The 144,179-nt window shown below is 37.9% G+C and overlaps 2 protein-coding genes across 3 annotated transcripts; both read left to right on the top strand.

Annotated features, from left to right (window-relative positions):
* Positions 1–40,652: 40,652 nt before the first annotated feature.
* Positions 40,653–95,432, top strand: CHST9 (carbohydrate sulfotransferase 9). The gene is made up of 4 exons (XM_026699146.2): positions 40,653–41,088; positions 56,956–57,150; positions 91,553–91,590; positions 93,674–95,432. The coding sequence occupies exons 2-4, from the start codon at positions 57,051–57,053 to the stop codon at positions 94,790–94,792; spliced, it is 1,257 nt and encodes a 418-aa protein (XP_026554931.1). The 5' UTR covers positions 40,653–41,088; positions 56,956–57,050; the 3' UTR covers positions 94,793–95,432.
* A 13,298-nt stretch (positions 95,433–108,730) lies between these two features.
* On the top strand, positions 108,731–121,179 carry AQP4 (aquaporin 4). Of its 2 annotated transcripts, none has more exons than XM_087931196.1 (5): positions 108,731–108,994; positions 114,315–114,729; positions 116,859–117,023; positions 118,130–118,210; positions 119,463–121,179. In XM_087931196.1, the coding sequence occupies exons 1-5, from the start codon at positions 108,843–108,845 to the stop codon at positions 119,724–119,726; spliced, it is 1,077 nt and encodes a 358-aa protein (XP_087787322.1). In that variant the 5' UTR covers positions 108,731–108,842; the 3' UTR covers positions 119,727–121,179. The 2 variants fall into 2 exon arrangements, with proteins under 2 accessions (XP_087787322.1, XP_026555045.1); XM_026699260.2 differs by lacking the exon at positions 108,731–108,994 and adding an exon at positions 109,027–109,215.
* The last annotated feature ends 23,000 nt before the right edge of the window (positions 121,180–144,179 follow it).

Here is a 144,179-nt window from a genome sequence, read left to right as displayed (position 1 = left end):
TAAGAAAAACAAGTTGGTGTTATCATACCTGGGGAAGATCTATTCCCTTTCTAAAACTCCAGAAGTTAAAGGCAAAAGATCTGAAGAGAAACCAATGGGTTCTAAAATCTTATGCCAAGCTAAACATCAACAATTGTCTATGTTAACAGTTGAAACTAAACTAAATTATGTGAAATGAAAACATTTTGAATTTGCAAATGAACCAGGAAGATGGCTGGAATACAAATTAAGAAAGGAAAAAGAAAAGAAAATGGCAGAGAAAAGATAATTCTACTTCAATCTTTACAAGAAACAGGAACTAGACATGCAGAAATAGACAATTATTTACAAAGACAACATTTACACTCAACAACAACTTTTGAACAAAAAAAAAGGTCCGAACTTTGGAAATACGTCTTTTCTTGTTCTGTATTAGGGTTTATGTCTGATCTTGTACTGAAACTTATGTACCATTTTCCAGGCCACTTGGCTCAGAATTTTGCTATCCCCAAGATGTCTTTGTGGTAGGATCTGCTTGGAGGACAAATTTTTAAAGGCGCTTAAACACTCACAGGAAAGCAAGCTGCACAGCTACATTATCAGATAATTGCATCACAGGAGAGCTAAGAGTTCAGCTGAGCCATTTGTACAATAGCATAATTGCTCTAAGGCTTAATCCAACCTGACCATTTCACCAAGAAAGATTTAGGAGCAGTTTTATTTCAGACAAATAGGGGAAAGAGTCTTTAAGCATTTCTACTAATAATATTAAGTAATTCAGGAATCAAAAGAAGATTAACTTCCTGCTGTTATGGATTGGTTTAAACTCTGAATAAATAGCAATCTGCATCTACAGTTTGGAGTACAAATATCACTGCATCAGACTTCTGGTAGCCTCTAGATTGAACTACACATTAGACTCAAACTTTCTATAACTGTGCCTTCAGTTTCCTGTCATTCATCATTTTATCTAAGCCTGAAGGCAAGGTCTGTCTCAGATGTTATTCATTGTGAATTCACTTACAGATTAAAAGTTATAGTGTTCCTATTCAAAGTTTTTACAGTCTAACAAACTTCAGAATGATCTATCTTGAATTTGCCCCATAACAGCAACAATAAAATCAACTGGGTTGTTCACCAAGAATTAGATTCAGATGGTAAGTGAACCTGTTGAATTTTGTCTTTTTGTGTTATGGGGTCAGTCTACTGGTTGTTTGTATTCTTTTTTCTTTCATATATTTTGTTTTGGTTTTAATTCTTTTTATAATTGTAAGCTGCCCAGTTTCAAAATTGAAATATTAAAATAAATTGAATTAAAATACATATGTAACTAATGCATTATGCAGCTTTTTTTGTGTTTGGGGTCATGTGAAAGAACTTTGGAGTATGAATCAAGAATATTGAGATAATGTTTCTTTCTACTCACTTTTGATATCTGTATGTCTTAGAACCAGCATCTGAATAACTGTCCTATCTTCCCCTTTTTCCTTCTTCTCCTAATCCTTAAACACCACACCAAACTAGCTCTTACATTTTATATATATTTAGCCACTCAGATTATCTGATGAAATGAACTATAGCTAGTGAAAGCTTATGCCTTTTATTAAAATGTATTAAGCACTTCTTCTGATTTTTGTATGCCATAGATTAACACAGTTCTCCTACACTATTGACAACATTATTGAAGAGGTTTGTCATTGCTTTCTTCTAGGATGTTTTTCAGCCCTAAAGACCCCCATGGTGTATTACCCAAATAGTAACCAAATTTAATCCTGTTGAGATCAATGAGATGTTACCACCTGCAGAGACATTATTGTTATTATTATTAGTTCTTCTATCATAGATGGGAACCCATCACATTTGAAAGGAAGTGGAAGGATGCAGCAGGTGGAGCAAGTGGTCAAAGCCATATTATGTATCTAAATAGTGGTAGAATTTTCTAGACTGTATGCAAGAAAAAAATGTTTTAAAACAATGTTAAGTTTAAATTAGCACAATTTTCCTACTTCAAAACAGTGATTCCTACTTCAAAATAATGAAGAACCACATTTCTTCCTTTTGCAAATAATAGCCAAAGGGGCTGTGAAAAATGCAAAAAGAATTTGATAGCAGAAAATTACTCACTCTTTGGATTGTATAGGTTCTGCACTAGTCAATGATATTAGTTTGGTAAGTGAGAAAGATGATTTGGAAATCCAGAAGGTTCCATGTTTTTTGAGACACTAAGAGGCCCCTGACCTGTTTTCCTTTCCTTCTTTCTACAAGACAGACTTTAAAGGCATTTTGCACAATTTTAACTACACAATTGTGTTTCTTCGGTTATGAGAATATATCTTCTATAGCACCATAATATGCTATATAGTATGAAGTGCTACATAATATGAAATGAGTCTATTCATTCTATTATTGTGTGTTTCCACCAAACAATACTATAAAATAATAGTATTCTAAGATAATACTATTATCTTAGAATACTATTCTAAGATTTTTTTTAAAAAAAGTATCTGCTTGTGGATAAGAGTTTAAACAATCATAGGAGATTGCAGGAAACATTTGAAGCTGAAAACTCACTTGCTTAATCTTATTCCATTTAAATTTAAGTAAATTAGGACATTACTTCCAAATTGGAAATACAAAAGAGATCAGGATACAGCAGTCCTTTTGCATTAAAGTCTGACACTGCTTCAGCCTGATTTTAAAAACAAGCTTGAGTCAAAACTTGAGAGTTTTGCTCCCACGTACTAATAGCCTATTCTTTAAATGCCAATCCTTATGTCGTCAAAATAGCCCCATTGGGACATATTAACAGGCATGAAATGCCAAGAATTGCAGAAGAACAAAAAGAAGAAGAAAAGTTTAGGAAACAAAAAGCCCTAAGGAAGAAAAATAATCAGAAAGTAAAAAAAAATGTGAGGAATATGGGAAGCTAGAAGACAGAAACCTGAAGGCCAGATGAGATGAAAGCAGAATCCTAAACAAGAGCATGACTGATGACTGAAATTGAGTAGGAATACTTCATACAATAGTATCTTGTTATATAACCCTTGTACCAATTCAGGGCTACCCAGTTCACCCATTGCCAGAAGGGGCTGGTAACCAGTTCTGGAGAGCAGAAAGTGACAGTCATATCTTCTATTAATTCTCTAGCTGTTTGTTATTTAGATTCATATTCCTACTTATATTTTTACAACTCAAGAGGATATAGCAATAGCAACAGCACTTAGTCTTATAAACCAATTCACAGTGCTTTACAGTCTTATAAACCAATTCACAGTGCTTTACAGCCCTTTCTAAGCAGTTTATAGAGTCAGCATATTGCCCCCAACAATCTGGGTCCTCATTTTACCCATCTCGGAAGAATGGAAGGCTGAATCAACCTTGAGCCTGGTGAGATTTGAACTGCCAAATTGCAGTCAGCCGGCAGTCAGCAGAAGTAGCCTGCAGTATTGTATTCTAACCACTGCGCCACTATGGTTCATTGCCATTTCTTCTTCCTTCCACAGGATAATATACATAATTCTCCATCCTATTTCCTCTACAAAAGTAATACTCTGCAGTGGGTTGAAGTGAAAGAGAGTGAGTAGGCTGAAAGGCCCTTACCAGCCTTTATGCCTTAGAACTTATGTTTTTCTGGTTTCTAGTCCAGTACTTTAGCTAATATGTCAGAATGGCAAAATTCAATACACTTTTCTGCTTCCTCCCAAAGTACAAATTCCTAAGTTGTTTTAAAGCTACTTTTTTACTTTTATAGTTAAATGAATATAACAGTGATAACATTTACTTTGATGGTTTGAAACCTGCTCAGGAAGGTTTATTTATTTATTTTGTCCAGCGATTAGATAACACGTATAGGAATAAACATGGTTGTGACTACATGAAATGGATACATATAAGAAAAAAAAGAAACAATAGGATAGGGATGGTAGGCACATTGGTGCGCTTATGCACGCCCCCTACAGACCTCTTAGGAAAGGGGTGAGGTCAATAGTAGACAGTTTTGGGGGTTTGGGGAAGAAACAACAGAGTCAGGTAGAGTGTTCCAGACATTGTCCACTCTGTTGCTCAAGTCCTATTTCCTGCAATCAAGTTTGGTGCAGTTTACCTTGAGTTTGTATCTATTGTGTGCTCTTGTGTTGTTATGGTTGAAGCTGAAGTATTCATTGACAGGTAAGTCATTGCAATGTATGATTTTATATGCCATACTTAGATCAGACCATAGACGGCGTAATTCAAGGTTTTCTAGGTCTAAAATTTCAAGTCTGGTAGCATAAGGTATTCTACTATGAAGAGCTCTTCTTGTGAAATATTTCTGGACTTTCTCAATTGTATTAATATCAGATATTAATGTGGGTTCCAGACTGATGAGCTGTATTCAAGTATTGGTCTAGCAAATGTTTTGTATGCTCTAGTTAGTAGAGTGATATTACCAGAGAATAAGCTATGCAGGATTAGGTTTACAACTCTTAATGCCTATGTAGTTACAGTGGGCTCTAGCATTTAGATCATATGAGATGAGTACTCCAAGGTCCTTGACAAAGTTTGAGTCGTTAACAAAGTCTTGACTATTCAGCTTGTATTTTATTTTCTGATTTTTTTTGCCAATATGTAAGATAGAGCATTTATTTGTTGAGATTTGAAGTTGCTATTTATTTGACCATTCTGATACATTAGTTGAGGTCTTTTTGAAGGGTAGCAGTATTATCGGTGGTGTTGAATAGCTTTACATCATCAGCGAAAAGAACACAGTTGCTCTTAATATGATCACAGAGTTGACAGGTACAGGATTTGATAGGACGCTACCAATTTTGACCATTTGTTGCCTGTTTGACAGGAATGCTTCTATCCAGGTATGCAGGTGTCCAGAGACACCATAAGATTTTAATTTTAGGAGTAGTTTGTCATGTACCACTGAATAAAACTCCATGGAAATTGTGTCAATTGCTTTGCCCTGATCAAGTTGTATAGTCCATATGTTTTTGCAGTGTAAAAGCTGCAGATTACAGGATAGTTTTTTTCTGAAACCAAATTGTTTGTTAGAGAGTAGGTTGTTTGTCTCTAAGTGGAGGATAATGGATTGGTTAATAATTGATTCCATGACTTTACAGGTGATGCAACATAAAGAGATTGGTCTGTAATTTTCCACTAGGCTGGGGTCTTCCTTTTTGAAGATGGGGATGACTATGGCTTGTGACCATAGTTTTGGCAAGGTGCTGGTCCTGAAAGATTTTTCAAAGATTATGCTTAGCGGTTCGGCTATGGCAGTGGATAGCTTTTTTAAGAAGTAGGCACATATTCCGTCCGGTCCAGTAGATAGAGATGATTTTAGATTACATAGTGGTTTTTCAACATTGTCTTCTGTAAAATCGATATGTATTAGATCATTGTAGTTATCTGTGGTTCGATTGGGAAATATTGGGCATGATTCATTGCTGTTTACAAATACTGAGCCAAAGAATGTGTTAAAGAGGTTGGCTTTAATAGTATCATCATTGCAGTCTTTACCATTACGTCCTTTCAGGGGTGGGATAGAGCTTGAGTCTTTTAGTTTGTTGTTTACAAAATTGTCTATAAGATCATAGTTGCCTTTTTTGAAATTATAATTGGGGATCCTGTCGTTATGGTGATTTTTGTGAGGATGTACATTGAGACAAAAGTCAATCATGCTGTGGTCACTGTTGGAAAAGGGTTCATTAATTTGTAGTCCATAAATTGAATTCAAACTTTTGCAGAAGATGAGATTGAGGCAGTTGTTAAGTCTAGTGCTGTTGGCTACTAATTGTTCCATTCCCAGATTTGTTACAGCATTGTAGAAGGTTGCATGTTTGGGTTCGTTTGTACATTCGTTTAGGGTCCAGTTCATACCAGGTAGATTGAAGTCATCAAGAAAGATAAAAGCATGTGGACAGGAGGTTGCCCATGTTAGTAGTGAATTTAGCTTGTTTACATGTTCGATGTCATAATCAGGGACTCTGTAACATAGTAAGAACCGAAATGTGATATTTAAGGAAAGTTCACAGATGATGGTCTCTGGAAGAGCAAGCTCCTGGGTAATTTAGATGTTTTTTAGATATAGGAACTTTTTATAGAATATAGCAACACCACCTCCTCTACGGATTTCATGATCTGATTGGTAAACACGATAGTCTCTTACTGTGGTATTAAAGTCAGGGAGGGATGTGTTGAGCCATGTTTCACAGACAAATATGATGTCAAATTTAGCCATATTTAGTAAGAGGAGAAATTTAGGTATTTTATTTACAAGGCTTCTTGCATTGAGTATCTTGCATTTAAGGTTGTTGTGGTTGTTGCTATAATTGTTTTTATTGCTCCTCTTACTTTTTTCTGATTTCTGTATTTTTGTTTATTTTTTGATGATAGGTTTATTTTTTTATTTTTTTATTTAGCATATGGCATGTGCTAGCCAGGAACCACCGAAGTGAATGGCTGCCTTTGTGATATGAATTTTTTCGGGTGGTGTTATTTTTTACCTTCAGGATGCTTGAATGCTGGTTCTTGTCCCTGTTTATTCACTCACAGGAATCAAACCTCTGAACTGCCGACTTCAGTGGTGCATAGGCCCAAAGTCTTATCACGTGAGCCACCAGGGCCCCTTTTTAGATCATGCAAAATAACCTATGGAACAAATACAAAATAATCTATGAACACTTTGGGAACAGTAGGTGAAGTCCTTCAAGTTATTGGGACACCCTCCTCACCACTGAAAATAAGTAATGCACCATTTTGGCAGTGAGGAGGCTGTCCCAATAACTTGAAGGACTGCTCCCAAAGTGTTCATAGGCTATTTGTATTTGATTTCTGAGGATAAAACCTTTAAGACATAAAAAAACAATGAAAGGCTTGTCACTGGACAATAATGTATTGTTTATCTATTATTACGTAATAGTACTATAAGAACATTTTAACAAAAGTTTAATGTGATTGCACATCTGTACATTTCAATGCTTATCTTTGTATATACAATTCACAGAGTTGGTTGGAGGTGGGAAGCATCAAAATCAAATTAATAAAATTAATTAACTTTGTTGACATAAATAAATGTGTATAGAAGTTGTATATAATTATGTACATATACAAACATATACCAACATAAATGTATCTGTATCCATAAAACCCACCAAAAGAAACTGAAAAAGAAGGTGGGGATAGAAAGTAGGAATGCACAGCAATAGAGAAATTGTCCAATGGGAGCATATCCCAAGATCAGTATTTCTCAACTTTGGTTGGTTGGGGAATTTTGGGAGTTGACATCTGTCCATCTTAAAGTTGCAAGGTTGAAAAATACTGCCCTAGGTAGTCCAGTCAGAATTCTCTTAAACCTGCTTAGATTTAGACAGCATGAGCACAGGGCAGGTGCAGCTTAAATGGTAAGTGTGGATATGTCATTAGAACAAAATATGTTGGGTTTTTACTATTCAGAAACAATTTTGATAATATATATTAGGTTAACTAGATTTATCAAAAAGTAAATTAAATTGTCTTACTAACATATACATACAAGTGAATACTCTCACCATTATATTTAAGAAGTGAAAAAAGGATAAAGTAACACTTTTGATATTTTTTATAGCTGTCCCAGATTTGTTCCAAGTTAGGAAATATATCAAGCAACTGAATAGTTGTATCTCATATTTCAGAATAGCAATTTAATTTTGTTGAACATGGTGCAATGACAATAAATAAACTAAACTAAACAATAGCAATAGCACTTGGGCTTATATACCGCTTCACACAATGGTGGGATTCAATTTTTTTTACTACTGGTTCTGTGGGCATTGCTTGGTGGGCGTGGCAAGGGAGGGATAATGTAAAATCTTCAGTCAGCAGTGGTATTTACCAGTTCTCTGAACTACTCAAAATTTCCACTACCGGTTCTCCAGAACTGGTCAGAACCTGCTGAACATTACCTCTGGCTTCACAGTGCTTTACAGCCCTCTCTAAGTTGTTTACAGAGTCAGCATATTTCCTCCAACAATTTTGGGTCCTCATTTTACCCATCTCAGAAGGATGAAAGGCTGAGTCAACTTTGAGCTTGGTGGAATTTGAACGGCCAAGTTGCAGGCAGCCGACAGTCAGCAGAATTAGCCTGCAGTACTGTACTCTAAGCACTGTGGCCACCATGAATCAACTATGTTCTTAAGCCTGGTGCTTATAATTCATTTCTGCAATTACATCAGGGTTAAATCAGGGACAAAACCAGCTGCCTGGCTACCAAAATTATTACTGTTTGGCATTCAATCAGTTGTAACCTTTCAGGATTTGTTTTAAATATAGACAAAAAGAAAAGTACATTTTCCCTGAGAAGTGTTGCAACTAATTTGAAAAGAGTTATTGTTGAATTGTTAAACTGAGATACCCTAACCCTAAGAAATGTATTAGATTATTACAAGTCCATCATCAAGCCAATAATCCAATTCACAGGTAAAAGAAAGCAGCATTACAATATTGTCCTTGGGGATATCCAAAAAGTCAAGATGACAGCCACAATCATACAATCAAAGACCCAACCGTTGTTTTTTTTTAAAAATGATGCATTTGTGACATGAATAAGGCAAGGCTTTGATCACAATCTTGACTTGACTTTTTATCTCCCCCTCAGGACACCCATGCAGCATAAGGTCATGAAAATCTTGAATCTGGATTTAATTCATCTTTTAAAGAAGAGGCTCTAACATCTCTTCAATTCCTTGCTTGCCATGTCTATGCTACTGTTGCAGATATCTTCATTTGTTTTCTTTGCCCACCAAATCTTAATGAAGCTTCCAGGCTTCTTTCAGAATAAATCAATTTTGTTTGAAATCTCAAGGGCTGATTGTGTATGCGTGAAGAAACAAACATGGTTTGTTTTTCATTCTTTGCCCAAACAAACATATCTATCATTGCCCAATACATTTCAGAAAACAACTGCTATTTCAGATCTATTGTTCTTGGGACCTGTTTTCATCCTCAATTTACCAGGCGTAAAGAACACTCGATGTTAACTTTGTCAACTATCATTAACAATGCCTCATAATGTTAATTAATACCACAAGAAGCTAAATTGTAGCCTTGTTTTCTGCCCACTGGGAATTTGTCATACAAGTTTGTCAAGCAACATCTGGTATGAATAGAGGAATAATGAATTAATTAATGAAAGCTACCTCTAAGCTAAAGTTTTGTAGCTAAATGATTACCATTACTTCATATTTAAATGGCCTTCCCCTCTGTAGCCTCTTTTATGTAATGGTTTTAGCTATGAATACTGCATGTAGTTCTGCAGTTAATAATTTATGCATATGGAACATGGCACATGCTGTGCCCTTTTCAGATTCAAATAGACTGTCTAATTGCTAGGTTTAGAATAACAGCAGCTTGCACAGCTTCCTATTTCATTTCTAACAATCCTACTGATGTAACAATCCTTTTCCTTTCCTTTCCTTTGCTTCGCTTCCCTCATTATTGTCTATATTATTAAAAAAAAATGGTTTATTATGCTGTTATATTAATATACTACTTAAAGATAAAGATAAAGATGAGATAGCAAAAGAGATAAGATAAAGATAGATGAGACAATGTACCTACATTGAGATAATCATAGTAAAGTAAGATTAGTAATATATATTTCAGATTTTTATTTTTTTAATAATATCTGTAATATTTATTTAGTATTGTCACATGGTTTGTGGCTGCTTTCTTCATTAGCTTTAGATACAGTCTTGAGGGTGGCCAATACAGATATTGGCAGTACTAACACACAGTGTAAATTTTATTGGATTATGTATAGACAGGCCTTGCTCTAAAAAAAGTGACACTTGGTCCTAGCTTTTCTGAAGCTTAATTGAAATGCAGGGCTGCTGATCTGCATGATAAAACTCTATCTCCTATATGAGCTTAATAACAGATCAAAGAGGTATCAGAAGATTTTGCACATTTAAGCCTGTGTGTGTGTGTGTGTGTACATGCATATGAGTCAACTTTGGCTCCTGGCAATAGCCTAGACTAGTCTCTGTAGTTTTCTTGGCAAGGCTTTTGGAAGTGTTTTGCTATTGTGTCTTCCAAGGGTTGAAAGAGAGTGCGTGGCTTTGTGCCTAAGGCAGGACTAGAACTCACAATGTTTTGGTTTCTAAATCTAGCCTGGTGTCCTGAATCATCACACCAAATTGGCTCTAGACCTTTAAAGCAGGTCCAAATATTATTGCAGTCTGTCCCTCTCCTGCAGGACTGTGTTCTATATGCAAAGAACTCAGCCTACAAAAGGAAAGTGACTGGTCCCTGGTGAACTGAAGGACATTCCTACTTTCCTAAAATATTAACTCGAAATGTCAACAGATCTCAACTATGAAAAATGAAGTTTGATTGTGCTGAATTGAGACATCTTTCAACTAAAAAATGTGACATTCATCATAGCACCCTCTGTCTAAAAATGTTGTACTTCAGTCTTTCTTGACTGAGAGACATTTATTTTCTCTCCTCCCAAATCAAGTCAGAAATTGTACTGTTTCCAGACTCTTACATCTGGTTTCCTTGTTTCTAAAATTTCATTATTCCATTCTGATTTTTTAAATGTTTGGCACTATTTTGCATTCTCTTTCTTTGATTCATATCATTCCTTTTACCTTTTTTTAAATTTTCTGTCATGGTTTTTTCAGATCCCGCTGTTATTTCACTCTTATTTTAGTTTTCTTGTTGTCTTTTTCAAACAGGCAACTTTGTCACTGAGGTTGCATTTGTTTTTCTACTTTTGTGTGTGTGAGAGAGACTTTACTGCAGTCAAGAAATTGTAAAAAGCCTTGCTTTCTTAAGTGCTGATTTTGTGGCTGATTTTTATTTTATTTTTTTGCACAAGTGCTCTGGTTTATAATGGTCACATCTGTATTATAGCAGAATGCATCTCTTTAAACTCTTAGCTTGCTGCTGCAAGGATAAAATAAATTTACAACATTCCACATTTGATTTTTACAAAGAAATTTTCTTATCTAGAAAGGTTCAAGTAAGATCTCTTTAACATTGCTGTTTTTCATAACAATCCCACTTTTACTTTTAACAAAAAGCAAACAATGTTAACATTGCTAATTGTATCTTGTTTTTTTTTATTGCAACTATGCATAGAGTGTTATTCAGCAGGTTCTGACCAGTTCTGGAGAACCGGTAGCGGAAATTTTGAGTAGTTCAGAGAACCAACAAGTGCCACCTCTGACTGGCCCTGCCCCCATCTATTCTCTGCCTCCAGGTCCCAGCTGATCTGCTGAGTCTTCTCTTGTTGACCTGCACAGAAGAACAGAGCTGTAAAGAAGATTAGTGGGGTAGGGATGGAATGGGATTTTACAGTAACCTTCCCCCAGGAGTGGGGAGGGAATGGAGATTTTGCAGTATCCTTCCCCTGCCACATCCACCAAGCCACACCCATCAAGTCACACCATGCCCACCAAGCCACACCCATAGAAATAGTAGTAAAAAGTTTTGAATCCCACAACTGGAGAAGCTTATACGGTAGATGCCTTCAGCCATGTACAGGATATTCCTCAAGCTGTTCCTTCCTCATGTGTCCTTATATTGGCAAATTTTTAAGAATTGCTCAGAATTATTTCAACAAGATGCAGGAAATTAGAAGGGACCCCAAACTATCCTCTGATGTGAAGCACTTGAAACTTTCCACAGTCGACATTATCTGAGCACACTCTAGCAATCACTTTTTTTCTGCTGTATCTTTCTTGTGATTCATCTGAGTGCCATTTGATATCTACAGCAGCTTGAAATGGTTATTGCAATAGTCAAAGAATGTTTTTGTGCGTTTGTTAAGTATAACTGATGTTATAAGCAACAATTATCGTGAAATGCACTGTGTGCTACCATGGCCACTAGGGGGCACCCTCATCCCAGAAATAGAAAAGGGTGGGGAATGGCATGTTCTATTGCTTTTCTTTTTTTCTTTTTTTGTGATCACACTCTTTCTGTATGTTTGTTTAGACACTTGCCCTTTTACCAAACTTGCTATGCCTGTCTAAGTTATCAGGTAGAATGCCACTAAAAGCTACAATTGAACATTAACATCTGCATTATAGAACTCATTCTGCTAGCAATAGAACCCAAATGAGTCCACTGCTCAAACACCCTTTACCTGGTTTCTGACTTCTTAGTAGGGGGGTGTGGGGGTGTGGGGGCGGGTTGTTTCTAGCCTGTTGCCTTAACTACTACACCAAAATGGATATCTGTAGTAAGCATACTTTTTCCATATTTCCTTTTCTTAAGCATTTGGGCACCGGTGTTGCGATATGACACATCAGTAGGAAGTCACGTACACAGACAACCCAATACACATACAATACATATATAGGGTGACACTATAGGAACAGCTACATGTAAAACCTGAGTCACTTAGGATTAACCATATATGGCAATGTTTCCTGTTCCTGTACAAAATCCTGAGTCAGCTATAGCATAAGGATTAACCATATATGGCAGTGTTTCCTGTTCCTGTCTAACCTCATGTAACCTAAACCCACCCCCCTGCTTGCTGCACAATAAAAGAGAGGGGCAAAGTTTGCTCTGGGCTCTTTTCCTCTCACCAAAAGAAACCTTTGTGTCTGTCATCTTTGCCATCAAGAGGAGCCCACCCAGACAGTCTGTCTGGGTGCAGGTCGTCAGCTGATTCATCCTGGTACTGGGACCCGCAACTCATCAACTGGTGACCCCGACTTGATCGCTTCTACGATACGTCCACTTCACAACGTGCTCCTTTTCTAGGGAGACGTCGCCTGACTCCCGTACTACGCCACTGGGCAACAGCAAAGCGCATTCGTAAGTATGGGCTCCCCACTTTCCAAAGTTCTGTCCAAGCATGTGGATGAACTTCATTTTTTAGTCAGGAAGGCCAATGCTCTGCAAAGAACTAATGGCATGACAGTCTTTCCTCTTTCAAGGAAAGCTATAATATCTTTTCTCCTCTATCTTCAAAAACATTGCCCAGCTTATTCCGAGGATGGCACTCTTAAACGCTCCACATGGGAGAAAATTGGGAAATGGATCCATCAACCTCCTCGGGCAGCGCCACATATTCTCTGTACCTGGAGAGCGCTCATGGCTGCGATTGATATTTTTATCCTTCTCCTGATTCAACTTGAATCAACAAGATTCCCTCCCTCCTTCTTCAAATCCCCCACTCCTCTTTCGGCAGCTTCCTTGCCCAATTCCCCCCTGCTCTTTCAGTAGCTCCTTTGTCTAATCCCCCACCTCCTCTTCCAGCAGAAACTTCACCCATCTCCTCTTTGTCTTCAAACACCCCCGCTCCCCCTCCCTCCTCCCCTTCAACAAAAGCCTTACATTCCTCGCATTCCTCTCCCCCCTTCCCCCTCCCCTCCCTACAGCCTTTCAGCCTCAAAATCTTCCTTTACAAAACCTGACTCCTTCCCCTCTAATACCCCTCCCCCTTGCTTCGTAACACCTTTCAGGAAGCTTTAGCTAATGGGAAGATTAATGCAGAAGATCTTTCTTGCTTCCCCATGATCCTTCAAGCCCCAGCAGCAGGAGGCAATCCAGTTGCTCAGTATGCCCCCATGGAATGGAATCTTATGAAAGATCTTAAATCTGCCACCACCAACTACGGTCTAAAGTCACCCTATGTGCGTGCCATGCTGGAGAATATCTCTAACAACCATAATATTCTCTTTTCTGAATGGCAAACAATGGCTTCAATGCTTTTGACGTCCTCCCAGCTTGCAGCGTGGCACAACGATTACCGCTTGGCCGTCTCCATGGCTGCAGCAGCAGGGCTTCCCAGGGTGTCACCTTGGATCACCTTTTGTGCCAAGGAGCTGTGATCACCCCACAAGATGAGATTCAAATGGCTACTGAGGGCTATCCTATCATGCGTAATGCTGCTCTTAATGCCTTTCGTAGGGTTCCTGACCCATCTCAACCCTCTTTGTCTTTTCATAAAATTCTTCAGGGTCCTTCTGAACCTTATACCTCTTTCATTGACCGTCTATCAGATGCACTCAACCGGCAGATAGAAAACCCCCATGCGCAAGCTGAGCTTCTCTCAAAGCTTGCAGTGACTAATGCTAATGATGATTGCCAACAAATCCTGAAACCTCTTCAGTCCATTCCACATCAGACCCTTGCTGACTATATTAAAGCATGTCAGAACGTGGGAACTGAGGCGCATAAAGCCACTGCCCTTGCCTCAGCCATTACCTCCTCGTTTGCCATGACCACCCCCCGTGCAGGGAATTGTTTCAACTGTGGCAAACCTGGTCATTTTAAGTCTCAGTGCCGTTCGCCAGGAGGTGGCAGTGCACCCAAGGGAAGGGGACCTCCTCCTTCCTCTGTCAAGCCAAAAACAGTTTGCCCTCGCTGTCGTAAAGGTTTCCATTGGGCTAGCCAATGTCGCTCTAATCCACATCCCTCTCCAAATGCCCCCTCGGGAAACTAATTTCGGGGCCAGCAACTAGCCCTGCCTCCAAGGTTGCATCTACTTCGTCCCAGACAGCTTTCCCTGTTCTGCTTTCAACTGCTATCATCTATGAGGATCCTGGATCTGTCTTTACCCTCCCTCTCACAGTTACACTTCCCCGCCCACTCTCACCTCACACGCCCATCTTGCTCATCCCAAACTCCTCTTTGATCATGGAAGGGGTGATCGCCGCCCCCTTTCTTTATGACTCATCCGCTCTTAACTGCCTCTCTCTTACAGCAGTAGGTGATAGACCTTTCTCATTACCTGCTAACACTATCGTAGCCACTCTTATTATTCTCCCCTCCTCCATCCCCACTTCCTCTTCCCCCTCCCTCATGGCTATTGACTGCTCTATAGAAGCTTCAAAACCTCTGCTAACAGTGTCTCTTAATGGTCGTCCTTTTACAGGACTGGTGGACACTAGAGCAGACGCCTCGGTAATTTCAACCACTGAATGGCCCCCAGAATGGCCCCTTGAACAATCACCTTCTGTCCAAGGTGTTGGTGGAGTTCAAAGCGCTCAGGTCAGCTCTAATTGGCTTACGGCCATTACCCCTAATGCTTCTGCTTCTGCTCTCATCAAACCTTATATCCTTCCCCTTGCTTACAATCTGTGGGGTCGGGATCTTTTAGAACAGCTTGGAGCTACCTTTCACATTCCTTGATTCTCATCATGTCTGTTTCTCTCCCTCTTACCCTTAAATCATCCATTCCTGTATGGGTAGATCAGTGGCCACTCCAGCAAGAGAAGCTGCTTGCTCTGACTGCTCTTGTCTCTGAACAATTAAGTGCTGGTCATCTTGAACCTTCTACCAGCCCCTACAATACCCCAGTTTTTGTTATAAAAAAGAAATCTGGGAAATACCGTCTCCTTCAAGATTTAAAGGCCGTGAACTTTATCATTCAACCAATGGGTGCTTTGCAATGTGGACTTCCCAACCCAAACCTTATCCCACAGCATTTTGACCTTCTAGTTATTGACCTTAAGGATTGCTTCTTTTCCATCCCTCTTCAACCCCAAGATAGGCTTCTATTTGCTTTCACTGTCCCAGAACTGAATAACTCCAGACCCACCAAAAGGTATCAGTGGAAAGTCCTTCCTCAAGGGATGCTAAACTCTCCCACTATGTGTCAGCACTATGTTGACATGGCTCTCCAACCATATCGCAACCTATATCCCTCCTTTCTTGTATACCATTACATGGATGACATCTTGGTCGCAGCTGAAGGCCCTAAAGGCACAGTTGCAAAAACCCTTCCCATTCTCACAAAACTCTTGACCACAGCAGGCCTCCACATAGCCCCTGAAAAATACAATCTCACTATCCCTTTCAATATCTTGGTCACAAACTCCTGTCTTCTGCTGCCACTCCTGCCTTACCTTCTCTGACTCTCCCTTCCTCTCCAACCCTTGTACAACTTCAACAATATCTTGGCACGCTCAATTGGGCACGGCCTTATCTTTCTGTCACTACTGCAACCCTTTCCCCTCTATTCCATGCCCTCACGGGCCTGAAACATCCTTCAGATGTGGTCCATCTTACAAGACAGCACTTGGAGGCACTAGCCCAAGTCAACAATACCTTAAAGCAAGTGTGGGTGGATCGCATCATCCCCAACTGTTTGCTATCTTTGGCTATCTTGCCCACACCTGCTCTCCTCACGGCTATTCTCTTCCAAACAGCCCCCAAAACAAAGAAGCTGTGCATCATTGAATGGCTTCACCTTCCCCATACTCCTAGGACAACTATTACCTCTCGGGCCCTTCAGCTCGCCTTGCTCTGTACTAAGGGGCGTCACCGAGCTAAGGCCCTACTCGGCCATGATCTCCAGGCAATACATGTTCCTTTCAAACTGTCTCAATGGGACCCCCTTTTTCAGACATCTGATGTATTACAGGACGCTCTGGAAAATTGGATTGGTCCCATCTCTTGCCATCTCCCTTCTGACCCTCGTTTGCAGCTAATAAAACGGTACCTATTACCTTTTCCTCTCCAGTAGTTGCTTTTCCACTAACTCAAGCCATCACAATCTTCACTGATGGCTCTAAAACTCATGGTGCCTGTGTCTGGTATGATCAAGACAACTGGCACAAGCAATTGACAAAGCCCCAATCTTCAGCACAACAAGCTGAATTGGCTGCTTTTAACTTGGCTTTGAAAACATTTCCTGAACAACCAATTAACATCATAACGGATAGTCTATATGTCTCCCAATTGGTCTTACATATTTTTGAGGCATATCTATCTCCTTCTATACAACCATCATTAATGACACTGTTGCTTCAGCTGCAAATGCTCATTCAATCTAGGACCCATTCTCTATTCATAGCCCACATACGTAGTCATCAACATCTCCCAGGTTTCCTTTCTGAAGGGAACCAGGTAGCTGATACTGCTTGTAAAATACTTCCAATCAGTATTAAGATGCCTCAACCTCCCCTCTATCAGCAGGGGAAAGTCATAGTTATTTTCATCAAAACAAAAAGGCTTTGGTTAAACAATTTGGCATTTCTCTGGAAGAAGCAAAGGCAATCATCCAACAATGTCCCACTTGCAGTTTGCAAGCAAAAACTTTTCCTCAAGGGATTAATCCCAGGGCATAGAGGCTTGTGAGACATGGCAAATGGATGTCACTCAATTCTCACCTTTTGCCCCTTGGAAATACCTTCACGTGTCTATTGACACCTATTCAGGGTTCATCATGGTCACCCCTCAAAGGGGAGAAACGTCAAAGCATGTTATCAATCATTGTATTCGGACCTTCGTAGTACTGGGACTGCCAAAAAAATCTAAAAACAGATAATGCACCAGCCTATATCAGCTCTCAATTCTCTGAGTTCTGCTATCACTGGTCCATTATCCACAAGTTTGGGATTGCCTACAATAGCCAGGGGCAAGCTATTGTTGAAAGGGCTCATCAAACCTTAAAATTGGCATTGCAATGATACATGGGGTCAAAAGGCCTTAAAGGCCCCCCTAGCCTCCCAATATTACAAAATGTGTTAAATGTTTGTCTGTATACGCTTAACTTCCTCAATCTCACTGGCACCCCTCCCCTGTCTGCTGCATCTCGACACTTTACTAAACCACCTGTTCCCACTTCGAGACCACTAGTCTATTATAGACAGTTACCTGATCCTGCGTGGAAAGGACCTGCTGAATTGATCACCTGGGGTCGAGGCTACGCAGCGGTCCAGCTTCCTGACAGAACTCTCTGGGTTCCTGCAAGGTGTGTCCGCCCATATCACCGCCCACAACCAGCGAAGCCATCATCCGAAAAAGATGACAGCACTCCTCTTCTTCCTGCTTGGCTGTTCGTTTCGCTGGACTGATGGGACATCCACCAGCCTTAACGCCCACAAACCACACAACATCACATGGGTCATCAAGGACGCTTATGGACAAATACTCAACTCTACAATTAATTACACCATGATTTCTTCCTATTTCCCCAAATTACATTTTGACTTTGCTGAAATGATTATGTATTATTGACAAAAAAATCATTTTGTATTCAGGTACAATTGTTTCCCAAAATTGATGTATATAACTCAGAAGATTTTGTTTCTTTACTAGAACCTAGACAATATAACCTTAGGGCAAAAAGAGAAGTAGTAACTGCTTTGATGCTAACTGTACTGCTGGGATTGGGGGCTTCTGGGACGGCCACAGGTATAGCTGGCCTTGTTACTTCTGATCAGCATCTTCGCCAGTTAAGTGCCACCATAGATGAAGATCTTAGAAGGGTCGAAAAATCCATTCTTGCCTTGCAAACTTCTCTTACCTCTTTATCTGAGGTGGTCTTACAAAACCGCAGAGGCCTAGACCTCTTGTTTTTGAAACAAGGGGGACTATGTGCTGCTCTTAAAGAAGAGTGTTGTTTCTATGCTGATAGCTCAGGAGTTGTCCTAGATTCCATGAAAGAACTAGACACCAGATTAAAATTAAGAGAAAGGGAACGAACTTCACAACATACTTGGTATCAAGGACTATTTAACCTTTCCCCATGGTTAACAACATTGTTATCTGCTATAGCTGGTCCACTTATCCTTCTCTTGTTGGCATGTACCATTGGACCATGTGTGATAGGTAAATTCTTAGAAATCCTTAAAAGAAAATTTGGCCAAATTGATTCGGATTTATACTCAAAACAAAAACAAATTAATGCGCTAATAGAGAAAAAGGCCCTCTTGCAATTCTCCTCAGATTCCGATGACTCTGATAACGAGTTCACCAAAGATGCTGCCAAAGGGGAACCACGAATTCTCATGAACCTATGACAGGATGAGTCGGAGGACCTAGACTGGACAGTGAGGATAGTGAGTAAATAGCCCTAAAAACAAGATAAAAACAGAGGAGATGTTGCGATATGACACATCAGTAGGAAGTCACGTACACAGACAACCCAATACACATACAATACATATATAGGGTGACACTATAGGAACAGCTACGTGTAAAACCTGAGTCACTTAGGATTAACCATATATGGCAATGTTTCCTGTTCCTGTACAAAATCCTGAGTCAGCTATAGCATAAGGATTAACCATATATGGCAGTGTTTCCTGTTCCTGTCTAACCTCATGTAACCTAAACCCACCCCCCTGCTTGCTGCACAATAAAAGAGAGGGGCAAAGTTTGCTCTGGGCTCTTTTCCTCTCACCAAAAGAAACCTTTGTGTCTGTCATCTTTGCCATCAAGAGGAGCCCACCCAGACAGTCTGTCTGGGTGCAGGTCGTCAGCTGATTCATCCTGGTACTGGGACCCGCAACTCATCACACCGGCATTTTATCATTATCTCAGAGCTTACAAAAGTTTTTGAGCCACTGTTTGTAGTTTTGCATTGCATATTTGTAACTCGGTTGCTCTCACTCTCTCCTTCTACTGAAAATAAGCTGAAAAATTTAATCCTCCAATTGTTTTGTGATATTTTAACTTTAAATCGTATTTTATCTTTCCATCTTATAAGCTACCCAGAGAGCAAGATGTCTTTATATAAATAAGATAAAATAATGTCCTACTGAATTTCTGCCTGCTTTAAAGATGCAAAAATGTACAAAAGGAAATCTTATTTTTGTCTCTACTATAATTTGCTCATAAATCCCCTTCCATAAAGCTAGATCATTTCAGTGACATCTGCAGAATGATTTATTTCTTTAGTTTATTTCTTTCTGCAAGAATCTGTTAAAGTTTCATTACTTTTTTGCACACTGTGGTTTATGTCTATGGTTAACTTTATTAAGTATGCTTACAAAATGCTTATTTTTAGGATTTGAGTACTACTTTTCAGCTAGTGTTATGAGAAGCTATAAAGATACTAAGGCCTAAATGAGGAACTGGAGAGGATGTAGAAAGTAAAGGGAAAAGTGATCCCTGGGGTGGTAGAAACACTCAGGTTGGGACTCTGTCAGGCCCAAGCCCAAAGACAACCCAATGGAATCCAATTGGGTCTGATCCTTTATTTGTTTATACCTAATGGACAGAATCTTGCCAAACTAAAGTTATATAACTAAAGCTAGCCTAATAGTTATATCTTGAGAGATTCTAGCATGTGGCTACCCTGAATTTCTTCTTCCTGTACCTGCCACCTCCCCTATTGAGCTTGGGACTGTGCTGTCTCTTAATTTGCACTTCTCTCTGGAATGTATTGCATTCTCCCTTGAAAAGCTCTATGCTGCCAAGATTCCCCTGCCTTCTCCACTGCTTCTCCAGGTACACACTCCATCACATTCCAAAACTGACAGGGGCCCCAACAGAACCCAGGTACAACATCAGAGCACTCAATTCAGAAGATTGCCATGTCAGGAACAATCAAGATACTGTGCAGAACCCTCAATCCCCCAAAATATCATTCCCATAAGTGAGGGGCGAAATTTACAGAAAGAGAGAGAGACACACAGAGGGAGGGAGGGAGGGAGGGAGAGAGGGAGGGAGGGAGAGGAATGGAAGGGTGGAGGGAGAAAGAGAGAGAGAGAGGTGTACGTATGGATGGTTCCTTGATTTAGATTCTAGTATGAAAACTAGGACAACTTTTGTTCCCAGTCAAATCAACAACCATACACTGCAGTTCCCATTGCCAGAAAAAGACCCACTAATATTTGCACTCAGGGACAGAGATGACAAAGAAGCATAATACATACTTCAGCTCAAATGCAGTTGGTGAGTGTTCATGTTCTGTTTGTCAGCACAAAACCAAATTGACTTACTGCCAGTTGCAAACATCATGCCATAGTGCTTCATGAGAGCACTTCAAAGGAGCCCTTTTCTTGAACCTTCAAGACGAAGCATCCCTTCAAACATCTACTCCCATATTAAAACCACTTGGCTTTATTTTGAAAAAAAATATTCTGAGGTTATCTTAAAAGCACAGAGAATTATTTTCTATTATAAAAAGCAATATATTATAGAGAGACATTTTAAATGCTCTTAAGAAGCTGTCACTGGGTTATATCCATAAAGAAATTGCCTATTCATGACTGGAGTATGGTTTTAATTCTGGGTGAAATCACTAATATCTGGTTAATGTAAGTTCTTGGAAAAAAACTGTTACTTGTTGGTATGAACAATGAAAGGAATATTTTGTTATTTATAAATTCGCCAAGGAAAAATGTAACTGTAAAATCAACTGGTCATGAAGAATTGGTTAGATCCACAGTCAGTCACCAATGGCTTCCAAATGTTATCTTAATATCATCAATGTGCACGCTTCTTTGGTAATCTGAAACAGCATTCAGACAATATCTTTAACCAGTAGAGATCAAATACAGGTAGTCTTCAAATCATGACCACAATTGAATCCAAAATTTCTGTTGCTAAGCAAAACAGTTGTTAAGTGAATTTGGTCCCATTTTATGACCTTACTTGCTGCAGTGGTTGAGTGAATCTCTGCAGTTATTAAGTAACACAGTTGTTAAGTGAATCTAGCTTCCCCATTGACTTTGCTTTTCAGAGGGAACAAAAGGGACCCCGAGACACTACAACCTCATAATATGAGTCAGTTGCCAAGTGTAGAAATTTTGATCATGTGACCATGATGCAAGGTGAAATGCTGCGAGGTCAAAGTCACAAAGACAAAACGTCACTTTTTTCCATGCCTTCAAACAGTCACTAAATGAATTGTTGTGAGTTGAGGACTACCTGAATGTTTAAATCTTTTCTTGTCCAATAGGCAGCAGGATTTGGAAAAGAAGTGCAATTTCTGCCCAAGTGCAGAAGTTTACTGGTGTATGGAAATGGAAGGGAAGAAACAGATACACAGTGATTCCTGGATGACAGATCTGGCCTGCAAAAATCTGAATTAGAGTTTGCCTATCTATTTGCTGCTATCTATAGTTATCAGAATTTTTGCAACCCAGAAGAAGTTGCTCTAGTTGGCGAGATCAAACATGTGCAGTAGTAAATATACACTACATCAATATCGATCCCTGTTCTGATTGCAAATGACAGGTTTTCTCACAAAGAAATACTTTACCGAAATTAACCATGAATATGCTATGTTACGTTTTTAAAAACAACAGAATGAATCACAACAATGCAATCCAGAAAGACAGAACATCTGGACAAAATCTAAGATAATTTTGATTAAAATTGCTCATAGATAAATATTTTGTTGCACAATTATCCTGCCTTATTCATGTATATTTATAAGCAAAAAAATGAGGCTTATAAATATATGTTGATATCTGATGGATATTCGTGGGTGCTATATATAATGAAGAAAGAGACCATGGACTCCAGTAATGGTAGTATTACTCTAGTCTAGCCTGGACTTATTGTTCCATAAATTCTACAGATTCGAAGGAACAATATTTAATATTTCTATTACAGAAATATATGCTATCAAGAAGACAAATGATAATGCTGGGCAATTTATTAACAAATCATTACTAGTAACAGATGTGGTAGTAAGGTGTATTTCTTTTAAATATTTCAGTTCAAAAGTATTGACGTCCTTTTAAAATAACTTACTTTACATTCAGGCTGCTTCAGATTTCACTGTGCAGAAAATTCAAATTATCCAGGAGCATTCTTAAATGAATGCTATTAAGTTATAAACTTGGACTGCAGAACATTTTATTACTCACTATTACTTAACATTAGTACATTGCACATGGTTAGGGAAGTTGTTTTGTACTTTCACAAAAATCAATTTGCTTTATGCATTTAGAAGCTTTTCAAAGAAATCCTCTTTTTTCTAAGTGCCTAATTGTTGCAAATCAATTGAAATAAGTGTACTATCTTTTAACTGTACAAATTTATGAATATCTTCTATGGCTTCAATACTCAACATACTTAAATTCAATGGGACTTATTTCTGAATTTAAATACACAGGGTACCATTTTAAGAGACCTATACAGACTTTATGCCAGTAATAGGGTTGCAGATAAGAAAACTTAATTTAATACCTTATTTTGGATTTTGTGTTGTATATAAGGAAAACAAGGATGTGTGCTGCATCTTCATCCTTTCCATCTCAGAAAGGATGAAGGCTCTTCCTCACCATTTATCAGATTTCATCATTAAAATTAAATGCAGGGTATGGGGTATGTTGGTATGATTCTTTCACCCTTATCAATAGATCATCTCCAGCAATCTTTTCCTTCCTCCTTTCTGATCTGCATCTGCAAGCTAGTTATATGACTACTACAGAACTTCAGTTATGAGTGAATGAAGTTGTGATTTGAGGAACCAACTTGATGTTCTGGCAATTCATACAGGAATATATAAACTTTTATTTGTATTGCCATTTGCCCACTTTGTCTTGAGAACAAAGTGCCTTTCGCTGCCATTAGCCCAGGAACTGTATTTGTTTAAGAAAGTAACATCAGCATTTTCTAAATGTAAGTCTCCATCCCTAGTGGTATCAGCAAAGTAGAAGAAGTCACTGTGATAAACTTGTTTCTATCACGTGTGGGAGTTGAATCCATCACAATAATTTTCCAAGGTATTTAATTTAGGAAAACAAATAATGGTGAATGCCTTAAAAGCTTTTCTTGCAATCAGTTATAGCACCACTCCAGTGGAAAAAGGAAGAGGACCAGATCTAAGTATGAGTGAGAGGACTGTAAAGAGCAGCATCAAAATAGCACCATGTAGCTGGGAAGTAGCTGTTTTCATGTCCACTAATGTTGCCATACTGGGAATATAAAAAGGCAATTTATAATATGGTTATAAGGAGTCACCAGGAGAAGTATTAAAAGAAAATTCTTGCTGGAACTGTAGAGAGCCATAGCATTGGAGAAACTGCACAGAACTGTTTACAAGTATGATTTAAGCAATGTTAGAAAGATGCCCAGATGGGCTCCACCATCATTCAGTGAAGTATAAGAGGGAGGCAAGGGGCGGGGCGAGGGATGTCTTCAGTATTGTGTTACTGTAGTCTATGCTGCATATTGGCTGGTGAATTCTGGGAGTTGAAGTCCACATATCTTAAAGTTGAGAAAGACTGACCTATCTCAACAAAACATAGTCCAGTCAAACTTGTGGATCCTATTTTCCTGCTTCAAAAGACTGACCTATGAGATATAAGACCTGAAAACAAGCCAACAAGCACAGAAAATATGATAGCAAGTGACGCAAAATTAGAGAAATGTCACTAGTTTGTTTTTAGATGGTGCCAACACGAACAGAAGTCAAGCCCAGAGTGTGTGTATGATCTAAATGAACATATCTTTATTGCTGAACTTACATAAGTAACATTTTATATTTTAAATAACATCTTTATTCTAACTCTATTCTACTTCTATGCCTCTTATTCTTACCTCCTACTCCCCAAACTTACTTCTATCCTCCTCTCCTAATCGCAGGGAGCTGGTTCTCACTCTCTTTTTTTTCTCTCTCTCTCCCTTTACGTGTATTGAGTTGGAAACCCAATAACCTGCCTATGAAACAACCAGTTACATAATCTCGGCAAAATGGATGCCTGTCTTTTTCAAAGCTGCTGAATTCACTTCAGCTGGTCCATTAGTTTTTGCTCTCAGTCTTTCCTTTATCCCTGTTAGGTTTGAGCAATGAGAGGCTGAACCAGAGCATGAGTGCAACAGTACTTTATTTACAAATAAAGGGCTGACCGTGCTTGCCAAGCCTGGAACTGGCTCGCAGCAATCAGCAGCCAGTTGGACCTTTTATAGCTTTTATAGCTTTTATAGCTGGCTGCTGGGGAGAACTGACCAATGGGAATGGGGGAATAACGCCCACACAAGTGAGTGGACCTGAGTGAGAACTCCTTGAGTCCTCAGGACATAACACCCCTTCCCCCAGATGCGAACACGCATAGTCCTTGAGGTAGATGGGGGTTTGTGTTGGCGCCCGGAGCGGCGCAACTCGGGAACATTGTCTGACTGTTCGGCATCAGTCTGTGACGGTTGAGCTGGCATAGTGTCGCCAACACTCTCTCTGGACTGGGCATCCTCGGAAACCACCGGGTTGGTTTCTGGAGTCAAACTCTCGTGGGTTGGATCCGGTTGATCAACTCTCTGGGCGCTGTTGTCCGGGTTTGGGCTGACCGGAACGACCGCTGGCGCAGACTGGTCACTGGGTGCGATGTGGCTGGGTGGCGGCTGGGACGGTTCCCCTTCGACTGGAGACTCTGGATCCTTGTTTGCGAGGTTGCTGAGGCGCCTTCTGAGTTGGTCTATGTGTCTCCTCCAGGCGCGACCGTCCTCCAGCCTGACTCTATATGATCTCGGCCCGGTGACGGCGATGACTTCGCCCGGAATCCAAAGTGGGTCCCCAGCGAAATTCCTTGCGAATATCGGCTCCTGTAACATAAAATGTCTAACCCCGAAGTGGAAGCGAGGGGAGAGTCAGGGCAGTATTGTGGGTGCAGTCTATCCAATACAGTCCTCAGGCGCCGGCCCATCAGAAGTTCCGCTGGGGACTTATTGGTGACTGCACAGGGGGTTGAGTGCTGGCTCATCAGGAACCGTGAGAGTTTGTGGTGCCAGTCATCTCTGCCAAACCTAGCGAGGGCCTCTTTGGTGGTCCTGACGGCCCTTTCAGCCAACCCATTACTCGCAGGGTGAAATGGGGCTGTTAAAATGTGGCGAATGCCTAGGTTGGCTGCAAAACGGCTGAATTCTACTGATGCGAACTGTGGGCCATTATCGGAGACCAAGGAGTCGGGTAGTCCATGGGTAACGAACAGGCGCGTTAACACGTTGGTGATTGCTAGTGTGGTTGTCGTGGATAGCTGCGCCACGTCTATCCACTTGGAATAAGCGTCCACGACCACTAGGAACATCTTTCCATGCACGGGCCGGCCAGATCGATATGGATTCTAGACCAAGGGCGCTGGCGCTCTCCCATCTGGTAGGGGTGGCGATGGGGGAGCAGGGACGGGATTCCTGGCAAATGCTGCAGGAACTTACCCAATTGACAATGTCCTCATCTAGACCCGGCCACCATACGCAGCTGCGTGCCAACGCCTTCATTCTCACAATGCCGGGGTGTCCCTCGTGCAACGCCTCCAGGACTCGGAGTGCGCAGCGGTCGGAATGATCACTCGAGTGCCCCACAGTAGACAACCCTGCAAACTGGACAGCTCCTGCATGCGAGTCTTAAAGGGTGCGAATTTGTTATCAACATTGCCTCCCGGCCACCCCTCCTCACCCAGTCGAGCACCTGGGCGAGCGTTTGGTCTGCCTTGGTTTTGGCGGCGATGTCAAGGGCGGTGATGGGCAGGTCCAACTGGGTGATTTCAAAATGGCATTGACAGGAGCTGGGTCTTCAGCCGGAGCGGGTAAGGGCAGCGACTGGGTGCGTCAGCGTGGGATAGAGTTTTGCCGGGCGGTGGATAAGTTTGTATGAGTAGGCCGCTAGAAAAAGCGTCCACCGTGTCATCCGAGGGGAGAGGACTTGAGGTGTCTGTTTGTCGCCGGCCAGTAGGCCCAGGAGGGGTTTATGGTCGGTGACCAGTTCAAGAAGTGGCCAAAAAGGAATTCGTGAAACTTTTTCACGGCTGCAACAGCTGCTAGGGCTTCCTTGTCTATTTGGCTTAATTTCGCTCCGTGGCCGAGAGCGTCCTGGAGAAAAAGCGATGGGGGCCTCGGCGCCATTGGCGAGTCGGTGACTAAGGACCGCCCCAATTCCAAAAGGGGATGCGTCTGCTGCCAGTACTAAAGGAAGGTTGGGGTCGAATTGGATGAGCACTGCCTCTGGCGTAAGTAGTGATTTGACGGCGTTAAACGCCTGGTCTTCTTTGTGCCCCCAGTGCCATGGTGACTTTTTGTCTAGTAATCTGTGTAGGGGTTCGGCTACTGAGGCTTTATGGGGCAAAAAGGATGCATAAAAGTTTAGGAGCCCCAAGAAAGCTTGTAGCTCCGTTTTGGAGGTCGGTGTGGGAGCTTCGTGGATCGCCCTGACCTTGGACTCCAGGGGTGAATGCCAGAGGCGTCAATTTTATAACCCAGAAAGTCCACCTGTCTAGTGGCAATGGCGCATTTTTCTTTTTTAACTTGAGGCCATGCTGTCTGAACCTCTCTAACACTGCTCGCACTCTCTGGAAGAGTTGGGGTCTGTCCCTGGCCGAGACCAAGATGTCGTCAAGTAGGGTACTACACCAGGAGGCCCTGTAAAATCCGCTCCATGAGGGATTGAAAAATGCCTGGGGCAACACTTACGCCAAATTGGAGACGCTTGCATCGGAAGGCACCCTGTGAGTGACGATGGTCTGAAGTTCCGCTGTTTGGTTATCAACAGGGAACTGTTGATATGCTTGAGACATGTCCAATTTAGCAAAAATACTGCCCGGTTCGAATGTATGCAATAAATGCTGAATGACGGAGCACGGGATAGGCGCTAACTTGTAAATATTTATTGATTGTTGTCTTGTAGTCGAGCAAATTCTCAGGCTACCATCTTTTTAGGGGTGTGACAATGGCGTCTCCCACTTGGCGAAATCTGTTGGCTCAATGACCCCTTGTTTTAGTAGTTTATCCAATTCAGTGTCTAGTTTTGGTCGAATAGCAAATGGAACTCTACGTGGTTTTAATCTGATTGGGACTGCCTGGGGTCAACGGTGAACGCGAGATGGGGGTTCCATTATAACACCCCAGCTCCTCGCTGAACACATCTGCGTAGTCAGCGAATAAGGAGTCAGTGTCTGAGGTTGAGACAGCATGGACTCCTGTTAACCCTAGGCCGAGGTAGGGAAACCAATCGAGCCCCAATAAGGTGGGTAGGTTGCCGTTAACTACCACTAGAGGTAGGTGGCCTTTAAAAGCTCTAAAACTGACAAAGAACTTGCCTCTGCCGATCACGGGAATGGCCTTCCCCTGGTAGTCCTTCAGACCGAACTGGCATCTCTGAAGCCGGGTAGTAGATAGGCTGGGGTGGAGTCTCTTGAGGGTGTTCCACGAGATTATTGAGAGCGCTGACCCTGTGTCAACCTCCATGTGGCACGGTTTACCTTCTAGGGAAACGGAGAGAGAAATTTTACTAACAGAGTGGCAAGTACGCCTGGCAAGGCGGTGCGTGCGACAGTTTAATACTTGCCTCTGTGGTCCCGAGTGCGAGGACGGGGTCTTTGTGCAGCGCTTTGGGGGCTTGGCAGACTCTCGCAATGTGCCCCTCTTATGGCAGTTGTTGCAAACGGCTCCTTTAAACTTGCAGGTGGCCCCTTGATGTGATCCCCACAGGCTAGGCACAGGGTGATGTGCTTGGGTGGACCGGTGTATTCTTGTTTGGCCCCTACCTGCGACCGTCTGTCATTGGTGAGGCGATGGACATCGTTCTCATCGTTGTGGCCTTCCTCCGCTTCCACCTCTTCGGAATGGACTGGGAACGCTGCTAGCTTGGCGCTTGGGCCCTGAATTTCGGTGGCTGAGTTCGTAGCTAGCTCGGCTGCTAGGGCCTCCTCTACCGCTTGCGTGAGGTTGAGGTCTTTTTAGCTAGCAGTCGCCTCTGTAGGTTGAGATCCTTGACCCCACAAACCAATTGATCGAGGAGCATGTCCTCTAGGTATGTTCCAAACCCGCAGTGCAGGGCTGCTGTTCTGAGGGCGGCCATATATTGGTTGATGGTCTCCTTACTTGATTGCTTCCTCATTCGGAACGTGAACCTCCTGGCGATTTGTGAAGGTCTGGGAGCGTAGTGGTTTGTGAGGATCTCAAGCAACTCGGACCACGGGCGTTTTTAATTCTCTCGGCGCCACGAGTGCTGCAGCGGTATCGTAACGGTGGCTCCGCAGTAGATTAGGAAATAGGATTTTTTCCGATGCTCTCCCGCATCCGACAGGCCGACCGCATCGATGTAATGATTGAAACGGTTCTTATACGATTCCCACTTCTCTTCGTCTGGTTTAAACGCCGGGAATACTGGATTGGAACTCATGGTGTTGGAACGGCTGGGCTACCTGCGGGAGAAATCTCTCTGGGACTACGACGCTCGTGAGTTACAAGTGATATCAGCTCTGGAGAGGTTTTTGCTACCCTCTCTTTCTCTCTCTCTGGGTTACCACGTTGGCTGCTAGCCGTTGGAGGTGTCTTGATTCGCGCCAAAAAAAGTGGGCGTTAGTGACTCTCTACAGCGCTGTGCTGTGATTCCTACTGGCCCGAAATTCAAATGACACCCGTTTGAATTTCGCGCCAAATGCAGAAGCGGCTGCGGCTCGCAGCGCTTCACTTTCCCGTAGCGAGGCTAACAAGCGGCTACAGACGCTTCTAACTATTTGACTCAGACCGCTTTCTCTGGCTGCGGATCTGCGTTTGCTCTTTTTGATCGCTCGTTTCGCTAGCTGACCGCTCTCTCTGGCTGCGGATCAGCGTTTCCCTTGTTGCCAGCCGATCGCTCTCTGGGCTGTAGATCGGTGGCTAGTGACTCAGCGGTTGCAAGGTGCTTCTGGTAGCCATCCCACCCTCGTCGCCAGTGTTAGGTTTGAGCAATGAGAGGCTGAACCAGAGCATGAGTGCAACAGTACTTTATTTACAAATAAAGGGCTGACCGTGCTTGCCAAGCCTGGAACTGGCTCGCAGCAATCAGCAGCCAGTTGGACCCCGCAGCCTGCTTTTATAGCTGGCTGCTGGGGAGAACTGACCAATGGGAATGGGGGGAATAACGCCCACACAAGTGAGTGGACCTGAGTGAGAACTCCTTGAGTCCTCAGGACATAACAATCCCCAAAGCCTTTTCTCATGGCAGCATTTTGTTGTCAATGTGATTTCTCTCTCTGCAGTTTCCTTTTATGGCCAGGTCTACTGGATGAGTGTCTCAGTGGCAAAAGTCAACTCTGCTATGTTGTGGATTTTCTATTCATTCTTTTACTGTCACAACAGCTGTTTTAACCGAACTGCCTGTAGCTTCTCCACTTTTTGTCCTCCTGATCCTCCCGTTCTTCCCTTACTCCTCACTATCTTAGGCATTCTTCTTTCCTAGCCTCAGTTATTCTTTTCTCTCTCTTCCTTTCTGTCCAAAGCAGAGGCCCCTAAACATATGAGCATCCTATAGCCCAAGCAGCACTCATTCCTTTCCATCTCTTTTGTCACTTAGCCACTGGCTGGTAGATGGAAAAAGTTAAGATAATCAAAATTCTTCTAGCTTGTTAGAATATCTTATTAAAAACAAAGGAAGACCTTGCATCTTCCAGAATCTCTCTGTCGGCTTCCAAACAAGAGCAATAACAAAAGGGGTGGTGGGTTATTCCTTCCTCAGCTTTCACAGCCAAACTCTTTGGGAAGGAAGGATTCCTTTCCTCTTTTTTGTTGCAACTTTCTTTCCACAGTAAGTTGTTCATGATTTATTAGATCATGTTTCAAGAATGTTTTTAAATCAAAGGGAATCTGAAATACAGTTTCTCAAATGTTATGCAGGAGAAAGAATATCTTCTGTTCAAAGCATAATATGCTGCCAGATGTGAGCTCGTAGGGCTCCTTATTCCTGTTTATTATACTGAAAGAGTTGAACTAGGATGAATGAAACATTCTATTTTGTGACCACATGCAGGTGAACATCCTTTCTGATGAAAGATTAGAAAACCTCAAGAAAACAATGCTTATCATTTTCTTGTAGTGAGCTGCTATGAACAGAGAATAAGGAATTGTTTTGTGGACTAGAGTGATCAAAAGAAAAGAAGATTTGTTAAAATTACCTTTATATATATATCTGTATAAAACCCTAGACATTTGTTAGAAGCCCAGATGGTATTTTAAAGCATACTTCTTTAGGGATAACTTATTAATTCAAATAAAAAATGGTTGCAAAGTATAAAGAAATAAAAAAACACTGAAAGAGATATTTGTTCATAACCAAATATTTGAACATTGCATACTGATATTCCTAATGCAATTATCAAGTTAAAAGCTTTAGGCTAAATTATGGACAGTGCAAGCCTTTGTTATTTCCAGTATATAAGTAATAATATTTAATATTTTTTGTTAGACATATATGATATGTAAATAATTTTTGTTTCTTTGTAACAGAGTTTAAGTTTTTTAAAAAAAACTGTATGAAAGGTCTGAGAGTCAGTACTTTTTCAAGTACAAGCAAAGCATTTTCTATTTTACACATACAATATTACCCTTGAAAAGAAAAAAAACCTGAAGTCTCCTGGCAGTGTGAAAAGCCAAGTTATTACTGTACAGCAAAAATTCATTGTTTATTTTCTTAACATTGTTTCTTTTTTCCTTGATACCGTATGGACTTTGTTTCTTTTTAATTATAGACAAAATCAAGAAGAGAGACATTTCACTGAACATGTTAGCTGGTTTTGTACATAATATCCATTCCCTTTCCTCATTTTAAATTTGATTTTTCCCACATGGTCTAGTACAACAATCCATTATCCAAGAACAAATCATGATTGGTAATTATTATTATATTTTTCTCTTCTTTTAAAGCAGGGACTTTCAACTCATCAGTTCCTTCATGCAGTTTCAGGTTGTTCATCAACTGCAAACATTTGATTGATTGATTGATTTATGAAGTTTATTCTCCATCCATTTTACCATAGGGTAACTCTGGGCGGCTTGCGGTTACATATAAATGTAATAAGAAAATAATGTAATAAATACCACTTTACCTAACTGTGCTATGAATAATATTATTAACAAAAACAGTCATCCCTTGGAAATTCCTATCAGCTCTTGAGTATTTCCCCACCCATTGATTCTGAAGATTGCTAGTCAGCAATGTTATTTAAGGTAGCCAGATTTTGGGTAACCAGTAGCAATAAAGTCCCTGTAAGGCCACTGTGATAATTGTTCTCAGGATCTATTGGATAAAATCAATCAAATCCATTCCAAATCAGAATTCATCTATGAAGGCCCTATAGAGCTAATTGAGGCAAGTCTACTAGGAAATGGAGTCTATTATCTTGGAGGAGTTTAACCCTGACCTTGTTAATCCTGAGAAAATAGTCAGGGTTCTTGATGGTATAAGTTCAACCACTAGTGTTTTAGATCCATGCCCCTCCTGGTTTTTTAAAGTCTCCTGAAAGGTGATGTGTAGGTGGATCAATTTGATTATGAATGTATAGTAATGTTGAGACAGCAGAGGGTCCATCATCTTCTCAAAACGTTATTAGATCCACCAGAATTGATTTTTTGTCCAACCCTCCCTTTTTTTCCTGCTGTGCATGCTATCCCCCCCCCCTTTTTTTGCCTCTAGTTTTATCAAGCAGTTGATGTAAAAAAAACCAACTGATTGTAAAGGTAAGGTAAATGTTCCCTTGGACATGCATGCTAGTCATTTCTGGCTCTAGGGGGTGGTGCTCATCTTCATTACAAAACCGAAGAGCCAACGCTGTCCAAAGACATCTCTGTGGTCATGTGGCTGGCATGACTAAATGCTGAAGGCATATGGAACGCTGTTACTTTCCCACCAAAGTGGTCCCTATTTGTCTACTTGCATTTTTACATGCTTTCAAACTGCTAGGTTGGCAGAAGCTGGGACAAGTAACAGGAGCTCACTCGGTTACGCGGTGCTAGGGATTCAAACCGCCAAACTACCAACCTTTCTGATCAACAAGCTCAGAGACTTAGCCACTGAGCGTCTTAGCCACTGAGCCACCACACCCATAACTGATTGTAGACCTCACTAAATCAGTAATAATTCATAGGGACTGAGGCAGTGGTGGGATTCATTTTTTTTTACTACCGGTTCTGTGGACGTGGCTTGGTGGGCGTGGCAGGGGAAGGATATTGTAAAATCTCCAGTCAGAGACTCTGAACTACTCAAAATTTCTGCTACTGGTTCCCAGAACTGGTCAGAACCTGCTGAATACCAGCTCTGGACTGAGGCAAGATGATTGTTGATCACCTTTCCAATAAAACACTAGAAAATATGAAGCCATGCATATCCCTCATGATCTAGGCATCTGCAAGGCAGGAAGAAAAAAACCCAAATGGTGACAGTAAAATTAAAAACTCCTGTGTGGGCATTTAAGAGTGTGGCCTTGATTGTATGGATGTGAGTACCATTTTAATTTTTTTATCGACTTCTATGCAGGTCTAGTTCATAAAGCCGTAGAAGGGCTGCTCCCATTCCAAGATCAGATTGTAGAAACTGTACTCAACATTCAAATGGTTACTTGCTTTGTAGTTTGAAGAAACAGATCCAGATGGTCACTGTGTGGAATCATTTGTACAATTTCAGGGTTGTTATATACTGAAAGATTCTCAATTACGTTGTATTTTTCTCTGTAAATAAAGCAACTGGTACCCAACAGCCAAGCATCTTACTTACCAAATGCTTCCTTACTACTTTTCGCATTAAAAAATTGTTCTACAGATATTGGGCAATATAATTCAAAGATGAAAACACTTTAAAAAGTTGCACAAATACAATTGGAAGATAAAATAAACTACTATATGTTAAGAATAGGAATGGGAAAATTAAGTTGATCAAAGATGTACCAAAATATTGTAAAATATTGGAGAAAAACACAACTTTTAGTATTAATTTTGTGTGATATTGCAGCTTAAGTCCTTACTTAGATTGAAGCTTGGGATACTCTCACAGTATCTCTCAAATTATTCTATCACAGAATTGCTGAAGGGATAAAAATAGGTGATTTTTACACTGCTTGCAGGAAGATTCGGATAATACTAATTTAACTTTATCTCTAGTGTGTCATTTTCCACTTAATCTCTGTTTATATTTTTCTTAACTTCCAAAGGACTTGTAAATTCCAAGCAATGAGGATTCAGAGAGATTAGTTTCTGACTGATTTCACGTTTTCAAAGGAAGTTTTTTTTCCCCCATTACTGTTCTCCTCTGGAAAACCTTTGAATAATTAAAAACAGAGCACAGAGCCTAGTATCTAGAGAAGAAAGAGTTGATAAAATTAAGACTAGTTTTAATTATGTTACCTCAACAATCCTGTTTTAAGACTGAATATAAGCTGAAAGTTATAATATGCTATACTTTTTCATATTTATATTTATTTTATGGGAACAACCTCAAAATGAACAATACCACAGAGAATGAACTTCATTTTAAACACAGGTGGGTCTAATGAAATATTATATCAAAAATGAATTAAAACACACACAGACACAAGTTTACTTCCACAACAATCCTGTTAGGTAAATTATACTGACGGCCTATGTAACAAGTCCAGAGTCATTTAGGGGCCTCATAGCTGACCTAGCATTTGAACAGTATAATTGTTCCATTGTAATTGTTCTTTTTTTATATAAAAAAATCAATATTTACATACATGGTGTGCTGTGGGTTAATTGTGTGGCCTTTACCCCATAATAATCAATTAGTACTTTGTTGTTTGCTATGTGATTGTATCACAGCCTTCCGCATCCATGGTAGTGTATTCCAAAAGCAAAGGTACAAGTATTCTTCTTCTTTAAACTGGCACAACTACATTTCAGATGATTTAATAAAAAAACAGGTCAGCCTCCAGGCAAATATTTCATAAGAGTGCTATATCCCATAATGCAGATTGGTCATAGCTGGATTAAAGGGGGAAGGGATCTGATTTTTCCAGCTGCAGAGAATGTTTAGCTCTAGGACTAAGCTTGTGCCCATTAGATAGCCAGATACCTACATTATACTACTGAAATAGCAAGAAAATGTAAGCAACATGCACTTTAATGTGGAAAACATTCTTTAATATAAACAGATGCTCTCTTTCCTCCTTCAATTGTGATGAAGATGGAGTTGGAAGGGAGCTTGGAGCATATCTACTCCAACACTCTGTAATGTGGAAGCAAACCAATGAAAGTGGCTATCCAGATTCTTTTTAAAAACTTCCAGAGGTGGAAAACAACATTTGAGAATCACTGATAGGCCCTTCCAGTGTTGTACAGATCTTACCATCAGGAAGTTTATGCTTGCATTTAAATAAAATAGCAGAAGCTGTAACTTCAACTCATCATTTCTAATCTAGTTTATACAGCAATAGAATATAATTCCAGACCATATTACTTAAGGCATCTTTGTAGGGTGTCTGAACCCTATTATCATATCTCCCTTTACTCTTTTATTCTTGAGACCAAATTTCCCAGGTTCCTTTCAGCCTGTCCCCATAGGGTATGTCATCAAGCCCCTGTATTATTTTTATCACCTTCCTCTGAACCTTTTCTAACCTATCGATATCTTTCTGGAAATATGATGGCCAGAATGCTTAAAGCTCTTGATCTATTTGGAACACTCAGTTTTCACCAGATGAGACATGATAGCAGTCTTCCAATATTTGAGGGGCTGCCACAGAGAGGAAGGGGTCAGGCTATTTTCTAAAGCACCTGAGGGCCAGACAAGGAATAATGGGTGAAAACTGAACAAGGAGATATTTAACCTGGAAATAAGGAGAAACTTTCTGACAGTTAGAACAAGCAACTAATGGAACAGCTTGCCCTCAGAAGTTGTGGGAGAGCCATCACTTGAGACTTTCAAGAAGAGATTGTTGTCAGAAATGGTGTAGGGTCTCCTGTTTGGGCAGTGGGTTGGACTAGATGACTTATAAAGTCCCTTCCAACTCTGATTATCTGTTATTAAAAAATTGAACCCAAAAGGTACATATTTTTCTTTTATGATCATAGCTTAAATATTCTTAGGAATATATAAGGAAACTCAAATGAGAATTTTCTATAAATTCTATTAACTATTTCTGTGTGATTCTACTGGATCTAGAAAATAAAACAAATGGTCCAAAGTTTTATCAATTCCTACAGCTGACAAGATATAGTTAAATGTACATTTTATTTCAATGCATACAACAGCATTTCATGCTAATAGGACCAGTCAATTTTTATAACTTATGCAAAAATATTGGAACAATTTTCCCAAGTGATGTGTTTTTTACACTAACAACATGACTCTGTCTTACAAACTGTGCTGTGACAAAAATAGAGTTTGTCTTATTGTTGTTGTTATTGTTTCTTCCCCACTTGTTCTTGCAATGACTTTTTATAGCATCAGCCAAAGCCTTGAAGGATAAAGTCCCCATCAAGTGCTTATGAAAGGCATATGTCTTCTTTGAGGAAACAGCATTGACAGTCTCCCATTAATTTCCTATATCACACCTACCTATCCTTAGGAAATATTGAAAAAGGAGTACTTATTCCCTATTGTGTCATATAACAGAATTCCTGCTGTAGCTCTTTCAGTGTCTGCCAGAGTAAAAGGCTGATTTTCAGAAATCAAGCATCTCTTAGAAAAACAGATTTTTAAGTGAACAGTATGGCCATATAGCTACGGGTAGTTAGAGCAAAAAGACTGTAATTTATCTGGACCCAGGAGGTTCTTCTGTCCAGATCAGTGGACAAAATGACAAGAAAAACTGTCAAACTGTGTTTCCAAAACCAGCTTGGAATAATAGTAAATTTGATGACTATTTAGCACCTCTTCATTCCCTTTGATTTAAGTTCCTTATGCTTTTGGCTTGAGATGAATTAACAGCTTCCATCCATCAATTACCAATAGCAACTCATAACAAGTGACCTTTTCATACCATGTTATCTCCTTGATGTCTCTTATCTATACAGTATACTAGGCAGGATGAAAGAGAAACCAGTTTTTTAACCAGCTAATGGATCACATCCTTCCTTCTGGCTTATATTTGGCACAGAAAATTCCAGCAGGACTTATGGAAGCCTTAGACTCATAATTTCAAATTCTTGAGAACTTGTATAATATAATATTCATCATATCAAGAACCACTGAATGGGGGAAAATAGAGGCTACGCTCAAAAGAATAATAGCAATAGCATTTAGACTTATATACTGTTTCACAAGACTTTACAGCCCTGTCTAAGAGACATCATATTGCACCCAACACTCTGGATCCTCATTTTACCCACCTCGGAAGGATGGAAGGCTGAGTCAACCTTGTTGACTAGAACAAGAACTATATTTAATTAAATTCAATTCAAGATTTTTTAAAAATGAGACGCAGATTGGTCCCGCATTTGGAAAAACAAGAAATTATGTTGGTTAACTATAAACACACACACACACACACGAGTCATATATACAATGCTAATTCCTATTTGAAGGAAAATATGTAATGCTAATTCCTATTTGAATCATGACCTTGTAGCAACTAAGTACAGTATTTAAGGCTTGTTTCTACTTATGACAAATGTACTACATATGGGAATGACAATTTTTGTTGTCAGAGTTTTCTTTCTATTAGGATCCTTAGCCGAATATTTGCATCTCAAAGTAGACAAGCTGAGCCACTGTTTAACAGCACTAAGACAAGAATCATAGTTTATGAAACAAAGTGACTGGGATTATAGACCAGGTTAAGCCAAAAGTGAATAACCTGCTTCTTGTTTAATCAAACCCCTGAATGGAGAAAAGCCATGATCAGGCTTTTCATAGATTTTAATGTGTTTCTTATAACCACATTTCAGGGAGACGTTTTACACCTTGAACCCCTCTTTCCCCTCCATTTATTTTTTCTTTTATCTCCCCCACCCCTCAGCTATTTGGATAATGGAAATGTCAAAAGCAGCTTTAGAGCCCAGTTGGTCTAAATCAGGAAAATAACATTTAAAAAATGAAGAAAAATCTTCACTGCAACAATCCCAGTAAGCAGAGACAATACTTAGAAGTGATGGAAGTTATAATCTAACATCTGTCAGGTTACAGCAGCCCTTTCTATGCTTAAAAAAAATGCCACATTCAATTTTTTTCCTCTCATTTATAAAAAGCAATATGAAACTAATTTGACCTGCTGTATCCATAATATACATATAAAGTCTTTTTATTGCCAAATAATGCACTTAGTATTAGTTTCCAAGCAAACTGACCTCCATGACAGAAATTAACCTTTTCCTCCCTGAATGTTATTTTTCTGAATATATTTCATAGATGTAAAAAGAAACTCTACTCAAAATTGAGAATCAAAATTAATAACAGAGAACAAAATAAAATGTAAACTCACTTGCATTTTTCAGTGAATTCTTTCCCTTTTATTTTTCTGCATGAAACCATTGATAAATTGGGCCAGCAGACAGTGTATGTCAGGGTGTCAAACTTGATTTCATTGAGGACCGCATCAGGGTTGTGTTTGACCTTGGAGGGGGCTTTGGGGGGCGTGGCCAGGGGGGGCATGGCCAGCTCAATGTCACTTGTGTCGGGGCACCTGTGATGGCCCAAGAGCCCTCACCAGCTCTGTTTTCTCTTGCAGGAGGCCATTGCAGCTGAAAACGGAGTTCGGGGTGGGGAGTTGAGCAGCATTCCCAAGCTCTATTTTTGTAGGCAGAGGGTTGTAAGATGGAGCTCAGGGGGACATGCACGGACTCCTGAGCTCCATTTTCGCTGACAAAAGCACCATGAGCCGGTCCTTCGATGTGTATAAAGTGGCCCCATGGGCCAGATCTAAGTACCCCACAGGCCAGATTTGGCCCATGGGCCTTGAGTTAATACCCCTGGTGTCTGTGGAAGAGCAGGCATCTCACTGGAAGAGTGTGTGTCCATAAATTCTCAAGTTCTGAAACTTTGAAGAAAAGTTGCTTTCAATCAAATCTCAAGTTCTGATATCTATAAAAGAAATACTCACGCTTCTCTACCCAAATAGAATTTTGGGGTATATTTAAAAGGCAATTCACCATTGATTTTCCCAAAACATAGCCAGCCTTTATTCTACTGTCATACTCTGTAATCTTCCTTCTATGCTAGATCTTCATCTGGAAATTAATATAGTTTTTGCACTGTTTTTTTTCTTAAAAAAAAACCCTCATCCCCAGACCACTTCCTGCCCTCAAAAGATGTCGTTCTCCCCCCGCTCCAGTTTGGGAACTCTAGACAAATAATGCCTACTGAATTAACTGATCTCATATGAGAAATCTTACTACCCTAGAAGATAACTATTGTTATGGTTTTACTATGTTTGATTGCTGATTGACCTTAGTCATGAAAGTAAAGTAAACATGGAATTAGCTAAAACAAGATGTACTGTACAAGTAGCAAGAAGGCAAACATATAATTATAATTTTATGAGAATAATTGTACATTCATGTTCACTTTTCATCCCAACTGAGGACTTCAGAATAAAAGTAAACATGCATGGGAAACTGCTGTAAAGCTTTGTAATCCTAGATAGACTTGCCATAACAAGGTCACACTTGCAATAGGAAACTGGACAGAAGATGCAGTATCAGTCACTTAGGTATCCTTCTAGGTGACTGATACAGAAACAAGATCCCTCTCTGAAAAATAGCAATATAAAGTTTGAGACAACCATCTAAATACTTCATTTAATGTGGCTGTTGATGTGCATTTCTTTTTTTTCTTTTTTAAGAATGATCCTACCTTAAAAAAAGATACTCACATTTAAAATTGATATATTTAGCTTTATTCAAAGAAAGAAACATCAAGCTTTACTGAATGATAATTCCAAAACAAACAAAAAAAACCCAATATCTTTATTATAATTAATTAAAAATTAGCAAATTGTGAACAAAGCTTTATGTTTGCCTCAAGCCGTCATCAGACCGGATGTTAAGCAAGATAGATGATCTGTTGTTGACAGTTAATTTTTTGATTCTCATTTTGCACTATGCCATGGGTTGGCTTGAATTGAACTGAATTGAATCTACTGAATAAACCACAACTCAGTATTGAATATATGGGTCCATACAACATGGTAAATTTACTATAAATAGCAATAACACTTAGACTTATATACCACTTCACAGTGCTTTACAACCCTCTCTAAGCGGTTTACAGAGTCAGCATGTTGCCTACAACAATCTGGGTCCACATTTTACTGTCCTCATTTTACTGACCGATGGAAGGCTGAGTTAACCTTGACTGTTTGTGAGAATTGAACTACCCAACTGCTGGCAATTGGCAGTTAGCAGAAGTAGCTTACAGTACTGCATTCTAACCACTGCCTCACCTTGGCTGCCTAAATCAACCATATTACCTGAGGGTTTTGTTCTGTGTAAGAGTCTAGCCACCCTGATTATGCAAAAGAGTTTGAATACCTAACTGTAATCATCATGCACTAACTGGCAGATTTCTAATTGGCATATTTCTAACTATATCAACAACAAAGACGACAAAGCCATCCTTAACTCTCCTGCTTTCCATGTTTTCACTTCTTCTGCAACAAGGCTGGTACTGCATGCACCAAAGGATGATAGCTGGCAGATAAAGTCTGAGACTCACAGCCTGTCCTCAGGTTCTTCTTGCTTCTCATGACTCTTAGAGGTCTGTCTTATATGTCTAGCAACATATCTAGAACCATATCTGGACACATGGGGAGAAAACAGGGCCAATGGTCACAGCTCCAGCAGCTGCACTGGGTCAGGGCAAACAAGCAGTGGAGGAGCAAAGGCACAAAAGTTACTTGCCTTTACATCTACCGGTACTTCTTATAAGTGTGTCAGGGTGACACAGTTTTGAGGCTATGGGTCCACCCACAGGTCAATCCTTGGGCAGAGCAGGCAAAGGGATTTGGGGAGGATAGAGGGTAGAAGGTCTACTCAATAGTTAATATAGGTATGGATTAGCAGACAGGAACAGAGGGTTTCAATTTTACTGCCCTATTTCCTCCACGTTTTGCCAATGCAAAGAACTACAGGATTTCCTAGAACGGAGTCCAGCTCATTCAACAGGAATCCACCTGCAAGGATAATCTAAGGTCTGAATGTAGTGGAGGCACCCAAAGCTGGTCTTGCATTAGCTCCGTAGATCCTTTCAACTGACCAGGCAGGTGAGGCAATTGTGCCCTGCACAGTTTCCTTTCTCCAGGCTGCAAACTTAACGCTATTTCCACGCTTACGCTATTTCTCCGCCAGTCCTTTTTTTTTTTAAGGGGGTGAGAGTGGGTCAGGCCAGGGTGCGATGCGGAGAACTTTTTTTTTTTTTTTTTTGTGCGGAGAACTCAGCGCTTCTCGCAAGCCGGCCGGAGACTCCCGAAGGCAGCAGCTTGCAGAGCGGGCGGGGCAACCCATCACCACTTCGGGGAAAGGAAAAGGGCCGGGATCGCTTGGCTGGCGGGTTGGTCGAGAAGTTCGCGAGGCGGAGCTCCGCGCCGCAGCAGGCAGGCTGGGGAGTTCCACCCCGTGTCATTTAGCCGCGGGAGGCAAGCGCTCCGCAAGCAGCAGCCTCCTTCCCGGTCTGGAGGTGGGAATCTCCGCCGCGTTCCCCCTGCGAAGGAAACGCGGGGCGCCTACTAGGACGGGTGCGTGTGATACCTGGCGCTTGGTCGCCGGTCCAAGTGCCTGCTGAACTGTTCCTGGGATGAGGTAAACCTGGTGGCTGCTTGGGTTTGGCCAACATCGCTTGCCAAGAACTTTATAGGGTTACCCGAGTTGCTCAAGCAACGTCAGCAAAGCGTTTTAAATGTTGGAAATCCGCTAAATAAACTGTCTTTTTCGCTGTGAAAGTTTGAATATTAAGAAATGCTGGGTTCGTTGTTATTGAGCAAACTTTCCTCAGGTGCCTTGACACTATTGTATTGCTGTTTTCCTACTCTGCAACTGCAAAAGCTTTCCAAAAGTATTACCTGTGGAGCCAATTCAACACTATTCTTTATTATGTTATTTTCCTTTCATGGCATTATTTTTACCTACCTCTCCACCCCAAGAACAAAGTCCTTGCTTTGTTTGGATATTTTCCCACGTCATTATAGTTGTGCTTTTAAAGTTGTAGCAACGTTTCAGCAGAATCTCATCTGCCATCATCAGGCTTCTGTATTGTGTTCGTCTGTGAGTCAGACTTTCACAGGCGTTTCAGTTTTTGTGAAAGTTTTGTGAAAGTTTTGCTGTGAAAGTCTGACTCACAGACGAACACAATACAGAAGCCTGATGAGGGCAAATGACATTCTGCCTAAACGTTGCTACAACTTTAAAAGCACAACTATAATGACGTGGGAAAATACGTGGGAACAAAGCTGAATACCATACATGTAAGTACCCGCGAAAACTTAAGAAAATATATTTGTGTGGATATATATTTGGAGATTACCCATCTTGCTCACAATGACTTTTGGTGACTTAGTGGCTTTTAATGTATTTATAGTGGGCGCTTTCTAATATAGTTTTTTTTTCTATTATAAGTATGTGCGTAACACTTATTTTATTCCAAGAGAATGCAATGATTGTGCTGTTGCCAGGATTACATAAATGGAAGCTTTCCTTAAATTTAAGAATTTTAGTCGGGAATATAAAAATCCTGAGAAGCTAAGCAAAGTTTAGAATAACTCCCCCTAAAGTAGGACGTTCCCATGATACCATTGGTGACCGAAAGGTCATTGAAATTAGAGGGTACCTATTTGTAGATATTTGAGCCAAATGAAATATCTTTGTGGAATTATCAAAGTTTTTATTCAACAAACAAACGTCTTCAGATCAAAGCAGGATTAAAACTAAATAGTCAAAAAAGCAATGGCTCATTGTAAATATTGCTCACTATGCAAAGATAGAAACTGGAAAAAACCTTTCTTGGGAATTGAAATATTTACATTCTATGTAAAAATAAACTATTTTTAAATATATTGTAATCCAGTTGCTTGACACTGGCTTTAATTTTTATTTCTTTTATACTCATCTGTGTAGATAACCTAGTTGATCTCAGTGGAACTCATTTATAAATTGTCTATTGCAGTTCAGAGTTGCCTGAAAATTACTTTCAGAGATATGCTTTATTAGTCTAATGCAGCAGAAATATGAATCTCACAAAACTTTGATGACTTGAAAAAGTTATTATTGTATATCCCAAATGTGCTCCCCATCCCCCAAAATGGCAACTATACCTTTTTTAAATTTTTCTTCACCTCTGAAGAAAAATCATTTCTAACTAACTGATGGGGAAGGAAGAATTTATACTCTATTAAAAGAATTGCAAGCAAATAAAACTCAAGGCACAATGCTGGTGGAAAGGAGAGGATCCATTTATTCCCAAAACCTAAGAGGTTTGCTCTTGATGGGTAACTACAGGGAAAATGGGGTTCATAGAATTTGTTTTATAGGAGGACTGGTCCTTAGTAGTGTGAGCCTTGCGGGGAGAAGGGTAAGTGGTTTTGTAGTGTGAGATTCTGTCAAAGGTCTATCTTAATTTCCTTCTTGATGTCAATTGGTTGGCCTTTTGTTGTATAGATGGTGGTTTGGGCAACCTATTTGTGGGTGTGGGGAAGTGTGATTGAACAACTTCTTGGTCTGATACTTGGATTTGGTATTTGGTTTTGCTCTTGTTAATTGATAGTTTGCAGAAGCAATTCAACAATCTATTGTTACAAGGTATTTCCCATAGTTTCTAGTCTTGGTGGATCATGGTTTTGTGTTAAAGGTTAAGGGATAGACAAGGCAGTGATATAAAGCTAATTTGGAATGAAGAATCTCCTATGGTTATTATTATTAAAATAACACTCTTCCCCCAACTCTTTTCAGTCAGACAATCATTAACACTTTAAGAGTTGTCCAAAATACCTGGGGGTTAATCTGTGTCCTCAGAGTACCTGAGTCAAGACTGCAAACCAATGTGGAACTATCTTGGGACTGCTTAAAAGGACTGCATTGTTAACAGGAGATAGGTGCTGTGGTATCTGCCCCCTCCCCGCCACCCCACACACTACTTATCTCCTGTTTACAATGCAATCCTTGAAACTGCTTATCTTCTGCCTACAATGAAATCTTTTTAGCAGTCTCAAGACAGTTCACACTCATCTGCACTTTGATTCAGGCACTCTGAGGACACAGATTAACCCCCAGGTGGTTTCAATGACTCTCAAAGTGTTAATAACTGGCTGATTGAAAAGAGTATAAATCCTGCCTTCCCTAACAGTCAATTAGAAATGAAGAAGCTTCTTGGAGGAAAAAGTTAAATGTCTTCAACAAAAAAGAAAAAAAAAGTCCAGTTGCTATTTGGAAAAAAAGCACCTTTGGAACAAGAATGGCCTGGATGACTAAGAATCCCCATGGACATTTATTATTGTATACATTTTAATAAATATGACAAAATGGCCTTTTTCTCTCAGTAATGTCCCTTTTGTTTCTTGTCATTTCTTTCCTCTGCCATTTAGTGTTGATTGCAATAAAGAGATATGCATTACAGAAGTTTGGACCCGTTTCTTGCACAATCGTTCTAAGGGCTGTGTGAATTCAAGGACCTCACTCTCTAAACAGTTTACAAATGTCAGCATCTTGCCCCCCAAGGGTCCTCATTTTACTGACCTTGGAAGGATGGAAGGCTGAATCAACCTTGACCCAGTCAGGATCAAACTAGTGGCTGTAGGTAGAATTAGCCTGCAATATGGCATGCCTAATAGAAAATCCAGCAGTCTCGTTCAGACACTCAAGACTTGTACCCTGGCGAATTATAGTATTACCCAGCCATTATTGTGCTGATTTAAAGCCTGTCTTAATTCATCACAGGATTCTAAATTAGTAATGTGAAATGTGTTTTTTTTTCCTCTCTCATTCAAGGTCAATACTTTGAGCCCTACTTGTACCACTCCTGAGTTTTAAGAACATAAACCCATTTTTATAAGTTCAGCTGGATATATGAGCTTGCCTTCAAGGGAGATGTGCATAGAGCAGACAAAGACATTGAATATGAAACTAGAAAGTGAACAAGTTCCACTTCCTCTCATATTTTGTTTGAACATGCCATAAGAAACCTTTTGGAAAAGAGTTTATATCCAGAGACTGTAAATTAGACTAAAGCTTTCTTCTATAACAAGGAGATAGGTGTCTTAAATTGTACTGACATCTGCTGCAGTTGGAAACATTTACAAAAGCATATTATGAGCTTGTTATAAGCTAAGCAGGTATTTTTCCAGTTATAAAGTGAAAAGCAGGTGTGAAAAGAAATGTAAACAGCATTGTTTAAATATTACACATGTTAATAGTAGACAAGGCAAATTGGGAGTATTCTGTTCTGGCTACAGACTTCAATTTCTGCTCCCTAATTCCATTTGTTCAGGAGTGGATGGATTAGTAAATGGAACTGAGTATGGAGGGTTAGGGTTAGGTCCTAAATCTTCTTCCAGTGAGATGACTATCTTCTGAAGCAGACTGGGAGGGAAGCAAGTCATTCGTGTATTGTTGGTTTTAATCTAGAAGAGAGAGAAATAAGAACAGGAACCAAGCTCTTTGTCTCCTGTCTTATCTAATCTGCCTTATTTTTCTTATCTGATTCCTCTAACCCAGCATCATTGTCTAACAAATTAGAGGAACAAAGAAAAATAAAATTGTTGCAAAACAGGTTCCAGACACTTCAGTATTTGTTTACTTCAGTAAAACTAACATTTGAGTAAGAAAAAAAAACTGCAAAAGGTTGTCCTTTTTATTACATAGTTTGTTATCAAATTCCTTATTAGATTTATCTAAAAAGGTCTTCAATTTTCTCATAATTTTAAGAGAACCAATTCTGTATATTGGTTAAGTCACTGGAAATATTGAGGCCAGATTTAGGCTGTAGTCCCAGCCTAGATCTGAAACTAACTAGATGACCTTGAACTAGGCACTTTCACCTACAAAGCAGGTAATGGCAAGCCACTTACAAAATCTTGCCAAGAAAACCACAGAGACATGTCCAAGCAGATACCAGAAGTCAAGACTGACTTAAAGGCACCAAAAACAAATGATGCTCTTTCTGGTATGACATGTTGAGGCAGCCCAAAGGAATGTAAACAGTTCAAAATTAGTAAATAAGTTACTTTAAAATCAGCTAATGACATTGTTTTGAAAAGTTGTCAGTAATTGATTAATTAAAAGAAATGATTTTATTTCTAAAAGTTGCTTCTGCATAATCATGTATTTGTGTGTGTGTGTGTGTGTGTGTGTGTGTTGTTGCTATTGGCAGAATTCATCTAAAATGTAAGCGAGACTATTCTGGATATCTGTTTTAAAAAAAAGTAATAAAGGGAGCAGTTTGCACACTTGTTTTTGCTTCCTGCAGAATCAGAGAAGCGGTGGTTAACCATTTCAATATACCAGCCTTGCAGATGTGTTCTTCTCCCCATATTTCTTCGCACATTTTCAAGCAAGCAACAGTTGGAGTAAATAAAAATGGGAATGGGAAAACATAACAAGTTATTTCTTGCGTAATAGTAAATTTGGCCCTAAGTAAAGATCAAAATCAGGGACTACCTGAAACATCTGCATTATTGTTTTAAAGTATTTTGAACTATAGTTTTGGGATTCGAACCCAGCTAAAATTTAAAAAATGTATCTTGAGTCCAGGTTCTTCAGCTCTGATATACAAATATGGGGAGAACCTTTGAGATTTAGAATTTTTGGAGGCTCAAAAGTACATCAAGACTAAACATTTTTAAAGTGAAATATGTAAAAAGCATAATCCAGAAGTAAATAATGTGTCTTTGTCACATCAGTGGTCTATTAGTGACTACCAAGATCCTTCTGCAGCATCTGTATTCAGAAGGTTTCTTTGCACCCAAAAGTATTCTTAGAACCCATGTTTTGTTTGGAGGTCCACCCAGCTGCTTAGGAAAAAATGGTAAATATAAGCCAGAGCAGCATCACAGACAAATTTGGGGAGCAACAGCACAACATACTTCCTACTTAATTGTTTCTTTTAGCCAGAGAATGATAATGTGCCTATGAGCCTCATAGCCCATATCACAGCCTTCTGCCCATGGCATTCAAAAAAACTCAAACTAAGTTTAATTTGGGAGGAAGATTAAAAACATGTGTGTAGTTGCAGGTATGATCACTTTCCATTTGAGCTGCGCTGGCTACTAACTGGTTATTCAAGATGTTGGTTGTCATGAGAAAAGCTTAAATTAAGGCTTGGTTACTATGGGATCATATTTCTCCTGTTGTTTTTACTAATAAATAAGGTCTTGATGAATTGTTGTGTTCTGGATCCCAGCTGTCAAGCAATGACATCATGTGGGACATATGATCCCATTCATTCTTAGGAGCTGTGCTTGCCTTGGGGAACAGCATCTCTCTGAGGTCCATATGGCTCAAAATCTAGTAGAAATTGATAAAGCTATAAATATGATTTTTTTTCAACTGACCCTAGCCTAGGATGTAGTGATAGTTTTTCTAATGGTAGTTGGTTGGAATTAGGTCTGTTCTAGTTATTGTTTACCAGTATACGTCACGTAGTGTTAATCTTGTCTTCTTGTTAGCTTTTACTTATTATTTTTTAAACTTGAAGCTTTAATGCTTTCATGTAATTTAGAGGCCCTTTCATGATGATGTGGCAAATAGGTTGATAAATAAGTAAATAAAGTCTTATAAAAGCGCTCACTTTCTTAAATGTTGATGTTTTGCAAACTCTGAACAACAGTATCAAAAACAGATAAGATTCTAAGTAAATTGGCAAAATGTTGCACAATATGGTGTAGGAATTTGGCATCCATTCCTCTTCTAGAAAAATGAATTATCCTGGGAAATATTAAAAAGGAGAATATTTCCCCTAAAAAGAGTAGAAACTCAGAAGCAGAAACTCACCTCAGAAGTAGAAGCTCACCCCCACCTTTGTTAATGGATGGGCCATTAAGGCCTGGGCCAGAATACTTCACATAACAAATATCTCCAGGTAAAGCAATAGCAATTGCCAAAAGCCCTTTTCAGTGCATAATCATCCAGCAAGGCTCAACCAGGTCTGGAACTCAGGACAGCCTACAGAGTTGTCCCTGCATGGCCCTATGGGGATCTGACAACCAATCAGAATAGAAGCTCCAATTCAAATCCCAACAAAGGTTATAAAACTCAGGCACTCTCAGCACCTCAGCCTCTTCTTGATCTCTTCCTTCACCTTGAAGCATGTGATCATCCTTTTCACTCTAGAGCTCCAGGCCATGTGGTCCTGTCCACCATTAAACCTTCCAAACAGCCTCCATGTTTCCAGTGTCTTTTTCCCCACTTGGAACTGAATCCAGAAGGATATTTCTTCCAACAATGGCAAACTTGTAAAAAAATGGCTACTACAAGATTGTGGGCAACTAACATATACAATTAATTTATTATAACATTTTGTTTTGTTTTTTTGTGGAAAGTGAATACTGAAATAACATCAGCATTCAGTATTAAAGGCTGCTGTCCAGTGGTTTCAGTTTTTTAAAACCTTCCAGTCAAAAGAAACAACGAAATGAAAATTACCACCAAAGAGACTTAACACATACTAATTCAATTATAATCTCATAAGAAGAATCTAGGAACTATTTATGTCTGTTTCATTTATGAAGTATCTTTATACTTAGTTCTTTAACATAAATTGCTAAAATAGATTTAAAATGAATTATATGCTACTAAAATTATATGCTACTAAAATACTAAATTCAGGATGCTTGATCTAAATATTCTTACCGTATATCTTTAAGGTTTTCAAGATAGCTTATTGTACAGGTAGTTCTCAAATTATGACCCCAACTGAGCTCAAAATTTCTGTTGCTAAGTGAGACATTTGTTAAGTGAATTTTGTCCCATTTTATGACTTTTCTTGCCACAGTTGTTAGATGAATCATTGCAGTTAAGTTAGCAAAAGAGTTGCTAAGGGAATCTGGCCTCTCAACTGACTTCGCTTGTCAAAATGTCATAAAACTGATCATATGAATCCAGGGCACAGTAACTATCATAAAAAATGAGTTACTTGCCAAGTGAGTGAATTTTGAGCACATGGCCATGGGGATGCTACAACAGTTGTAAGTATGAAAAATGATCATAAGTTTCTTATAATTTTCTTTCCAAGAATTAAAATTTCATTTCATATGGCACTTATATTGAGATAGATTTACACTACATTGTGTTATTGGCCCTTGTCTGACCCTTCACTAAATGTTCGGCTTCAAAATACTTTTTTTTTCTATTCTGATATGACTCACCTACCACTAATCTTCTGGTTGCAAGATATGGAGTTTGGAAGGTAAAAATAAGGTAGCTAGATTGAACATTAAAATAGTACAGCTATTTAAAATTTTAAATAAATAAATAAGTAAGTAAGACCATCCTGAAGCTTTTAAGATTTCATTTCAGTTTTCTGCTCCAAAGCATGGTTTTTACTATTCTTTTAGGATCTACAAAAGTGATCACTTTTGTTGTTACCAGACCAATGCATTTCACAAAATAAAAAGAAACATGTGATACCTAATCTTTCTACTGCAACCGTGTGCATAATTGCTTAGAAGTAAGCTCCACTGATCACAAATGAGAATTTTTGAAGAAGCATGCATAAAATTGGTCCTTTGTTTTGTAAAACCATTTGTTTTAGCTAAACTAAGTTTGCCTATAATTGCCTCAATTAAATGAAAATTATTGTCTTAGCTGGTGGCTTTTAGATTTTTGTCTCTGTACTACTTTCTGCTCTGTTGGTTTTACATTGTGCCAAAGGTTATAGGCTAAATCAAAGTGTGTCAATATTAACAATGTTAATAATACAGCACTTTTCTTCTGTATATTAAAGTGTTAACGGAAAGCCTTTCTTTCTACATTGAATATTTCAACTCATACGTATTGTCTAAATAGCCAGTATTCTCTAATGAGATGGTGTGGAAAAATAAAAAGAACAAATTCCAAAAATGCTTTGGCAAGCTCTTCTTAATTTTGTGTATGTTTAATACAGGTTCTCCTCAACTTACAACAGTTTGTTTAGTGACTGAAGTTACAAGAACACTGAAAGAAAGTGAATAATAGCTATTTTTCATACAACCGTTGCAGCATTTCCACCATCATGCAATCAAAATTCAGGCACTTGGCAAATGACTCATATTTGTGACCTTTTGGGAAGTGAAATCAATGGGATAGCCAGGTTCATCCAACAATCATATTACTGGTATTAACTTAACAATTGAAGTGATTCACTTAACAACTGTGGCAAGAAAGGTCATAAGATGGGGTAAAACTCACTTAACAACTGTCTCACGTAGCAACAGGAATTTGGGGCTCAATGCTTTGGATGGTCACAAATATGCCTAATAGAAATAATACCTTAAATATGGGGTTTCGTTTGCATGCTGAATTTTTGAATGAATTTTGTCAATGGCAAACTATCCTGAGATGAAGTAATTTGTTATTGGTCCATTTGTTCAGGAAAAAAAAAAAAACCCAGTGTTTTCTGTAGAAAGGTTTCATGCAGCAGGAACCACCCTGTCTATAGAGCTGACTTTCACCTTCTTGTCATTTTGAGTTGCAAAACATAGCAACTGTAATTTATACCTAAAATAAATAATCAAAACCTAATGATTCTCTAAATTATAAATTAGAAAACCACAGTTCTATCTATTTTGCATTTATACATAGGGTGAATCCCTGACTGATTGAACTGATTGACGATAGACATTTGAGGATTTGTGGCACAGAAAGTGATATACTTTAGTCTATTCCTAAGCAGGATGCTAAGGACATAAAAGAATTCTTACACAGTGCTTTAATAGAAGAGTCAACCCCTGACTTCCGGTTTGAAGGGCTTCGGCGACAGACAGGAATCCACGATCGTGCGCGGTTTCTGCCTGGGCTCGCCACTGGAGCGCCCCGAGCTGGCTGGTTTCGGGGCTAAGCCACCCCGTAGAGGTGGTGAAGAGGGGGGAGATCGCCAGCAAGGTCAATGAGAGCCGCATCTCTCCTCCTCAGCTGGCCAAACTCCCTTTCCTGAAGGCGGTAGGAACGGTGGTCAGAAATGGCCACCTCAAAGAAGAACTCAACCAGAAAAGAATGTGCAGGAGGAAGATAAGAAGTGAAAGTTTTGGCTGACTGGGTTAAGTCGAAAAAGCAACAACTAAGGTACCCTGGAATTTAAATTTTACAAAAGATAATATCGCTCCCAAAGAAGAGTTGGAAGCAGCGAAAGAAAGTGAAAAGGGAAAGGTTTGGCTTTTTTTTCTTCTCTCTCCTTCCTTACACTGACAACTAAGAGACCTAAATAAGAAATTGGAAAAATCCGCTTTGGCATCAATAGGCAATTAAGCTGAAAATATAACTAAATGCCAAAGGGACAATAAAGATTTCTGGATATTAAAAACTTTTTCTTCTATAAGCAGGAAGGGAGAGAAAAAGAATAAGGGCAGGATCTGGAAGAGGGAGGACTGCCTGGACTTCAAAAGAATCTAAAGTAAAATTTCAATAAGACTTCTAAAAGATACATCTTAACTGAAACTTTGCAACTAAATAGTAACCCCAGGAAGAGAAAGTGAAAAAAAGAGAAAGTGTAAAAAGAAACAGCTCGTGTGTGTTTGAATTGCTTGGTGACTTTTGGATTTTTGGTTATTATATTTGAATGACTAAAACTAATTGGGTGGTTGTTTAAATTTTTTTACAATGGCATCACTTTTGGATGAATTGAAAATGGAACTTAAAAAAATACAAAGAAGATGCACAAGAAGGGAAGGGCTCTTTTGGCTTCATTTTTCAATTCTTAGAAATGGAGATCTGGAACTATGAGAAACAACAAGAAAAGACTGCAAAACAAGAAGACTGGGACAAAGAAGAAGCCATCTTTAATGAACAAGTAACTATATGTGGGGAAGAAAAAGGAAAGGGGAGAAAGAGAATGGAGAACTTAAGACTTAAAAAAACAACCAAAGAAAATAAAAATAATTTGAAAAATAAATATAATGTTGGAAGGCAACGGAAAAGGGGAATACAGAAGAGGGAAATAGAGGTAGAGAGACAAAGGGGTAAAAAGGGGAGAGAGAAGAAGAGAGGGAAGACAGAAAGGAAAAGAAGTTACAAAGGTCCGGAGCAAGATATAAAGAAACAGGACCTACTTAGAGATAATGGGTGAAAATCTAACTGAAAAAGGGATTCTGTAAAGGTACATAAGATTGTATTGTTATATTTGTAATAGAAATAACTTTAGAAAATTGGAAACAACATATGATTAAAAAGAGGGATAAAATAGTTAGTGTAATTTAGTGAAATGATTGTGAATAAAATAAATGAAATAAAATAAATGAGAAAATTCAATTAGGAAGGAATGGGAACATTTTAATCAGTCAATGTTTTATAAAATATAAGTAAAGGGGGGGGATTAACTATGGAAAGTTCATAATTGTTCCCATAGAAGTATATTTATTTGAATAGTAACGTGCAAGATTTTAATGAATATTAATATTAATGATAGAATTAAATTGGAATGGATTGTTGTTTTAATTATATATATTTATAATTTTTTTCTTTTTTTAAGAATACAGTGTGTAGTTTAAGAATGTACCAAGCAGAATCCGAATGGAAGTTATGTATTATATTGAGTGTTATAATTTTAGGGGAAAGATATAAAGGCGTCATACTCCAATCAGTAACTACAGGAGAAATTGTGTTTAATGAGAAAAGATAATAGACAATTGAAACAGGACAGACAAAAATATAAATACAATGATTTGAATTGAGATGAAATAAATAAAATAAAATTAAGAAAATTAAAAGAGGGGAGAAGCTACGTAGAAAATGTAAAATAGTAATAAGATATGGAATAGAATATAAAAATGAGCATGAACCTGAATTTGCGTCTGTACGAAGAAATGTAACCCGGGATTATGCTGCTTTCAAAAAAGATGTTTTACTTGTATTTCTTTTCTTTTTGTGAAAACTCAAATAAAACTTACAAAAAAAAAATAGAACAGTCAATCCCTGCTATGTTTGACACAGAAGGCAATGATCTATCTTGGTGTGATAGTCATGGATTTAATGAGGCTTATAAGCACAGGCTGTAGATCAGAAATCATTGTGTTAACTGCTCAGATTAATCAAGGTGACACTTGCAGAAATCTTATATAGAATAACAGATGCAAAACTGCATCTAATGTGCAGATAGTTTGAGCTTGAAGTGCACAACTCTTAATTAAAACTTAACACAACAGAATTTCAAATACCATATATTTTAATCAGGATTACTGCCAAACTTCTAAAATGGAAATTGCCCTAAGTTCATTACTGTTCCAAAATGACATAGTATTTTACAATAGCTATATGCAGTAAAATCTGAACTACTTAAGTCAAAACTTTTGCTTGTTGATCTGAAAATGCTTAAGGATCATTAACAGTTTTTGCCAACAATTGTTCTGTCAAGAGTATCATATCCCAAGAATAATGCTGTCTATATTGTTCTTATGATAGCCCATTTGGGCAAGGTTATTGGAGAACAGCACCAAAAACTAGCAAAGTTTCAGAGAAGCAAGAGAAGTGTAAGCCATAAACTAGCTTTAAAAATGAAAAATTAATAAAGTAGTAAAATAATCAGCATGTTTTATAAAAACCTTACTTTGAAATGGCAAAAAACAATCCTATATAAAAAAGAAGCAAATAATAAAACAGGTGGTTTATTTTCTATACATAGTAGTTACTAACTATAATTCAACATGATTTTTTTTTAAATGTACCATTTGGAGGCTTTATTAATTTGTGCCAAGCTTTTTTTACCATTGAAGTTTGTGGAGAAAACCTCTCTGCATGAGGACCTATTTAACATTGTTCTATATCCCATGAAACATTGGCTAAGAAGCTTGAGTGCAGAGTACAGAACAAAGAAAATCAAGAAAGTTGCTTTTAAAAAAAATCCAAAGGCCCATTCAGGGCTAATTGTATACACTTTTAGATCCCGTCCATTATGTATGTGAATACAAATTAAAGTTCACAAGCCATTAAAATAAAGGATAAAATTTAGCTGACAACAATTTCCTTCAAAATCCAAAAGATTGTCAGGGCAAAGATCATCATTGATGTTGCTTTAGCTTCACAAATCTATTCGAGCACCCTAGCATTTCCCAGCTTTAGGGCCTCTTATGTCAAGGATAATGTCTATCATTCTAAAGAATATGATTAAGGGTGGCATGAATTCTATGCATACCTTGGGACTAGAAGTTGTTTTAGAAAGAGAAAATAAAGTTCATCTTTACTCATCTCTTTAGATATTTAGGTAATTGTCACAGATTTTTTCAGACAAGATCCTTAAAATGGAACGTTAGAACTTTCTGTGCAAAATAAGCTGCCATTTCCTATATGTAATATAAATGCATGTGCAGCAGTTAATTATCATGCCATTTTTTCTGTGTCTTTTTACTGATACTTAATTTATTGACCAATTTCTAATTTGATTTTTTTTTAAATTTATTTAAATGATACTTATTCTTTACATCAGAAGCATGCAGCAAGTGAAATGGCAGCAGCTGCAACTCTTTAATCTGGATTCTGGAGGGCCTCGGGAATCCATCTATTGATGTCATGCCACTGGAAAAGCCAGAATATAATTTTTTCCTGTCCTAAAAATTATTTAGAAAGTGTTTAATAGTGAAAATTGGAAAATGAAGCTTCTGAGAGGCAGACCCTTTTGATCTCCACCCTTCCAAACTTCCAGACTTCCCAAAGCACTTTAAACTGCTTTTGGGGAAGGCATTATTTTTTCTTACTTTTATCTTTATAAATATCTCAAGGGGGCAAACATACCTAACATTCCTTCCGCATCCTATTTTCCCCATAAAAACAACTCTGTGAGGTAGCTTGCACTGAGAGAGAGAGAGAGAGAGACTAGCCTAGTCACCCAGCCAGCTCTCATGCCTAAGGCAGGACTAGAATTAACTGTCTCCTGCTTTCTAGCTTGGTGTATTAACTGTTAGATCAAACTGGCTGTTGAGATTTGTAATGCTGATATTCAGACTGGTTTATACCCAGAAAGGTTCTGTTCCCATCCTTAATTTTAAAATAAAACTGAAAAAAGAAAAATTCTTATCACTATAAAATTTCAGTCACATTAATTCAAGTTGCTGGGAAGGTGTGAATGAACAACTGGAAACAGTGTTGAAAGGCCTGATAATATGTTGCTTAATAAAGTGCAAAAGTAAAATGATGTAAAGCTGTTATTTTTGTAGATTGTATTGATCTCATGTAGTCCTAACCAATTGATTGTCAAGAAATAATGTTATAACTTGTTCATAGGGCTGTCTCAATAGACATCCTGTCTCTATCAGGATGTTAAACAAAATATAAAATACTTTGAAATGATTGTTTTCAAATATTATTTTTATATTTTTGTTATCATTGTCTTATTCTACCAGAAAGTTCTTTAAATATAATTACTATTATACTCTGCTTCCTGAAGGGACTAAGCAGTTTAATATTCCCTCTGTAGTAGAGTCAACTGAATTATAATGTACTAGCACTGAAAACACATTGTAGTGTTACTTTTTCTTCCAGTCTACAGACCATTTTCACTTTACATTTTTGTCAGCTATAACATCCTGCTGTGTTTGAGTGGCAGAAGAAAGGAATTTAAATTAATAATTTTCTTCTGATGCTCTGAGTTGCAAGTAAGGTTATTCTTCAGCATACTTTCAGCTTGAGCATGTTTTACTTCAAGCCACTGGTAAGAATCTGGCTGTTAAGAAGGTTTGTCTTAATTGGTGTCTGTGAAATTGCAAATGGATTAATATATACTGTACACTGTATAACTTTTGATAGGAGTTGCTTGTAGATTTACTTTGGCATAAAAAATATAACTCGGAATGAATAACTTGTATTAGCTTCCTCTGGTAGTATATTTATTCATAGCAGTCTAACTTATTAACTTTGGAGTACAAATTGTGTTATTTGCCTTTTCAGCTAACCTAACATATACAATCAGAGAGGTCTAGAAATAAATCCATGAAAAGCTAAGGAGTGAGCTTGTAGGAAAAGTGATTATTTAATCTGGCTGGTATACAGCACACAGTATCAGGTACAGGAGTTTTTTAAAGATACTACTTTCAACTAAGTGGTATGTGTGAAAATAACATAATAACATAACCAGAGTAGATGAGAATGGAATTTTCATGGTTAGGAATATGACTTTGATTGGATTTGTAAAATGTAAAATAAGTGCAATAAGTTTTATGTGCCTAGTTTGTTATTTACATAGCATTTTGCTTTATAAAAATATATTTCTGAAATTGACAGACTTTGAGGAGTTCAAGTGGTTTCAAAACAAGAAGCTGGGTCTCAGAGATATCACCTGGACCAGATTTGTTCACGTCATTGTGATATATTAGGTGTTTCAGTTTTGATTGTATTTGTACAAGTCTGTAAAATGATTTATTTACTTTGTTATGTGCTGAATGGCTAACTAGCTTCTGATCTTTCCAGTAACTATCTTTTGATGAAGATAATGTAGATGGAGAGCTCCAGAGAGTGCAATAAGGAGAAAGTTCCTTATTGTGGTATGAGTAAATATGGGCACCAGTGCTCATGTTGGATCCCAAGAAGTGGGCTCTGCCTTTGTCTGTAAGTGTGTTTTGCTATCAAAAAGAAAGGAAATAGGGAAGTTTCTGGGAGAAAAGCTTAAACAAGGAATAGACCACTGACTGAGGCTACTGGCCTTGGCATAAACCCTCCTGTAGATGAGTTTCCTACTATTGTTTTACAGACCAAAAGAAAAACAGAGAAAATATTAAAAAGAATTCACTTTTCCATGAGAATTCATTGTTGGAGAAAGAAGAAAGTAGAGGCTGAATAATTATTGACTCATGGAAGAGTCTTGATTAAAAAAATTTGCTCACTATTATATTTATGCCCTTCTGAATATTTTTCGTGCTGATTCAGATGATAGCTCTTGTTCCAGTTTCATACTTTCAATATATCTGATAAATATTGTCACAATGCTTTCAATTAAAATACGAACATAGATCTATGTGAAGTTAGTGAACATTTTATCTTATCTGCAAGTTGATATTGGAAGTATATGAAAAATCATTTGTTGTACTGCAAATTAAACGTGATTGAAGTGGAACAAATTTCCTTTCCTTTGAAATATATATTTCCACAAAATAGCAAGTTGTTGGATGCAAAGCTGTTGTTTGGCACATTAAAAATGAAGATAAATAAAAAAGGCCTGCCTTTGTTATGTTATTCAAGCATGCATGAGCAAGCAATAGAAACTGTTGGAGCACTGTAGATTAATATACTTCTGTGGTTCATAAATCTAAGCAATTATTCATTAGTATGCTGAGTGTTTTGATTCAGTTTCTTTTGACCTTAAGTTCCTTAAGTCAAGTTTCCTAACACTGCCAGGAATACTGTATTAGAACAGCTGCCTACTTTTTTGAATCTTGAGGTATGGATCATAGAGGTGTTTTAAATTCTAATGTTGATTACAGAAAATGGTTATAATATAATTGTCTGTGCATAAAAGTTGTAGGAGAAATGGAAAGTAATAGCAATTCTTTTATTGTATCTTTCCAGATCATATTTTTCTAGAAAAACCAGAGGAGGAAAAATATGCATAATCTCTGAAAAGTGAGCTATACCTCTTCTGAAGTTGCTCAAAAAGTAGGGCCATGAATCTGAAATTAATATATGTATCTGTAGTGGCGTTTGGAGTAGCAGGTCTAATTGTCTTCACATATCTGCAAACCTACATTGAAGATCAACATACAGGTAAAATAACTAATACTTATATTAAGAACTCTCTTAATTAAGTTACAAATATCTGGAAATTTCTTCCACAGAGCGAAAAAGGGCATCTGAGGGAGGCTGCATTTTTTTAAAAAAAATAAAGATCTGGAAATACATGCTTGAGTTCCAAGAAAGTTGAATTTAGTAAACTGGAAATTATATTCTAGAAATAAAATATGTATCAATAGAGAAAAGAATCCATAAAAAGTATTGTGGAGGAATCACTAAAATATAATAACTATTCCAAGAAAAATGGGAAACATCTGAAGTGATTGCATCAAAAGTGGGAATGGCTACAACCAAGAGAAGTTTAAGAAATTGATTAAAGGAAGACCATTAAGTTCAAGTATTGCTTGGCAATCTATGTGTCCATAAAGCAGATCCAATATATTCTGGTATATACACAATTGCTACACATCCTGGGAGAAGACTCATTTGGTTTAAGAAACTATAGATAGGTGTTGTGTTTGTGCATCTGTGGGCACCAAGATATCTTTTTGCCTTTGAATCGAAAGCAGACATTTAAAAAAAACCCTCACAGGCTACACAGGAGTTAAACAGGGCAGTTTGTCAAAAGACACTCAAGTCTACAGCATCAGTGAATGAACTGATACTATCCCTTAATTCCCACTCACAAGCTTGCATAAATCAATCTCCCCTTCCCCAAATATTATGTATTATGAAATCTCATTTTATTGGGAAATACTGGAAACATATTGAACTTCTACAGAAAAAATAGCAAGGTATCATAGATCAAATAAGATAGATAATTAATAATAGGTAATTAATAATAGACCAAATCAATAGCTATCGAACCTGGAAAAGCTGAATCTAGTCTTAATCTTCAGAATGGAATATTTTTCCTATTTGATATAATAAGACTTGTTTTTTTAAGTGTCTCTTAATTTCCTGTTTTGGTGGCTTGTATCTCATGATAGAGATCCTTAGAAATGTGTACATCCATATGGTACATATATTGAGCATGTCTGCAGTGAGTACATATGTGATTAAATATATATTAGTTCATATTAAATAGACTTTTGAGAAAATCTAAATGACATCTAGAATCTGTTCAGAAATGTTATTCATTTTCAGAGTAGAAATATGCACATATCAGCACCATTCAGAGTGGGTTGAAATCAGCAAAATGAGAGGCAGAGTATTAGAGTTCAAGCCTCTCTTTTAACCACAAATATGCAGTGGATGCTATTGGTACATTATCTCAACATGACAATAGGAAGAGGAAAAGGCCTTTTATTATTCCAGATGATTATTATCTATAACCAAGAATTCATACACAGCTGAATTCCAAAGAAATCAAATTGAATAAGTCATTTGAAATGAAATCTCTTGATTAATTAATATTTCTGGGATTACATGATCATTAACTACATAATTAGAAAGAAGACAGTGTCTAAATCTTTTGCATAACTGAAATGGAAAGTTTTGAAAAGGAAGCAGGATGGAAAACTAAAGGGGATACCAGGAAAAATTTCAGTAAAGGTAGCATTTAGTAAGTGACTTGTTTTTGCCAGTTCAGGTATTTGTAATTGTAAGGATGTTTAGGTTGCACCTCCTAGTAGTAAAAAATTGTACCTTGAACAGTGACAACCTGATCACTGTTGCCAATTATTAGGAGTATACTGAACTACAATATTTCTTTGTTATGATCCTTCCTAACCTTTCTTCAGTTAAAACAACAACTTATAGTTTAAAGTGTAGAACAGGGGTTCCCAACCTTCAGTCTGTGGCCCAGTGCTGGTCCGTAGTCCGTTGGGAACCAGACCACGCGGGGTGGTAGTGGTGCAAGAGTGCAAACACATGAAACTCCATTTGCACAAGCAGTGGGCACATGTATGAAACCATATCCTCTACTCTCAACTGCCACCACCACCACTGCTGGTCCACGAAGCTGGAGAGGTTAGAGACCACTGGTGTAGATGTTGCCGTTCATATAGTAAAAATAGGAATAGCTTCACAATCACATATAGTCTCAGTAAAGTTATTCTGTTTCAATAGTGGAATTTGCCTCTTATCCTAATAACTGGGCACTGTTCAACCAGTAAAGGTTGAAAGGCAATGAAAGGACAGTGCAATAGAGAAATGCCACATTCTGTGATATTTGCTCCAACATCTAAACTTGTATGATTAGTTAGGTTCTTGCTGTTTTGTGGCTTTTTTTTTGTTTGCAATAGAATACATCTATCTTACCTGTGTATTTAATTTAAATATATCCATATGATACCTATGTATAGTTACCTGAGCAGTGAATATAATTGTAACTGGTTAAATGGACAATTGTAGCTGGTTAAATTGTAATTTCCTTAAAAGAGGCTGATCATCTTTGGGTATACCATATTTCTATCTGATTAAAATAATATACCATGTTAGGAGAATTAACTTTTTCTGGGAGTGACACAACTTCAGATCAAGACAACTTCAAAGACAATACATTTTCAGAAAATCATTAAGCAACTTTTTTACTTGGTTTTTAAAAAGGGAGACAGATTATCAAATCATTAACTTCCTAAAGGTTTTTGTAGTGAGACAGCTGACACTGGAGAATTATGAAATGCATACAGTCAAAAGCCTTTTCTTTGTATTATCGTATACTCATAATTATGTTTACACCTGTATATTCAAATTATAGTATACTGAGTGAAGAAATTTATATATGTTATATTTAATATTTCTATCGCACATATGTGTGTGTGTGTGTATGTGTGCACGTGCATGTATTGCATGTGTGTGTGTGTAATTTCTATCAGTATCTAGCCTTCCCTAGGAAATGAGGGTACAGTACCAGGAAAGTACAGCTGCTTCAGATCACATCAGCTTTGGCCCATTCATCTCAGTATGTTTACAAGCTACCCTGGATGTAATTGGCTCTTTAGGGTTACAGGCATTGGTTTCCCCAATCTAAAAAACTTCTCCCAGAAAGTCCAAGGATTCTGTTGAGGTAATTCTCCCTTAGGAAAATGAGCACATACAGGGAGACGTAGTGAGAGTAGTGTTTGAATAATACACACACAGCACACAGATACACTATACAGTTAATGTAGGTTTTTACTTTCAATAAACATTTAAGCACAGTCCAGAGAAGCAGTCCAAGTCATTTGCTGGTAAATCAGTCAGTGTTCATTTCAGGGATAATTCCAATATCAAAGTCCGGTATCAAAAACAGTTCAGTAACAGACTTACATCAAATCCAAGAATAACAGTCAATAGGGAAAAATGGAGGAACAGCAACTCTTTCCAGCAGAAGGAAACAGAGACTCACTCACTTCACTAAGACTTCTGAGACTTCTTCAGACTAAACCAACCCAGGTTTCTGGCTCCATCTTATGGCCATTTGCAGAACCACACCCAATTGCAGTTTTTGCATTTTCTTAAAGACATAGTACTAAAATGTCTATCCTGATTTATATATTTCCAACCCAAATACCTGTTGGGTGACTTACATTCCTAACAGATTCAGTCCAGAATATTGTCATGTAAAATCTGGGTGCTACTTTTATGTCATACAAAATTCATGTTTTCAAATTTTAGACAAGCCCAATAGTGTGCTGAAGCTGCTCAAATAATCTCTCAGGAACCAACTATTAAACTTTTTTTGGAATGTGAGCTGGTAGAGATCTGAGCCATGATGCCCTAGCACCGATCAACTTTTCTGGGCAGCACTGATTGAGCCAGTTCTTAAATATTTACAGACACTCCCGAGGCTAGGTAACATGGCCTCATCATTCTTTAATTCTTACTGCTTGCTCATCTTGGGGGGATGGGGGGTTGGGGTAAAGGGCATATGACCTATATACATAACAGATACAAGTTCCAATACTGCTATTGTGCCCTTCATTCTGGATAATCTACAATCATCTAATTGCTGTTCATATTTCTTTTTTTCCATTTTAAAATACTTTCTGACATATGTACTGTATACAGCTTTTGTCATATTTGGAAAATAAAATCATTGCTGAATTTTATATAGCAGAGTTGAGAATTGATAATCAATTGCAAGAATCATTAAAGAGAAATTTTTCTCAGAAGCTTTAATATATTTCCTTAAAATTTGACTGCTGATTAAACTTTCCCACTGAAACAGAAATAAAATTCCCATTCAGTGATATAGCAAGACTATAGATCAACTGTTGTCCAATTCATATTTATGAAGTGTTTGGTTATGCCATCTCTTGCTTGCATGGAAAAAGTATAAAACTATTTAATTGATGTTCAGTGAATAAATTGAAGGTCAATTTATTATTCTGATTTTATTTTACAAAACTGAGAATAGAAATATGGGAAACCATACAAGGTTGTATTTACTTTTAACCTAAAAGAGTAATTGGTTTCTAAGGATTCCTAAGTAATTAGATCCCAAGGAATCCTCAGATCAATTCAATATATTCCGAAAATTGGATCAGATTCCTAAAACAGTGAAAAAATAAACTGTAGTAACGATGGTGTCCCCTCCCCCCCATGTTAAAAGATTGGCTTGAAAGAAACATGCAAAGATGCTCAGCTTAAGAGCAAGAATTAAAATAATACTTTAGAATTAAAATGTAATTTACCAGGCAGTGGCTTTTAAATGAAAATGTAAGAAAAGCAAGAATTTGCAGCTGTTTATGCAAGTAAAAAATTCTGAAATGATACATAAATACAAGTGATAAATGACCAATACAAAAGCAAAATTCATTTTCTATGCAGAGAAAATGCAGATAAGGCAAACTGTCCCCATCTAATTTTATTAAAATTTACATTGTACCTATTTAATTGGGATTAGGAGTGGGGGATTAAACAAATCCAGATTACCACTAGTTGACAAAAAAAAAAACATACAGAAAAATCTGATTCCTTGCTGCCATCTATTGGGTGTCTGGATATTTGCAGGAAAAAATGGCAGTTTTACTACTGAATATATTTTGAACTAGGAGCTGTTTCTGTTGTCTGATCCAGATATATTTATCAAGTAAGAAGTTTAAAATTCTGAAATTTGGAACTGACTTGCCCTAGGTTCACTGAAAATAAGAGGAAAAAACATTTTTTAAAGTAAAAGAGTGGGCATTAGCAGTATTTGGGGATCTATTCAGTACAGGGATGGGCTTCAAAAAATTTAGCAACCGGTTGTCTGCCCAGTTGCCGGATGGGCATGACCATGGTGTGCATGGCCTAGTCATCCTCCTGCACCACAGCAAGGGGGGGGCGTTTTCACCCTTCCTGGGCTCTGGAGGCTTTCCTCAAGACTCTGGGAGAATGAAAACGCCTTCCCCGGGCTCCAGAGGCTCCCAGGAAGCTGGAAATGGGCCTGTTTCTAGCCTTCTGGAGCCTCTGGGATGCCTGTTTTCCCTTTCTCCAGGCTCTGTAGGCTTTCCTTGAGCCTCTGTGAGGCCCATTTCGGGCCTTCTGAAGCCTCTGGGAGGCCCATTTTTCACCCTCCCTGAGCCTCTGCATGGGCTCTGCACTTACCTAGGATCCAAAACAGACCGCATGGACACTCCTGGGAGGGGTAGGTGGGGTGGGGGCAGGACCAGCCAGACATTGCAACTACTGGTTCGGCCAACAAGATGTAAAATTAACATCTGGTTCTCCCGAACCAGTGCAAACCGGTAGCAGCCCACCCCTGAGTATATCTGATTCTTATTTATTTATGCTTTTATTTATTTATTCCATTTCTATAACCACCCATCTCAGCCAAGTGACTCTGGATGGCTTACAGTTCTAAGACTATAAGACAGTTAAGACAATTAAAAACAATACAAACATTCAAACAATAAAAACATACAACATCACTCAGTGGATATTAAATAGGAGAGGAGGGAAGACCAAATCCTGAGGCACCTCACAAAATAGTGGTCATGTGCTGGATCTTTTTACCCCTATCAACAATAACTGGAACTGGAACTGGAAGAAAGAGGAAAACCACTGCAATGTAGTGCTGCTCATCCTTAGTGCTTGAAGTTGGCTTAGAATGTTCCATAATATTAAACACCTCTGAGAGGTCAAGAATGCACTACCTCCACCCCGCTCCTACCAAAGGTCATCCATGAGCACAATCTATTTCAGGCCCAAATCCTGGCCTAAATACAATGGACCAAAAGGAATTTAGATAATCATCCAGGGTCCTCTGAAGTTGCCGTGCAACCATATATTCACCATCCTCCCCAAAAAGGAATATTTGAACTGGATGAAAAGTGTTCAGCTTAGTTGAGTTGAGTGATAGTTCTTTGAGGAGGGGGTCATATCACCAGGTCTTTAAAAGTCAGTAGCACTACTCCCTCTTTCAAAAAGGAGTTAACTATCAACCCTAATCATAAATCCACTTCCACCCAGTCTTAATAAGGCAGGAAGGGCATATATCCAATACAAAAGTGGCCAAATTAGCAGGTGCGGGGGTCCTACCCCCTTCCTCAAGCTCTTCCCAGGTCATCTTGCAAGACATAGACCGCACAATAAATGTAAGTGACTTTGTCCACCAATACGTAGCATATTATTCACAACGAGGTTATAGGTGCTCCCTATTAGCGGGTTCAGTAAGGTGGAGTAGTAATTGAATCTCACTACCCTTACTTCCACAAGGTAAACAATAATTGAAGCTGTAGCTCTTATTTGATCATGTTTGTTTAACCTGTTAACTTCTAAACTTTCTTTTCTGTTCCTGTCTCTCTCTCCTATCTCAACCTGGCTCGCTCTTCCTCCCTTTTGGTTTTCTGCTGGAAAGAGAGATATGATTAGTATGGGGGGTTTTTTTTCTATGTGAAAGGAAGTTGTTGTTACATGCAGTTAATTACTATATATGGAACTGCTACTTTAAATTTCTGCTGAGGCATTCCCGCTGTATATTTTTAAAAGTTCTCTCCCCTACACCCCTTCTCTCTCTCTTTCTCTTTGATCTTCCTTTGAGATCTTCCTTTTGGTTACATATGATAGTAGGTTTTGATACTCATTTAAGCAAGAAACTAATTCATGCTTATAGAAATGGAAGAGGCAGTTCTTGTATTATGTTTTTGCTACATTTTGCATTTTTTAAACTTCTTATCTTTGTGTGTGATGATCTGAGCCCATTCTTAACTTCTCCATTAATCAAAACTAAATATCTTAAATTCTATATGTTGCATTATTTAACTTCTTTCAGCATGTTTTAGTTCTCTGTCACTTATATATTGAAATTACTTCTATTAGATGCTTGTCTTCCTCTTTTTTGTTTTAAAATTTACTTAAAAATTATTTTGCTACAATTTTCTATTTATCATTTTTCTCTGTGATTATTTTAATCCTGCAAGCTTCATTTTCGTCTTTACTTAAACTCTTTTCTTCTTCTTTTTCATACAGATGGTTAAACTTGGGACAGGGATCTTAGTATTTTTTTAAAAAAATTCTGCATAGTAGTAGATTAGAAGTAGTTTAATAAAATCATTGTGAAAAGATGGAGGTTGTGGGAATATGTGCTTATAACTTTCATTTCATTTCAGAATAACTGCTGAGGGAGACCAGAAGTCCAATTTAGGCAAAGTTTATTTTTTCAAACAGCAAGCCCTGCAGTCAGATGTCAGAGAAACCAGATTATAAGCTTTTCATAATGCCAGAGATATTGTCTGCTTGTGGGTAGAAAAACTATTGCTTTTCCTCAGGGCTTCGATGTTAAAGTCAAGTGAGTTTATTGCATTATCTGTCCTTTCCCACCATGTGCCTTATTATGTAAACAAGCTCTTCATTATTAAAAATGGAAGGGAGCACCCCCTCCACAAGATTATTTAATTCCATCCTTAAGATCCATTTTTATTTCTTGTTCTCTCGTTTTGCTTTTCCTGGGTGTCCCAAAGGTGCTTTTTCAAGAAGCAACTGGACTTTCTGGTTCAACCAGAAAGCACCTTTGGGACAGCCATGGCCTGGATGACTGAGAATCTCCATAGACATTTTCCTGGGTGGATATAAGGTTAGGAACAGAGGTGGGATTCAATTTTTTTTAACAACCAGTTCTGTGGGCGTGGTTTAGTTGGTGGGCATGGCTTGGTGGTCATGTGACTGGCTGGGCATGGCCAGCTCAACATTACTCACATTGAGGCATGCATCTCCTCACCTGGCCTCTTATGGCTGCAACAGTCGTAAGTCTGAAAAATGGTCATAAATCACTTTTTTCAGTGCCATTGTAACTTTGAATGGTCACTCAACACAAGCAAAGTACCAGCAAAGGAGGAAAAAAAAACCTCCAGAAAAGTTTCTGAGATAGGAAGTCTAGTCCTGCCAAGAATGTAATAAGGGTTAACGGAGAGGCAGTTTCTGTAAGCAACACCAGAATGTTTCCTTCCTGCCTTCCTTACAGGATTAGGCCAGTAATTTCTTCTAACAATTAGTTCTCCGAACTGCTTAGAATGTTAACAACCAGTTCTAGCAAATAGGTGCGAATTTGTAGAATCCCACCCCTGGTTAGGAATGTGAGGAAGGAGAGGGGTAGGTTAGGAGAACTTCTACTGCTGACAATATTGGTGTCTTACAACTTGAATTAGTTTGAGCTTCTTGTAAAAATATTCATCTATTCAATATATTGTGAGGTAGCCTATGTGCATCTTTTGTATATTTCTTCCATTCGTAAGAAATCTTGCATTCCAATAAGGCACCTTCTGGAATTCCTTGAATTTATGTTCAAAGGATAGATGGTGCACAGGGAAAGCTCATATAAGATTGGAAATGCTTACTAGTAATAATTTATATGTTATATGTTATGGCCCAATAGCATATAACTGTTTTCTATTGGAAACAAAGGTAGATGGAATATGTCTGATTAACTTCTTCAGATGCTGAGTTGCATGTGATCTTAGTATTCAGAAAAATAACAATTCACATTTTCAAGTTCTTTCCATGATCAATGCATGAGCTCATGTTAGACAAGGGAACATACCAAAAATCAGTCTTCACTGAAAGATTGTAGAGCTGTAATGGCACTTCGATCTAGAAATAAATTGCCAGGTACATTTATTAAGCATTTAGCTAAAATATTCAAATCTTAATATCTGCTATCCTTGGTTATCTGATAAGAAATGTTTTCTAATAGAGAATTCATCACGTACTGTTTCTCAGATAATATTTGATTAGCTACAGGTACTTTATTAAAAAAAAAAGCAGACTGTATAAATAATCATGGTTAAATTTAGTTTCATTTGTTTGTTTAGTCCCAAAGATCTGGAAGATTCTGAATTGGAAAAAAATAACTTATAGTCTTGAATATCTGGATAATTCTTACCTTTTCATGGGAATTACTTGCCGTCAACAAGATTTATCCAAATATAAGATATCTTCCACTTCTTCTGTTGACATACTTTATCTTGCCTGGTTGGCTTTTGATCCAAATTGCTTTAACCATGTGAAAAATTTATTCCATATGAAAGATTACCTGAAGTAGCCATTCAGACTGATTTTGATAGGAGCAACATCCAAAAGACAAATTCAGTGAAGGGCTGAAATGACAGTGACAAATGATAATGAATAGCCTGGATTGGGGAAAGATAATTTTGTGCCATAAAGATCATCCTTGAGTCCAAGTTTTAAATGAACAATTAGCCTCTTCATTAGTGTGATAAATGAGGAAGCAAACAGTGTGTTTAACACCTGTCTAAAAGGGGCGGCAAACATAATAGCAAGAAACCTGCAAAACTTTAATATGAAAAGACATTGAGATGGGATTAGTTTCAGAAAACACATTTATAATGATATAAAATGCAAATATAACATATGAATATCAGCATGTTTTCAGTATTTTACATTTATTTGCAGGACAACAGAATTATCTTAATAGTTAGCACCAAAATGCAGAACCATCTGTCTCAAAGTGGCCATTTGAGAGAGAACATTTCTGCATAAACAGGATTTTTCTGCTGTTTAAATGATAGCAGCAGCTCATGTGTGGGTGTAGGTACTTAAAGGTTAAGCTTTATTTCTAATCTTTCTTTTTACAGTATTGCTTTTCTGAAGTATTTTTATTCCTTTAATGTGTTTGCTGCTTTTAGGTTACTATGGCTGGAGAATCTAGTAAATCACACAAATAATAGTACATATAATGAGTACCAGAAGGACAGAACAGAACTATTTACATAAATGTATACATGTTAAAAATAATAACAAACTTTTACTTTTTTACAATTAAAATGAAGTCATTGGAGATGAATGAATTGACCTACCATACAGAGGTTTATTTATTAATTGAAAATATCTGTCAAAGGAATTATTGTTACATCTCCTTTCTCTATCCCTATCTTTCATTCTCTTTATGTTGTAGTAAAAATATAAGAATATAAACATAAAGAGGAATAAAAGAGCAAAAACAGAAGAAGAGCAATATCATGATGGAACTTATGCTATAGTATTGTAACCTTAGATAAATGCCTTAGCGTCTGAGCCAATAAAAAGATTCTGCAATATTACGTTTATATGTAAGAAGGGGGAAATTTCCAGCACTTTGCAGTCATGGAAAGAGAGGATTATTTTTGTTTGTTTGTTTTCAGGGGACAGAAACTTTAAAAAAAGATTAATCCATTCTCGAGTCAGTTTGGTTTAATGGCTAAAGCACCAGGCTAGAAATCAAGAGACCCTGAGTTCTAATTACCTCATAGGCACAAAGTCAGCTGGTGACTTTAGATCAGTTGATTTCTCTCAGCTTTTGAAAGTGCCTATGGCAAACCACTTGGGAAAAACCTTCCCAAGAAAACTGCAGGAACTGGTCATGAAAGTTGACAGTCAAGACTGACTTGAAGGCATAATAAATAAATAAATTACACTAGATACACATTTCCCTTCTTTAATATCATAAAACATTATTTTTAATTGACATATATTAAACTTAAATATAAATTTTAAAGTGATTTTGCAAAATATTGAAAACTATCCCACTTTCCCCCCGGAAATTGCTTCACCAGCCATCCTATGGAGAAATGATCAAAATTCGTCAAGAGATAATGCGCATATAGAGGAGAGGGCAGGGGGCGGGAGGAAGGTTTCTGACTCTCACTGCCAGCATCCCACAAGGCTGTTCAATGAAGAAGCCAACAGAAACTTTAAAAATTTAGGTAAAGAAATATTTATGTTACATTCCAATTTAGGTGAAGAAATGTCTCTGAAATGAAGATGTAGCCCATCACAAGTTATATAATAAAAAAAGCAATTTAAGCCTTGAATTAGAAATTTTGATTTGAATTCTGAAGCTTAGTTGCCAGTTCTTCCTCAGGGCCAGTTGGTCATCATCTTTTAGGATTTCGTAGTGAAAAGGATTCTATAAAATCTGAACAATACAAAGCTACCCATTTTAAGAACACCAGCATTAACTGGATAAATTCACTTTTCTTGATAAACTTGCCTTAAACTGTTTAATATGTAAATCAGTTGATCATTTGTTGAAGCCTACCTTTTCCTCTCTTCAAGTACTATCCCATCAAGTCTCCTCTAAACATATTGAACCAGTTTCTTCGATCCTTAGATGCACAGTTATTATTATTATTGAAGTCCAACACATGCTTAAGAAAGACTGTCATATTAATTTATATTTTATAATGTTACCATGAACAAAGTATCTTGGCTAGAAAGTATAAGTTTTTAATTGCCTAGCTTACTTCAGTTTTTATTTAAAGTTTATCATAAAAAGTTGTATAAAAAGACATAAAAATATAAAAAAATACAATCAATAAAAAGAAAGTAAAATAGAAAAGCAAGTGGGAATTATATATATCTCATCATATTTATTTCTCAAATTTCAAACAACAGAATAAACTACACTGAAGAAAATAAATGATAATTCTGTAATGTTATAAAATGTCATGAAATCAATGCTAAAAATATTGAGCTTTTGGGATTAGTAGATACAATTATCTTTTCAAAACAGGTTATACAGTTCTTTAATACAATCCTAAATATCAGTAACATTACTACTTTTCCAAATTCTGAAACTAATTTTCTTAACAATCTTCCAGGCTGGTTGGTTGGTTAGTTGGTTATTCATTCGTTTGTTGTTTTGTTCATTTTTCTATTTATTAAATTTATATGCCACCTATCTCACCAAGCCAACTCCAGGCAGCTTACAAACCAGCAATAAAAACATTAATATAAAACATTAAAACAATAAATAGGGGCATTAAATTTGAATTAATATTATTACAATATAATGTTTCTCAAAATAGTCAGAATCCAAAATTTCAGGACATAATTTAACAAAATATTAACATCCTTAACTTTATAAGGATTCTGAATTAAATCTATCTGTGTACATTAAAATATTATTTTAAAATGTTATCAGCATTTCATAAAATGAAGTTATAAGAACTAATGACCATCATTTTTTTACATAGCTAGCAAAGAAAATCTAACGTCCACCCTTTCAAATAAATTAAAGAATCTGGTAAAGTCCAAATCAAATCCTTTAAATAAGTCGTTTTTAATCTTAAACCTATTTAAAAAATAACATTTTTAAGACCTGCAACCATTAACATTCCATTATCAGCTCTTCTAATTTTAATCCATTATCCATGAATGCTCTTACTGTCAACTTTAATAATATTCTTTAATTTTTTTATACAAAATGAAGTGGGTTTAGTTTCAGACATCAAATATAATAGCAACTCATATTTCTTATACAAATTCAAAGAACTTGGTCCATATCTAGCCATTAAAATATGCTTGAGTTGATTGTTGCTATTGTTATAAGATTTGGAAACTAATTTCTAATTTCTATTTGAAATAGAAAACATTTGAAAGAAAAAATATTTAAAATGATGCAGTAATTACAAAAAAGGATTTATGCTCTTAATACTTCAGAACCAGAGGTGGTTTTCAGCAGGTTCCAACCAGTTCTGGAGAACCAGTAGTGGAAATTTTGAGTAGTTCGGAGAACCGGCAAATACCACCTCTGACTGGAGATTTTACAGTATCCTTCCCCTGCCACACCCACCATGCCACGCCCACAGAACCGGTAGTAATAACATTTTGAATCCCACCACTGTTCAGAACCTATTAATATCCTGTATCCTTATCAATATGTCGAATCATCCATATAAAACTGGCAATGAAGGCCAAATAATCAAGATATTAAAACAATTTATAATCAAAACCCACAAAAGTAACACTAGTGATGTTAATAGTAAGGATTCTAAGATTAAATCAAAAAGCAAGGGGGAAAATGAGCAACCCTGATGGATATCAAAGTGTAACTCAAACATATGTGAAATCAATAATTTGTGCAGTCTTGCCCAGTTCAGAATGATAAACAGTGAGAATGATAATTTAACAAAGTTCAAGAGCACGTTGTTAGAAGTATTAAGGATAACAGATACCATGGCTGTTTTCTCCCCATTTTTTCTTCTAGCTGACCCCACCCAAGGCCTTTTCTGCCATGGTTAAGTGAATCACTGAAGAAGTTAAGTAAGTCACAGAGTTGTTAAGTAAATCCAACATTCCCCATTGACTTTGCTTGTCAGAAGCAGCTGGGAAGGTAGCAAATGGTGATCACATGACTCCAGGATGCTGCAATCATTGTAAATATATGCCAGTTGCCATGTGGCCAAATTTTGATCATGTGTCCATGAGGATGCTGTAACAGTTATAAATGCAAGTGCATTTTTTCAGCACCACTGTTAACTTTGATTGGTCACTAAAAGAATGGATGTAAGCCAAACTCATCCATAGTGAATTTACTATCATAGCAAATGTATGTATCATTTAGAGCAGGGGTCTGCAACCTGTGGCTCTGGAGCCACATGCGGCTCTTTCAGCCCTCTGCTGCAGCTCCCTGTCGGCTGATCCCACCACTGGCTGGCCTCACCCCTCCTCCCTGTCACTCCTTGCCTGGCCTGAGAAGGTAAGGGTGATGGCAGGGGATGGAGACTCACTCCTTATTCCAGAGCAGGAGGTGACTAGGTGGGAGTGAATGATGTCAAGTTGGCCATGCCCACCCAGTCACACCGGTTGTTAAATTATTGGCTCCCAGTGTTTTCTTTTTTGTGGGAAATGGGTCCAAATGGCTCTTTGAATGCCTAAGGTTTAGAGGGAGAAATATAATTATTTTCTATTTTTAGAATATTCTTTAGTAATTGCCAGAATTTATTAAGTATTTTAAGAAGGAAGGAAGGGAGGGAGGGAGGGAGGGAGGGAGGGAGGATATGCATTTTTAACGTAACATAACTTCACAGAGTTATTTATGAGTCTATAACTTTTGTCTTCTGAGGTTTGTGCTGTAACTTTGAAAGTTAAAGAAAATAATATAATGCCATTCATTTTCTTTGTTTGCTTTAAAAACCCTGTGCTATTGTAAGGTATTGATCTAACAATATACAGTATATTTGCTTCCATTATATTAAAGGTTCAAGTTGGGGGATAGTTGGACATCAAAATATCTGCTATTTCTATTGTTTATAAATCCAAACACCATTCTATTTATTATTTCTATATAATTTTCTCAAACATAGCTTCCCAAAGTGTAACGACTCCCCTTGCTGGCATATCAAAGTCATGACAAAATTTATATAGTTTAAAGAATTTCATCTCACCAATCATCAAAATATGCAGTTGCAACAAAGAGCAAAAAACTTAAATATTTGAAATAAAATGTTTGTTAAAAATGTATAGTCATAAGATAATGTTGTGGCACTCAGTTTCAGTGTTGTATTCCTATAGAACAAAACTCAATGAATAGAAAATATATTTTTATGAAAAATACCATTTATGCAAGACGCTCCTCTTTTTGTTTTAAATCACTAATTAAAAATGTAAACACACATTTTGTCAAATTCAGATTTGGATGCAAATTATAGTTTGCCTGATTCAATTTAAATATGATATTACATTTGTGACAGTCTAAGAAATTAGGAAGGAATTTAATTTTTTTGATCTTGAGAAAACAAAAAGAATATTAACTAAAATATTAAATATGCTTCTGTAGTAAGTTTTTTATTGAATTTGATCCCAATTGGATTCCATAAGAAGAACATTTTAATGCTAGAACCTGTCAGTCTCAATTGCATTTTCAATTTATTATACCACCGAAAGAACTCCTTTAGTCTTAAGAATGGTTTTAGGGAGTGGCAAAGTGCTATAATGGTATTGAATAAACAGAACTAGTTTGGTCTAATCTCGTCTAAGCTGCTTAAATCAAAACAACAATGACAATCCAGAGAGTTTTGATAAAGTATCATCAAAGGTTGTTCATGGCCAACTATAAAACTGCTACATGATTCAGCTAGGGCAGGGCTGTCAAACTCCCAGCCACAGGCTGGGTGGGTCATGCACTGGGTACGCCCGGTTTAGCAAAGAAGAAAAAAGTCCCGATATGTCACGTGATACCGCTATGACAATCTGAGTTTGACACCCCTGAACTAGGCCAATATGTTCCTTGGCTGCATTCTTCCTGGTTATATATGCAGTTATACAAACCTTTGTGTATTTTGAGAAGACATAGCCAAAATCTCTCTTAAACATGTGCAGTCAGTTGAACTTTTTCTTTAGTGTTATTTAAGATTTTGCGCTTTTAACATCTGTTTTGTATTGCTACGAGATTTAACTTTTTTTTTTAAAGAAGCTATTCATGGGTTAATACATATTTGACATTTGGTCATTATCAGCAAACAGGAAACCTTCTAATGTTTACAGTTGTAAATCAGCTAATTGTGAGTAGTTTCCTTCACTGAGTCCTGGTCCACACACTGCAGTTCATAGCGATTTGCTGGGGAATGCAGCATAATGGTGAAGGAGAAAGGTGTATGCCATATGGCCTTCCTTGTACTCATACCCTAATCTGCTGTCTCAAAATCCAGAGAAGAATGGTCCCACTATTACTGCAGAAGTACATTAATACATCCAAACAGACTCAGAACCATCTGGATTTTTTTTTCCCTTTAGTTTAAACCGATCATCATCTGATTTTATTTTGTCACTAGAGGGCACTTCACCACACAAAATAATTTTGTTACTAGAAAATAGCACATCTATTTTGGAGCATAAGGTCTATTTTCATGCACCGAAGCATCTAAAAATAATGATTTGTGCTATTTTAGTCTTAGATACACAATGACTGTTGATGTATCAATTATTGATATATCATTTCAAATAATCTAGTTTGTTTCTATGAAGAACTCTCCTCTATACACTGGCCAGCCTACTTTACAAATACAGATAGATCTTAACTTACCACAGCTCATTTAGTGACCGTTCAAAGTTACAGCAGCACTGAAATATGTGACTTACGACCATTTTTCACAGTCCCGACATTTTCAGCATCCTCATGATCATGTGATCAAAACTCACATGCAAGCAACTGGTTCATTTGTATGACCGTTGCTGTGTCCCAAGATCATGTAATCACCTTTTGTGACCTCACAAGCAAAGTAAGGTTTAACAACCAGGCTACAAACTTATCAATGACAGTGATTCACTTAGTAACTGTGGCAAGAAAAGTTGTAAAATGCGGCAAACTCACTTAACAAATGTCTCACTTAACAGCAGAAATATTGGGCTCAATTATGGTTATAAGTTGAGAACTATCTGTATAATAAATATGCGCAACGTTTCACTTATAACAGAGCCCCATATTGATGAGCCTGCTAATAGAAAATTTAGCATCAAAAGTTAACATTGGGTTTTCCAGGGAAGAAATGGCAAATTAAAGGCAATGATAGTGCAAGGAAGAGCTAGCAAATAGACCAGCTCTTTGTAATTTCTATCTGGATAAGAAGAGGACTTGACATTGCCCTTAAATGCTCCAGACAGTTGCTTGTCATGAGGAAACTACAAAAAGGTGGTCTCTAGCAGTTTAGAGTTTTTATAAATGAGAACAAATCATTGTTCAAATTATGGTTGCCTTTAAGGATACTAGGTTCACTTCTTTTTCTAGGCACTTTAAAAAATTGCTTGTTAACTGCTTTTCAGTTAGTTTTATAGGATCAAATGAGTTTCCTTCAATCCTTAGTGAAAGACGTTTTAAATATAAGTTTAAGGATTTTTTTCTGAAATAAATAGCAAAAGGCTGGTTAAAACTTTGATTTTAGAAAGTTACAAATGGACTAAACCAATCTGAAATAAAAATTTGCAATTAATTATGAAGAAACCTTGTCACAGGAAAATTATTTTGTGTGAATTCTTTAAAAAGACATAATAAGATAAGACTTTAAAAATTGAACACTACCATGAACTAGAACAAATTAAAGATACAATTAAAAGAAAAGAACACTCACGGTGAACAAAATGAAGGAAAATAACTCAACACTGGACATAAAAGGATATTTTGGAACAAGGAACCCAGAAGTTAATTAATTAATCTTAATTAAGAATGCCTCTATAGATAGACTCTATTTAAATATTGCTGTGGAAGAAGAGGCATTTCTAAAATTCTGTTTTCACTTTGCCATTATGGGTTACTGAGTGTAGAAAAAGAATGAATTCAAACAATTGTAAAAATCAGGTTGCAGCATAACAAAATTGACAAAAATGAAGGGGATCTGAATACTTTATAAAAGCAGTGTGTGTGTGTGTGTGTGTGTGTGTGTGTGTAGAGAGAGAGAGAGAGAGAGAGAGAGAGAGAGAGAGAGATCTTTGGTTATTCGTGTTTTCTCCCACGTAAGATTGGCAGTATCTAGGCAACGTTTCGATGAAGTCTCATTCATCATCTTCAGGCTTCTGTCTTCGGCTCTGTCCTTCTCAGAGTGATGTGAGCTTGCAGCTGCTTCTTCCTTTTAACTGCTAGTGGGGGTGTGACTTGATTGGGTGGGGGCTTGGCTGTGTTCTGATTGGTTGGGGGGTTGGCCGTGTTCTGATTGGCTGGAGGCGTGTTCTGTTCAGGTGGGGGCGACTTCTTCCCTGGTCCAACACCTCAAAGCCACAGGACACGAGATTGACTTTAAAAATACTAAAACTATCGCCAAAACTGAACACTTCAACAGCAGAATAATCAGAGAAGCCATAGAGATAGAAAAACGCCCACACAGCATGAACAAATGAGATGACACCTCCCGCCTACCAGCCATTTGGAAACCCGCCCTCATGAACAGACGAGTACCCAACATGAAGAATGACACCAGACCCACACCCAGGAGAGCCACACAAGATGCCACCACCACACTTCCACGTAGAAAACAGACTCCCACCCACTCAGAAGATGAGACACGACCACGGACCAGAAGCCGTACTACAGCTGCATCACTACCCACTTCAAACCCCTCCGAGCCATACATGAAGCAAACCGACACCCACTATGAAGATGCAGCACGACCACGAACCTGAAGCCAAACAGCAAGATCACAGCTCACCAACTCAAATCCCCCAGCAACTAAGACTAACCTGAGCACAGCCAAGCCCCCACCTGAACAGAACACGCCTCCGGCCAATCAGAACACGGCCAACCCCCCAACCAATCAGAACACAGCCAAACCCCCAACCAATCAGAACACATCCCCACCCAATCAGAACACAGCCAAGCCCCCACCCAATCAAGTCCCACCCCCACTAGCAGTTAAAAGAAAGAAGCAGCTGCAAGCTCACATCACTCTGAGAAGGACAGAGCCGAAGACAGAAGCCTGAAGATGATGAATGAGACTTCATCGAAACGTTGCCTAGATACTGTCAATCTTACGTGGGAGAAAACCCGAATAACCAAAGATCCACATACAAATACCCGAGAACCTCAAACACACACACACACACACACACACACACACACACACACACACACACACACACACACAATATATATATATATATATATATATATATATATATATATATATATATATATATATATATATATATATCCCAACTGTATTATTTTTTATAAATAACTCAAATACCTAATACTCCTTCCTTCTCCTGTTTTCCACACAACAGCCCTGTGAGGTGAGTTGAACTGAGAGAGAGTGACTCATCTAAATCCCCCTAGCCCGCTTTCTTGCCTAAGGCAAGAATAGAACTCACAGACTTTTGGTTTATAGCCTAATATCTTAAACAATGACCTATCTTCTAAACTGAATTCTACATACTTTGATCCTGGAGTACTTATACTGGAGTATTTTAATGAGGCAGCATTACATTGGTGCAATTTGTGAAGAAATATCCTGTATTGCATATATATATATAATTCTTAACTGTAAACATTTGACATAGAATTGTGGGCACTTTCACAGTACTGAATGCGAAGTATTTATCGAAGACATACTTGTTTTTATCTGCTACCGTAATGTTTTCCAATTAATTCTCCATAATATTTCTGAAATTTTGCATTGTTACAGTATTTATTGGCATAACTGCAAAGTTGTTTTTACATTTATTGCTAGATTGCATCAATTGCTAGTTACATGCAGTAGGGCAAATGGCCAAAATTCATTTTTCTCTTATTCTGCTCTGTGTGGGCCAACTACTTAAATGATGAGAAGAAGAAAGATCCCTTGGTGGCTTATTGTTCTTTGCCAATTGGCTGCTGCTGCCAGTTATAATAGGTAAATAAAGCATATTGGGATTTGAATGCACTTTATTGTGGTGTTGGATCAGGAATTCAGTGTAAATGTTAATTTAGTAAGATTTGAGTCCGTGCTGGGACACAGTTATAGCAATTATCTAATTTTGTTAGCTTTTTGCCGTGGAAATTTTACCCTACCGATGTTTCTTAATTAACCAAATGTATAATCTGTTTTGAATGGTTCTTGCAAAAATTAATTAAAAATTATTCAGATATTTTGGATATTTCTATGATGATGTTATCCATTCAACTCTTGGCGATTCTATGGGCCAGTTCTCTCCACGTCTTCCAATTTCTTTGAGTTGTTCTATCCCCTGGCTGGTGTCAGCTTTAATGGTATCCAGCCATCTTGTTCTTTGGCAGCCAGGTTTCCTTGTAGTGCTAACTCTTCCAAACATAATTGCTTTCCTCTGTGAATTCTCAATAAGTGACATGTGGTTTTGTGATTTCCCTATATAACTAAGATTACTATTTGACAGGTAATTCTAGGATAGGTTGATTACATTTTTTGTGTTACTTTTAAGCAAGTAGATTGCATTTGCTGTTTTATCAGTGAAATAAAAATGGCCTCAATTAAGAAAGCTGTCCCTTTCAAAAATTGTTAGAGTTCTTTTTATTCTCTCCTTGTTTATCCATGTCTGTTTCCCTCTTTGATATGTTGTGTAGTATTGGTGCTAGTCTCTTCTTGCAGCTCTCTGTAACTTTTTGCTGGGGTCTGTTCTGAAAGTTTTGCCTTTCTTGACATTGCTTCTCTTCTCTTTTTGGCAATTTCCATGCTGTTTTCTGATATGCAGTTTGCTTTCTTTCTTCATTTTTGGCAGGCTCTTTTCACATTCATCCTAATCAACTTTTAAAAATTCATACCATAATTCTTCCAGTTCTCTGTCAATGAAATGCAAACTAATTCCTGATGTCTCATTGAAAATAGTGGAGATCTGCTTAAAAACATATAGTTCTTCTTTAGTTTAACTTGGGGTTTTCATATTAGAAGTTTGTCGTCTGTTCTTCAGTCAGTGCCTGGTCATGCTATAATTGTGCCTTCTAGTTCCTTTTAGGAATAATATAATCAGTTTGAAAAAATTGCTGAGGTCCTAAAATATGTACTTTAGATGCTGAGGTCTCAAATAAGGACAAAGAAGAGTAACAGAGATGATAAGGGGTCTGGAGGCTAAATCCAGGGGTGGGATTCTATTGGTTCTGTTCACCTCTGTAGAACCGGTAGTTCTGAAGAGCAGCAGGCATACAATTGGTTCTATGTCTGCTGCTGTTTTGGCCTGCCCGGGCTCTTACCTGACCTTTCCTGCTTTTTCAACCGCAGCTGCTTTGCGCGACACAGCTGCGGTTGAAAAAGCAGGGAAAGGGGGCTTTTCCAACCACTGCACACTTGCACGCAGCGCTGCTAAGCTGTCCGGGAAGCTCAGCAGGTTGTAAATTGTACTCGCGCAACTCGCGCATGCACGCGCAATGCAGAGCAACAGAACCGGCAGTTATACCAATCGGATCCCATCCCTGGCTAAATCATAGGATGAACAGCTAAGAAAAATAGATCTCTTTATGGTTAAGGTTGGCATGATAGCTGTCTTCCAATATTTGAAAAGCTGACACAAGGAAGAGGAGTCAATTTATTTTCCATAGTACTTGAGGGCAGGACAAGAAGCAATGGATGGAAGCTCGTTAGAGGAAAACTCAACCTGAAACTAAGGAGGAATTTCCTGACATTGAGAATAATTACTCAGGGAAACAGCTTACTTCCCGGAGTTATGGGTGCTTCAACTCTAGAGTTTTTCAAGAAAAGACTGGACCACCATTTGTCCGGGATGGTATAAGATCTATTGCCATGGGCAGGGGTTGGAGTAGAAAACCTCCAAGGTCCCTTCTAGGCTTGTGTTTCTATGACTCCTAACTACAAAAGCAGCACTGTTATCTTTTTTGTTTTCCTGTCCTGAGTAATAAATGGTGTGATCTTCTGACTGAAAGTGTTCAATCCCAATCCATCTCAGTTCACTGATGTCTAAGATCCTAATTGAAGCCATTGCAATTCACCTTCCCTTGTATTGAACCTTCCAATGTTCATGGTTCTTACAATACCTACTGCAATTCACCTTCCCTTGTATTGAACCTTCCAATGTTCATGGTTCTTACAATACCTACTGCCATTCTATCTTTGTAGCTTCTAATTTTATTTTCCTGTATGATGACATCAACAATAGACATCCCAAAGGCTTTAATCTGACCATGTGATAAATACCATTAGTACTCTGAAAGACCTTCGGCTGTTCCTCAGTAGCATGACTGCCATCTGACCTGAGGGGCCTATCATCCTGCACTATATCATCAATCATTTTATATTTTCTATCCATGTGGCTTTATTGGTAAAAATACAGAAGTGGTTTACTATTGCCTTCTCCCACACAGTACATATTGATGCCTTTGCCATTGTCACTATAATGCTTATCTGCCTCCAGCATCTTCCTGTATCATCACTGCCCAATATAAATGACTACTTGCTTTAGCTAGGCAGCTGGAATGACCTTCACGCCTTGTGTGACCCAGCCCAGATTATATACCCTATCACCAGTCTCATCCCTCCCTCCCAAGAATACCTTCTCCCACTACAATGACAAAGTACGGTAGGACTCTGAGGAGAAAAATCTATGATAATTCAGTTTATTTATTTATTTTAACCATGATTAAAATACAATCCTGAATGATGAGATTATGCATCAAAAATATTCTTTGTGAAATTCTTCAGCACAGCACAGGACTTCTCTGTTCTTTAAAGTAAAATGGTATTTTTAGTCTTCTACGCAATCCTAGGGAAAAATATTCCTCTAGAGAGCCATTAACTTTAATTAATAGTTTCCTTAAAGTCCCATTAAAAGCCTGAAAAATCAGATTACTTCAATAAACATCAGAGACGTAGTCATTCATACAACATCCAAAGAATTTCATCCAGGTCATTTTCAGAGTATATCACAGTGGTAATAAATATTCCACAGAATTTTCTATCCCGAATAGTCCAAAAAGTATTTTCAAGAAATCTAAATCACCTGAAGTGACAGAAAAGTAATGTAGTGACCAATACAAAAAACTCGGAATCATAATCCAAATAGCAAATCCAGCAACATATAATTTCAGGAGCATTTAGATTTATAAAATTGACTTTCTCCCCCAGGCAATACTGTATCATATAATCATGGCAACATGTCACAATTAGTGAAGATGTTTCTTTTCTTTTTTAGTCTTGGGAGTTAGTTATCTTTGAAATCCAAAGGGAAACAGTATTTAAAACAAGCCGGTGTAAACATCTGAATGACACAGTTTATTAAAGAAAGAAAGCTGTTTATCAAACTTACTGAAGTCATCATATTGGAAATGAATAATTAATATTGCTCATTTCTTTTTATCTTCTGTGCATAACAATAAGTGCCACATGGGCAAAAAATATCATTTTTATTTCTACCAGTATAGAGAAAATTTTATGGGAACATATAGGGCATTTATGGAACTAAATGAACAAAAAATGTTCAGTGTGAGATATATGGAAAAACAGTTTCATTCTGACTTGCTCAGCTAAGAGGAGTATTGTGTAACCAATTGCTATTTTGATCCTGAAAAATTAGTATTTTAGGATTTTTTTAATGAGACTAACATCATAATTGCCTTACTGTTTTTTAATCCATGGTTTGCGAAACTTGGTCAGTCATGACATTTGAGTCTTGTAAATAGGCTTCTTAAAATTTCTTTTCAATATCATAGATTCTCCTTTTTTCCACACATTGTTCTCAGGATCATTTTTCTAACTCTTCCGTCATTTTTTTAATCACATGCTTTTGATTACAAAAATTGCATGCTTAAATCCAGGCCTAGGCTGAAACATTTTGCTACTCCAGGTAGGGAATTGACACAGACTGGAGCATGGGTGGTCAAACTTGATCATGTCATGTGACATATGACATATACAATGTTTTTTGCCTTTGCAGAGCCAGGGTGGGCATACCCTGTATGTGACACATCCAGTCCACTGACCACCAGTTTGGCAGGCCTAAAGTATCTCTCTCATTCAAATGGTGTTACTTTCTTGTTACATTCAAATCATGACCATATGGGAGAAAATTCCACTAATATAAGTATTATAGCATTAAACATAAATCAATAACAAAGCAAACAAAACAAAACTCTTAAAAATGCAAATTATATTCCAAATCTTATACTGTGAAAAGTCTATAAAAATCTTGATCAATATCTGATTGCTCATCTTCCAAGGCTCAGGGAACTCAACTACTAAGTATATAAGAATTTGCCTACTGTAAGCAAGCATGTTCAGACATTTTAACATTTCTTCACCTTCCCTTTGGGGCCTGGAGTCCACAGTGACTCATGAATAATTGGAAACATTAATTTCTGTAAAGCAAGAAACTGTTCTAAAGGACAATTTCTAGTTGTATCACATAAATCTTAAATTGTGTTCACTGAGATATTCCAAGATGTTTCCAGTGGGAAACATATCAAAGTACTTCCCATATAAACTAGTTTAATAAACCATTAAAGACAATGGTAATGAGGGGGATATCTTTTAAATCTGTTAAGATTAATCTGCTACAGGTAAATGCCCTTTTCAAAGAAAAATTGCAACTAACCTGCCACATTGTGGAACACTTCTACAATCTGTTAGGAAATTTCATTTTGCTTTGAGTATTCATATAAGAATTAAAGATAATCTCCGATAGTGTTGTTGCTATTTCCAAGAATATGCAGATGGTCCTGGACATAATATAGACTATTTTCTCTGTGAATTTAACTCTCAGGTAGATCTAGTAGAAACTTCATGCTGTGAGACTAGCTGCATAGTCTCACCAGATGCTGATTCAGAAATGGGCATACTGCAAAAATATCTGATGCTAATAGGCAATACAATTCTGTTATAAGTGAACTAAGGCTTTCCTGTATTGTTGGGTCCACTGTTTAAAAAGTTAGCTTGTAGATAGACTGATGCAAAAGCAACAATTCATAATGGCTTCTCTGATCTCACTCTGGGTCCCTACCAAGTCATCTTTAAAGATAGTTTTTCTGAATTCTGATTCTTGCCTTGTAACTTGATTTTTGTCTTTTGCTTTTCAAATAAGTTGCATTTATAGTCCGTCTTTCAGTTTCATAACTTCATGAGAGTTTCTGATTGACAACGCTTAGGAATAAAACTGAATTTAAAGTGAGTACTCTGCCACTGATTTTTGCTAGCAGAATGAGATTGTAAAGAAAAGATTGGACAATTTACTGGCAAAAAAAAAAATGGCTCAAATTATTTCAGCTGAGCTTTTTTCAATACATTATCCAAACTGAACAAATTCTTCTAAACTCATTTTTAAAAGGCACTCCATCAAACTATTATCTTAGTCTGACTGAGAATGCTGTGAATTGAAGTTCATACACCTTAAATTTGCCAAGGTTTGGAAACATTGTGCTAATCAGTACCACTGGAAAAGAAAAACGTGAGCATCCCAAACTAATTGCTTTCTTGAGGTAACTGTTTCCTGTGGCAATTCAAATTATAATTTCTCTATTTTCATATGAAAAACAAATTTGCTTTACTTCTGATCTTCCTATATGCTGCATGTCTCTGAACTTCAAAATGTAAAAGAATACCATCATGATCTCCTCCATTTACAAAACTGATGTTTCTATTCATGAATGACCTTTAGTGAGATATTTGCTGTAAATGCAGCTGTGTCTGTGTTTCAGAAAGGTCAGAATGCAGCTTTGCAAAATGTAGGTAACATTACCTCCTTGCAGCAGTTGATTTGCTGAAAGTCTTTGTGTAATGTTGGCACAATCATCATTCAAATTTATGTATTAAGAATTAATTTAAAAGTTATGCCTGGAACTGGCTTGTTTCCATTTTCTAGGCATTTGGATTTTGCAACAAATGAAATGCCATGGATGATGCTTCTTTATTGTATATTAATAAAACACATAGGCACGGTAGAAATTAAAACGTGTTTACAGCCTTTTTCACTGAGCTTGTACTTTCAGTATTTTAATCTCTGCTTGCCACCTTAATCAGGGAAAGTATTTATGTTCAGTTGTACTTTTCCTACAAATACAATTTACCACTCAGTTCAATAAAATCTCCACTGACTTTGGCAGTTTGGCTCCTTGTTTATTCCCTCTTACAAGGTTCAACCATTGGCATTACTTGTTAGGATTGAATTCCACACCAGCCTGTACAAGTTTGTCAAATTAAGGATTTATCCAAGTAATTAGTCAAATTGTATCCCAGCCAGATATTGGCCTTTGCAAGATGGTTCCAATGCCTGTAATCAAAGTGATATAGATAGACAGACAGCCCGTGTAGGAACTACAATTGGGACCTGCAACTCAATTGTTAAGCAAAGCAGCCACTAGGTGAAACTGCAACTGCTTATTATCTTACTTCAGCTTTCCTTTGCTTTACAGACCTGCAAAAGTCATAAATGCAAGGATTGCAAAATTACTTGTATTATTGGTGATATAGTTTGTGTGCCATTTTGATTACAGGCTTTGAGTTTCACCATAGGAAAGGAAAAATATATGCCTTGAAGGTCTAAGGAAGAAAGAACTATGTTGCTGAAATAGGGAGAGGCATAAAAAAGGAGGTTGGGGGGGTGTTTTTGTTTGTTTTTTAGAAACTGCAAGAGTGTTACTGCATTTGAATGTCTAGAAAAACATGTAATCCATATGTACATTATTGCACAGAACTAAAAATAATCACAAAATGGCCAGAGCTTTAGAGAACAGATGCTGATGCCACCCTTTTCAATTTACAATATATACTGGAGTATAATGAAATATGTATATAATCCAGGAATTGGAGTTAAAATGAAGAAAACTTTATAGATGAGACTATACCTTACAAATTTAAACTGAGAATTCCTTTTGTCATGGAACCCAAGCCCAGCCAATTGCCTTCTAAGTTCCAAAACAAAGAATTGAAGAAAAGAGTGGTTGTAATAGACCCATTCCTTATTTTAAATTCTGTTGCTATGATCTTCCCAGCTGAAGTACTAAAACTAACAAATGCCCATTTCCTTCAGAGACAATCAGATTGCACAGGCCCAAGCTATGCACATCCCCATTAGATTGCTTTCAGACATACTGAACCTTTGATAATCATAGCCAGCAGTGAAATCAAATGGGATATCCTTTAGTGCAATTTCTTGCATATACTACTGTAAACAAATAGGATCCCTAAAATCATAAAATCATAAGCTGGAAGGGGAAAAAAAGCAGGAGTCCTTATGCCATTCCAGACAAATGGATTGTCCCATCATCATGGGTCTTGTCATGCCCCTGTTGGAATCTGACTCGCAGGAGGAAGCTGATAGGGAGTGAGAGTGTGGCTCCGTTGGCTGTGGAAGAAACTCAGTTGGCTGGGGAAGGGCAAAGTCTGGCTGGGCAGAGCCAAGGAGAAGTAGAACAAGGGAGAGGGGATTCAGAGGAAGACCCAGGTCCACCCCCTCTTCATCCTAGGGCATCCTAGGGCAGGGAGGAATGGAAAATAGAGCAACGTGGGTTGCGTGTCTTATGGGGGAGAGGAAAGGGGCCTGATTCCCTTCATTAGCTACAGCTGGGAACACAGTGTATAAAAAAAGGCAAACTGCATGCAGCAAGCTGTTGGGAGCAAACATGACTTTATCTTGTATCGTCGTGGCTTATCTGTATTCCTGGCATCTTCCCAACTGTGTGAGTTTTGCCATGCTTTCAAGTCTGAAATTCCTTCTTCTGCCCTGATGAACTAATTACTTCAGTTTGGTTTGTTTGGATTTTAAGTTACAATTTGTGTGTACCTTGTTTTGGACTAAATTTTCTACAGTTAAAGGCTGTTCCTGTGAGAGTTTTTCTCCAGCTGAAGGTAACCTGGACATTGGGGCCAAAGTTGGAGATAATAAAGGGTGTCTGATTGCTTACCTGACTGTGTTGCCTTTGTGCCACTCCACCGGTCATCACAGGTCTTGTCTTCTGATCTCCATGGCTATGATGGAAATGCTAAACAGGCACTAACAATGTGTAAGGTGGAGTTGTGGAGGGGGCATACATGAGGAAGGGGATTCCTTGATGACAGCAAGAAGGAATAATAGATAACCAGAATGAATAAGTTCTTGTGTGCATTGTGACATTTGCTGTTATTATTATTCTTTATTCCACATTTGTTCTCTCTTTCTTTTCCCCACCCTCTATGGTCTACTCGACAATGAAAACCCTTGTCAATATTTTCCTCGTGAAGGAGTTGATGTGACCATAGGTGTTTTCTGGGGAAGCTTTGCATGATTGTTCTACTGATATTTTATACTAAAAGGCAGACAGTATCCATCGTTTAAATTTAAGAAAATATTTTCATATTCAAATTATTAGCAACTTTTATCAGATTTTTCCTGCTATTTATGCTGCTACAATTGTTTTATTGGCACAGTAATATTCTGGAAAAGAAATTACAGTAGCCTAATATTAAATACACAAGTAAAAAGCATTTTTCTGTAGTTGCATTGGCTTGCTACTGCCGCATTACGTGCTATTGCTGATGAAATTAAAGTATAGAGATTTTAAGGAGAGTGTTTCTGAGATGTGGCTAGAAAAATGCCATTAGAATTACATAAATATAGTTATCATAATGACAGACTGAAATGCCAACTTCCAAACAATTATGTTACTTTATGAAATGATAAAAACAGAAATGATAGAAATGATGGATAACAGAAGAAAAGAGAAAATGGCACAACTACCTAATAACCAGGAAGGTGATTTGCCTCATTCTAGTTATACACAGTTTATTAATCAGAATACAATAGGGATGAGGATATTCATTTGGCATATATGTCCATTTGAAGGAAATGCAGTTTAGATAAATGATACTCATATCTGGTTCTTTGCTTGCTTTCTTGTCCATTTTCCAGCATCGTGACATAGACTTTTACTTTAAAGACTATGACTGTACATAGATCAGTGTGAGAGAATGTCTCTATGCACATAAAGATGCATGATTTGATGTTCCACATTATACCTCATGACACTATATGAATTACAGTAAGTCTTGCTATTGGATTGTTTGGGTAGGAAAGTTGTCTTCTCTCTCTTTCTCTCTTTTCCCTTTATAATGAGAGCAATAAGAAGGATTTATTTGACTTGCTGATATCAGCTGGGAGCTTTTGATATGTTACCTGGCTCTGGAATTCATCATGCCTACTTTGAGATCCTCCCAGTTGTATCAGCCACGGTAGAGTATCTTGGCATGTTGAAACAACACTGTTCCAAGTGGGAAAGAGCAACTGCTGTGAAAAGAAACTGGAAAACACGTGTGTGAGAATTTATCTAATATTTTCTCTGTGCCTTTTTCTTATGGATAGTTTGTAGCAGACCAAATGGAACTTTTAAATTAGTGAGAGTAGTTGCTTTTTTATTGACATGGAAAAACTGATTTATCACTCCCAAAATGCCAAATTTCACCTTACACATAATAAATTATGAAGTACTGTTTTCAGTGCTCTCAAATTCTGTCCTTCTGACTTGTGTACATTGATAAAGCTCAAGTGACCACTGATCACTTTTCAGAATACACTGTAAAAATGATTCAATTTAGGATTTTACTCTGCTGAGTTAAAAAAAGGAACTAATGTAATTGTTGGCTTATGGTTGAAATTTAATTTCCATTTTCCTTTTATTTTATTCACAAAGGCATTAGTGAATATCTACTCCAAACATCCATTCACATTAAAGCCACTTTGGCAATCTGATAAGGATATCTTATTTTGCTCTAGATTGTAGTATTTATAATGACTTCATTAGAAACTGAACATGCACACATGGGCCAGCACAAGATATTTGGTTGCATTCAGTCTTGCAAATGTTTATGTTCCCAGGATCTTTTGAACCTTTTAGGAACGGCTCTGTATCCTTATTACAATCTGACAATTAAAAGACTGTTTTCATATCAAAGATTGTCACCCCAAAATAGCCAGGAAAGCCATAAGATGCTATGAAAAGTCCCAACATTCTAATATGGTCAACTCTTCTTCATTTGGTTCAATGTCAACTCAAGATCAAGTTTAATGTTGCTGGAATATCTGGCAAATTGGCACTGTGAAGCTTTTTGGAATTATGAAAAGATCATTAATGCATTATCAAGCCAGTTTGTCACTTCACTTCTGTTTTTGCAGATAAGTTTGTGATTAAATTGGATGTACCATATGCCAATGTCAAATTTATAATAATATAAAGAAATATGAACACCTCTCCACTATGAGGTAATTACACTGCCTAGTTTACACCAGGCTACTTAGATCCGGTTTTAATGAGAAAGTATTTTCAAACTAGAGTAGATGCAAAAACCAAAAATTGGGAGGATTGAATGAAAAGTAATGTCTTAATTTTATAAGTCACCAAAAGATGGTAGTACTGACGTGCTAGAAAGTGATACATTCTTCAGCATCTGTTCTTTTACTTTAGTTGGCATAAATTGAAAGAAAAGTTTGTGTTGCTTTTGATCATGAAATAGATACCTACAATATAATGAATATTTATCAGTGCTGCTTAAGCAATGCACCATTTTTTTGATTACTGAAAAAGTCCTTCCAGTTGAAATTCTTTGCCAAATGCAGGTTGTCTATGGTAATGATTGTGAGTCAATACAGGTGGACCTCACAATCATTCATTTAGCAACTCTTCAAAGTTACAACAGCACTGGAAGAAATGACTTATGGCCAGTTCTTACACCTGACTGCTGTAGCATCCCCATGGTCATGTGATCAAAATTATAGTGCTTGGCTGCTGGCATTCAATTCTTTCCCAAGGGATATCCAACAAGCAAAGGGAAAGCTGGATTTGCTTCATGCTCATGTCATTTGCTTAACAAGCATGTCAAAAAGGTCATAAATCATGCATGACTCACTTAATTACCACCTTTCTTAGTAAAGGAATTCTGATCCCAATTATAGTTGTAAGTTGAGGACAACCTGTACTGTGTGTCACTGAAGCAACATATGTAAATATGGTAAAAAATATAGAGTTCTTTTGTGATGACTTTAAGAAGCTTATCCATCCTTCGCAGGAGATTATATGGAGAAGTCAAAACAGGTAATATAAGAGCTCATTTAAAGAATTGTTTTTCTGTTTTATTTATTGAAATGTCCTATTTAAACTAAGTTATGGAAGTGGAAGTAATACTCTTCATTCAACCCTCTCAGAAATCTCCCACAAGAGCAAGATTTTTTGAAGTTAATATTGCTTTACAATAAATTACAAAGTGGTAATATTAAAGCACTATTATTCTGAAACAGATTTAATAATATTATAAGAGAGATAATTATTTGGGTTAAGACGGGATATTGATATTAGCATTAATAGCATCACATCAGCAAACCTGCAAATACAAATACAAGCTTACATATCAGCCTTTTTGCAAAATGATAGTGTATTGTCACAGTCATGGATCTTACAGCAATAATTTCCAAGGAATAAATTATTTTTGGCCTTCGAGGCCTTAAGCCAGTGGACTTTTTATCAAAACTTAATTGTACAGTTACATCATTTCTTTGGTGGTTTGATGTAAATACTATAAAGTTGATCATCTAATTTTCATTTGTAGGCATCCTGTCAAAACAACAAAATTGAAGACCCATAAACATACAAACTCAATTTTCCCTCTTGGCTGTGTTTTGAAACTCATTGATGTCACTTCCTTCCTAAGTCAGCAGCTGAATTTTTCTTTAATTCTTAGTCCCAGCTGTCTATATTGTCAACACAAAGTTATTAAAATTCCTTTAAAGTGAATAAAAATAGCCTAAAAACAAATGTAGTGGGAAGCAGGAAAGCATCAGTATTCAAAGTCCACAAACCTTTGAGCAAAATAGAGTTGATCCAAGTAGAGATTGAAAACATTGGTCTTTCCTCACATCTTGTACATCATTAAAGGTTGTTTAAAATACATTTGCCTTAATCTTTTATTACCCCCAAAAGAGAGTGCCTTATCTGGTTAAAAAAAGTAGCCTCAAGATGTGAATTTTCACAATGATGTTCTCAGTGAACTCTATTGCCTACTGAAAGTCTGCCTGAATAATGTTGAATTTCTTTCTCAAAGCCAAAAAAAAAAAAAACATTTCTGCAAAACAAAATACTATGCTATTATGCAGGAAGTAATTACCATAAAGAGGCAATCCTCTGTCATAGCCTAAAGCAGTAAGTAGTCTTGATTTTGTTTTATTTTTAGGAAGATTATTATTTCAGGAGATCATTAGGGAAGTTACTTTCTTACTTGTACCAGTGCAATACTTTTCATCCCATTCTATTAACGTACTTGTTGAACATAAATATTTATTTATTTTTTATTATATTTTTAAAAGCTCAAGATGACTAAGATTTCTTCCTCATCTGTCTTCTGAGTGGCATGGTAGATGGTGATTCTCTCCATTTAGTGTTCTGCCTGAATGGAGAATGCAGATTTAAGCCTCATTCTATGGAACTTTATATATACTGAAAAGGTGGATACGGCTCTATAAACACTAGCGATCCAGATAAAGGAATCAACTCGTTCAGTAAGAAGTTGACATTGCCTTTTCCACAGTTTTCCCCACTTCTGAATTATGGTGTTATTCACCCTTGTCTGAGTCATCAGAGACAGGCATGAATTTGCTGTTGCCATTCTCAGTTCCTATTCTGCAATTGCCACATCACCTGACCTTTCTCCAGAGTACCAATGACAAAGCCTAACAGATATATTTTATACCTTAAGATTGCCTTTCACTTAAGTAGCAGAATAAAGAGTAGGACCCTGCTTTAACATTGGAACATTAATGACTTATTAAGTCATTAAGTGGATACCATGTTGTTGGAACATAGCAGAAAATAGATGTTGCCAGGGCAACATAGCTGGTTCATTAAGGGTTCAAACAGGGACGGAAGCTAAATGGACTTCTTTATTGAACCAGTTGGTTTCTTTATTTGGACTTCTAATGTTTCTAGGACTTGGAATTGAACTGGAATATTCTAATTGAAAGCATATGCACTGTGCAAGTTAAAATTGTTTCTTGATTTGTACTTAATTTTGCTAATCCAAAATGCTTCTAGGAGTCCTAGGAAAGTTGGTGAGCACTGATAAATGGACACTTGGGTATTCTGACTAGTTGTTTCACAATGTATTTAACAAAGCGGGAATGAATTTCCTTTGTTTTATAACCATGAATACACAGCAGGGTAGAGATCTCTCTCCTGACCAGCCTAAATATATTCAGAATAAAAATATCCAAAACCTAAAAGAATTTTTATGATGGGAACATTAGCAGTGTAAGATCTAACTACAATGCCTAGTTCAACTAAACAGTTCGTTTAGATCTTCAAGCTTTTGAAAATACTTTATATTTTTAAAATGTATAGCTCATGAATTTTTATAGAATTTTCCTCATCAAACAAAGGAAACCAACATCTTTATTAAATATGCTGTTCTATAGCTTATGTGAATCGGGTTAATTCATTTGTTATTGTACAGAAAAAGTTACATTTTTTTCAAAGATGACAGCAAATCATCAACATTCAGTGGTTAAACAGAAACAAAAAGAATATTTGTTTGATAATTTAACACTGCCTCACATAGTTCCATAGTCGTCCTTGAGACCCACAAATTATGACACTGTCAAGCTGCAAAGGGAATGTGATCCACATATATTTAGTCCAGAATTTGTGATTGATGGAGTTTGATTAAAAATGTCCACAAACAATATGAAAACTTTTTAGTAATGAAGATAACCTTGTGAACTCGAAAAATAAAGGATATCCCCCCTTGTTTTGTTTTTTAATTTTGTTTTCCTTTATATCATTTTATATTATATAACAGTTAGGAGGTTATTGGAACAATTCTTGCCTTTTACAATCTTCATTTTTTTTCTAAGTGAACTTGCTGGATTTTCCTTATTTTGGAAGTATAAGAAGCTTTTGTAGAGGTCAAACCCTTTAGTTATTGATTGTATTTATTAAATTAGGTATTATAGATTGGTTCCAGTGGTCATACATTCATTCTTTAATTATTTATTTGTTAAAAGCCATATTCTTTTTTGGGGGTAATAGTTAAATTATGTGTTGGATTTGACACTTACACAATTGCAATATAAATATGATTATTATAGGACTCTTTAATAATCTGTTCTCCTAGTTAATCCTTCAGTAAGGCAGATCTGTGTTATTGTTTTTGCATTGAAAGATGCAAAAAAATGAGGTCCACATGTAAAGGTTCAATTAACTGACTTTTGCGAAAACCTATACACAGGAATCTTTTCAGTCTAATAGCACCTAGGTAAAACTTGATAAGGATCAACAGCAATCAAAGGGGGTTGGACTTAATTCATTTGAGGCAATGTAATACTTCTAAATTGATGCCTCGTTTAACTCCCTTCCCTGGCTATGCCAGTACTTCTCCTCCTGGCACAAAAATGTTCCCAGAATTCATTTTGGATCATACACACTGGAATTGACCAAGAAACCGAATATTTTAGGCATAGTGAGACTGGAAAAAAAATTGTATTTGAAACATCCACTACTAAAATAAATAAACTGATTAAAATTAGGCTCATATGTGAAAGATTAATTTGCTATGTTATAAAATCTGAACTAAAGAATCTACACTATTTAACATTGTAGTGATAGATTTCTGTTTGACCCATTGTGAAGTATTGTTGATGACGGCTATCTTACAGAATGAAGTTCAAGAGTTTGAACAAGAAGTAGTTCACCTATTGTAAATGGGAGAAATCATTATTCCAACACTCCTAAAAGTCGTTTTATAAAAGCCAATAGGGGTGATTCAAACATTCTTAAAAGCTGTTTTTTCCCCTTAACCTTGTTTTGAAACTGATATGATCACTTTCTCTGAAATAAAAACTTTTTTCTTTCTTTCAGACTCTGAAGAAAAAATACAACTGCAGATAATTAATCAGGTATTTTGACCATTTTAGATATATTACAATTAATAAAATCTATGAATTGTGCATTTTTATAAGAGAAGAAATAACACAGGAATCCGCATCTAGATATTTATGATTTATCTTATAAACCAATGAAGCTCCCTAGGCAACCAAACAGACTGGAGAAGAAATCCAGTACTAAGATGATGAAGCACAGGTAACATCATGCCTGTTTTTATGTAGAAAAAGCACCTGTTTATTATTGCTTTCTTTAATAGCTGCCCAACAGAATTATGTGTTTGTGGGGGGGCACTACTCCAAAATGGATTGTTGAAACCATGGATGCATGCTGTGACTCTTTTACTGGAGGTACTCCAAGATCCACAGCCTTGGATGGAAATTGAAATGGACTCTTTGGCTCTTTTATTATATGTAGCTAGGAATAAATTGACCATAGAAATCCATGCAATGAAAGGATTTTGTAATGTGTACCTAATAGGGCTAATCCTGGAAACTATGGTTAATGTGAACTGTACCATCTAGTTACTGTGAGGATAACCAATTATGAAGATAATAATAACCTGTTCTGAAGGAGCCATTCTTGTTGGTTCCTGAATCAAATTCAAAGCCATCTTCATGATGCAGGCTAGAAACTGGAAGACCATAAGTTCTAGTCTGACCTTAGGAGAATGAAAGCAGTTTGGGCCCAGTCATTCTCAGCCCAAAGCACCTCATAAGGTTACTGTTGTGGGAAAAATAGGAGGAAGAAGATGTTCACCGCCTTGAGTTACAATTATAAAAAAAGTAGGAAATTAATAAATAACATAGGAAACCTATGATAGATGGCTTAGGAAATCATGGTACATCTGGTCCCTAATATATCTGGAGAAGGCAACATCTGTCAGTGGTCTCTTACATAAGGATGCAAAACCAAATTCTTGATACAAATTCTTTTTACAAAGCTTTATCTAACAATATGTTATTAATTTTTTTCCGTTTCTTATCCCTGTACCATAACTATCTATAAAGCCCAGAGGTCAATATAAGATGCCTGGCTATGTAAACATTTTAAATAAATAAATAAAATAAATAGCTCCTTCTAGTCTTGACACTCCGTTATTTGGGGATTTTATCCATTCTTTTGGCCACAACCAACAGCTTGTTTTGATAATCTGTACATTTCTGTTGATTTGTACATATTTTAGGCTATTTATTAATATAATCACTAATTTATGCATATATATATATTCGGGTATTTTCCCACGTCATTATAGTTGTGCTTTTAAAGTTGTAGCAACGTTTCAGCAGAATCTCATCTGCCATCATCAGGCTTCTGTAGTGTTCGTCTGTGAGTCAGAAAAGGCCATGAAAGTCTGACTCACAGACGAACACAATAAAGAAGCCTGATGATGGCAGATGAGATTCTGCCGAAACATTGCTACAACTTTAAAAGCACAACTATAATGACATGGGAAAATACCCGAACAAAGCTGAATACCATATATATATAGAGAGAGAATGAGAATACAGTGTATTGTCAGGGCATATCATTTACAAAGGAAAAACAAGAAAAAAAGAAACAGTAACATATACTAATAAGAATGGCAATAGTACAACAGAATAATTTTAACTAAATTTATCTTTACATTAACTTATTTGTAATCCTGTTAGTTATATTGGCATATTAATAGTTATAAACCATCTTTATATTCATACATAACAATAGCCTTTTTTTATCTAATTTCTACCTCTTATCTCTAACCCAAAGAAGATATTTTCCTAGGGATAATTATCCTCAAATATTTCAACTAAGTTTATATTTCTATACAACTTGTTACTTATTCAAAAAACATTAAATTAATTCATTTTCTGGTATAACCAGAAAATTTACAACCTCAACATTAGATAAAATGCTTTTGTAATTATTAAGAAGGCACAGAATATCATTAATGTAGCTGAAGGTGTTGAAATTGGAAGAAAATGCTCTGTCATGGTCCTTCTCCATTTTTGTTAGAAATGTCCTTTGAAATAAACCTATGGAATGCAAAATATATCACTTTTTTCTCTCTTTTTAATATTAGGCTTTACCCTCTATCATTTTCTTCTGTTTTAACAGGCATTTGGAAGCTATTCTAATGAGGAATCAGAAAAACCAAGAGAAGATTGGATTTCAGGAAAGTATTTTCACAAAGCCATTAAACCTTTGATTGAGAGTGAAGATTATCAGGAGCCCAATCTTTTGAGGGGAACAGAAGATTTGTTGACTACTATTTTTTCTGAAGACCCACAGAAAGTTCTTAAACAGCTCAAAGAAATGAATTTTTCCTCCAACAAGCATTATTTAAATAAATTCTTTAATAGAAACAATAACTGGAAAGCCACCAATGCAATACAAGAGAGGCGAAAAAAATTTCTTCATGATATTTGCCAAAAACATGTTAACAGAACCCAAATTCCGCTTGTGCACATGGTCTCTAGAATATACGTGGAAGATAAATACAAACTCTTGTATTGTGAGGTTCCTAAAGCGGGCTGTTCCAACTGGAAAAGGATACTGATGATACTTGGTGGTCTCGCAAAATCTGCTGTTAATATTTCCCATAATAGCGTACACTATGGAAATCATCTGAAGAAACTAGATAGTTATAATATAAAAGAGATACTTAAGCGTTTAAAAACATATACCAAAATTATATTTGTCCGTGATCCAATGGAAAGATTGGTGTCTGCTTTTCGGGATAAGTTTGAACATCCAAACATTTATTACCATCCTGTATTTGGGAAGGCAATTATTAAGAAATACAGACCTAATGCAGATAAAGAGACATTGAAAACAGGATCAGGAGTGAAATTTAAAGAATTTATACAATATCTATTAGATCCCTCTCGGCCATTAGGTATGGATACGCATTGGGAGCAAATCAACAAACTTTGTTATCCTTGTGATATCGATTATAATTTCATTGGCAAATTTGAAACTCTGGAAGAAGACGCCAATTATTTTTTGAAACTAATAAATGCTCCAGATGAGCTCCTATTCCCTCATTTCAAAGACAGACACTCCACAGACAAAAGAACCAATTCAGAAGTTGTAAGGAAATACTTGGCAGAAATTCCTGCTATAGAGAGGCTGCAGGTTTATGGCTTTTATTACCTGGATTATTTAATGTTTAACTATAGTGTACCATATGAGGCATTCCAATCTGATGTAATGCATAATCGCCCTTACCTATAACTTACAAGAAAAAGTATATTTTTTTTAATGGAGAAGCTTTTGATTTGTTAAAATTTTCATAAATGTAAGTGCCTAAAATTTAGGAAATAACATATTGCACTGTGATGTCTGGGAAAAATAATTTCATATTAGAAAATTATAGGATATAATGCAGTATAATTAAGATAAGTGGTATTAAAATAATTATGTTTTATTGTATTTATTCCATTACTGCAAATGCATTTTTCTATATTCCAGGGAACAGCAGTTAAAAGCTGGATTTATAAATCTGAGAATAAGTCTTTTATTATCAATCATATAAGGAAATATTAGAGAAGAGTCAATATGAGGTTCTCAGAGAAATGTATGCAATGGTTCAACATTAGCTTATTTACCTGAAAAGGTTATTTCTGTCTGGACAGATAGCGCTTAGAAATAATATATACTGCAGCTACTAATTTTCCTACTGATTTTTTTTATTATTGGCCAGAATTGCAGACAAAAGCACACTAAAAATAAAAACAAATAGTAAATAATTTACTAGATAATAAAATACCTAGCTTCACTACTGTAATATCAATTATAAGACGTTCTATTTCAACAAACAATTCTTTATTGAACACCACACAACAATTTGAATACACCTTTAATTACACTTTTAAATGCATCTTTATTAAATATACCTTTAAATATTAAAATATCTTTAATTACACTTTTAACATTTGTTTCATATATAAATTCTTCATATTTTTATTGTATGCATTCCTTGTTTGACATCAGTTACTCCAAATATAAGCTGTTTTACAATATTACTTACTAAGATCCATTTCATTATCAGCACAGTTCTTAGGCATCCTTGTATTTATTGCTGCAGAATCAGATAATTTTGCCTCAATTTGTTAAGAATGCATTTTAAGCATTTTTAACTGTTCTTAAATTAATGTTTCATAATAATGAAACTACTACTATAAGTCATATTTCTTGAATGAATGCAAAAGTAAATGTCCAAGGATAATGTTGCAGGATCTAATCTGGGTTGGTCACCCAGATTAGATAAATTTAGTCTTCCAAGTTTTAAAACTCAATCACACTTTGGATGCACAGTCTGGTGAGAGAGAATTTTCCTGAGGATGGGCTTCAGCATGAGTCTAAAAACATGGAAGACTAAACTATGGTCCTGGTGACTCATCCAGATTGGATCCCATCCTATATTCTTTTGATGGGAGAAAGTTAGCCTTTTTTAGCATTGTTTCTAACTTAAGAAATCAATTATTTATTTAAACCCCATGATCAATATCCCAAATGGTGGTATGATTCAGCCACTTTGCACCAATTCAATAGAACTTGTAGCTAAGTTTTTGTGCAGTTTGGTGAACAGGCTGAATACTGAGCCTCGCCCCTCCGCTCTCAGCCACACCTCACCAGGAAGCTCGCCTGGCCTTCGAAATAAGCACAACATGGAAGGCTTCCATCTGAGGAAATAAGTCCAATCAATGCCTCTATCTCCACCAAAACAGGGTGATCCATCTTCACATCTTTTCAAGCACAGCCTCTCTTCCAAATGATCCTGTGTATAAGATGAGCAATGCACACTGAACTGAAAAAAAGCAACTGAGCAGCCGCATTGCCTCCAGGCACTTCGCCACCATTCAGGCTCTTCCCCAGGGCATTAGGGCGTTAATTAGGGATGAGGCGAGGAGGGGCTGGGAGGGGAGGGCTGAGGCATTCCTCGATGTGAGTAATGTTGAGTTGGCCATGCCCACCCAGGCACGCCTACCCAGATGGTCATTAGGGCAGAGAACTGATTGTTAAATTATTTGACAATAATTTACCACTGATTCCAAACCCTATTTTCACACACATTTCAACTCTATCTCATTTGTTATATCTTAATAATGATCTTTATTTCTTTGAACTTATTGAATTCTGTGGGCGGGGGAAGAACAGGACTGTTGAGTATGCAAAATAATTATTTCACTTCTTTCAGCTCATTCTAATAAGAGTTACATTTTGTCAAATACAAAAGCACAATTTGCCTTACTTTAATATGAATAAGAACAAAGGTTTGTGGGATGAAAACACATGTGGCTACCATGCTAATCAATACTCAATCAGGAATACAGAAAAGGGCTGTGCCTATATAACATGCTGAAACACAGAGTAAGCTAATTGTATTTCAATTTAGTGTGTTGTATAAATCCTTAGTTAGTAGTCAGCATCTTGGATGAATCTAGAAAATAAGATTAATTGATTGTGTTGTTAAATAAATTATGGACAAATAGTGTAGTTTATGAATATAGCTAATTACTTAGCATGGACAGTCCTGGAATCAAGTAGTCATTTTACAGTACAGTGCTGGGGACGTGGGGTTCAAGAATGATGCTACCTCAACCTATACCTGATGCTGGGGACGTGGGGTTCAAGAATGATGCTACCTCAACCTATGGAGCAGTGATCAATATGATTGATCACTGCTCCATGTCAGATTGCAAGGTAAATGAATGAAGAAAATGCTGAGTACAAATTTCAGGCCATAGCAGCATCTTTGACCTAAAGACCAAACCTTTCTCCATGTAAGAATTATAGACTTTGTTTTGAAGGGTGTCTGATTTTCAGTGAATCTGCCAAAGGGTTTTTTCAGTACATTGTAGAACTATTGATTTACTTATTTTACAACATGTATAGCCTGCTCTAGTCTAAACATTCTCTGATAAAAGTATAACAAAATCAAGAAAAGATAATATACTCAAGATCACTTATGGGTAATAAAAATCATAAAAAAATACATCATAGTGTTATTTAATTAAACTAATCTAAAGGCTAAATGCCCACTGGAGTAATACTATCTTTTGAAATGCCTTTAGAGGGAGGATGTACCTCCAAAGAAAGACAGCTCATAACGGGGGGCTAGGATGTCACTTAGTCCATCCCTCATTAGCCTTCTGAAATGGGGAATCCTACATCATCCTTTCTAGATGACCAAACCAGAAGAGCACATAGGAACATACTTCTGGGCCACAAAGAGCTTTGAAAGTAATAACCAACCATTTGTATTGAGCCACAGAGCCTAATTCAACTAAGGAGGTGACTTCAAAATTGTTGCTATTCCTTCCTGACCAGAGTGACCCATGGGTTGTCCAGCTGCAATTACCATAAGTGTAACTAACCCACTGTAGCTTCCATGTCATCTCCAATTGCAGCCTTACCTATAGAGCATTGCAAGGATTGAGATGGATTGTAATCAGAGAACAAGTTACAAGTCAGCAATGTTCTTTGATCAGGAAAGTTAGTTCACTACCAAGCCTGGGTGAAGATTCCCCAGCAATAGCTTTCACCCCCTGTTTAATCTACTTAATCCTCCCATCCATCAATCCCTGAGACCCAACAATACTCCCATTGCCTGACAGATTCTTAGCCTCCACATTCTGTCTTGAGAAGCTTCCTTCCATCCCTTCTTCACCATCTCCCAGTGGGAAGGGATGATGGAACTGTTCTTTTTCTTACCAGTTGATACTCTTCCTCAAGCCTGTCTAATATTCTGGAGATCCAGGGTAAATCTCTGGAGCCATCAATCATCAACAGCTGCCAGAAATTGTTTTCCAAACAGCAGCTGGGTTTCAGCAGCAGTAATTTACCACAGTTGCTTGAGTCACTCATTTCTTATTCTATTGTGCATGGCATGTTCTATCACTGACCGGTCTGCTCAATCCAACTAAAATGAAGTGTTCCTTACCTGTATAAAATGAAGCCAAAGATACAACTGTAGTCTCTGCCTCTCTTTCTGGTTGCATTTTCTTATTTAGAAGCCACCATCAAATTTAGAGTGGTGATTTCTAACATAGTGAAAAACTGTGGAACGGTTTGAAATGAGATACTACATAATTTTATTCCTTCATTTTCTTTCTAAGTATGCAAATTGATGTAAGGTAATCATTGCAAATGGTTTTCATGCCTAATAAGTTTATAGGTTGCATATAAATTAAATAAAGTTTGTGTAAGCTATTCAGATAATAATGGTTGCTTTTCTTGGATACTTAAGATATACTTATTTCCAAAATCATGTCAAATTAATGTAATCCAGATATACTAAAGGAGGATTTGGTGATGCTGATATTCTTTCATGGAAGAATATTTATTTGGGTTTCAGGAAGCAATTTTTCTCTCTCTCCTTGTTCCATCTGCCTTGAGATTTCTTGGAGGAAGATCATCTATCTCTTACAAGTAGTAATCTACTGTAAATGGCTCCTTTGCAATGAAAAAATGGAATTAAACTTAGAATCTCATGTGACTCAAAGGCTGCAGGTTGTCCATCTTTACCAAAGTGATTCACATTCCTATAAGGATATTCTGCACCGTTTTCTGACATTACAAACGTTTTTAGAAATGAGAAGTTCTGTTTATTGCTTAGCTTCAATTTTCAGCTCCTGAAAGATTTCAGGTGACTTATCTTACTTAGCTAAAACATGATGGCAACTAGCATATTAGTAAGGTCAGACACAAGAAGAGCTTCAGGAGAAGTTTTAAATTTATTTAAATATGTGTGAATCTTTTACTCAATTTTGGAAAAATTTTACTCAACATTCATCTTCCTCAACAACTATCACCATAAACCAGTGATCGTCTGCTTGAAGAAAATTCAACATTCTTCTCTGAACTATGAATATGAAGCTTCACAGGGTTGAAATATTTACAGCAAAGCTGAATTGCTTTTTGCTCCTGCAGAAGTAGATTTTATTTAGGTCAGTTCAGAAAAATAAATGTTGGCACAGATCTCATGGCAATAAATGCATTTCACAAAACATCATGTTCTGGGAATGGCTTTCTTTTTATGTTGTTCCCCTATTTCAATTCCCCCCTTTGTAATTCCTCTTTGTTCATTTCCTCTTCTTTCAACTTTATTCTTTGCTCCCCACATTCTTGGCAGCAAGTTTAAGCAGACCAGTTTTCCAACTCAAGGGAATGCAGATCTGAATAACAATGAATTGGGATGAAGATTCCATGGAGTGTTTTTTACTTGTTCTTGAAAACTATTACCCCTCAAAATTGTTCCAGACTAAGTATCCTCTCTACAAAGGCTTATTATTAATGTATAGCCAAGTTGGTACAAAGGATGGATCTATTTTATAAAATGTATTTTACCAAATAAATAATTTGGAAGAATGTCATTACAAGTTTTAAATGTGGTTATCTCCAACTGGTAACACAATAGGAAAAAGACAACATTTACATAACTTTTGCATCATTTTCAAATAATGAAAGAACATTTGATTGAATTTGGATAAATTTCAGGATCATTAGTTGAGAAGAACACTTTAGAGTTATACAAGACATAGCAGACTGGTAATTACACCAGACTTTCAAAACCTAGCTATTTTAAATCTGTTTATCTACAAAGAAGATGGATGGACTTATTTTATTTTTTAAGTCAGAAGTGACTATTAACCACAGTCTTTTCTATATGCTAAAGACCATAGAATTTTGATGGACTTTTTAAAAAATGCATTTCAATATAAACTAATACTAAGGAACTGCCAAGTTAATCAAATGTAAGAAGATAAACATGTTTGTAAAACATTTCCCATACAAATGGTTTAAAAACTCAGAGTTACGTGCAGAAGCTTAGTGCAAAGCAGCTACCAATTCACTTTCAGTTCTGTGTTTCTTCCAGAAGATTTTTTTTTTTTTTTTTGGTAGAGAAAACAAGATGTTCCAGGGTACATTCGCACTAAACTATCCATTTTTTTCTGCCAAAAATGTTCTGCTGGCTGAGTTGGGTTGGTATGCTGAATGAGGAGAGGTAGTCATTCAGAATCAGCAGTTCATTCTTGGACATTCTGTTTGCATTTATTAGATGATAACTAAATGTATTGGCTTGGAAAAAACAATGAGTGAACCTCACAGAACTAAACTATTTTGAACTAGTTAGTGGCAATGAAAAATCCAGATGCTCACATCCTCTGATGAGGCAGCCAGTGTTTAAGTTTAATTCACTACTACTTACTGTATTAGGAAAATAATAAGAATATTTCCCCACTTCAATATTAAAAGTATCCTGAATAAAACATGGACATGATATGAGCCAAGCTTTTCCAGCCATTTGGACTCTTTTAACTTTTCCATGGTCAACTTGCTTTAAATGGTGGTCCAAAACATTTGGAGAGGATCAAGGTTAAAATTAGTGGGATGCATTGTGGTTTCATTTACTTGTTTAAGTAGTTCTTTAAGTACTTCCTAAAAGAAATGAGGCCAAGTGAATATTGTCAGAAAAACATTCAGTACAGTGAAAAATATTTGAGGCTCTTTAGTCATTTATGATTCCTAGGCTCGTTTGTCGCATTGTTTCTGATAATAGTCAAGATGTCCTCCAATTTTTTTAAAAAAAGAACCAGAAGTCCTAGTAAAGAAAATGACAGAAGTCTTCAAATGTTTTGCATCTTTGACAAGCAGAAGTTGAGTTTATGTGCTACTCTAAGCCTTTGTTTATTACATTTCTTGAACAGGCTACAATTTGCTAGGTTCCCAAATAGCTATTCAAGTACCAAATAAGATGTGTAAATTCAATGTGTATCTTCTTTTCCATTCCTCTTAATGGAAAATGCCTTATACATTGCAGTCCTTCCTGTTAGCCCTGCTGTTATGTGCCAAGATTTTACAGACATTTTTAGTAGATGAATACTATCATCTATAACTCAACAGACGTTCTGGGGATGTTTAAACAATTTGAGTGTGTGAAGGGCCTTTCTTCCTTGCTGTCCTCTAACCTTTTTTCCTGCTGGATGAGACAGAGTGAGAGAGATAGAGGATCTTCTGAAAGGTCCCCTGTAATCACTTTATTACTTCTTCTACAAAAGACTTGAGAGCTTCAGGCCTTTTATTAACATTTCCCTGGTATTTGGTCAGTAGAAACTACTCTATGGAAGTCCGAAGTCAGCAGTGGTGATGGTTACAGGCAAAGTCAAAGGAGGAAAGAGGATTTTAGGCCCCATCCACTGAATTTAGGATATATTTTTTTATAATTTCAGAGATAACCTGTCCCACTTAAGCTAACTAAGATAATTTTGATTGTTTTTTATATTAATCTGTATAGTATAGATAATTTTGGGCAGGCTCACTGAATTAGTAAATAAGTTTTTGTTTAACCACAACTGAGGTAATAAATATCTGTATAGGGCACTGACAGGAAACTTTATATTCTGTGGAACCTCTGTAACATTTTAGAGCTGAATCAGTATACTCAGGTTCCTGGTAATTTCTTTGTTAAAAGAGAAATATGCCTATGTCTAACTGATGCCTGTCTGCCTGCCTCTCTCTCTCTCTCTCTCTCTCCCTCTCCCTCCCTCTGTGTGTGTGTGTGTGTGTTTGTGTGTGTGTTTAGATAGGAGAGGGAGAGACACATATGTATACATTTGCTTTTGTGCCTACAGTACTCCTTTGAATTCCCACTTCCAGTTTTAAAAGTTTCACAACTGGAGGCTTATGGATAATTGCTTCAATGATGCGTGTAGCTGAAAAGAATTTAATTTTGGATTTAATGGTAATAGAAACTCAACACTGGCAGTGAAATAAGAAATCTGAAGCTTCAGCTGGAGAGGAACTACACATAGTGAGTGACTGGCATGTGAAATCCAATGTTTCTCATCAATATAGTTTTCTTCAGACAACTTTCTTGCATTCCCAGGGATTTTAGCAATCCCAATTGCTATCAATGTGACTGAGTGGAAGCATTATTATAAAATTGTACTATAGGTATTCTTTGTGTCATGCTTTCAGTACAGACGTCCCCAGTTTTCCCAACCTGGAGTTTGTCAACTGCATCACCTCAAGCCACATACACAAACCTTTCAAAGTCTTTCTGGCAATGAAGTCCCCCACCCCCTCAAAAAAAAAATCCACCAAAACAATAACAGCAGCAACACCACTACTAAGTTAAATATACCTAAATTTATCTAATGCAAGTTTTTTTAAAAAAAACTTAAGGTACATTAGGGTCTCATCACTGAGACTTAAACATTGTTACCCCTCAGATACCAATTAGATTTTAGAATATCTTCCAAAGTCATAAAATAGTATTTGCTTTTCTAAACCTAGATATTAATAAATTGAATAATCTCTTTCAACACAGATCTCATTTAAGATCAGATCATATTTTAAGTCCTAGGGACATAAAATTTCTTAGAAAAGTTCCCTAAGACTTCCCAAGAAATGTGTGTCAACTGTGTAAAATAGAAAGCAATATCTGGATTGCTTGCTGCTCACTAGCACAGTCAGGAAAGATTTTAAGCACAGTATGCTCATGCATATTGAGGAAGTCTCTTCCAATGCCTGTTACTTTAAAAAAATTAACTTGGATTAATCAAATTTTAAGAAAAAAATTAGGAAGAGCTGGTCCATAATAGACAAAGAAGAAAACAACAAGTGCAACATTGTCATTCCATACATTGTAGTCCAGGAGGATTTTCAACCAACATTACATACATACAGACTTTAAACCCCAAAATACACTAAGGCAGAAGCTTGTCCACCCCAAGGATAAAACACCCAGACAGAAACTGAGCAGTGCAATATATGCAGTACAATACAGTGAGACATGTACAGATCTGTACATTGGAGAAACAAAACAACCACTTCACAAATGCATGGCACAACATAGGAGAACAAACCCACCAGGACAAGATTCAGCAGTCCATCTGTATTTGAAAGATAAGGCAACTCTTTTGAAAACAGCAAAGTCCACCACATTCAGGACAGAGGAGACTACTGATTTGAAAGAGGGGTCAAAGAGATCATCTACATCAGGGGTGTCCAACCTTTCACCTTCCCTGGGCCACATTAGAAGATGAAAATTTGGTTTGGGCCGCACATAAAATAAAATAACAGTAACGATACCTGGTCATCCAGAAAAACCATAGAAACCATAGTTAACATATTAAATTTATTTGGAAATGAAGTTAGTGAGATGTTTTTATTATTAATTATTTATTAAAAATTATTTATTTTTTATCACAGTTTTTTTATCACGGTTTTTTAATCATGGTTTATTTTCCAGCCAAATTTTGCGGGGGGGGGGAGCTCGCCCGCCTCGCGCCTACCTCTCCTCCTGCAAATGGCCCAGCTGGATGAGGCAGGACTGGAAGGCAGAAGCAGCAGCAGCGGCAGAAGCAGCGGCGGGGGCAGTGGCGGCGGGGGCAGAAGCAGCAGCGGTGGCGGGGGCAGAAGCGGAGGCGGCAGGGGCAGAAGCGGCAGCGACGGCAGGGGCAGAAGTGGCAGCGGGGCAGAAGCGGCGGCGATGGCGGTGGTGGCAACAGCAGGAGGTGGCGCTCTGACGGCACCTGCTTTTTCTGTTGCTGCTTGGCCTGGCGCTCGCCTCGCCCTGCCTCGCGCCTGCTTCTCCTCTTCCTCCTTGCTGGCTCTGGCACGAAGGTTGGGGTGGGCACTGGGCCGCATTACAAGGTGACCTGGGCCGCATGCGGCCCTTGGGCCGCAGGTTGGACAAGCCTGATCTACATTAAGATTGAATAGCCCCATCTCAACAGAGGGTGAGGGATATAGCACCACCTATTTTCTGTTTACAGCACAGTCCTTTCAGCAGTTCCAAAAAGGCTTCACAGCAGAGGTGGTATTCAACAGATTCTAACCAGTTCTGGAGAACTGGTAGCAGAAATTTTGAGTAGTTCAGAGAACTGGCAAATACCACCTCTGACTTGAGATTTTATAGTATCCTTCCCCTGCCATGTCCACCAAGCCATGCCCACAGAACCGGTAGTAAAAAATTTTTTGAATCCCACCACTGTTTCACAGCCGTTTGTACTATTCAGGTGGCCCTAAAGGGACAGATAAACCTCCAAGTATCTTCAGTGACTATCAGAATGGGTGTTAATGACCAGGTGACTGCAAGGATTACAATTCCTTCCATCATCTACCACTCCATCAGAAATGAAGAAGTGTCTTGGATGAGAAGCAAAAGGTTTTCAAAGAAAAACAAAGTCCAGCTGCCTTTTTTGAAAAAGCACCTTTGGAACAAGCATGACTTGAATGACTGAGAATCTCCATAGACATCAATTTGGAAGATCGTTATATTCCAGAGTTGTCCACAAAATGTAATTGATATCACTCAGTCATTAATTGCATTATAACCAAGTACCTCTCTTGCTGTAACTTTCCTAACTAGAAAAGTAATGCCATTCCTTCCTTGTCTTTCATGACCTGAGTAATAAACTGCAATCTGGAAATGTGCAATCCTATTATATTTATTTATTGAAATTATATTGCTGCCTATTCACCCATGGTGGCTTGAGGTGGCTTATAGAACATAAGACCATATTTAAAATAAAAACAATAAAAACTGACAAAAAGAATCAAATAAATTAATAAAGTGCAATAGAACAAAATCTGGAAAAAAAAATTAAATTTACTGGTGGCCTGTCAATTTGTAGTTATTTCATTTATTTTTTCATTGGATTGAGCTTTTCCATGAACATAAATCATTTCTATGTTCTAGACCCCATGTTTCCACAATAGTGGTAGCTTCAGATTTTATGTCATGTTATTATTTTCTTTTATTTATTTATTTTTTCTTGATGGTAACATCAGTAGCTAGATGTCCCAAAGGCTTTAGTTCATAAATGTATTTGATACAGTGCTACTTTGGTACACGTCATTAATTGGTTCCAGAATGCGTGACTAAAAAGGATGAGTCCCAAACAAATTACAAGATTTAATATTTCTAGGTTCTTGTTGCAACAGGAAGGAATTATGGTCAAGAGATATGAAGACACTGGTGCACCAATGCACAATTTCTGTTTTATTTACCAATGTTATTTACCACTGTTATTCCTTGTAGCAAATTATTATCTAATTATTTAAGTAGAAGTTAAGGAAGCAAGCCATCTTTTGTATTTTTCCATAAAAGCCAAAACGAACTCTAAAATGCTCAAATCAATTAAGCTTCCTTTTCTACTTTCTCAGCACACAACTATCTTCTCTGGCAACATGACAATTCTTCTCTGCTGGAACAGAATAGCCCTAGAAACTCCTGGGACTGCAGCCTGCAGCAATGGAGCAAAACCTTGACTGATTTCTTGTGGGAGTTTTTGATAGAAGTTTCAAGGGATGAAGCATTTCTTAAAACTTAATGAACTGGCCAAGATTGGATAAAAATGTTCAAAATCTGAAACTTGTACACTACCATGTAATTCAGTCTGGAAAGCCAAAATTAAATAGAAAATCAGGATTACGCTCGATGTGTTTCAGAATAGGAAACAGAAGAGTATACATCTTTGTTCTGGGATGTATTTGCATATTGTATTTGTTTTTATTAAAAATAAGGATTTGTTTTTGTACTGTTGGCCAATTTAAGACAATATTGTCTGCTTTGTTTTCCAGTTAACCTTCAAAGAATCTTGCAAGTCTTATGCACAGTATGTGTTCCAATTCTTAAGACAGGTTGTTCATGAAAACCTTACTATAAGCAGCATGGGATAAGCATCAGGTGATCAACAAAGCCACAGGAAAACCTGTCTAATGGGTTTAATGCGCTTTCAAAGACGAGCCACACTTTATTTTTCAACTTGCTTTTTGCAATTTTTAATGTCTAATTTGTACTAAATGTTGGGTAGAAAAGTTGCATATTTGCCATTTATAGATGAAAGAAGAAACAGCTCTAGGGTAGAAACATCATAAGTAGGTTCACACACAGTCTACATGATAGGGCTTAAAACAACCTATGGCCCCAATTTAGGGGCATACATCAAATCACATCAAATCATGTTAATCTTTATTAGGGCCAAAGACCAGAATAAGAAAGGTGGCCTACCAAAAACATAAAAAATACAAAAATAAAACCACAAATAAAAAATACAAACACAAAAATATTAAAGCACTCTAAAAGATAAAAACAATAAATAGACATAAAACATGGTAAACTGAATCTAACTGATATAATTAATACAAAAAAACCCCTCCATAATAATGCTCTAAGGTAAAGGTTCCTCTCGCACATAAGTGCTAGTTGTTTCTGGATCTAAGGGGCAGCGCTCATCTCCGTTACAAAGCCGAAGAGCCAGTGCTGTCCAAAGACGTCTTCATGGTCATGTGGCCAGCACGACTAAGTGCCAAAGGCGCACAGAATGCTGTTACCTTCCCACCAAAGTGGTCCCTATTTTGCTACTTGCATTTTTACATGCTTTTGAACTGCTAGAAGCTGGGACAAGTAATGGGAACTCACTCCATTACACAGTGCTAGGGATTCAAACCGTTGAACTGCTGACCTTTCTGATCGACAAGCTCAGCATCTTAGCTACTGAGTCACTGCATCCTATTAATAATGCTCTAGTGCTCTTTAAAACTGATTTGTGACACAGATCATTTTCTGGCATATTTTAAGAGTTGCATCATAGAGCCTGGCAACATTGCAGGTTGTAGCAGGGTTGGTATGAATGCATCAGGGAGATGTAGAATTGTCCTGTAAGCCCTGGATATATATATGTAATAATGATGAAATAAAGCTATTATGAATGCCTTTAAGCCAGGGGTGTCCAACCTTTCACCTTCCCTGGGCCACATTAGAAGATGAAAATTTGGTTTGGGCCGCACATAAAATAAAATAACAATAACGATACCTGGTCATCCAGAAAAACCATAGAAACCATAGTTAACATATTAAATTTATTTGGAAATGAAGTTAGTGAGATGTTTTTATTATTAATTATTTATTAAAAATTATTTATTTTTATCACAGTTTTTTTATCACGGTTTTTTAATCATGGTTTATTTTCCAGCCAAATTTTGCGGGGGAGCTCGCCCGCCTCGCGCCTATCTCTCCTCCTGCAAATGGCCCGGCTGGATGAGGCAGGACTGGAAGGCAGAAGCAGCAGCAGGCAGAAGCAGCGGCGGGGCAGTGGCGGCGGGGCAGAAGCAGCAGCGGTGGCGGGGGCAGAAGCGGAGGGGCAGGGGCAGAAGCGGCAGCGACGGCAGGGGCAGAAGTGGCAGCGGGGCAGAAGCGGCGGCGATGGCGGTGGTGGCAACAGCAGGAGGTGGCGCTCTGACGGCACCTGCTTTTCTGTTGCTGCTTGGCCTGGCGCTCGCCTCGCCCTGCCTCGCGCCTGCTTCTCCTCTTCCTCCTTGCTGGCTCGGGCACGAAGGTTGGGGTGGGCACTGGGCCGCATTACAAGGTGACCTGGGCCGCATGCGGCCCTTGGGCCGCAGGTTGGACAAGCCTGCTTTAAGCATTGAAGAAGCCAATACTCTATTGTTTCTGTACATTCAGAGTCACAGGGGCATTGTCTCTTTGGATGGGGAATCTTCACATATCAGCTATAAAGGAGAGCCAAAGGGGAAAAGCAAGATACCCCGTCAGAGTGAAGGCCCTTGGATACTTCAAGGTTTGTTACCTGCTGGGTGGGATCGCATAGCGAAGTGTCCCATTCTATGCATGGTGCAGTGATTAAAATAATATTATGGATCAATATTTTTCAATCAAAACAATAACATTAACCAATTAAATTGTAACTATTATAGTCATTTCAGTATTTGGGGGCTTTTTCTTCATACTTATAATCATGATTTGTCATTTGTTGCTTATATGTACTTATGCACTGGAGACAAATCCTTGTGTGTCCAATCACACTTGGCTAATAAAGAGTTCTATTCTATTCTGTTCTGTTCTGTTTTGTTCTGTTCTGTTCTACTCTACTCTGCTCTACTCTACTCTTTCTTTTATTGGACCACTGACCTAAATGAAAAGAAAACAATAGAGGAAAATTTATGTTGATCCAGGCAGAAGAAAGTATGGTGCAAACCAAATGAATCTCCTGCTGCTGGGCTTCCCACAGTCTTGAGAAAGGCCAGCCCCAACTCATAGCTTTCGTGATCCCAGGCAACAGTGCTTACATCGTGATCAAACAAAGTAGAGTTTAGGGTGAGGGAGGTCCAGATAAAGGAGCCAAGTACTTCGTTTGCGTGCGGAGACCGTGCTACTTTTGGGTCAAGCCGTTCTGGCTTTGCTACGAGCTGGGCGGCGGGGAGGGGGAGGGCTCCCCAGCCTCAGGCCCAAGCTTCCCTTTGAACTCCGCTCATGGCAAGGGCTGGCAAGTCCTTTTCTGTCGGCTACTCCAATCCAGCGCCTGAGATCGCGAGCCAACTGCCGGCGCGCTCCGTTCCTCTCCGCTCCTCGGCAGCAGGCGTTTGGAGTGCGGGAGGCGGCTCCACCCCTTTCGGGTTGATCAGGTAAGGGAAAGTTATTCGGAGTTCAAATATAACCCAACGCCTGGCCAACTGCTCGGCCCACAGCCTCCACTTGGAAAAGTCCACCGGGCCAGACAGGAGCAGTAACCCGATTCCCCCAAGCACCCCGGGCTCCGCCACTCCCCCTCTCGCGGCTCCGTCTCTAGCCAGGCGCGCCACACGCGAGAAGGCATGAGCGACGAAGCGGCGCCCAGAGCTTGGGGGTGAGTCGAATGACCGGCCGGGGTGGGGTTGGGGATCGGTTGGGGTACCTCGGTTGGAAAGATGCGCTTGGGCTGCCTTCCTTCCCCCGATTGTCCCCTGGTCCCACTGCCTCCCTGGGAGGAGACCCAACCTTTCTTCTTGTAGAAAAGCGGAGGGGGACTGACAGTCCAGCGAGAGGTGGACGAGGCCTCACGCGGATCCCTCCTCCGAAATTTGTGGGACCGTAGTGTGCAATTCTGGAAGACGGGACTAAACGCGAGTCGGGATAAGGGTCTCCGTGAAGGGCCATCCGAGGCAACCGGCTCAGACAATAAGAGGGCAGAGGTGTTGCAGGACACGGTCTTGGCTTACCCTGGACCGTTCATCCTTGCCCTTTGGAGCCCTTCCCTCTCCCCTCCCAACCAGGCCCCCCAAAACCAGCGAGCCGAGTGCAGAACCGTTGTCCCGCGCAGTTGAATGGTGCCACTGTGCTTTTATTATAAACCTGTTGGAAATTGTCAGAAATTGCATAAGACTTTCTGGTTAGCTGCGGTTTCTTTATCGCTTCTTTCCCAAGGGCCTGTGCAGAATGCACCTTGCGTTGTTTAATTGTTCTATACTTTAGAAAAGTTTTTTTTTTTAAGGAAAGATACTTGCGTGCGTTTCTCGTACCGTTGGCATCGTGTGTGTGTGAGAGAGAGAGAGAGAGGGAGGGAGGGAGGGAGGGAGAACTTGCTTGTGGAGGCTGGGTGAGCGTATTAAAGGTATGAAACGTTAAACCTGGAAGATTTGTAGCTGCTAAATGTCAAGGGCAGTTCCCGTCCTTTTCACCTATGTATTTGGAAAGGATCCTAGAAAAACTCCTTTGCCAGCAGTTTGCGCTGCCCCGTAAACAGATCGCAGCGCCTCTGGCCGCGGAGCCCGTTAGAAGTTGCATTCGCGGCGCGCTACAAATCTTGTCCAGCTCCCAAATTTTGTCCATGCCCCGCTTGCTTCCAGCGCTTTTCTTTCTGCCTTTTCTAGACTGGCGTCGCCTGCGCTGCGCTGCCTTCCTCTTCAGTCTCTGTTGACCTGCCGAAACCCGGAGCGTTTCGCGCCGGGACAAAAGCCTTTCATTCCCGTGCCTGAAAAGACCGCCTGGAGTCAGGGGTCTCCAACCTTGGCAACTTTTAAGACTGGTGGACTTCAACTCTCCAGAATTCCTCAGCCAGCAAAGCTGAAGTCCACACGTCTTAAAGTTGCCAAGATTGGAGGCCCCTGGTCTGGGGTGTCTTCCCTTCCCCTCTCCCTGCCCCCACCCCGCCGCTTCTGACTGAAAGGCTCTGGCTGGAAAGTAGGTCGCTCAGACCTTGCCGGGGAAACGCGGCTCGGGTGCTTCAGTTTGGAGAAAAGGGAGTTTAGAAATGCACCCGGTGTGCGGGATGGAAATATCTTGGTGCAAAGTTCCTGTTAAGTAGAAAAGGTCTCTTCCCTTTCAAAGCCCGCCTGATGCAGTGAGCAGATCAGCGAGGAACAAATGGACTTTGATTCTCCTGAAAGCTTTGGTGAAGCACTTAAATTCAAATGCCCTTTTGTGCTGGACTTCACTGCTCTCCAGTTGAGAGGGAGAGACCATCTATCTAGGCTACGATATCTACCCCGTCCAGGCTAGGAGGTCAAGGAAGCTGAAGTCTAACCAGAGGTGGTATTCAGCAGATTCTAACCAGTTCTGGAGCAACGGTAGCAGAAATTTTGAGTAATTTGGGAACCAGCAAATACCACCTCTGACCGCCCCGCCACCATCTATTCTCTGCCTCCCAAGTCCCAGTTGATCAGCTGGGTCTTCTTTTGTTGCCCTGCAGGGGAGAACGGAGCTGGAAAGCAGATTAGTGAAGTGGGGAGGGAATGGGATTTTACAGTAACCTTCCCCCGGGAGTGGGGAGGGAATGGAGGTTTTACAGTATCCTTCTCCTGCCATGCCCACCAAGCCATGCCCACAGAACCAGTAGTTAAAAAAAATCTGAATCCCACCTCTGAGTCTAACGGATCTGAAGAGCACAATTGGGGGAAGGTAGCCCCCAAATTTGGATGGTTGTTAACTTTGGGGTGATTTAAACGGTGCAATATTGGCATCAAGCAATGGACAAGGGAATGAGTTGTTTTACCTAAAGCCATCTTTCTGAGGCATGTTACTCTTCTGAGGTGGCTTTAAGAACTCTAAACCACACACAAAAATAATTTCAGCAAGAGAGAATCTTGGAGTTGACATTTTCCAGCCAAGTACAGCAGAGTTTTTTTTTCTAAACTGTATTTGCAGAGTAGTTTCGTTTATTTTTTCAAGGAAGAAACCAGCAGCAATGGGTTTATATTTATCCCTTTGAAGAGGGAATTTAAAAGGGGCACTTTGCACTCAGGCCAGAAACAAATAGCCTGTTAAAGTATTCATATATCTGAACATATGTAACATAATCTGAGGGCCTCGATCCCATAAATCTTCAGGCTGCCATAGTTCATTCACGTTGCAGTTTGTGAAATACCTTCACATTGCCAACAACCCAGCACAACACATCATGCTTTCCCTAACATTATTTAAAACTCTAACCCAGGTCACCCTTAGTCAAAGTAACTTTGTTTGCTCTTTTCACCTTTGAATGATTCTTTAAATCTACCATTTCTGGTAATCCCTGCATATAAAAATCAACCAACAAAATAAATAAAGAGGTGAGGAATATCAGCCAAACCAAAACAATGCTTAGTAATTGCCATAAATTATTATTATATCATTCATAATGATGGCATTTTGGATATGTATGTTGGATATTGAATATATCTATACAAAATTTGGATACTTGAGACTGCATCTTATACTAATAACAAGAGATAGATTTTTTTAAAGCCTCTTTTGGTATCTTTAAATTTGAGCCCTATCTAATATAGTAGATTGCATGATAATCGGTGAAATCAGTTGTTGCCTGTAGTTTATTCTGATCAAGTTTCATCATTTCACAAATTTCTTGCTTATTCCAAGTATGTTTCTGCAAAAGTATTTTTGGAATTCACAAACATCCAGTATGATTTGAGAATACCAATTCTTCACCATTACAAAACATGACAAATTTGAGCTGATAAATACAAAAGTTCCCTTTACTTCATTTCCAGTCCAGATAAATCAGGATGATGCTAATGTTTCAGGAATGCTGAAAAAGAGAAATTTGGAAACCTTGTGTGGTGTTTCTGACTACTGTGCTTTCACTTTGTGTTACTTGTTTATGCTCTTGTTTAAATAGAAGCATTTCTAGATTTTCTATTATGTAGTCTTAAACCAAAAACATATAATTTTGAAACCCAAAATATAGTTATTGGAAGCTCTTATAGAGTATGAATCACATACCCCATAAACTTTTGAATTGTAGCATACTGATATTTAAAATTAAATATATATTAGCTCCTTCTTACCTAGCAGCTCGAAAGCATGCAAATGTAAGTAGATAAATAGGCACCATTTCTATGGGAAAGTAACCACATTCCATGCACCTCAACATATAGTCATACTTCCCACATCACCACAGAAATGTCGTCTGACAACCCTGGCTCTCTCAACTAAGAAGGAGAGGTGAAAAACATCTCTTAGATTCAGAGTTGACTGGACAGGGGAAACCTTTACCTTTATATGAGCAAAGTCTTGATTCTATTCCATGAAAGCATTATGTAGAATAACCTTCCCCAATTTGTGCTTTCTAGATACTGTCCTTGCTAACCCAAGGGCTCCATGATTGTGGTATGATGGACTCATATTCAGCACATAACTTAAAGTTAGAGAAGACTGAATTAAAAGTAATTGTATTTTAGCTTTAGTTCTAAGGAAATGTGACCATGGATAGAAGACAACAAATGGTAAAAAGAAAATCCAATGGATATAATTGACAGGTAGCTTCTTTCCATTGTTAATCTGGCCTTTGGTAGGACTGAGGGGCAAAATTGGATTCAGAAAGAAGCTGTGGGTGGAACCAATCATTCAGAAAGAAGCAGTGGATGGAACCATGCAGAGTAAGCAGTATGTGGAAGAAGAGACAGTATGGAAAACTAAGCCAATATCAAAGCAGAAGTGTAGGACCCATAGAACAGAAGTCATGTCAGAAAAAAACAAAAGCTGGAAGTCATGCATTGTCCAAATGTCTTAATGATCAGGCAGCCATATAGAATAATGCTTACTTTACTCAGATACTTGGATCTAAGTACTTAACCATGGAATAAACCATTTTTTCTGCTGTATCTTCAGGATGTTGCCTTCATCTCACCTCAGCCCATGAATGAGACAAACTGAAATATTTGATCACTGTTAAAATGTCATTCCTTTCCATTGTTCTAACATTATCCAAAGGCAGACTCAAAATATTTAAAAAATCTAATAGGCTGTGACACCCATTATACTGGGTGGTGGGGGGGATCAGGTGGTTATCAGTAATTGGGAACAGAGACAATGGACTCTACCCATTTCATGCTGGCTTCATTTTCTGCTGGCTCAAGGAGATAACACTTTAAGCATCAGGGAAGACTTGAAGTATCCAGGCTGAACTTGCAGCACCTTGGATAGCTCTAATGAGACAATTTACTGGAGCTCTTGAGACCTAGGATAGCACTGAGCCTCAATCTTACTTTTTCATAGCAAGTATCCCTAGTTTTCCTGATTCAGATAATTCTTCCCTAGAGTGCATATAGTTTATGCATATAGTCTATACAGTATATTCTCACACATACTATTCCTGAATGTAACTTCTGGGTACAGAAGAAGAAAATGAATTTCTCACGTTCATCTCTGTGCTTGGTTACTCTAGGATCTAAAGTGATTTACAAAAGCCCATCACATGTTACTTCTATGTCAATAACTTTAAACAGGAATTGGAGGTGGAGAGTATTAGTAAAAGCATGTAGATTAGAGATGGCCAGATGGGATCTCTCTCCCCCACCCATTGTTCATTCCATGCAGAGGTGAGACTGTTATTGGCTAATTACAGGTCTGTAATAGATTTTTACAAGTTGTTTCTGTTATTAGTTCTTTGCAAATGATAACACATTTATATTTAAAGCATTTCTTAAATGACAGGATCAAGTCCTTATGCTGCTTTGTTTTCCTTTTCAGTAAGTGTGGCCAATGGTGTAATTGTGAGGCCGCCATGGCAGCATTTAAAGGCATCTGGACCAAGTCCTTCTGGAAGTCTGTGTCAGCAGAATTCTTGGCCATGCTCATTTTTGTCTTCCTCAGCCTTGGCTCGACGATCAACTGGGGTGGAATTGAAAAACCCCTGCCTGTAGACATGGTCCTTATTTCTCTGTGCTTTGGACTCAGCATTGCGACAATGGTCCAGTGCATTGGACACATCAGTGGTGGCCATATTAATCCTGCAGTGACCGTTGCAATGGTTTGCACTCGGAAGATCAGCCTTGCCAAGTCAGTCTTCTATATTATAGCCCAATGCCTGGGTGCCATCGCAGGGGCAGGAATACTCTATTTGGTCACTCCGTCAAGTGTAATTGGGGGATTGGGAGTTACCCAGGTAGGTTGAAAGAATGGAGAATTACCCTTTCTAATAAGAACCCAAGCCTCGCAAATAGATTTCAGCATTTGCTGAATGGGAAAAAGCCATTTCTTCTTGAAAATGGCTGAAGAACCTTCCCCTACTTGAGAGAAAGTCAGGCAATTGATTTGCATAGCTAAAAGTGGACTTGAAATTGGGCTCTCCTCCCCAGGCTTAATCCAATATCTTCATCAGACTTTTTTTTCCACATCAAAGACACTGTGCAGTAAATACTTTGCCATCATCTTGGGAGCAAACAACACCCACAGATATTAGATTAGAATCCCAGAAAATGGTTTTAATTTATTTCTATATCATGAGACAAGGCCCAGTTAATAAATTCAGAATAAAAAGTGACACCCACCCACCCATACTTTTGTAAGTTTACAAAGCAAATTATTTTCCAGTGTGGCCTCACATTCAGGTTACATTTATATTGGCTTCCACATTCCAAGTCTTATTCATATTTTAGCATTCCAAATCTTATTCATATTTAGCATGGATTTTTATACAAAATCTGGATAACTTAAATTCACTTCAGCATCTTTTTATTATTATAGATGATGATGATGTGGATGCCAAGGGCTACAATGAATATAAGGTGTTTAGAATTATATAAACCTATGGAAGTATTTTGTGAAACTGCTTTAAAATCTGAATAGTGGTTTCTCAAGTGGTTCATGTGATTATTTTTTAATTCAAAAGTGACCTTTTGATAAAACTCCAGGCCCACATGGAATGTATTTCTTTGAAAGGATTTAGAATGCCTTAAAGAAAAATGTTAATAAGAAACTTTGATAGGCAGGGTGCCCTGTGCCCCATAAATCCATTCTTTACTGTAAACTCAATGCTAAATATTTCACAACAGTTATATGCACATATCAAGTCCTAATAAACTATGGGGGGCGTATACAGTTTAACTTAAAGCAAGGAACTATTTTTATTCTAATATATTTGATGTAGTTTATTTGTAGTTTTTTTATTTTGTACTTAGGAATTGTTCCTTAGTAGATATTTCTAACTAAAAGAAGAATTGATATAAGGTATAACACCAAGGCATGAAATATTTGAGGAGAAAAGTATAGATATATTAAAACAAAAGAAGTGTATATTTTAGATAACTTCTTTAAAATAGACTTCGCTTTTGGTTCTAGCTTTGTTCTCCTTTTGTCAATTAACCTCACTGCAGGATATGAAACTGCACTTACATGTTGTCAATTTTTATTTGAAACTGAAATTAATTGAGTAAGAGCTAATTAATGGATTCATAACAGAAAACTAAATCATGGATCTGCTGAAGAAAACAAATAGAAAAATAGTTGTACTCTTCAGAATCTTGTGTGAAATTCCCATCAAAACCAAGAGTTTGAAAGAGGATAATTTTGCACACATAAATAAATGCCACGGCTGATGTTAAATTGAGTGTAAGGCTGTTGGTGAGTGTACACATCACACAAACCTATGTTTATCTTGGTTTGAGGGAATACATCATATTGGCTTAATTTACTACTGTCAACTATATAACACAATGTACTCCATAAGTGTCTATGGAGATTCTCAGTCAGTCATGGTTGTTCCAAAGGTGCTTTTTCAAGAGACAATTGGACTTTCTGGTTTTTCTTTGAAGACGTTTCACTTCCCATCCAAGAAGCTTCTGGATGAATTGAAGAAGCTTCTTGGATAAGAAGCGAAATGTTTTCAAAGGAAAACAAGAAGTCCAGTTGCCTCTTGAAAAAGCACCTTTGGGATACAATATATATAAAGATATAGCTGGATCTACACTACAATCAGGCAAGCAAACCATCTTATGGTTTAATGCAGTGCTATTTCATGTAAGGACACAAAATACACATCTGTGTATCCCAACAACCCAATGCCTAATGAGTCATTACCTGGAGTTTTTCAGAGCCACCTGTCAAGGAAGCCCAGATAACCCAAGAGGCTGTTACTTAAAAGGCTTTTAATAGTGTATTACTTCCTTGCCTCATTCTATTTTCTTTCTTTCCAAAACACTTATTTACTTTGAAACTGCTTTAATTAGCAGGTTGGTAATTACAATTTCACACTTTATTTATGCTGCCTGGCTCTCTGTGTGCTTCCTCTTCTAGATACATGCAGAACTTTCCAGTGGACATGGGCTCTTGGTGGAGCTGATAATTACTTTCCAGCTGGTTTTTACTATTTTTGCCAGCTGTGATTCTAAGCGAAATGATGTCACCGGTTCTGTGGCATTGGCAATTGGACTGTCAGTTGCAATAGGACATTTATTTGCTGTAAGTTGCTTCTTTCATTAGCTTCTTTAGCTAGGTACTTATAAATTGCAGAGAGTAGCAATGTTTTAAGTAGCCTTTTAGCTTATTATTCTGAAACCCGTGCATGGTCAGAGGCTGTAACTTTCAGTTAATTAGATTTAAAGCAAGTATATTTGGAATCATTTGAGTCAAATCATTATTAAAGTTAATAACATTCTTATATGTTTCTCTCTTTGGATGTGTGCATAATTATACACAAAATGAGTGTGTGTGTGTGTGTGTGTGTGTGTGTAAATATATAATTAATTTTATTTTATGTTTTATTTTATCCCTTCTCAGCCTTTTGGCTAAGATTAAGTATAGAGAAAGTTTTATGTTAATTATGTTTATCTTACTTAGTATATGACTTGAAATAATGCTGATTCACTTTATTGTTTAACAAACACCTAAAATAAATAAAGGAAAATTATTAACTTATTATTTATTTACTTCACCTGAATGCCAACCAACTCCCAATGAGTCTAGTAATTGTCTGTAATTACAATAATATCAACCAAAGGTCAATGATGACAAGAACAACAGACCAGATAGAATAGGGCAAGGTCTTCAACACTTTTTCTGAAGAGCAACAGAATAGGGGCAATCCAGTTCTTGGGGAAAAGCTCATTCCAGAGAGCAGGCATTGTAGATAGAAGTCACCGCGCTTCTGGGAACCCAACAACTGACATTGTTTAATTGAAGGATGCTAGAGCACCGTAATCCTCTCAGATTGAAGAGATTGGGCAGATACTATGGGGAAACAGGCAGTTCCTCAAGTAACTAGTATCCCTATGCCATATAAGGATATACTCTGTGTATGTGTGTGTATATGTCTGTGTGCGTGTACACACACATATATTTTGAAATTTATTTATTTTTAATATGCATTTATTTATTTATTTATTTATTTATTTATAGTATTTGTATAAACTGTAGCCGACGTGCTATTCTATCACACTGTTTAATGCATAGAGCCATCATTTCTGTGCCACTGGAAAAGGATGATTGTATAAGAATTTTAACAGCATGTTTGCTTATGGTCTTCCTTTCCAAATATTTATATATTTGCATATGTATACCTACTGCAGATCAGTTACACAGGGGCCAGCATGAACCCTGCTCGGTCATTGGGGCCTGCAGTTATCACTGGTAACTGGAAAGATCACTGGGTAAGTTATTATACTTTAGTATTCCTTATTTTTTCCAGAGCATTTAATATCTGTCATTGTTATTTGGTTTGATTATTTTATAAAAAGGTAATAAATTATAAAATGGCTTTTGTGTAAAAAAAAAGAAAAAGCCCAACCAGTTTTTTTTTCTTTTTCTTTTGTAGATATCTTTCATTCATTTTGGGGTACTGTGCCTGTGGGGAAGGGGTCAAAAAGTCAAGATTGAAGTTTCACTGCCTGTTTACATTCACATGCTTGGGACCAGGGGTGGGATTCTATCAGTTTGCACCTATTCACTAGAACCGGTTGTTAACATTCTAAGCAGTTCAGAGAACTGGTTGTTAGAAGAAATTACTGGCCTAATCCTGTAAGGAAGGCAGGAAGGAAACATTCTGGTGTTGCTTACAGAAACTGCCTCTCCATTAACCGTTATTACATTCTTGGCAGGACTAGACTTCCTGTCTCAGGAACTTCTCTGGAGTTTTTCCCCCGCTCCTTTGCTGGTACTTTGCTTGTGTTGAGTGACCATTCAAAGTTACAATGGCACTGAAAAAAGTGACTTTTGACCATTTTTCACACTTACGACTGTTGCAGCATTCTCACAGTCATGAGAGGCCAGGCGAGGAGATGCGTGCCTTGATGTGAGTGATATTGAGTTGGCCACACCCAGCCAATAACATGACCACCAAGCCACGCCTACCACCTAAGCCACGCCCACAGAACCAGTTGTTAAAAAATTTGAATCCCACCCCTGCTTGGCACATACTAAAAAAGAAAGCTTAGATTCTATAGTTGCAGTTGCCTGCTTGCTTTTTTTGACCCCTCCACCCCCTCTTCAGGTCTCTTTCCTATATTTGTAGTTTTCCATCATGAATCATAGACCTTGTAATTAAGAAAACAGATTATGATCCATTCAAAATTCTGAACACCAGTCATTCTTCATCCAATACATGTAAGGAAATACATCAAGGAAAGGCACAACATATCATTGTGGAACAACATGGCAAAAACATCTAAAAATGTAGGTCAATTTGCCTGGGTTTGAGTATTTCTGCAGAAAGTATAGAAAAGATACCTACTGCTAAATCTAATGTTGCTGGCTTTTATATTTCCTTGTAGAAGTATGGGAGTGGGTAACCAATCTTGTTATTACAAGCCATTTGCCAAAGGAACTTTACTATCGACCCTTTCATTTATTAGTCAGTTATTAATACCTCTGTATCATATTTCCTCTCCTTCTGATTCTGTACAGGTATATTGGCTGGGACCAATTATAGGAGCTGTCCTGGCGGGTGCTCTTTATCAATATATCTATTGCCCTGATGAGGACCTTAAGCATACATTCAAGGAAACCCAGCAATCCAAAGGAAAGTACATTGAAGTAGAAGATCCCAAGAGCCAGAGGGAAACGGATGATCTAATCCAGAAACCTGGAATGGTCCACTTCATTGATCTTGAAAGGGGTGATGATAAGAAAGGAAGAGATCCTACCAATGAAGTGCTATCATCTGTATGACTAGCAAGAAGCACTGAAAGCAGAGACCAGCCTGCCAGTATATCCACAGATAATTTTCCACCTATAAAAGAGACAGATCTGTTGTGAGTTTGTCACCTGAGATAACTTCAAATATTGGGCGATATCATGTATGAATTAGCTATTTAATTAGATCATATGTGAGATTATAGCATATATATATAAACTAACAAGAACTAATATTTAAAATAAAGAGAGAGCACAAAAGAAATAAGAAAAAAAGACATCCATTTTATGAAATTCTCTACAAAATTCCTATTTTCCAAAATCTTAAAAAACAGTTCAATTCTAATTTCTCCTTGGGAATCCTATATCCTTTATACAAAATAGCATAATACTGATGATTTTTTTTTTGGTATTGCCATGTTATCCATTAATACAGTGCCCCTCTGTAAAACAATTTCCATATTGTTTTCTTTTTCATTTCTTAATTTATATGTGAAATGTTTGCCTGATTTATTTGCAAATTCAATTTTTTGCTTTGCATAATTCATTTTATATCCATTTCTTTTATTGTTAATATCAACAGCTATTGTAAAATTTTGATTTGATGAGAAATATTTATCTTCCTTGGAAATGTAATCATTCTTTTATCTCATCAAGATAGCCTATATTAGTTCTTCTTTTTAAGTTGAATATTATATTGTATGCTATTCTCTCATAAAAACTTATTTTGCATACCACTCCATTCTTAAACCCATGCCCACAGTTAAATTATATTCAAAAATTCTGTTAAATTCTTTTTATAATAGTATTTCATTTAATCTCCATCTAAAAGTAGTAGCTTTCTCTTTACAAACCCCATGAGATTATTATCAGAACAGGTTTTGGCAAGGAAAACCTTAAGAGATAGTTTTTTTGAAAACCAAAATTAATCTATTATGTCTTTCTGAAGAATAAGTTCTTTAGAGTTACCATTTTTTTTCAGTCTCCCTACACTAGCCCTAAACTGTTCATCAAATCAAAATTTACCTTGAGTACTTTAAATATTTTTTCTCAGATGTTCTATCTGAGGAAAAATTCATCTCATTCCAATCTCCATCAAATACCAATTTTCATAAGAAAAACTTATTAATTTCTCCATTAGTTGTTTGTGACACATTGCTTTACCCTCATTTGTTTCATCAGATCATGCTCCCGTACTGTGAAATGATAGCAATGTTCTAAATTGAGGGAACATTATAAATTATATTCGATTCATAAATATTCTTGTTGATCTGTTGAAGGAGAATCTGAATGAATTTTGAATGATACATTTATTTTAATACAATCAGTCATGAGATGGAAAGAGAAAATTTATCTTAATTTGCCCATAGAAACAAGAAACTATTAGATTGTTCTTCTGACACTTAATTGGCTGTTGTCAATTTTGATTAGTATTTTCACTGTAAAGTTTATGACAAATTCAGCGGGACATTAAAAAAAACCAATCAGAGCTTTTGTCTGTCCCTTCCCAACCTATAAAACATTAATTATTTTCTGTCTTCTTTCCACCAAAAGTCTTTCTCATTAATAATCTTGTAACTGAGATTATTTTACATCCCAAATAATTCTAAAAATACACAGCAATTCATTGCCCGTCCCATGCAAAAGATCTCACAAAGTATAGTTGCTCATCTATAACTGATAAGATGTGTAGGGTCTGAAAAAGGTGGAAGCTGATCTGGTTTCAGTGCACTTATTCAAACAAATGAAGCATTACTGTGCCAATTTTATATACATGAAATGTTTCATCTCATCCATTTTGCATACACATTGTGGTTTTTTTTTAAAGAGTAATTATAATAAAGAGGTTTATTTATTAATTGTTTAAAATACTACTGGAATAATTTTTTAGTAACTGATGTTTTGCATTCAAATATTCTGTGTCTAACAAAGAGCTATTTCTAATTGCCTGTTGAAAAGCATACAGGGACAGGAAAAATTATTCAGAAAAGCAAATAGAGTGTTATTTTGGACAGTCACTGGTGTTTATGGCTTAAGGTGCTCACCCCCAACCAGGGGTGCACTTCAAAAATTTTAGCAACGGTTTCTCTGTCTGGGTGGGTGTGGCAATGGTGATGTGGTCTACTTGGTCTCCTGCACCTTGGCAGAGGGGGTGTTTTTGCCTCCCAGGCTCTGGAGGCTTTCCTTGAGCCTCCGGGAGGGCTAAAATAGCCTCCCTGGGCTCTGGAGACTCTCTGGAAGCTGGAAACAGACCTATTTGTGGCCTTCTCAGATTCTGTAAGGCCCATTTTTTGCCCTCCTCGAGCCTCCACATGCACCTGCACCCAAAATGGGCCATGAGGGACTCCTGGGAGAGAAAGGGCAGGATGGGTGGGGCCAACCAGAAGTGGGATTGGGAGGTTCTCCGAACTGTACGGAATCTTATCTAGGGGCTCTCCTGAACCCCTGCGAACCCCTAGAAGCCCATCCCTGTCCCCAACATGTATATATTGGAAAGACACCATCAGCAAAGGCCTATGTGGTTTTTCACCAGGAGTAAAATCAATGCAATTAAGCAATCTCTGCAATCTCTCCATATATCAGTTGAGAGAAGGCCAGAAAAATCAAGACTGCTAGCTGAGTCCCTTCCTCTAGTTTTGCATGCATGATTTATACAAAAATGGTGGGGCTTGAATTATAGGTCATAAACAGTGTCCTGACTTTTCTGATACTGCCAACATACCCTGCATCAATCAGCTGGAATAGTGTTTGTCAGCCTTGGGAACTTTAAAACATATGGACTTCAGCTGTCAGGTCTTAAGGTTGCTAAGGTCAACGAACACTGAACTAGAGCATGGAATGGCATGTGACAATATGTGGTGAATTGTATGCATGCATTTATACATTACAAGTGCTTTGGTTTGAAAAGTAGTAATATTTACATTTTCTAACTGTATCCAGGATTATAGCAGAGTTCTTTTGTTCAGAACTCATCAGTTTCCATTAATTGCTAATTAGTGAAAAGGGATAAATATATAGTCCCACTCTGGCAACACACATTCTTACAAAAAATGATGATTAGGGCTACCTTACTAATGATGGATATTTATCTGATAGAAAAAGTATACAATGTCAAGTATACCAGCTTTTTTCCCCTTCCTATGGAAATTATTTCTTAACACATCTATCAGGTATGAAATTGAATCAATTAAAAGTGAGTTTGCCAGGACTTCTGAAAAAAGACCAATAAAAATAGCAGTAAACCAATTCTTCAATCCATTTTTGTGACTTAAAAATATTTCTTGCAAATAAAAAATCCAGATAAATGTATATGTAAATAAACACATAATTTACCACTCCAAATGGGCAAATATAGATTGTCTAATTTTCTACCAATTAATCTTCATCCCAAAACCAAATTTCCTACATTTTTACAGAATTTAACATATAATTTTTATTAATTATCACTGATGGGGCAGTTTGCTAACTAATATATGGATAGACCTTTTTCTTCTGATGAGGAAAAATATGACATCAATTGACTTACATTAAAGTCATTGGTCCAAGATCATGTATTATTGCAAAGACAAAATTCAAAACAAGCAATATATGTGAAATAAAGTTGATCAAAACTTTGAAATTTCAAGGCTTGTAAAAACTTAGAAAAAATGTTGTTTAAAACATAACAAATACCAAGTCTCAATGTCTTTCAAACCCATAAAAATCAGAAAAATCACATAGCCTTTTATTGATATGAAAAAGATGACATTTTTGAGCCTGAAAAATTACAGCATAATATAGTCGCATATGATACTTCTGAATTGTTTTGCATAAGTAATAATTATTTTATTAAACATTAAAAGTTCACTTTTCATACACAACTATATATTTGACTTGAGATTTTTTTCTTTCAATGTGTGTGTTTTATCACAGCATATTTATACTGTGCATTTTGTTCTCATAAAATATGCTAGAATTAAATGGAATTCAGCTTATTTGGTACGCCAAAGTTGACCAACAGGGAAACTCAGAAAATTGTCTGAAAGGAATGTTTGTGTCAACCATCCTTCCTGGTTTCTAATTTTCCTTGCTTTTGTCTGTTATTAAAAAAAATTTGTATGGCAGAGGATTCCAAATCTGCGGAAGGGAACGTACTGGACCAATAACTATGTTCTAGAATATTTTTTTTAATACAATCCTATTAATGCCAGTGAAAGGAAATTTGCCATGCTGAGGCTGGGTTGATATAATTTGGGGACATTAAGGAAGGAAATCTTGAAATTGAACCCTATAAATCTTGGATATGCAACATTTAACCCTTGGGCAAAAATTGTGTAGCCCATGGCTTCATTGCAAACTTAATGAAATATGGAGATCTCTGACCAGATAAATATGATAATAGCTATGTATCCCTTCCCTGGAATCTAATGTCTTGTGAAGGAGGGGAGATGGTGGGGAAAGAGATAGAAGGATGTCAGCAGGGAAAAAAATGGAAATGTTACAAGGGGGGGGGTAATTCCTCTCCCACTTTTGCCCCTATGTCTAAGTAAAGTTTGCTTCAAGCTTATCAACATGTGGCAGCCAATAAAGTATCTGTGAAGGGAATGTATTGTACTTATCAAAACATAAAACATTGCCAATCTTTAAATAGATTCATGGCAAAGCCAGTACAGGCAAACTTTGGCAAACTCCCAAAAAAGACCTCTGCCATCTTTTATAAGAAGTCCTTGGTGCACTCTGTGAGGGTATCTGCTTGTATCAGTCTTCATCAGTAGAGCTGCATTTCAAACTAGTTCCTAAGACTCTTTAGCCTGATGCGTGGCATATATAGCTTTGTTCAATAATTTGAGTAACTGAATTTAGAAGTGTAATCAGCAGAATTTTTATGTGTTGATATCTGTACTGTAGATGCACAGGTTTCAGTGCTTTCCCAATTTAAGCTTGTTATCTACCAGATACCAGCATTTATATCTAGTCTGTGATCTATAAAAAGAAAACCAGTTAGGTGCTGGCCCAGAAACCAGGAAACAAGCCAACTGGGTTCCAGCCATTCATCTGCCATCCCTTCCCACCTCAGAGGGTTGCTGTTGTAGGAAAAACAGAAGGCAGGATGAGTACAGGTAGTCCTCTACTTATGACCACAATTGAGCCCAAAACTTGTGTTGCTAAAGGAAACATTTGTTAGGTGAGTTTTGCCCCGTTTTACAATTTTTCTTGCCATAGTTGTTAAGTGAATCACTGGAGTATTAGAATACCTAAAATGGTTGTTAAATGAATTGGGCTTTCCCATTGACTTTGCTTATCAGAAGGTTGCAAAAGGTGATCACATGACCCTGGGAAACTGCAATGGTCATAAATATGACGGTCAGTTGCCAAATATCTGAATTTTGATCATGTGACCCTGGGGATGCTGCAAAGGTTGTAAGTATGAAAAATGGTCATGTCACTTTTTTCAGACTTCATAAACAAACTATTGTAAGTCAAGGACTACCTGTAGATATGCTATCTTGAAATTTTATATACACACACACACACATGGCAGGTTGATGATGATGATGATGATGCATATCAATTTCTTCATCATTTGAAAGATGTTCTGTTTTGAAAGATGCTTCATCTGAAACTGGAATAATGCTTTGCCAGTGTTTGAAAGATGTGGACTAGGGTCATAAGAGAGAATATAGCATTCTGCTTTGACATATGCCTCAAAGGGAATAAACATAAAAGCAAGCATAAAAAGCTGCAATAAATAAAATGAATGTTGCATTGTAGACCAATTTCATGTCAGATTCTTATTCAAAAACTATTTTTAAAACATTTATTCCTTCTAGGATTTATAATTTGAGATGAGCTGAATGTAAAAGGATTGAATATATGCTTATTACTATAATTAAAATAAATATATTATTGAATCACAAATGTGTTGCCTTTGAAATAATCTATGTAATTCAGATATACCACCATCATAATAGATTCTTATCTTCTTTCTGTTTGGCTGTATCCTAAAATATAATATGTTGGAAATTAAATATTCAATGTTTTGAATGAATTGTGCGTACATTCTTGCATACATTCAACATATAACATTAGATAAAACAATGTTATACCATTATGTACAGCACTGTAGTTTCATTTTGGCAAGCAATGAAGGAACCAGATGAGTTTATTAGCATTCTTTCAGAAGTATGTAGTTTCCTTTTCAAAGACACTGTTAATATTGTAGTTGACATATTAGTCAACTTCTACATGAATTCAGAAAATGTTATCTAATTGCTACCAGTTGTACAATATGTAAAATGAATCACAAAAAACTGTTTTAAAAAATAAAGGGAAATTTTTGAATAAGAATACAAAAATGGCAACTTTATCCTTCCTAAAGCACTAAAGCATTATTTGATTATGTTTATGATTAAAGGAATTACCAACTTTTATTAGATTGATCTCCTATTTATGTTAATACCTATTCATACATAATCAGGTGATCCAAAGTTAGTTAAGTAGCCATTAACTAAGTTTGCCTCCGTTAATATATGCCCAAGAGAAATCTATGAGACTTTTATCTAACTCTCCCATGTTATGTGTGTTAGAGTAACATGATTTTGTTAAGTTTCTAAAATTTAGCAATTTTTGCTTTATACACACAGACCCTTTTCTATTTTATGTTGCAGTGAACCCAAGCTATTCTGTGTGAATTCTGTAAATTCTTATTTGATATTACATCCTTTAATCTAGGGATGTCAAGCTTACTCAAGGTTCATTTGTTTTTGTTTTAAACTTGTTAATTCAGATCATAAGTCTATTCTGCTCCATCCAGGATTACATAAATTCCAGTCTTGTGATCTTGGAGATATTTAACAACAGATCTCTTTGTACTGACAAGAAATAACTAATCTGACAGACAATCAAGTTTGATCATCACAAGTGTATATGAAGTAGAAATGAGCTGCTTTTCATATAACTTTTTACGAGTTCAGCTATAGTAGCTGAGGTTAATTGACAATAGTAATAAATAACTACATGCCTGCCTACTACAGAAGAAGCAAGCTAATATCCTGGAAATTATTACAGAATGTAAGTCTTTATGTATGTATTTTTGTATGTGTATGTATTCACACACACATGAAATACAAGAAATGAGTAGAACTATTATTAGCATTAAGTTCTTAAATTATTATTTTCCACAGTTTGAACTAGTCTTCTGTTATAAGTGTCTTCAACCATTCTAATTTAATTTGAATTGTGGAAAAAGATACAGAGAAAGAGAAAGATAATTACTTTCAAAGGAAAACAGGATGAAATTCTCCTGGATCTGATTAAGGTTTCTTGCACTTCCCTCAGTTAAATCTCCAAAGAAGATAGCCTGAGGAAACTTTCCCCATGTGACCTGTGCAGCAAAAAAACAAGAACAACAGCCTGATTGTTACATCTAGTATTTAGTATTTATTTGTCAATTGCTTACAAGATACAGGTATAAGAATAAATATAGTTTTGAATACATGAGATAGATACTTATAAGAAAAATAAAAAAACAATAGGACAGGGACGGTAGGCACGATTGATGCGCTTATGCACACCCCCTACAGGCCTCTTAGGAAGGGGGTGAGGTCAATAGTAGACAATCTAAGGTTAAAGGTTTGGAGAAGAAGCCACAGAGTCAACTCAACTCACAAAACTAAAGGAAGCTCTGTTGCAGTACTGATGGCACACTGTAGCACTCTGTGAATGACGCGTTTTTCAGAAGAAAACTTCTAAAAGTGAAAAAATAATTTTTCTTATTGTGTTATTCTAACTATAGTAAACTTTGTATAGGACTACTAAAAATATACTGCCCCAACCAACACAGCAAATAAGGAGACATGTAGCTCTGAAGCCAGAATTCATATGGTAACCAATTAGAAAGACAAGCATGATGTGCTATTAAACTGAGCCAACAGGTTATTCTTAAATTTCATATCTATTAATATGTCTCATATCTATTGATCCCAGATTATGAATGAGAAGGAGCAAAATAATGACAACATTGTGTTTTCAGGGTGCAAGATTCATCCTTTCTGCACATGTTTTGTAATGTTTTCACCCATCCTGACCCAAAGCAGATTGATCTTATAGTGCAACCTTACAATTTGAGGACAGCAGAAAGTTTATGTGGAAGCTCTTGAATTTTAACAGAACAGAACAGCTGTGCAATTGGTAAGGAAACACATCTTTCATATATGTCAAGAAGGGTAAATTATTGTTGTCTATATGTCATTAATTTAAATGGTATCTTAAATTCTCCCCAGGAGACAGATTATTTTGTTTAATTAGAAGCAGTAGCATCCATGATGATTTGAAATGGTATGCACACATAGTTATTTTATCATGTAAACACCACTTCTCCACATGGTAGTCATAATCTCTGATGCAAGTACATAACTTGAAATATTTGTGGAGGCCCCAATCATGGAAGTGTTGTCATTTACCTCCCATTCTCCATTGTGTTTAGAAGGAATGCAAAATGGTAAGAGTTTAAAACACACATAGTTCCTGTAAACTTTTGAGTACATGCCCAAAGACAATACTTTAAAATAAACACTTAATATATTGAAATGAAACATGACAGAGTAAAGACAAAAAATTAACAAGTTAAGAGATCAGGGAGATGCTAGGGCCATTTGCCTGTTAGTGATGCTTCAGAGAAACAGCTGTGTGACATCTTCTCAAAGCTAATGTGAACCAGCTGCACTACAAACAGAAGGCATACAACCAAGGACAAATGTTTTCAAAAGCACTTATTTTTCACTCTTCACAGCTGTCCAGAGCAGTTCAAGTTTACTGACTGGCATGCCCTGCCAGAGGTAAAGTGACAAGCTTTTGTAGCCTCAAGAATAAAATTGGAGTATGTGACTCTGTGGCCTACAACCTTTTCTAGTTAAAAATGCCTAAAAGAGAAACAGGGGAGATCTGAGCACAGAAGAAGGTAGAGGTCAAAGAGTCCATCTAGAAATGTCCCTCAAAGTCACTAAGTCCTCAAGCTACCCATGGAAATGATGCCAGAGACAAAGCTCTGCTTATATGAAAGGAGAGAAGCCCTGCCATGATTAAGGCTGCTATAGATTATTCCTTATGCAAGAAAATGTTTATGCACTTGTAACTCTTTCAGGAGTGAGATCAGATGTTTCCCATCTTTGTGCCTGTTTTAAAAACTGGGAAATCTATTTTCCTAAAATTAAATCTACAGTCTGGACATGCTATTTTTAAAATTATTAAAATTTCTCTGAATATTGTGTTTGAGCTTATCAAGACAAATCTAATTAGTAAACTAGTCATGTGTGACAGGATGGAAGCGGAAACAAATTATACTCAGAATGGTTCCTTATCAAACTACAAGGCATGGAAAAGAATGCAGAGAAGATAGTTGAAGAACATTGAGGGAAGCAATCATGTTTAGCTTAAAGAAAAGAAGGTGAAGGATGCATGTTAACAGTTTTCCAATACTGGAAGGACTGTCATTGAAAAGAAGCTGTGGACATAAGGTGTGGAAAGTAGAATAAGAATCAGTGAGCAAAAGTTGTGGAAGGAAAATCCAAACTCAAAATATGGAGGACTTATGAGAGCTATTAAGCATTGGAACAGGCTGTCTTTGAAATCATGGTACTCCATCACTAGAGGGATCTTATGGGGATTGCTCTTGGGGGAAGAATAGGACTTTTTTCAAGATCCTTGCAACCATATGATTCTATGAAGGATCATTTCCTGGTCCTCCACTTTTCAATGTGTTTATTGATGTCTTGAATTAAAAAGAGGAAGGAAAACTTATCAAATATTAGGTTCTATAAAACTGAATAGAAACTACCCAATTACCTAAAAGATAGAAACAAAACAGAAAATAGTTGTGGAAAATTAGAGAAAGGAACAGAAAATAACAGACCAAAATTTAATAGACACAATTATGAAGCTTTCTACTTAGGAAGCAAATATCAAATTTACAAGTTCAAAATAGAAGATACCTGACTTGATATTTTATATTTATATTTTATATTCTGTTATTTTTTTATTAAGCAAATCTGGATCCACAGAACCATTAATTAACAGTGATGTCAAGCAACACCCTGAGGCAAAATCTGATGGGCTAATTGGTGATTCAATATGTAATGTGAACATAACCTATGAGATAAGTCAGGCTGAAAGATTCAAAAGCCCTCCAGTGAGATTAATAAACCTAGTACTTGTCCAATACTCTAGAGGCATCTGCCAGATGACAAATGGCAACTGAATAAAACAACATGCTAGATCTGACCTACAACAAAATTCCAGGTAATAAGTTGAGGATTACTTGTAATTCAATTAAATTAGGGAGATGTCTCTTGGTGTCCTTTCCAAATGTTATCCAGACATTCTTAAAAAATGCTTTAGCTCTTTTGCCTAAGCAACACTTCTTGCATATCTATGTCAAGATCATCTTCTTTACCCTCTACACTTCCTGTGTTATTGCTAAGTCTCTAAAACTTCTGTAAACTATTTTTATAAGTCACTAAATCATTTAGTCTAGGTATTGAAAGCTGATGTTCTGCCATATGATGATTAGTGAAAACTCCCAGGATTCTTACTATTGGCTAGCTCAATGAACTATTACTGGGAATTGCAGCTGAGCAGTATCCAGCGATATACCCACCTCTATATAAATTAGTCGGATGTTAATATTAAACCTTGTTTCAGTGTCTGTAGTAATAACCATACTATTTTATTTTGTCCAAGCAAGACGACAGAAGAGAACAATTGTTTACTGAATTCTCAACCCTCAATTTCAGTAGCTAACAGTACCTCAAGTAGCTATGATATCAATTTCTACAACATAACAATCTATTGAGGATTTCAAAGTGCTTTTTCTTATATTAAAAGGGCTATAGCTTCCATGCAGCATTTTAAATTAAACTACCTTTATCTGAGGGGAAAGGATTCAAGTGACTTTGAAGAATTGTAATTCTAAATAAACTTCAGGCAGGAAGATCAGTTGTAGTCAATAGAATGGGCATTTCTAAGTAAATGAATTGATGGTAATTGTGCACACTTCAGTTTGAGTATGTTTGCTGAGTGTTTCTTGTACTCCGTTAAAAGTGAGCCTCATGGGAAGCCAGAAGGATGAGAGGTTGTTTGCGTTGCTAATTAGAAAGACTGACTTGGAGATGAGCTCATGGTCCCAAGATGACTATGATTTCCTCCAACCTCTTTGGAGAATGAGTAATTATCTTGCTGAAAGATATCACCTGGTTTATGACATGTAGCCATAATAATCCACTGAAATGAAATGTTAATTTCTCTTGAAAGGATAATTTAATTGCAAGTAATAGAAGAAGAAGATATTGAGAAAAATAATGAAATGCACCAACTAATTAATTTCATTGACGGCTGGCCAGTTATATTTTTGCTCATTTAAGAAGCAGAAACCATGCAGTATCCATCATCCAGTGTTCTAGTGATTCATATTGTTGTTTTTGCAGAGAAATATCAGAAATGTATAATATTTATTTATTTAAGTCCCTTTGCAATATGTTCTCCTTTTGCTTCAAGATAACCATGAAAAAGATAGATGGGTGGTGGTTTTTTTGTCAAACAGATGTGCTGTGGAAAATGTTTCATTTCTTCATTTCATTTCTTGATTTTTCTTAAAATTCACAAATTCACTGCTTAAATCGCTCATACCAAAACACACACCAGCAAAGTTTTCCTGAATAAAAAATTCTTTTGATTAAGATAGCATTATGTCTTTTGGGGAAAAATTGACGTGTGTGCTTCCTCAGTCTATTCTCTTTAGCAGGCTAATAGAATTTTTGAGGAAAAAAATGTGAATCCAGAAAATTCGATAGAAAGAAGAATTTAAAATATTTTGCATAGGGGCTAGCATGATGCAAGCTCTTCTTTTAGTAGTCTTAAAACTATTAAGATCTTTAAAAGAGTTGTCGGTTCCTTTGAACTGACTCCTGGGCTACAGGCACACATGCTTGAATACATACTTTCTGGGACATTTGTAATTAGATTTTTTTAAAAATCAAGAATGGTAGCCACAACCATGTAATAAAACCTCAGCATATTTTTTTACATATTTACATCAATGAACGCAAGAAGACGTGCAGGGCTTTGACTCAGGGATGGGATCCTACTGGTTCGGTCCGATTCTTTAGAACCAGTAGTTCTGAAGGGCAGATGACACTGAACCAGTTTTCTGGAATGAGGTTTTGGTCTGCCCACCTGTGCTCTAGGTTGTCCTTTAGTGGCTGTGTTTCCTCCTGAGCTGCTTTGCTCAACACAGCTGAGTACCACTCATCAGCTGGAGAAGGTAAATGCTTGCTGGAGCCAGTAGCGCCCATGCGTGTGCAACGTGCGTTTGACACACATGCACAAGCTCTCCGAACCAGTTGTTATGCCACTCAGATCCCACTCCTGCTTTGACTGCATGTGTGTGTCTGCCATCTTGGGGTTTGGTTTGATTTTTTACACAAATACACTCACCCTCCAAGACACCCCTGCATTCACTCCTATTTAAGTGGCTGTTTCAATGATTCAAAAAGAGATGCTTTGTTCATAAAATGGTTCTTTCACATTTTTGTGGAGTTTTGTTAAGCAACCGTTTGGCTCTTTAATCACTATCTATGTCACAACCTCTGTCTAAGAGAACAATCATAGAATGAAACTGAAAGCCTGAAATCTAAGATGTAGTTTGGTTTTCATATCAGTGGATCTTATATCTTGGTCAGATCTCCCATATGTATTTCCAGTTATTTGCATTGTGTCATTAATTTGTTGTCTTTCCCCTATAAACCAGAGTTCTTCCTGTTAGGGATCTCTGATAGATATTTATCCAAAAAGACAAAATATGTAATAATCCATATTCTAACCGCAGCTAGATTAGAGTTTGCTCAATGTTGGAAATTACCTCATACACCTTCAGAGCAAATGGTTATTCAGAAAATTTGTGAGTGTGCTGAAATGGATAAATTAACGATAGCATTAAAAAACAAAGAGTCCTCAACATTTTACAACAACTGGGACTCATGGTATAATTGGCTTACACAGAGACAAATTATGTAAATGATAAAAAGTAACTTAAACATAATGGAAAAGAGGAGTAGATTGGATATGATGAAGAGAAATGATCCTTATAGACTGTCACAAAAAGATATCATTCGTTTTTAATTGTATTTCTACCCTATTCTCCCTCCCCTTCCCTTCCCTTCTCTCCCTCTATATCCTTTCTCTTTCCCCCAACCAGCCTTTATCCGATGTGCTAGGCCGGGTGTTTTCCTTCTTTCCCCCTACCCGTTTTTCTTTCTACTTTGTAAATGTATTGTTGATGTGTTTTTAAATTGTAAATTTAATAAAATCTATTTGTAAAAAAAAAAAATTGTTGTCTTTCCCATTGATCCAGATAATTGAGGTTTGGTGCTATGAAATATAGAAGTGCTAAAATTAAATTAGTGCTGAAATTAAGAGAAGTTTTCGTTATATTTAATCTTTGATTGAAAGGTAAAATCAGCAGAAATAAATGCATAAATAAATAATAAATAAATAAATACCAATATCAATAGTTCACAACTTCATGCTTCCTAAATCCTTAGTCATGACAAAATATAAACTGCCCCATAGAGTCTCTTCAATTTATTCTTGGAAGGCCAATTCTATATCTGAGATGAAGAAAACTGAAAAATTAGGTATACATTTAAATTTGCTTTTTAATTTATTTTTTATCATGTTTATGAAGAATGTGTTCCATCCATTACATGCAAGAAATGAGTCTCAACCAGAACAATATAATGTTTTATGATAAATCAATCCCTTCCCTAAACAGAACAAATAATCCCTTCCATATAACTTAATTTAAACTTTGGAGGTTTTTTTCAACTAAGATATAACTTTAATTTTTTTAATCAAAATTATCATGTTGCGTAAGTTCTAATGATCTAGATTTTGAGACCACTACTGTTGTGTCTGCGCAGCCACAGCCACAGAATAGCCTGCCATTAGTAGTGCGGGAAAATACAGTTATTTAATTGGCTAATGGTGTGTCAGGCAACCGCTATATAAGGGAGCCCACAAACTGTTAGCCCTTGTGGTGTTGCAGTTGGAATTAAATACTTACCAGTAAACGTTGATTGTGGATCCATTGTCTCTGGTTCCTTCTTTCCCATGACACAATAACTACCATTTCAGTTGCATATGGATGTTGTTATGTCCTCGGGGCTGACGCCAGTTCCCCATCAGGTCCGCTCTTCCTGCGGGGGCGTTTACACCCCCCATTGGTTGGCTCCCTTCGAAGCCGGCTATAAAAGCCGGCTGCTAGGTTGAGCCAACCGCTGTTCGCTGGTAGGTCTGCTGTTAGCAATGCAGACGCGACAGCCCCCTTTATTTCCGAATAAAGCGTGTTTTGAGAAATGCTCTGGTGTGGCCTCCCTCCTTTTTGAGATCTAACATTGGCGACGAGGATGGGATACGGCCAACCAGCAGCAATACAAGAGCTGAAGTCACACACCTGAACGCTGAGCCATAGCCGCGCCGCTGAGAGCTCGGTCAGCCGTTACAGATACAGAGCGAAGTGGAGCGTGTAGCCGCTCAAGTGCACAAATAGCTACAGGAGAAGTAGGGCGCTGAGAGCCTCAGCCGCCCGGCATTGAATCCAGCCGAAATTGCCGGATTCTGCTTAGCCGAGCCTCGGCGCTGCGTTCACAATCACTGAAAGTTGGCGCACAATTTAAATCACTGTCGGCACGAAGCTACAGCCATAGCTGCCTACGCCCTTGTAAGGGCGCGAAATTCAAACAGACGTCAGTTACGGCGCTACAGCCTAGCCGCCAAGGGCGATATAGAGCGTGAAAACCCAGAGAGATTCTAAGAGCTGAAACACTAAGCTGAAATAGCACTGCGAACTGCAGCTGCTACCGCATCCAGGGCCTGTAGTCCCAGTGAGATTGATCAACCTGCCACAGGTTGAAACCAAACATGAATTCAAATCCGGCGTTCCCGCCATTTAAGCCAGACGAAGACAAGTGGGACTCTTACAGGAACCGTTTCAATCATTACATTGATGCTGTTGGGCTGGCCGACGCTACAGACAATAAGAAGAAATCATTTTTCCTGAGTTACTGCCAGGCCACAGTGTTCGACACCGCAACAGCACTATGCGCCCCGAGGGAGTTAAAGAATGTTCCGTGGTCTGAGCTGCTGAAGATACTCTCCAATCATTATTCGCCAAAGCCGTCGCAGATCGCGAGACGCTTTGCCTTTCGCATGAGGAAACAAGCGGATGGAGAAACCATAAATCAGTATATGGCCGCCCTCAGAACCGCAGCCCTTCATTGTGAATTTAAAAACTACCTCGATGACATGCTCCTGGATCAACTTGTCTGTGGGGTCAGAGACACGAGGCTACAGAGGCGCTTATTGGCCAGAAAGGATCTTAACCTCGCCCAAGCAATCGAAGAAGCCCTGGCCACTGAGCTAGCCTTACAGTCAGCTGCTGAAATACAGGGAGGCGCACCCAAAACCAGTCCAGTCACTGTGCATTCCGAGGAAGCAGTGAACGAGGAAGAGCCTATTGAACATTCAGAAGTCCACCGCCTTAAACCATTCAAGCAACCACAGGTAGGAGCTAGACCTAGAGACGGCAACGCGCCTAGGCACACCCAACTTTGTCTCTCATGCGGTGGTCCCCATGCCAGAGCGATGTGCAGGTTTAGAAACGCCACCTGCAACAATTGCAACAAGAAAGGGCACATCGCCAGGGTGTGCCAGGCAACGCACGTGGCTCCACAAAAGACATCATCCTACGCCCCTCCGGGGCCACCCAGGCAAGTAGAAAATTGTTATACATGCTATCAAGCTAACCATACTTTTTTGACACCTAATAAAATACAACTTTCCATTCATTTAGAAGGTAAACCCTGCCTTATGGAGGTCGATACCGGGTCAGCACTCTCGATTATTTCGTGGAGCACACTTAAGAAATTACGTCCCAGCCTGTCCAGGAAACAACTGCAGAAGAGTTGCCTATCCTTGAGGGACTATCAAGGGAAGAATATTCCGGTGCTCGGAACAGGCAAGTTCCTCGTCAAATTCAAATCCTTTAAAGGCCACCTGCCATTAGTGGTAGTTGATGGTGCCCTTCCTAGTCTTCTGGGGTTGGATTGGTTCCCCTTTCTCGCCCTTAGCTTAACGGGAGTACATGCTGTCTCATCCTCCGATACCGACTCACTCTTTTCAGATTACGCTGACGTATTCAGTGATGAATTGGGCTGTTACAAAGGCACACCTATATCCTTCTCGGTAGACCCCCAAGCAGTTCCCATCCGCTTAAAGCCGCGAAGAGTACCATTTGCTCTGCGATCTAAGCTAGATGCGGAACTAGACAAATTACTCAAGCAAGGGGTAATTGAACCCACAGATTTTGCTAAATGGGAGACACCAATTGTCACACCCCTAAAAAAGGATGGTAGTATAAGAATGTGTTCAGACTACAAGACCACAATAAACCGCTATCTGCAGACTAGCACATACCCAGTGCCAGTAATCCAACATTTACTTCACACATTTGAACCAGGAACTATATTCGCCAAATTGGATATGTCACAGGCATACCAGCAGTTCCCTGTGGACAACCAAACGGCCGAATTACAAACCATTGTTACCCACAGGGGGGCCTTCCGATGCAAGCGCCTCCAATTTGGCGTCAGCGTCGCCCCGGGCATATTCCAGTCATTAATGGAACGGATCCTGCAGGGCCTTCCTGGCATGGTTCCGTACTTTGATGACATCTTGGTTTCAGCCCAGGACAGAACCCAACTTTTCCTCAGAGTAAGAGGGGTATTGGATAGGTTCAGACAGCATGGCCTCAAACTAAAAAAAGAAAAATGTGCCATAGCCACTAAACAGGTGGACTTTCTTGGGTACTGAATAGATGCCTCTGGCATTCACCCGGTGGAGTCTAAGGTCAAAGCCATTCACGAGGCACCCACTCCCTCTTCCAAACCAGAGCTACAAGCCTTCCTAGGCCTGCTGAACTTCTATGCATCATTCCTGCCTCACAAAGCTTCAGTGGCCGAACCACTGCATAGACTTTTAGACAAAAATACACCATGGCATTGGGGACCCAAAGAGGAATACGCTTTTAGGGCAGTCAAGTCACTACTTACTTCAGACGCTGTGCTGATTCAATTCAACCAGCACCTGCCACTGGTTTTAGCTGCTGATGCCTCACCCTTCGGGATTGGGGCCGTACTAAGTCACAGGCTTCCCAACGGAGCCGAAGCCCCAATTGCATTCTTTTCTCGAACATTTTCAACTACGGAACGTAATTATAGTCAAATTGACAAAGAGGCCCTCGCTGCCGTAGCCGCGGTAAAAAAATTCCATGAATTTTTATTCGGGCACAACTTCGAACTAGTTACAGATCACAAACCACTGTTGGGACTTCTCTCCAGGGAGAAACAAACGCCGCAAGTCTTGTCACCCAGGATTACAAGGTGGACCTTATTCCTGGCGGCTTATTCATACAAATTAGTTCACCGCCCAGGAAAAAACCTCAGCCACGCTGACGCCCTCAGCCGATGCCCGCTGCCAACACCCGTGGAGGATCCGGCCCCAGTACACACCATTTTCGACACCAGTGAGTTCAGCATTCCAGTCACTGCGAGAGACATTGCTTTTCAGTCCAGAAAAGACACACTTATCGCCCAGGTCCTGGACTGGGTATGGAGGGGGTGGCCGGGGAGTAATCCATCTAACGATTTTTCACCATTTAAAGTCCGCCAGCAGGAACTTTCCAGTTTACAGGGCTGCCTGCTTTGGGGGACCAGAGTTGTCATTCCGGAATCTCTGCGCAGACCCGTCCTGAAGGCATTGCACGAGGGGCACCCCGGCATCGTCCGAATGAAGGCATTGGCCCGGAGTTACGTCTGGTGGCCGGGCATGGACGACGAAATCGCGAAATGGGTAAGCTCCTGCCGCCCCTATCAAGAGTCCAGGCCTGCACCTCCAATCACCACTCCCACCAAATGGGAAAGCGCCAACGCACCATGGTCGCGGCTGCATATTGACTTGGCCGGCCCATTTCAAGGCAAGACCTTCCTAGTAGTTGTAGATTCATTCTCTAAATGGATCGATGTGGCCCTTCTACTCACAACCACCACTCGAGCAATTGCCCAAGCTCTAACCCGTCTGTTCATCACACACGGTCTGCCGGACACTATAGTCTCAGACAATGGCCCTCAATTTACTTCCACGGAATTCAGCCGGTATGTCACCAACCTGGGCATCCGGCACATTCTAACGGCCCCTTTTCATCCCTCGAGCAATGGACTAGCTGAGAGAGCTGTCAGAACTGCCAAAGAGGCACTAGCCAGGTTCACCCAAGATGACTGGCACTCCAGGCTCTCTCGATTCCTTATGAGCCAACATTCGACCCCTTGCACGGTCACCAACAAATCTCCAGCCGAGTTACTAATGGGCAGACGCTTAAGGACAATACTAGATAGACTGCACCCTCACTATTGCCCAGACACGCCAATTGGGTCTAACAGTAGGGTCAGGAGCTTTGTATTACAGGACCGAGTTTTCGCCAGGAATTACGCAGGCGACCCACTGTGGATACCTGGAAAGATCGTGACCATCACAGGCCCCCGATCGTACCACATCCAGTTGGAAGACAGGCGCATCTGGCGGAGACACCTAGACCAAATAAGGAGCCGTCCAGCTGAGCTCGCCAGCACCGACTCAGAGGCTGCGGTGACACTCCAAGCACCACGCGCAACTCCTGACTGGGACATCCAGGGTGACCAATCCCCTCCAGCCGAGTCAAGGGAGCAGACAATAGACCGGAACCGTCCACCAGAGTCATCGGCCCTTCCGACCGACTACCCCACCGCACTAAGTGGCTGCGACGACTCAGCGAGCCGGCCCGAGGTCTGCGACCACGCACAGGTGGCCGACCAGCTCCCAACAAATCCAGCTTCCGCCGCCCCGAACTCTGTACCACCTGGGGCCTCACCCGAACTGCGCCGATCAGGGCGATCGCACAAACCGCCCGCATACCTACAAGACTATTCATGTTCGTATCTGGGGGGAAGGGGTGTTATGTCCTCGGGGCTGATGCCAGTTCCCCATCAGGTCCGCTCTTCCTGCGGGGGCGTTTACACCCCCCCATTGGTTGGCTCCCTTCGACAGCCGGCTATAAAAGCCGGCTGCTAGGTTGAGCCAACCGCTGTTCGCTGGTAGGTCTGCTGTTAGCAATGCAGACGCGACAGCCCCCTTTATTTCTGAATAAAGCGTGTTTTGAGAAATGCTCTGGTGTGGCCTCCCTCCTTTTTGAGATCTAACAGATGTATTTATATCATTTTCAACTGCTATCATTTGTTACTGTAATCTCAATTTATGGCCTGCCTCTCATAGCAAGATAACCAATGAGAAAACCAGTGACTGAAAAAATTAAAAGGACATCAGTAGACTTACTGGGAGACTATGGTATTTGTCACTTCTTCAGTGTTATATTATTGGGAGCAGAATTGACTAAAAATAAAATCTATTTATACATAAACAAAGCAATTCAAACAAATGAGCTTCATAAATCTTGAAATCTTAATAAAACTGTTACAGAAAACTTGACAGTTATGAAATATATATTTAAAGATAAGGATGATGTTCTCTTTTCTTTAGTACAAAGTGCTACAATTCCAAAGCAGAGGCATTATTTATTAATGGCAGACTTTTATGTCAAGAGACAGATTTCCAAATATGATTCTACAATAACCAATAGCTGATTGTTCCTTTCAATGTGCTATTGGAAGATGAACTAATGAAGGTGAGTGCTTCTTTGTAAATATCTAGTTTCTGAGCTGTTATGGTTTCACATAATTATAAGATTAGAGGGCACTTTTTCTTAATGTTTACATTCTCTCAGGTTCGCTTGATGTCATGTAGCTTCAGGTTTTTCTCTTCACACTGTTGGTCTTTTCTGATCCAAGTGATTTGAGGGCAGCTATATATTTTATTGGAAATAGGAAGGTTTCAAAAGTGCCATGATTTAAAAAAAAATACTGCTTGCAAATAATATCAGGTTTAATAAGCAAGCAGCAAGCAGTTTGTATTGTTTGTATTGTATTGTTTGTATTGTTTTCTTAACATTTTCAATTACATTTGATTTAATGTTTTATTCTAAACTGGATTAGCAATAGCAATAGCACTTAGACTTATATATCACTTTATAGTGCTTTACAGCCCTCTCTAACCAGTTTACAGAATCAGCATATTGCCCTCAACAATTTGGTTTCTCATTTTATCCACCTCAGAAGGATGGAAGGCTGTGTCAACCTTGAGCCTGGTGGGATTCGATCTGCCAAATTGCAGGCATTTGGCTCTTAGCAGAAGTAGCTTGCAGTACTGCACTCTAATCACTGCGTCACTGAGGCTCTTAACCATTCATATTTTATATGTCTGTATGTATATTCATTACAAGGCTACCCTGGCCATGGTATTTATCATTCTTTTTCTTGTTCTGATACAAAAAGCATGCAATCAGAGTGCACATTATCCATCACTTGAAGTTGGGCACAGCAGAAGCAAGGCCATTAAGCTGGTACATGAGCCAATGTGATAAACCAATGTATTTTGAAGTCACCTATAATGGGAGGCATAGGCTGTGTTTGCCTTGTGGTTGATAGAAGAAAAAAAAACCCAAAGTAAACAATAGAGACCCATAGAAGAAACTGATGAAGCTACTTCCCACTCAGTTTTCCTCAGAAAATTATGCTAGTACATCAAAGTCCCAGACCTGCTTAAGACTCTACTATTTCAGCCCCTGCTTAGCACAATCGTTAATTTGGCCCAGAATATCTGCTAGCAAGTATTGCCCCTCTGAATGGATGTGGAACTTTAAAATTTCAGGACAGTTCAATTTTTTTTTAATGTAGGAGGAAGTTTCATTTCACAATGCTGCAAGCATTGAGAAAAGCGTCATTTTAGAGCCACAAAAATATACTAAGCAACAGAGCTGAATAGGTGGTCGGTGGGGGAACAGTAAGAGGACATAACAGAGATGCAACAGGAGTCTGAAGAAATAACTGGATAAGAATCCATGAGTCAGTAAAAAAAAAACAATTTTGGGAAAGTTGCTTCTCCTCCACCAAGGTGCACCAGCCTGCCATGAACTGGAGGAGATACTCTGGGATGACCAAAGGGCCAATCCTGTGACTACTGCAGCTCTGGAATATGGGACAGACTTTCCCACCAACATCAGCAACCCACCCTGGGGTGGATTTACCTCCCCTGCCATTGGTCATACCTTCCAGTTCCAGCTTGCATGGTTCTACTCAAGGTAAGGTTTGCGCTCGGCCAAAGAGTGGAGGCCAGTGGGTGGATGGGCCATGTGGGCAGTGTTCCCATGCAGCCTGGATTAATTGCTTTGGAGGAGAGTGCTTTGGGGGGAACATTTCTCTGCAGACCACCAACATTTTCTCATGGACCGCCAGTAGTCCCCAGGCCACCTTTTAGAGACCACTGGTCTAGATAACTCAAATGAAATCTTAAATTCTATAACAAAATTGTAAAATCTATCCTGCTATTCACACTTTGTCATAAAATAACAAGATTTGTGCTATACATTGGATGCTCCAGGCATAGATTTGTTTCCAGAGTAACTTGCCATCTCAGGATACATAATAATAGCCTAAAGCCATAAGACTATCCCACAAGAGTATTCCTGGTATTTGTTACTAGAATTTATTTGTGTATGCATTTTACCTTTGGCATACCATTCCCCTAGAACTCCTGTTCATCTTCGTTTTCCCTATTTGTATGCAAGTATGTGTTTAAGTCACTAGCAGAACATCTATTTTTCAGTTAACAAGCAAACTTCAGAGGATGCTCAAAACTGGTATCTTTCTTGGCTGAAGAATAACTGACTGGCCTTCATATAATTAATATATGGAACATGGGTTGGGTTATTTTTAACCTTTGTTTAATAAATATTTTATTTTAGAAATATCACATTCAAGTTTAATTTGCTGGTCTGTTTTTGTTTTCTTAGAACTATATAATTATGGTATCAAAAGATAATTGGCCAGTAATCAGTGCCATAAAATGTATGATTTCCTCACTTTCCCATTTTTGGGTTGCTTCATAATGTATCTAGCATTGACTGCATCTTTGAAGAATTGGTCATTTGGAAAAAAAAATCTTACCATTTGTTTTGTAACTCTCTGTTAGTGAATTTGCTGGTTATAAGGCAAGGATTTGATAATATTACAAGTCAGCAGAGAAATGAATAATTGCATCAGCTGATGGAAATGGTCTCAGATTTGGTGTTGAGAAAAGCAATCTTTTAGCTGTATGGTTTTAGAAATCCATGTTACATGGTATCCTCTCCAGATGTTTTTAACTACTATCAATCCCTTGCTGTTGTCCATACCAGTTGGAGCTTTGGGAACTGAATTTTAAACAACTGGAAGATGTGGGGCTCTCTGTCCTGGCCTACCTCAACACAATTCTCAGCTCCAACTTATATTTGTTTACTCAGTAAAGTTACTTAACACACTCTGCTAGTGAGAAGTTCCCTGAAGATGGACTCCAGCACAAGTCCAAAAGCTCAGAAGACTGACCCTCTGGTCCTGTTCACCGACCCAGATCAGATCCTGCAACATTATCCCAGGATACATATATTCATCTTCATTTGTAAAAGTTACTTAACTCATCTGTTGTTCTAAATTTTCTTAATATGAAAGGAAGAAGTAATATATACTAGTAAGGTACCTTACAAAATATGCAGTATTATGTGTAGAAAATTCCTCCACCTCTGCATTTGTTCATCCTTTCCAAGTGTCTAGGTAACTTCTTCAGATCATCTTACTATTCAGGCTCTAGAGGCAAATTCTTCAATATTAATTTTGATGCTTTTGCATTGTTTGTTGCAGGGAAAAAATGTTTCTATTTGTAGTGAGATAAATTCCACAGTAATCACAACATCAGTGTTAGAAATAATTGATTCACTCACTGATTTTTTCTTCTTCTTTGTTAGATGCCTTTCAGCTTGGATGCATTCAAGTTGCTTGGGGTGGAAAGAATTTCAATTCACTTTTTGCCTTCTGGTCCTTGTGTATCATAATTGCTAAAGGCTGCCAGCAGGGGGGCAGAGATTGAAGTCTTAGATCCAGAGGTGGTAAATGCCTATCTGTAAGTTGGTCTTTTTTGTTTAATTGCCTCCAGGAATCAATTGAGCTATGTAAACTGAAGAAATTTATCTGTTTCTCAACCCACGTAGATTATCCTATAAGGAAACGTTGAAACATCTACCATTCATTGACAGTTTTTCTTTTGTTTTTCCTTTACTTCTAACAGTGTTTTTCTTTCTAATGATCCCAGACAATCATAAATGGCCATTCAATCATGGAAATTATGGAACATCCATGAAAAAAGTAAATTTGGTTAGTAGAGAGTTGACATGCACAAAAGACATTGAAATTACTTTGCTCTAACATGGTTTAATTTTTTTAATGTATGTAGATGTCCCATTCTAATTCCTTATGTTAACAAAAGAAGAAGTTGGGAAGATAAAACCCAGGACCAAATTAAGTTTCATATATGATGTGTGTGACTATCACTTAATATGCTAAACTAGAGTCAGTTTCTGGTTAACAGTCAAGTTAGGTTACATTCATCTTAACTCTGAATCTTATTTTTTTTTTCTTTTTTAAAGAAAATACTTCTGTAACCCCCAGATTTCACATATTCAACTATTTGATCCAATTAGCCTAACTAACACTAATAAACAAATAGCACCAATTTCCATACAATAAAGTCAGTGATGGCTGGAATTCTATCACGACTGAGAAGACGTTTTATAAGATCCCTTTGGATACTCTGACTTTCTCTCCAATCCCACAACTCATTATTACTGCTCTTTTTTCTACCTAAGACGTTTCCACTGTAGGTTTTTAAAAATATTTTATTAATTTATTTGTCAAGCAAGTATTAGATAACAGATATAAGTATAAACATGATTATGAATTCATGAAATGGATACAAATAAAAAGAAACATAAGGACAGGGACGGTAGGCACGTTGGTATGCCCCCTACAGAGCTTTTTTGTCAATATGAAATCAGATCCAGACTGGATTGTTTTCTGGTACTGGAAATCAAATCAATGTATTACTGTCTCAACTGTTGTACATCTGGAACTGTATTATTGCCTCAATCACTGCACACTTCTGCAACTGTGGGTGTTCCAATCTCTATTAGTGGGAATTCCTCAACACATTTCTTTCATCTCCTATAAGGTTCCTTCACCAGTGCATTGTTCTCAGAGTTTTGAGACACCAGAAATGAAGATATTGAAGGTTTTTGTATTTATGTTATCACTTCTTATATACAGTTTATAGCTTTGATCTCTAATGTTTGTTTTGAGCAAGAATTTGCAAATAAAAGCCTTTCAGTTTAGCTCATTAGAAAGCTAAATGAAAATGAGAGTTGCACTTAGCAGGGTTATAAATGAA

This window comes from Pseudonaja textilis, chromosome 3, assembly GCF_049901715.1.
Source record: "Pseudonaja textilis isolate UNSWEBS1 chromosome 3, rPseTex1.2, whole genome shotgun sequence".
NCBI lineage: Eukaryota > Metazoa > Chordata > Lepidosauria > Squamata > Elapidae > Pseudonaja > Pseudonaja textilis.
This window is presented reverse-complemented; position numbering and strand designations above follow the sequence as displayed.

What these genes read in the sequence shown, in the direction of transcription:
- CHST9 (XM_026699146.2), top strand. Translation starts at nt 57,051, where the DNA reads ATGAATCTGAAATTAATATATGTATCTGTAGTGGCGTTTGGAGTAGCA. An exon ending in CATTGAAGATCAACATACAG is followed by an intron (nt 57,151 to 91,552) that starts GTAAAATAACTA and finishes TCTTTCTTTCAG; the next exon opens with ACTCTGAAGAAAAAATACAA. An exon ending in AACTGCAGATAATTAATCAG is followed by an intron (nt 91,591 to 93,673) that starts GTATTTTGACCA and finishes CTGTTTTAACAG; the next exon opens with GCATTTGGAAGCTATTCTAA.
- AQP4 (XM_087931196.1), top strand. Translation starts at nt 108,843, where the DNA reads ATGGCAAGGGCTGGCAAGTCCTTTTCTGTCGGCTACTCCAATCCAGCG. An exon ending in GGGGATTGGGAGTTACCCAG is followed by an intron (nt 114,730 to 116,858) that starts GTAGGTTGAAAG and finishes TTCCTCTTCTAG; the next exon opens with ATACATGCAGAACTTTCCAG. An exon ending in GTAACTGGAAAGATCACTGG is followed by an intron (nt 118,211 to 119,462) that starts GTAAGTTATTAT and finishes GATTCTGTACAG; the next exon opens with GTATATTGGCTGGGACCAAT.